The sequence below is a fragment of the Lynx rufus genome, unplaced genomic scaffold (genome assembly GCF_022079265.1).
Source record: "Lynx rufus isolate CCGP_SWC_20201006 ecotype Redwood Valley unplaced genomic scaffold, mLynRuf1.p SCAF_2, whole genome shotgun sequence".
NCBI lineage: Eukaryota > Metazoa > Chordata > Mammalia > Carnivora > Felidae > Lynx > Lynx rufus.
This window is the reverse complement of record NW_025814834.1, coordinates 197,437,368-197,567,887: the sequence shown is the minus strand read 5'-3', so window position 1 is coordinate 197,567,887 and position 130,520 is coordinate 197,437,368. Positions and strand designations below refer to the sequence as shown.

The window sequence follows — 130,520 nt, the reverse complement described above, 5'->3', positions numbered from 1 at the left end:
CTAGAGGGCCTGTTGTTAAATATTTACCAGCCCAGCACTAGAAAAGAGCAATGATGGTCGTCCTTAAAGCTTCTGCCCAGAAATGACACAGGTCATGGAAGCACCACAGGTCACACATACTCCCATTTTACTTGCCAAAGCGAGTCTCGTGGCCAAGCTGCCATCGATGGAACCAGGAATATACTTTTCCCACCGGGACCGGCCTAGGAGGAGGGGCAGTGAATTATTTGTGAACAATGAATCATGTAGTCTGCCTCTCTGAAGGAGTCCAAGATGAAGACTGAAAAAAAGCCTCTTGGAATTGGCCTTGAGGAGTTTGTCCGTGACCTTTAACAAGGGAGTAGGTTCAGTTGGAGGCCGGGGTGGGGGTTGGATGGAGGGGGTGAGATCCCTCATTCGTGAGGCTGTCCAGGGAAATAGGAGGGACGGGTGAGTTGGTAACCAGAGGGAGTGGCCATTTGGAAGGCACGGTGCCTTCCAGAAACAGGCAGCCTATTTATCAGTGGGCCTGACAGTCATTTTTAGAATTAACCGATCTCTTTCTGCAACTATGTTTCTTCCACCTTCATGCTATGGATGACACTAGGGGAGGCAAAGGAGGAAAGAGAAAGAGTCTCATTTTGAGGGTTCTAAAAAGCTGAGGTCCTGGACTAAATGGGAGGAAATATGTACATATACATATATATATATATATATATATATACACACACACACATATATATATATATATATATATACACATACATATATATAAAAGAAACAGAGTCTGTGCCACACTGCTGAAAACTAGACATCTCTGCCCGGAGGGGAGAAGAGAGTCCGAGAGAAAGCCAGCTGAACTGTGCCATTGCTGGGCAGAAGCTTTAAGGGCTAACCACCGTGATTGTTCTTTTCCAACGCTGTGCTGATAAGTGCTTAACAACAGTCTCTCTAGGAAGAAAAGGTATTTGTTGAACTATCATGGGTCACTGAGAAGAGGGTCACTGTGGCTTGCCCCTCCTTGCCCTGAGTGGCTTGCGGACTGGCAACGATAGGATTCCCAGACAGGAGTGGGCAAATCCTGGAGCAAAAGAGCATCTGTCACTTTTCTGGTGGTAGGAAGGGCCCAAGAAAGAAAGCACAGGACCTCAGAGCCCCACCCCCACCCCACCATGCAGGGCAAGGCCAAGGACTTGAGACACCCCGTGAGGGTTCCCACATGATCCCGTGTGCTGCAGGGGCAGCAGAATGTGTTGCTGCCCATTGTGGGTTGGCGGGTGGTGGGCACTGGTGACAGATGGACTAGAAGAGGCCTTGATGGGGGTATAGGGAGCTTGCAGCAGGGACCTCAGTGGAACGATGACTGGAAAACAAACTGGAACAAGAACGCGCTATGTGCCCTCTTGGGAGGAGCCTGGTGCGGTGGTTAGCTGCTGCCCCTGCTGCTACTACTAAAACGAGCCCATAGTCCCCTAAAACCAGAGCTGATTCAGAATTTGGAATCCTTGTGGACGTTAGACAAAGGTGATTCGGGCGCACGCAGCGTGCTATGTAACACTGTTTAGTGTGGTCCGCGGGCAGCCCCATGTAATGAAATGCCAGAGCATTTCTGCAGCAAAATGTATGGGGTACATAAAGATTCCAGAATCTCCTATTGTTTAAATCAGAATGTGTTTCAGTTCGAATTCTGCTGTCAAGTTACTTTTGATGCCAAATTTAAAAAATCTTTCCTGGTTCCATCCTGGGAGTCAGCCTGACTCCTTCCTTTTCCTCCTTGCGCTCCTCCAGATCCAAGGGGTCAGCAAATACCACCCATCCTTTCTCCTTAACACCTCTCGCGTCCGTCTCCTTCCTTCCATCTCTCCTCCTGCATCCTGGCGCAGGTCACCTTCCCCTCTCACCAGGGTTATTGCAGCCACCTCCTGGCTGGCCGCCTGCAGCCTCCAGTTCTGCTCCATACTGCCCACAGAGGAGTTGCTCTGGAATGCAAACTTGGCCTGGCCGCGGTCTCCCGTCAGGGTAGGGATGTGATTAACTGAGAAATACCAGCAGATCTGAAGAATGTCAACGTTCTTTAATGGCTCTGGGTGTGGAAACTTCTCTTTTGGAGTCCATTAAGCAAGAAACAATTGCACGCTCCCAGATGGAGGTACAGGTGGCTTGCAAAGTTCCACACTGAGATGTAAGCTGCTGCTGCTTTTCTGCAGGGGGAGGGTTCTGCTGGGTACAAGAAGCTCCCAGCCCCCCACCCCCGACTCTCAGGAGTCTGGTTCCATCCTGGCCCCTCCTGACTGCTCAGGCAGGAGCCGAGTATGTGCCTGCCTGCTTACCAGATACAAGTGATTTGTGTAAAACATATCCCAGAGTCAGTTGGGGCTTCAGTTTGCCTGAGGGTTCTCCCTGCAACTCCCAAATCCAATGCTGACCCCCAGAGAGTGTGATTGCTCACATTCACGGCCCTGTGTCATGGGCTACATTGGCCCTGGCTGTCAAGAATCAAAGCAGGCTGGGGCGCCTGAGTGGCTCAGTCAGTTAAGCATCCGACTTTGGCTCAGGCCATGATCTTACGGTTCGTGGGTTCAAGCCCCATGTCGGGCTCTGTGCTGACAGCTCAGAGCCTCAAGCCTGCTTCAGATTTAGTGTCTCCCTCTGTCTATGCCCCTCCCCCACTCGTACCTCTGTCTCTCCTCCAAAATAAATAAAACATGAAAAAATAAAAATAAAAAAGAACCAAAGCAGAAGAAGCCAGCTCTCTTTGTGCCCACAAAAACCAAACAGGGTCCCTGGCCTGAGAAGCAGCTCCTGATCCCAGCGGTCTCGTGTACAAGAGAAAAAAACAGAGAAATGGCAACTCCAGGCTTCTTATTGTTCTAGCTGCCATAAGGCTTTAATTTTACTCTTGCCTGTGGTGATCAAGATTCTCCATAATTTAATTTTATCGAGCGAGCATTTATACCAGGCCCTATGTTCAGTTCTCTGTACGCACTCTCACTGGGTCATTACGATGCTCTTGCCACATGAGAACTATTATTATCTCTGTTTCGTGGTTGGGAAAACTGAGTCCCAACCTGGTTAGTCGGCTTTTGCTTGAAATCATCCAGTTAGTGAGAGCTCTTACCACCTAGATGGATTTTTACTGTTTTCCACAGATATCTGATGTCCCTCCCTATTGATATCCTTGCTGTCTTGTCCTTAGGCCAGACCATACGACTCGCTTTGGCCAACGAGATATGAGCAGAAGTAACATGTGTGCCATGTCAGAGTGGAAGATTTTGAGAACCAGTGTGGGCTTCATACACTCTCTTTCCCTGCCTCGGCAGTTATGGAAGCCTATGTTGAGAGGGAGCCTCCATTTTCCTAGGTCTCTGACCACCTGCCTTGAGCAGAGACCCTTAGTTGATTCAAATGAGCCTATGTTATAGGCAAGGGACTTACTTTGTTGTTTTAAGCTACTGAGATGTTCCTGGTTGTTTCTTCCTGTATCAAAACCTAGCCAATATTTTTTTAAAAATTATTTTCAATGTTTATTTATTTATTTTGAGAGAGAGAGAGAGAGAGAGAGAGAGAATGAGTGGGGTAGGGGCAGAGAGAGAGAGGAGCACGTAGAATCCGAAGCAGGCTCCAGGCTCTGAGTTGGCAGCACAGAGCCTGATGTGGGGCTCGAACCCACAAACTGTGAGATCATGACCTGAGCCGAAGTCAGACGCTTATCCGACTGAGCCACCCAGGCACCCCAAAACCCAGCCCATCTTAACCAATCTCACCCTTATTTGGGGTCAGAATAAAGAGGCGGGACAGGAGACTCTTGCTCTATGGGCCAAGACCCACTTACTATAAGCTTGGCGTTCCAGTCACCTACACAGACCAATCCCTTCCCACCTGCCAGAGTGCACCCCTTCCTCTGTGCCCTTATCAGGCTTCACTGTCCCACCGGAACTGGCACCTGCTTCCCGATGTTCGTAACACGCTTCCTGCTCTTTTGCCACTCAAACCACAACACCGAGATGTGGTTTTCTAAAGAACTGGCAAAGTCCAAGCCACCTGAATGAGAAGAGCCTTTCAGCTACTGTTTTGAGGTCATTGTGGCCAAACGCTGATTTCCATGAAAGCTACCAGTATTCCAAGAAGATGTTAACCGTGACAACTGCACACGTTGTTGGGAAATGCTGCACCCTGGACACTCCCCGTGAGGAAACCCTTGTGGAATGAACCAGAAGTTTCATTGGAAAATGATGGTGCAAAACAGAGGGCACCGGGTTGGAAGTGCTCCTAGAACAACATGTATTGCATACGCACTTACTCTGCCTGACAGTCAGGACTCTGTGGTCCCTGTGTCAGGGATTCAGATGAAACAGACAAGTGTGGGCAGAGGGTGATGATACAGCGTGATAAGTGAGGCTGGCTGCCTAATTTAGTCATTTATTCATCGAATGCATATATATTGAACTCTCCTGATATGCTAGGGAACTGGGTATTAAGTGTAAACGAGACAGGGACTGTCTTTGCCCTCCTGACGTTTGTAGTCTAACAGCCCTGAGAGAAATAGACACAGAGTGCTATTAACCTAATCGGCCTCTTTAGCAGAGGCAAATCACCTAATCTGGGGTGCGGGTGTGGTTCTAGGATAACTTTCTGAAGGACGTGACTCCAGAAGAGATTCCTGAAGGATGAGCAGGAAGGAGGCAGCAAAGAAGGGGGAAGGGCATTCCAGGCAGAGGGAACAGTTGAAGCAAAGGCCTAGAAGCATGAATCAGCTCCGCACATCTCCTAAGTGCAAGCAGCTGGGTATGACTAAAGCCCAGAGTTTAGACTAAAAAGGAACAACAGATCCAGTGAGCGACTAGGCTGATGGGGGCCACATCTGGCTGCTGGGTCTAGGTGCTCGAGCTTAACCTGAAGACGGTGGGAGCCGATGGAAGAGTTTGAGCTGGAGTATTTATTATATTAGTTAGGAAATAGACTCAGCTGCTATAACAAAGACGCTAAACTAACAATGGCTTAAACAAGATAGAAGTTTACTTCCTGCTTATGTGGAAACCCAGATAGGCAAGCCAGAGTGGGTGTGACCGAGGGGCCACAGAGTTCTGACTCCCCGGGCATAATGGGTGCTTAGTAAATGTTGTTCTAGGAGCACTTCTATCCCAGTGCCCTCTGTTTTGCATCATCATTTCCCACTGAAACTTCTGGTTCATTCCACAATGATGAAGGACCGTGGTTCCTTGTGGTTTGTTCCTTTGACATCTTCAACATAAGGCTTCCGTCTCGTGGTCCAAGAAGGCAGCTCTGGCTCCTACCCTCACTTCTGCATTTCAGCCAGCAGGGAGAAGTAAAAGGGATGGGGGAATATATACTCCTTCCCTTTACAGGCATAACCCAGAACTTGCACATGTCACTTTCATTTATATTGCACTCCCCAGAATCCAGTCGTATGGCCACTGCTGGGAGCCAGGGTGCTGGGAAATGTAGTTTCTCTTCTGGGCAGACATGTGCTTAGCTAAAAGGCAGAAGGAAGCTCTATTATCAACGAAGGATGGAGGCTGGGAAACGACGATCTGTCTCCAACAGGGAGTGACAATCCTATTTGCCTTTTGGAAAGATCTCTCTTAGAGTGGGTGGAGGAAGGACTGGATGGTAAGAGATCAGAGACAAGGAAATAATCCAAATGAGGGTTACTGAGGCCTGAACCCAGGCAGAGACATCTGGGGTGGAGGAAGTGGACAGAGGCTTAGAGAGAGTTGGAAGTTGAACAGACCAGGACATGGTGACCAACTGACCAGACTTCTTCTTCTTCTTTTTTTTTTTTTTTAATGTTTATTCATTTTTGAAAGACAGAGAGAGAGCACAAGCAGGGGTGGGGCGGAGATAGAGGGGGACACAGAATCTGAAGCAGGCTCCAGGCTCTGCACTGCCAGCACAGAGCCAAATGCAGGGCTTGATCTCATGAACCGTGAGATTGTGAACTGAGCCAAAACCAAGAGTCAGACATTTAATCAACTGAGCCACCCAGTCGCCCCTGTCTTTCTATTTTTGAATGATAATCTTGTATTGGACTCCAAAGCCCAGCAGGCAGGGCTTGTGGTGGGAAAGGAGGTGGACATGGTCTGCCCTCTCCTCCCTGCCCTCTGGAGGGAAGGGACAAAAAGGAAAACAGGACCTGCTTCCTTAGGTGTCCCCTACTGGCCCTTGGCTGGTCTCTTCTTCACTGCTTATAAGGTGGCTGAGTTCCAGTCGTCATAGCTGCTCAGCTCATTGTCTATAGTCCCCTAGCATGGAGCTGGGGACCACACAGACCATCCTGTAGAAGGACTCCATGCCAAAGAGCTCTCCTCTGCTGGTGGCCTCAGGCTCACCTCTTTGCCTCCAGCAAGACTGCTGCCCCCATCACATCTACCTTTTGCAGGCCCAACCCTGGGACCTATAGACATGGGCAGAATCTGTCTTTCTTCTTCTCGCCCACTGGCCACTCAGTCACACCCTTGGCCTTCTCTCTCCAGTGCCCTTTCCCCTATTTCAGTTAGCACCAGAGTAGGTCAGAAGTACCATGGCTTGGCTGACATCCATGGGAATGAGAAGTCAGTCCCTTTGGTGGCACCCCAAACCCAACGAATAATTCTCTTGGCTCTGCTCCAGTTGTCTAGTGCTGTGTAATAGACCACCCCAAATTTCATGGCATAAACAACCATCATTTTATCATCCTCATGGATTCTGTGGGTCAGGAATTTGACAGGGCACGGGGGGATGGTTGGACTCCAGTTGTGGTAGACAGCCTCCAAGATGCTTCCCAATGACCCCTGCCTCCCAGTATTTGTGCCCTTGTGTGTCAGTCTACTCCCATTTTGTATCAAGGTGGGTCTGGGGGGCCAATAGAATATGGCAGAAGTGATAGTATGTCACTTTTGAGTTTAGGTTATTAAAGATATCGTGGTTTCTGCCTCCCTGTCTTTTGGATCACTCTGGAGGAAGCCAGCGGCCATGTTGTTAGGCACTCATACATGGAGAGGCCCATTTGGAGAAGAACTGAGGCCTCCTGCCAACGGCCACGTGAGTGAGCTTGGAAGTGGATCCTCTGGCCCCAGAGAAAGTCTAAGATGAGTGTAACCCTTGGCCGACAGCTAGATGGTAACTTTGTGAGATACTGAGGCAGAGCCACCCAGATATGCTGCTCTCGGATTCCTGTCAGAAACTGTCAGCTGATACCTGTTTGTTGCTTGAAGCTGGGATGACTTGAAGGCTCTGTTGGCCTTGTCACCTGGAAAGCCTTCATGTGGCCTGTCCATGTGGCTTGGCTTCTCACAGCATAGTAGCTGGGCCCTGAGGAGCATCTGTAGAGTAAGCTTTCCAAGAGAACTTTTGGCCTTGCCTCAGAAGTCAAGCAGGGTAATTTCCACCGCATTCTGTTGTTACAAGTGAGTCACCACAGCTAGTCCAGATTCCAGGGGAAGAGATTTGACTGGTTCTCTTGATGGAGGAATGATAAGGTCACATTGCAGAAGAGCAAGTGGGATGGGAGATGGAGTGGCCGTCTTTGCAAAATACAGCTGGAGCCCTGCTTCAGGGGGAGAAACCAATCCATTGGTCTGGCCCTCAAGAAGAAAGGGATACATGACTTTTTACCGGCAACACACCTCCAGCCCTGGGGTTAATGTTGATTCTGCTGAAATGGCAATTCCTATCAAACCCTGAGAGGAGCCAGCCATCGTCTGAGCTTGGAAGGTAGAGTACTTCCTGTGTTTTCTTCTCAGCTCTGGATTCTGGTGCTCATTTCTGGATAAACAAGGTAGGTCCCCCTGGCACCTTGTCCCACAGAGGCCCACTTCCTTTTCCCTCCCAGTCACAGTGCTTACGACTTTACCTCAGTCAATCCTGTGCTCACCAACTAGCTAGGAATTATGACCCCATTTTGCAGAGCAGGAAGTAATCTGACCAAGGTCACATAGGCGGAAGCGGTATGCAGGGACTCAGCACCATGACCTCTAAGTCCATGCTCTAGGGCCCTGGGATTCCAGAAAGCCTACTGGGTGTTGGAGCCTTAGCCCTGGTCTCATCAGGGCCCTGCTGCAAGTGAGGCCAGTGTGAGCAGTGTGGGAAGGAGGGGCTCTCTGCCTGATGGTGGGGGCTAATTTTCAGGCGGGCTGTTTGGGTGAAAGGGCAGGAGAAACGAGAAAGGAAGAATCCATTTCAACTTTTCTTTTCAGGCCTCTCCCCAGTCAGTGAGTTTTTCAGTGGCCAAAGGGTGACCTCCAGAATGACAGGCCTGGACTCACTGCCCCTCTTCACTTGTTGGACTGAAACCCCCTCTCTGTCCTGGAACCTCTGGTTGGACAGCCCTCTGAGCTCCTGGGACCTGTGGATGCTGGGTCTTGGGGTGATTTCCTGACCAAGCGAACAGGTCTCTGTCCAGTGTCCATCCTGCCCTGCCCCGCCCCTCCTCTCCCTGCGACCCCTACTTCCCATCATGCCACACCCCTAGGTCCCAGGAAGGGACAATTCCCAGCACCTATGGCCTGCCAGGCACAGAGCTCATGTTAGGGACCCAGAAATAAGTGAGACACTGGTCACAATCTAGTGGGAGGAGAAACATAAGGCATTATCTGCCCGATGTCAAGTTAAGGGCATGTTGAATAGGGTAAGAATCACACAAAGCAGAGAGTGGCTAACTCAGCACTAAAAAGGAATGAGCCATTGGAATACGCGACAACATGGATGAATCTTAGAATCATCATGCAGAACAAGAGTACAGACTGTATGATTCCATTTTTATGAAGTTCCAGGCCAGGTGAAACTATGGATGATACACAGATAGAAATAAGATCAGTAGCTGCCTGGGATGAGGGGGGTTGGCTGGGAAGAGGCAGGAGGTGATGGATGTTCTGCGGAGTGTGCTGAGGAGGAGGAATATTCTAGGCGGTGAAAATGTTCTAAACCTTGATAGGAGTGTGGGTCACGTGGAAATAGTTACTTGTTAAAGCTCATCTGTACACATAAGCTCTGTGAATTTCATGTAAATTACACCTGTGATGGGCAGTACTCAAAATAGCCCCCGGTTACCCACCCCACCCCCACTCCTGGTGTGCACGCCCTTGTGCAAACCTTGCCCCCTGACTTGTATCAGGTCGTTCTCTGTGGCCTGTAGAATATGGCAGAAATGATGGTGAGTCAGTGCTGAGACTCGGTTATAAAAGACGCTGCTGTTCATCTTAGTCCTCCCTCTTTCATGGCTTGTTCTGGAAGAGACCATGTGCCGAGCATCCCCGTGGAGAAGTGCCTGTGGCCAAGATCTGAAGCCTCCTGCCAACAGCTGGGTGAGTGAGCTGACAGTAAGTGGATTCTTCAGTCCCCGTTAAAGCTTTCAGGTATCAGCCTCCTTGGCTCACTGCTTGACCACAAACTCACAAGAGGCCCTGAACCAGACCACCCAGCTAAGTTGCCTCCTGATTTTTGACTCTCAGAAGTTGTATGGGTTAATAAATGTTTATTGCTTTAAGCCATTAAGTTTGGGGAGTCACTATAAATGATGAATACAATATTTCAACAAACCAAACGTGTGGGGGAAAAGAGCTTCTAAGTGCTCTTGGCCCAGCTGGCTTTTCCAGGGACTTTCAAGTGCTTTCTGTGACTCAGACTTCTGGGCTCAGTCTCTGGAACCCAGAGGTGAGGGTCCTGGAGCTCTGTCTAGACATTGGGAACTGGTGTCTCCAACGTGGCCACGGCTCCTACCCAAGGCACCAGCCCAGAAACAGCTGCACACAGTGGCCAGCCCACACCTGCTGTGGAGAGAGGACTCTAGAAATGCTCCTCCTTCCTCTCTGCCTCATGCCCATGTGAACCTGCAGGAATCCATGCAGGGCTCCGGAGCTAATAACAGCTACTATTTTTGGAACACTTTCTACGTGTCAGGTGATTTGCAAAGTCTTTTAATTTACTCTTGCCAATACTCCTGGAAATTACGAACCCTATTTTACAGTGGAGAAAACAGAGACTCGGCACATTGAAGCCACATTGAAGCCAACTGCCAAGGTCACAGAGCTATTAGGGTGTGGCAGCTTTATTTATTTATTTATTTATTTTTAATGTTTATTTATTTTTGAGAGAGAGAGTGAGAGAGTGAGAGAGAGGGGGGGGGAGGGGCAGAGAGAGAGGGAGACACAGAATCTGAAGCAGGCTCCAGGTTCCGCACTGTCAGCACAGAGCCTGACGCAGGGCTCAAACCCACGAACCGTGAGATCACGACCTGAGCCAAAGTCGGATGCTTAACCGACTGAGGCACCCAGGCACCCCTGCTTTAGACTTAAATCCAAATTTGTCTAGTTCCCAAACTGAGAGGCAAGGAAGCAGCAACCCCAGACCCGAAAATACTTTTCTTATCTATTCCCTGTGAGAAAAAAACCCACACATTCTTCCATCAGAGACAAGGCCACACTCTCAACCCAGATTCCACAGAGCGATGGTATAAAGAGACTGGCCAATGATACCTCAGCACCAAAAGTCTCAGAGACCATGGGAGTCACAGAGTCACAGAGGCAGGAACTGAGATCAGAGAGGGAAGTGACTTTTCCAGGGACTCCTGCCCAGGGATCTTTGGACCATACTGCCCTGTCTCTGTCACATAAGAGGGGAATGATTGCCATGTGGGAGAAGCATAATAGGGTAAAGAATGGCTTTGGGGTAGGGGAATGAGAGAGAGGGAATTCACAGGTAACAATGGTGAAATTGAGATCTCATAATTCTGTCTTGGGTCAACCCCACAATGGCTAGGGGCTATATAAACCAGCATCACAGATGGTCCCATCAAGAGCCTAGGCAGCCCCAGAGGACATCACAGAACAGCTCCAGAACGGTGCCTGGCTTGCGGCAGGATCTGCTAACAAGCACTGGGCTACTCATTTGCTGTCACCTTGGGTTGCCCTATTCACTCACTCACTCACTCATTCATTCATTCATTCAATAAGTATTTATTGACCATCTGCTATCTGCTAAGTACTGTTTTAGGAGCATGGGATATTTCAGTGAACACAAAATCCTCGCCCTTATGAAGCTTAAAATACGTAGATGTAATATATAAATTCCAAAGTATCCTAGAAAGTGAAAGGAGTAAAAGAAGAAAAAGTAGGGGCACCTGGGTGGCTCAGTTGGTTAAGCGTCTGACTCTTGGTTTCAGCTCAGGTCATGATCTCACAGGTTGGTGAGTTCAAGCCCCACCTCAGGCTTTGAGCTAACAGCACAGAGCCTGCTTGGGATTCTCTCTCTCCCTTTCTTTCTGCCCCTCCCCTGCTCGATCTCTATCTCTTTCTCAAAGTAAATAAATCAACTTAAAAAAAAGAGAAGAAAAAGTAAAGGTGGGGGGGAAGACCCAAGAGTGAAGACAGTGCATACAGAGGGGGTGGATTGACATCTTTACAAGGGTGACTGGGTCAGCCTCCTTGAGAAGATTTCTTTTGATCAAAGACTTGAAGGAGGTAAATAAAGTATGCCATATCCAAGTGAGCCACGTGGACATCTGGAGGAAATACGTACCCGGAAAAATACACACTGATATATTAAGGGTAAAGGGAAATTATGTCTGCAACTTACTCTCAAACAGTTCAGAAAAAAAATTATATGGGCACAGAGATACAGATGGACATACAATATGTATGTGTATACACACGTATATAAATATACACGTACACAGAGAAAAAGAATGATACAAATAGTGTTAAAGTGTTAATATTTGGGGAACTTGGGTGAAGGGTATGTACTATTTTTAGAAATTTTCTGTAGGGACCCCTGGGTGGCTCAGTCTGTTGAGAGTCCGACTCTTGGTTTCGGCTCAGGTCATGATCTCACGGTTTCATGGGTTCAAGCCCCGAGTTAGACTCTGCACCGGCAGCGTGAAGCCTGCTTGGGATTCTCTCTCTCCCTCTCTCTGCCCCCTCCCATTCACGCTGTCTCTCTCTCTCTCTCTCTCAAAATAAATAAACAATAAAAAATGTTAATTATAGAAATTTTCTGTATGAATTTTCAAAATAAAAATATTTAAAAAAGAATTTATATTATTTAAGTTTCTTTATTTTGAGAGAGAGAGAGAGAGAGAGAGAGAATGCCCGCAAGTGGAGGATGGGCAGGGAGAGAGGAAGAGAGAATCCCAGGCAGGCTCCACGCTGTCAGCACAGAGCCCGATACATGGCTTGAACTCATGAACCGTGAGATCATGACCTGAGCTGAAATCAAGAGTTGGACGCTCAACCAACTGAGCCCCCAGGGTGCCCCAAAAGAATTTATGTTATTAAAAATAGAAGAGGAAAGGCACTGTAGCAGAAGGAGCAGCCTGTGTGAACTGTAATTCAAAAGAGTGCCTGAGGGGCACCTGGCTGGCTCAGTCGGTAGGGCGTGCTCTTGATCTCAGGGTTGTAGGTTCTAGTCCCATGTTGGGTATAGAGATTACTTAAAAATAAAATCTTCAAAATAAAGAAAGACAGTGAGAGAGAGAGCCAGAGTGTGCGAAGGGAATACTCGGTGCTAGCAAAGAGAGAAAGGGAATATACTGGTGTTTTAGGAAACAACAGCCTATTTTTCCTTTGGGGAACCACCCCTTCCCCACTCTCCTTCCATATTGATCCCATCTCTCATCTGGGGGAGCGGGTAGCTCTTGACCCAGCCTTGGCCAATCAAAGACGTGCACCTCAAAGAACAGGGCCAACAGGACAGTCCCGGGGTCCAGAGCTTTAGTGGGGTGAGAGCCTGCCTGAGGAGGAAACCGATCCAGAGGAAGGCAGAGCTCAGACCCGAAGCCAAGTCTGTGTCTGAACTTGAACCCTTCAGTGGCTTCGTTACATGTGGCAAAAATAAATCCTCTTTTTGCTTGAGCCAGTGTGAGTGTTGGGAGTTTCTTACTCACAACAACAAAAAACGTGTTGACTGATCCAAAACGTCTGGAACAGCATCTCTGAGGAAAGGATGCTTAAGCAGAGACCTGGAAGATGCGCAGTGGGGCAGGTGAGGAGGTGGGGAAAATGCTGCAGGCAAAGGGCTCCAGGGAAGGAAAGGCCGTGGAGGGTTGGAGGAGCTAGAGGATGGGGGCCTGGTAGTGGACGGGAGGGTGAGGAGCTGGGCAGAGAGGAGGCTGGAGCTGGGTCCCTGACGGAGGGCCTCACAGGCAGGATCTGGGACATTATCCCGAGTGCAAAGGAAAGTCTTGCAGCCTTTGAAAGAGGGATTGACTTAATTTGCATTTTGACATTATTTGCATTCTAATAACACTCTGGGGGCTGTGTGGGGACTAGATTCACTGGAGGTAAGAGTAATGCAAGGGGATTACTTAGGAAATTATTGCAGACCTCCAGGCTAGAGATGACGAGGACGACTCAGGCAGAGTTGGGGCAGTGGGAGCCACAGAGACTGGATGGCTTTTGTGGCAGCCCGTCTCCCAAGATGGCCCCCAGTGAGCCAACTGAATCTGGGACAGCTCCATAACCCACTTTAACCAGTGGAATGTAGAGGAAATGACACTGTGCCTTTCAAGGGCAGGAGGTCTGGTGTCCATGTTGTTGAGGACTCTGCCATGTGGCCTCTGGGAAGGGGCCTTCCCAAAGCACCCAGACTCTCTCCCTGGACGCTAGGTGTGGCCGGCAGCCTCAAAGAAGAAAGCACTCTTTGGCTCCCTCTGGAGTGGGTTCCACTGACCCTGCCTCCGTCCTATCACCTGAGCGCAGTCTCTGTGTCTCTGATTTGTGCGTTAACTGGAGGCCTAAGGATTCGGGGGCTGTTTAGTCAGCAGTGGGGGAGGGGAGCAGAGAGCCCCCGGGGGTACAGACAGGGCTGCCTGGCTCCACTCTTCCTGGGGGTGAGTGAGCAGTTTTCCAGACGAGAACACGACTACTACAGTGACTTAGAATTTAAGCTTGGGTGAGGCTTGCATGACTCAGTGCTCAGCACTCGGGCCTCAGTCCCAGTTTCTCTGGGAGTGGAATGGAATGGGACAGAATTCTACCACCCACCCCCTTACTCTGGGCTGACTCTCCCTGAGCCCCTGTCCCCCTGCTGGGTGTTCCTCAGCTCGGGTCCCCAAACAAACCACCCTGGGGGGGGGGCTGCTTCTCCCACCCTGCCCCAGCAATATCCTTCGGACACATTTTTGGATTTTCTCCTCTGGTCTCCTGCATCCTTAGCTCAGGGTAATCACACTAATGACTACTACTTAGAATGCATTTGTTAATGTACGTGCCGGGCACTTGGCCAAGCTTATATATACTCGTGAATTCCTGACCCCAATTCTAGGAAGTAGGCATTCTCATGCCCATTTGACAGATGAATAAAGCGGGGTTCACACAGGATAAGTAAGTTTGCCGAGGTCACACAGCCAGGAGATGGGCTGAGGCTTACATACCCCTGAAATGTGTTCTCTTGCTACCTGGAGACAGTACAGCCATTCCGCCCAGGTCGGTTTTTGTCCCAACCTGCCTCTTGGGGACTCTCTCAAGAGTATACAGCTTTGACCTCTTGGCCTGCGGTGTTTCAAGTTCATTTAGGCAAGGGTTCTCAAAGTGTGATTCCTGGGCCAGCAGCCTCAGTATCACCTGGGAACTTGTCAGAAAGGCATATTCTGGAGCCTGCCCTAGACTTACGGAATCCCAACCTCTGGGGTGAGGCCTAGAAGGAAGTCAGTGTTAACAAGGCCTCCAGGTGATTTTAAGGCATGCCCGTCTGAGAACCACTGGAGAATTCAGGAGAGACGACAGCCTTTTCCGTTCTGCTGCCTGGGGCTGGCAACTGGAGAAAGGGAGAATTTTCGGCTGCGTATTTTTTATTTGGTTGCCATTGTTTTCTTGTCACATTTTGTCAGAAACAACTCAGGTCTGGCGCGAGAGAGTGTGTGAATTCCTTAATTGTTGCCACTATTACGATTTTTTTCACATTTGTGTTCAGCCTAGAAGAGAGTGAAAATAAAGAGATCCAAACTGCGAAATTCAGCATCTTAGCATCTTTGTCTGTCTAGGGAAGGGGTGTGACTATAATCCCATGTGCAGTCAACGCACTTGAATATTGCCTCCTCAGTGCCTCATCCTGGACCTCTGTGCTGCCTGCCTCTGTGTCAGGGGACACAGACACCTCACTAATACCTAGAATTCCGGGTTCCAGGGTTTGGGTCCACGGTCTGCTCCACCATTTCAAGTTCCTGACCATGTACAGCCTTGAGGGTGAGTCCAGGCTCTGCCATGTGCCAGCTGTGTCCTCTTGGGAAAATCACTTGGCCTCTCTGGGCCTCAGGTTCCTCCATCGTGAAATGAGAGTAATAATTCTCACCTCGCAGGCTTGTTGCGAGGACAGAGGAAATGTAGGTAGCATAGTGGTGCCACACATTTGCTGGGTGACCTTGAGCAGGTTAACCTCTTCTGCTTGTTTTCTCCCCTGTAATCCCCACAGCATATACCTCATAGGCCATGAGGTTAAAGGTTATATCCATCTTACAAGGTCGTGTATTCTGCAATGTTAGCCATTATTATTATTCAACGTTTATTTATTTTTTTTGGGACAGAGAGAGACAGAGCATGAACGGGGGAGGGGCAGAGAGAGAGGGAGACACAGAATCGGGAACAGGCTCCAGGCTCTGAGCCATCAGCCCAGAGCCTGACGCGGGGCTCGAACTCATGGACCGCGAGATCGTGACCCGGCTGAAGTCGGACGCTCAACCGACTGCGCCACCCAGGCGCCCCAGCCATTATTATTATTAAAACAATTTTTTGATGTTTATTTATTTTTGAGAGAGAAAGAGAGACACAGAGCACAAGCAGGGGAGGGGCAGAGAGAGAGGGAGACACAGAATCTGAAGCAGGCTCCAGGCTCCGACTGTCAGCACAGAGCCTGACACGGAGCTCGAACTCGTGAACCGTGAGATCGTGACCTGAGCTGAAGTGGGACGCTCAACCGACTGAGCCACCCAGGCACCCAAGCTATCATTATTGTTAAGCACATAATACAGTGCCTGGAATCTAGAAGATGCTCAGTAAATGGTGGCTAGTGTTATTGTTAGTTTCCATTTTTAAAAAAAAATTTTTTTTTGTTTTACATTTATTTATTTTTGAGAGACAGTGAGACAGAGCATGAGTGGAGGAGGGGCAGAGAGAGAGGGAGACACAGAATCCAAAGCAGGCTCCAGTACAGAGCCAGATACGGGGCTCAAACCCACAAACCATGAGATCGTGACCTGAGCCGAAGTTGGACACTCAACCTACTGAGCCACCCAGGCGCCCCTAGTTTCCATCCTTAACCTGCAGACAGCGCTGACCTTACGATGCCTGAGGCTGCTTCCCCTTCTGACTTCTGGTGGCTTCGGGGTCTCCATCTCACTGATGCCTTCCTGGAGTTTGCAATTTCTGCCAGTTCATCTTGCGTCTGACTCTGCGTTTCAGCCTCTCTCGGGGTCTCCTGTCATTTGTTCTTGGCCTGGTCTTAGAATTCTTCGTTCTGGCTTCACGCCTCATTCCCAGCACCCCAGTCATAGGCCTAAAATTTGCCAGACCAGAGTTAAGTCGCAGCTCTGTTACTCACTAGCCATGTAACCTCAGACAAACACTTTAGCCTCAATTTTCTCATCTGTAAAATGGGACTATTAATGTGTATCTTGCAGGGCTGTCCAAGGATTAAATGCAATCATTGTAAATACTCAGCATGGTTGGTGCCTGTCACTCAACAGGTGCTCCACAATGTTTATTTACTTCTCTGTCTGCTTCTCCCTGTGGTTCAAATTCCGGAACCACTCTGAATGGGTATACCGGTCTGTAAAAGGGGGAAGTAATGTTTCCAGCCTCCACGTGATACCTAGTTTTTCTTTCTTCTTTTTTTTAAAAAAAATTTAGGGGTGCCTGGGTGGCTCAGTCGGTGAAGCGTCCGACTCTTGGTTTTGGCTCAGGTCACGATCTCACAGTTCATGAGTTTGAGCCCCGCACCGGGCTCTGCACTGACAGCACGACATTGTCTCTCTTCTCCCTCTGCCCCTCCTCTGTTCTCTCTGTCTCTCAAAAATAAATAAACTTAAAAAATATTTTTAAAATTTTTGAAAAAATTTTTAAAGTTTATTTATTTTTGAGAGACAGAGAGAGAGAGAGAGAGAGAATGAGTGGGGGAGGGCAGACACAGGAGGACAGAGGATCTGAAGTGGGCTTTGCGTTGACAGCAGAGAGCCTGATGTGGGACTTGAACTCATGAACTGTGAGATCGTGACCTGAGCTGAAGTTGACCGCTCAACTGACTGAGCCACCCAGGTGCCCCTTTAGTATTTTTTTTAAGTTTATTTATTTATTTTGAGGGGGAGAGAGAGAGAGAGAGAGAGAGAGCAAGTGAATGGAAGGGGCAGAAAGAGAGGGAGAGAGAATCCCAAGCAGACTCCAGGCTGTCAGTGCAGAGCCCAATCTCATGAACGGTGAGACCATGACCTGAGCCAAACTCAAGAGTCAGATGCTTAACCGACTGAGCCACCCAGGTGCCCTCTTCTTTAGTACAGTAAAACCTTGATTTGAGAGCAACATTCGTTCCAGAAACATGCTTGTAATCCAAAGCACTTGTACCTCAAAGTGAATTTCCCCGTAAGAAATAACGGAAACGCAGACAATTCATTCCACAACCCAAAAATATTCATGCAAAAGTGATTACGATACTGTAATATAATACAAAATAATAAAGAAAATACAAAATATAAAGAAAACTAAATTCACCTGCACTTGCTTCTGAAAACCTTTGTGACTGGGATGAGGGAGAAAAGAGAGAGCAGGGTTATGGTGGAGGACGACTTTCACTATCACTGACGGGAATCACTGCTATCTGTTGGCTCAATGGAATCTTTTTCTTTTCACGCAACGTTAACAAGGAACCTATCTAGTGACACTTGCTTTTGCCTCCTTTTGAGGATTTCACAGAAATGTGATGTTGCTTTGTTGTTAAACAGATTCCTCCCTCGCACTGTGACAGCCTTATTTGGGTGGTGTTTTCTACAAAATTTTGCACAGTTTCCCACATTTCACACGTCTCCCTAATCTCATTTGAAGTGAGGGATTCCTCCACCTTTCCCCCTTCCTCCTCTGCAGAGGAGATGTCCCCCATAACCTCTTGCTGTTGCCGGCGATGCAGATCCATCAGTTCGTGGGTGCTCGTCTCCTGGCCATGTTCCTCCACCAGCGCTTGAATGTCGTCCTCATTCACCTCCAGTCCCATGGTCCTCCCCAAGGACGCAATTTCATCGACAGCTGGCAGCTCCTGTTCATGAGCAAGCCCCTCCGAGTCAACGAGGCCACAGTTTCCTCCAAGCAGAATTGAGGGTTCTCTTGCTGGCCCCATCCCAGGCTTTATCGATGATCTTGAGTCAGTTCACAATGTGGAAATGATTTTTCCAAAACTCACAGAAGGTAAGTTTTGTTCCTTCGGTCACCTCGAAGCATCGCTGAAATAGTGCTTTGGTGTGAGGCTTTCTAAAGTTCGAAATGACCTGCTGATCCAAGGGCTAGAGGATTGGAGTGCTGTTGGGAGGAAGGAACTTGACCTTAATGAACTCGAATTCCTCCAGTAAGTCGTTCTCAAAGCCTGGAGGATGAGCAGGAGCGTTATCCATAACCAGCAAGGCTTTGAGTGGCAGATTATTTTAGGAAAAAAAAATGTTTTACACTTATTTATTTTTGAGAGACAGAGAGAGAGAGACAGAGCGCAAGCTGGAGAGGGGCAGAGAGAGAGGGAGACACAGAATCGGAAGCAGGTTCCAGGCTCCGAGCTGTCAGCACAGAGCCCGACTCGGGGCTCGAACTCACAAACCGTGAGATCATGACCTGAGCTGAAGTTGGACGCTTAACCGACTGAGCCACCCAGGTGCCCCCATGGCAGATTCTTTTAGGACCAAAGACCTCGTTGGTCCTCTCAATGAACAAGATATGAGTGGCCCAAGCCTTGCTGTTGGACTTCTACATAACGTTTAACTGGCCCTTCTGCACCTTGCGTTTCTTGAAGGCTCGTGGATTCTCAGGATGATACATGAGCAGGGACTTGACTCTGAAATCCCTGCTTGCATTAGCACAAAACAAGAGGGTGAGATGGTCTTTCATGGGCTTGTGGCCAGGCATTGCATTCTCTTCTTCTGTAATGTAGGTCCTCTCTGGCATCTTTTTCCAAAAAATCCCATCTCATTACAGTTAAAGACTTGCTCTGGCAGGTAACACTTGGAAACCGTGAGCTTCTGGAATTCCGTAGCGAGCACCTCAGCTGCCTCAGCGTCAGAACTCGTAGCCTCTCCCTGCCTCACGACACTGTGGATGCCACTTTTCCTCTTAAAGTTATCAGACCACCCCCTGCTTGCCTTGAAGCCTTCTTCCTTTTCTGTTGATGTACGTGGTGGTTTGCTTACAAAGTTGGCGTACAAGGCTTTTGCCTTCTCGCAGATAAAGTTCTTAGTCACACTATCGCCTGCTAGTTGCTCCTTGTGTATTCAAACCAGAACACGTGCTCGTTGCTTTGATGTTCTCGTGACTTCTTTTGCTGCGTCCAGCCCCCTCATTTCTTCTTTCTTCTTTAATATTGTGCCGATGGCCAACGTAGCCGTCTAATGAAATCTTGCAATTTCGGCCCCTCGCATACCTCACTCCTACTTCTCGGTGATTTCCCTCTTCACTTCCACCGTAATCATCTTCTTCTCACCGCCTTTCTTTTCACCCTTCTTCTGCATGGGGGCCATTGTATACGCTCACACGGATGCTGACTACAGTACAGTATTAATAAACTCTTGTCATCTACTGTATTTAATGTAACTGACAATAAGGCAGCAGAAGAGAGGGTCTATATCGGCAGGCAGCCTGACCTAGAATGAAGCAAAGCATTCCTAAGCTTACTCTTGTATGGAAAAGCAAAGGACTGTCCATCGGTGCTTTGAAGTGACAAAAAATACATTAGTGCCAGTCGCGGGCACCTTCCAATGTTCTGAAAAGTCACTGATTTCTGCCAAACACCATGGCCTGAGACCGAACATCCGAACACGGGAGACAATAACCCACAGCCCCTGAGAGAGACAGAGAGAGAGAGAGAGAGAGAGAGAGAGAAGAATCATTGGCTCAGTTGTGATCATGGGACGTTCAGCATCACGTACAACTCATATTGCAAGACATCGCTTGTTTATCAAGTTAAAGTTTATTAGAAATGTTTGCTCGTCTTGAGGAACACTTGTAGAACAAGTTACTCGCAATCCAAAGTTTTACAGTATTTTGACTTTATTGGTGTGGGAAGAAGCAACAATGTGTCCCAACTAATGACTACGCCTCCCCCATCCCTTGCAGCTAAGTGGCCCTGAGTATCTATGTTTTAGCCAATGATGTGAAAGGAAGTGTTGGGGTGGTGGGATGGGTCAGATTGTGTCTCCACCCTTACCCCCCCCCCGCCAATTGTGTTAAAGTTCTAAGCCCCAGCACCACAGAATGCGATCTTATTTGAAGATAGAGTCTTTACATAGTTCATCAGGTTAAAAGGTCATTTGGGTGGGCCCAATACGACCGGAGTCCTTACTCAAAGGGGAAGTTTGGACACGGAATCAGACACATACACAGGGGAGATGGTGTGAAGGCACACAGTGAGAAGACAGCCTTGTGAGCAGGAGAAGACTCTCCCCTAGAGCCATCAGAGGAGCATGGCACAGCTCACACCCTGATGTGGGGCTCGTTACCCCCAGACCTGTGAGACAATAAATATCTGTTGTTTGAAGCCACCTAGGTTTTGGTACTTTGGTACAGGAGCCCTAGGAAATTAACAAATGTGCGATTTGGTGACGGTTGCCTGAAGTGAGCCTTCCTGATGCCTACGATATACAGCGCTGGTGTTTAATGTAGTTAACAATCAGTATGGAGATGGGCACTAATCAGAGAGGACACCGGGCACGAACAACTTGTCTGGTCATATTGGTTAAATGTTAGTCCTGGGAATGCTCCAGCAGCCATTTTGGGCCATGAGGCTAGAAGCCAGGAAGGAGCTGAGGATGTCAGAGTTGAAAGAGGGGAGGAGCCTTGGTTCCTGATGACTTTGTGGGGATGCCACACCAGACTTGGGCTGCCCACCTCCAGTGTTATATTGTGGACAAGGTAGAATAAACCTGTGTTTGTTTATGGCTTTGTGGGTTGTGGCTTTTTATTTTCTTCAGCCAAACCTAAATTTACCTGATGTCCAATCCCACGAAGGATTGGGAAGCCAGAATGAAATGATGAACCAGAAAGTGTTTTGTAAACTCTCCAGTTCTATGCACACGTTAAGGCATTTTTATTATTGTGGTGTTTGTGACTAGAATTATGATTGGTTTAGGAAGAATGGATTGAAACAGACTGACATGATCCTGGCCAGAGATCAGAGGCTCTTTGTTCTGCTTCAACGACATGTCTTTGAGGGCTGTGCGCAGGTAAGAGTGGTAGGAGATCCTGGCAGGAGAGGAGCCACCAGCCTTTGGGTTGGATGCCAGCAGGATGACTGGGTGACTTTTGTTGAGCTGGGGCCAAAATGCTCAGGCACTGGTTGGCAGGTAAGCATAAAGGTTGAATCAGGATGGATAGGTTTAATACAGGCTCCACCTTCACTTGCTCTGTAACCCTGGGCAGGTTACCGAATTTCTCTGAGTTTCAGATTCCTCATCTGTAAAATGGGAACAATTATAGCCCCTATGACGTAAGGTTGTCAGGGAGATTCAGTGACATCCCATATCCAGTAGGGAAAAAGATAAATCCACAGTGTGTCTGTATCCTGTCCAGGTTATAGATTTTTCTGCTGTGACTACTAACCCTTGACAGATTACAAATGAACAGAGTGGATTCTAGCTTGTTTCTTCTTACCTTTATTGATTCATTCAGCAAGAATATTGAATGTGCCCATTATGTGCTTACTATGTACCAGGTGATGAAAAGAGCTAGTGAGGTGGACTTAGACCATAGTATCCAGGTACAGCCAGCTGTTCTCAAAGAACAACTAAAAAAAAAAAAAAAGTACAGCCAAATTTGTTTGAGTGCCCCTCCTCTTCTCTTTTTTTTTTTTTTTAATTTTTTTTTTTTCCTTCAACGTTTATTTATTTTTGGGACAGAGAGAGACAGAGCGTGAACGGGGGAGGGGCAGAGAGAGGGAGACACAGAAGAGAGGGAGACACAGAATCGGAAACAGGCTCCAGGCTCTGAGCCATCAGCCCAGAGCCCGACGCGGGGCTCGAACTCACGGACGACGCGGGGCTGGAACTCACGGACCGCGAGATCGTGACCTGGCTGAAGTCGGACGCTTAACTGACTGCGCCACCCAGGCACCCCAGCCCCTCCTCTTCTCTTACTGGCATCTTTTCTTGAGGTCTCCCTTTGAGGTTTCTGCCATGGCTATGCTGGTCTACTTCCTCCCCATCAGTAGATGTTCAATTCAAAATAGATGTCACTGATTCATACTATGGTGCAAATGACTACAAATCTCTCAAAGCATGGACCTGCAAATGACCCATCCTGTAAAGCTGGCTGCCCCTGAAAGACTGTTCCTATGTATAGAAAGCAAGGAGGTTCCAGGCAGAAGGACCTAGAGAATTCATTCAGTCTGAACCCTCTCAGTTCACAGTGGGGTAATCAAATCAGCCACAAGTAACTTGGTCTAAGCAGGATGACCCAACCAAGGAGTCATGCAGCCAGGCTGAGCAGGGAGCAGAAAATGGCTTTTCCATACTCCATGGTCTACACCATATGTGCGCTAAGCACTTTCTGATTAGGTTGTGCAGAATGCCCTAGGGAGATACTGAGGCAGGACAAACACATACATTAGAACAAAAGCCCTTTGGCTGCACTGATTTGAAATGCTGCCCTCATTATGTATCAAATTATCCAATACGCAGAAGACTGTTCTACAGCTGTCTCTTCCTGCAGAGCACCATGATGTTTTAAAGTCCACAGCTTTATAACATATTTTGATACCTGGTAGAGGAAGTCCTCTTTTTTTTTTTCCTCCATGTCTTGGCTGTTCTTATACAATCACTGCTTCAGATAAACTTTTAACTTCTTCTTCTCCTTTTTTTTTTTTTTTTTAAGTAGGCTCCATGCCCAACATAAGGCTTGAACTCATGACCCGGAGATTAAGAGTCACGTGCTCTACCGACTGAGCCAGCCAGGTGCTCCTCATATGAACTTTTTTTTTAATATTTTTTTTTCAACGTTTATTTTTATTTTTGGGACAGAGAGAGACAGAGCATGAACGGGCGAGGGGCAGAGAGAGAGGGAGACACAGAATCGGAAACAGGCTCCAGGCTCTGAGCCATCAGCCCAGAGCCTGACGCGGGGCTCGAACTCCCGGACCGCGAGATCGTGACCTGGCTGAAGTCGGACGCTTAACCGACTGCGCCACCCAGGCGCCCCTCATATGAACTTTTGAATTCGCTTTTGAGTAACACTGATACTGAATCTTCTTCAGCACCCTTGTTTATACCGGTCACTGGGCACTCTGAGAAGTCAGGCACTCAATTCCTGCCCTTGGGAGCTCACAAAACAGCTGAGAAGTGTAACCAAACAAGAAGTGTAAAACAACAGGAATCTCATGCTCTGGGTAACAAGAGCCAAATGAGTGAGGGGGACACACAGATATAACTGCTGTGAGTTCCATTGTCCCTGCAGGCTAGGAAGGTCATGGGAGGCTCAACAGGGAAGGTGACATTATAGTGAGTGTACTTTGATAGGTGAACAGGAGTTTGTCAGGTATAGAAGAGAAGAAATGTTTTGAGTTGGAGAATTCAGAGAATGCTTCCTGGAGGAGACATTTCATTTGAGAGGTGAGTAGGCATTTGCCCCATTCGAGGGTGGGATGAAGGGAGGGATTGCCCTGAGCTGGGAAGGTCACAAGGAGGCTCTCTGAAGACATGTTAGCTGGGTTTTGAGTTGGAGGAATCAGAGAAGATGCTGGAAGAGGTTAATTAAATAAAAAGGATTTTATTAGAAAAGGAGATGACATTTGACCTGGGCGTTGAGGGTTGAGTGAGCAGATCACCAGAGGAGAGGAGAGGTCGTCACAGAAAAGATTTACCGGAGCAAATAGGAAACCTCCTGGCTTCCTGCCCCTCGCTAACATCCAAGATCCAGGATCTAAGCGTCCCACCGCGTAGGCGCTGGGGATTCTGAGGCGGCGGCCCTGCAGTTCCCATTTCCCAGTGTGGGGAGCCGCGAAGCCAGCTCCGCTGGGAGGGCTGAAGCTTACACAGGTTTGCGCAGGGTGGCAGAGCTCAATGCTTTTTGTCGGAATCGACCAATGGGATGGCGGCACCCGGTTGCCAGGGCTACAGAGGGCTCCGAGAGGGGCGGGGCCTGGGCCCAGGGGCGGAGCCCGGGCGGGGCTTATATAAGCGGACGGCAGGCTGAAGGAGGGGCGTGGGGTCGGTGGCTGGTGGGCGGGCGGGGCGCAGGCCGCGCGGCCCGAGCTGGGCGGGGGGGAGAGGGCGAGCGGAGGCGCCGAGGAACCGATTCACTCGCTGGGGAGACCTATGGGCCGAAGCCGTGTAAATGCGTTTTAAGGCGAGTGCGGGGAGTGGCTCGGGGAGCCTCCGGGAGCGGGCGCCCTCGGCTCCAGTGCTGACCTGTCCCCGGCCCCCTTGCCTCCTCTCAGCAGGGGCCTCGGCTCCGCAACTGCCACTCCTCCTCGGGGTGTTGCACAAGTTTCGAGGTCACCGGCGACCCCCCCTAGCAGCGCGCCTGGCTCTGGCCCCCGCGAAGGAGGACCGGGCTTGGTAAGGCGGTGTGGGGGGCGGGTCCTCGGCCCTGCACTCGGGAGGGCTCACCAGGACAGAACCTCAGCCTTCGGCTCCCTCCCGGGAGCCTGCGACCCCCACCCACCATGTGGCCCCATGCACCCTTAGAACCCTAGCACGTCAGGACCAGTCTGGCCCTCCATTTACAAACGGTGAAACTGAGGCTAGGGAGTACCCAATGTCACGCAGCAGAGGGCAGACTCGAACCTAAGCTCTTGCTCTCGGGCTGAGACTCCTTGGTGGGGCCACTCTCTTAGTTGGGCGTGGTCAAGACTGAGGGTCCCCTGAAAACTTCCCCACTGGAGCTTCTTGGCTTTCCCGTACCCTCTCGTTCTTTCCCTTTTTGCTAAAACCCGAGTTTCATAACTGGAAAGGACCTCCAGAATAATACATTCATTTTACAGATTGGGAAACTGAGGCTCGGAGAGGCAGTGAATGACATCTAGGCATGTAATGCCTTGTCGCAGTACAGGGTTCCTGATCGTCCCCACACTTCCCAGTGAACTCAAGCTCCCCAGGCTTGTGCTGGCGGCGGCGGGGTGTGACAGGACTGAGAGCCCTGGCTTGGGGGAGGTCAGAGAGGGCAGCGGAGGGCAACCCCCTCCAGCAGCTCCCTCACTCTACACCTCCCCTCCCTGCAGTGTGTTGCATACTTTCTGAGGCGGCGGGGCGGAGGCTCCATCCAGCCCATCGGCTCCTCCTTCTCGGCATGGCTGGCTACTTGAGCGAAACGGACTTTGTGATGGTGGAGGAGGGCTTCAGCACGCGAGACCTGTTGGAGGAGCTCACTCTGGGGGCCTCACAGGCCACCACGGTGAGCCGCTGGGAGCGGGGGTGGGTCCCCTGTTCTCTGTGCAGGCCCAGCTGCCTTCTCCGAAAGGACTTCTCAGGCCTTCATCTTCCCTCACTTATTTGGTGTTCAGTCCTTGCTGTTGGCCGGAGACGGGCTCATTGTATCCCCATTTCCTTGTCCTTGTCCCCAGACTTTGCCCTTCCTGCCTGCCCTGCCCTGATGAACCACCACCACCACCTACCCAGCCTTCTGGGTCAGAAACCTGGGACTCCTGCTTCCCCCACCCACACCCCTCTCATTGGCGCCTCACCAAGCTCTGGCCACCACCTGTGGTCTTCCCAGGCCCTGGCTTTGTAGATCAGGCCTCATCTCTCTAGAGGCCCTCTAACCTCTCTGCCTCATGCTGCCTGCTCCCACTTTATCACGGCCACGCTCAAACTCAGAACTGTTTGGCGGTTCCCCGCGACCAGCAGGGCCAAGCCAGAACTCTCTGTCTTCACAGTCCCTCTCCCAGCTTTCCCCACCATCTATCATGCTCCATCAGAGCCCAACCACTGCTGGTATTTTCCCCAGCGATGCCATGTGCTCTGTTATCACCCCATTTTCCTGGGCTCTTCCCTCTGCCTGGAATGCCCTTCTGCCGGCCTCTCTCGCTCTGTTTCTGTCCTTCCTCATTACTCATCAGTGTTACTTTTTCCTACTCTCCCAGGTGGATTTTTTATGTCCCTTTCTCCGTGGCTTCCACTGCCTTCTGTAGGAACTCCAGTCGAGTTTATTGAACGGGCTTGTAATTTCTTAAAGGGTTTTTTGTTCTCTTCAAGACCCAAGCCCTGTCTGGTCATCTCTGTCCCTTAGCATAATGTCAGACACCAAATGGGCTTCAGTAAAAAAGTCTCGCATAAACAGGAAACTGAGTCCCAATGAGGGTTTAAGTGATGCTGTCTCACCCACAGTCTCATTCATGTTCAGCCCTCAGCAAATCTGCTGCCCAGCTCACAGGCACGGGTTGCAGTGCCGTGGAATTAGCTCAAGGCTTCAGCGGCCACCTATATGTGGAAGACAGTGGGCTGCAGGCCATCGCTTTGGCCCGCAGGGATTTATCAGATGAATGTGTACACGGTTCCGATACTTTGGAAGCGTGTGTAAAATGCAGTGAGAGCATTAAAGGCAGAATTGCTTTATTGGTTTGGGGGAGGTGGCATTTGAGCTGAAACTTGAAGGTGGATTGCCTTTTCGGAGAAAGGGTCTTCTGCGTGAAGGGCACGGTGGCAACCAGAGCTTGGAGGTGGGAAAACACTCCAGCTTGCAGCTGGAGCTTGAGCTGTAGCGAGGGGAGGCGCTGGAGCCAGATCACAGAACCCCTGAACGCAGGCTGAGGAGTCTGCCTTCTGTGCAGAGACTTTTAGAACAGTGTGGCTGTGGCGGAGCCGGGCTCAGGCTCGGGACAGGTACCTGGGAGGACCATAGATGGCCCGCAGCAGGAAGGGGCTGAGCGGGGCCTCGCATTTACCCTTCTCGTGCAGGGTGATGTTGCTGCCTTCTTCGTGGCCGACCTGGGTGCCGTCGTGAGGAGGCACTTCTGCTTTCTGAAGTGCCTGCCGCGGGTCCGGCCCTTTTACACTGTCAAGTGCAACAGCAGCCCAGGTGTGCTGAAGGTCCTGGCCGAGCTGGGGCTGGGCTTCAGCTGTGCCAACAAGGTGAGCCCGTGCCCCCCACTGGCGCACTGCCCCTCGCTGCCTACTCAACACACACATGGCTGGGCTGCTGCGGGTGGCCCCCCCTCACCCCCCGCCGGGGAAGCAGGGGTGGCCTGCAGTTGGCCCCTGCCCTCTGGGAAGGGCCACCCACTTGGGAGGCGGTTAAGGGATGAGGGAGGGCAAAACAGGCATGGAAGTTCTACATTGGAACCTTGTGTGTCTCTGGGTAGGTGGGTCACCTTTTCGATGGAGATTTTCAAGCTTCTTGGCCTAGAGCTATACACGGTATAAAATGTTCGATTAAAATGAAACAAAACGAAAACACCTTTTATCATTATTTGTTTGTTTGTTTGTTTGTTTGTTTTATAGTCTTATTAATGTGTGACAGTACATTTTCTCAACTAATCCTTCGAGAATTCTGTTGTGTTGCCCATTTTGCTGCCCTTCGAATTCGATTAATGCTGTTGTCTTAATCGCCTCTCGCTGTCTCTAGATTTATTTTGCTTATTTACTATCATTCTCTAGTCGTTGAATTACGATGTGCTGGTCAATGTGTAAGTACGGATGGCAACACAGTGTTGAGCAAGCCAGGCTCCCTTGTCCCAGAGTTGAGAACGCTTAGCTTATCATTTTCATCCTGTTCTTAGTTGATAAAAGCCTTTAAGCTATAAAATTTTCTTCAGAGCATAGCTATGGATATATTTATTCATTCAGCAAACCTTTTTTGAGCAACTCTCATGGGGCCAAGTCCTATTTCAGGTGGGGATTTAGAGAGTGAATGAAATAAACAAAACAAAAAAGGCCCTTCTTTCATGGAACTTGCTTTCTAAAAAACAAGTTCAACAATGAAAATCTATATTATTTTATAAGATGGTCGATGCTACAGGGAAAATTGAGGTGGGGAAGGGAAGTAGGAAATGTTGGGAGGGAGGATTATACTTTTATATAGTGTGGTCAGGGAAGGCTTCACTGACATTTGAATACAGACCTGAGGGAAGCAAAGGGTCAAGCCAGGTGGAGAACTAGGGGAAGAACATTCCAGGCAGAGGGGACAGCAAGTGCAAAGGCCCTGAGGTGAGAGCAAACCCGGTACGTTGTTGCTTTGTGATGTTGTCATTACTGTTATTTTAAAAAAAATTTTAAATGTTCATTTATTTATTTTGAGGGAGGGGGAGAAGGACAGAAGGGGGGGGTGGAGAATCCCAAGCAGGCTCTGCATGGAGCCTGAGGCAGGGCTCGAACTCATGAACTGCAGGATCATGACCTGAGCTGAAATCAAGAGTCAGACGCTTAACCAACTGAGCCACCCAGGTGCCCCATTACTGCTATTTTTTTAATGGTTAGTAATGATTATTTTTAGGGGAACTCCTTTTAAACCCTTGTCAGCAATATGGCTGGGAATTCATGGATCAGTTCTAGCAGTTTTTTGGTGGAATCTTTTGGGTTTTCCATATAGAGTGTTATGTCATCTGAGAAGAGTGAAAGTTTGACCTCCTCCCGGCCGATTTGGATGCCTTTTATTTCTTTGTGTTGTCTGATTGCTGAGGCTAAGACTTCCAATACTATGTTGAATAACAGTGGCGAGAGTGGACATCCCTGTCTTGTTCCTGACTTTAGGGGGAAAGCTCTCAGTTTTTCCCCAGTGAGGATGATATTAGCGATGGGTCTTTCGTTATACGGCTTTTATGATCTCGAGGTATGATCCTTCTTATCCGTACTTTCTTGAGGGTTTTTTTTATCAAGAAAGGATGCCTTAGTTTGTCAAATGCTTTCTCTGCATCTATTGAGAGGATCATTTGGTTCTTAGCCTTTCTTTTATTGATGTGATGTATCACATTGATTGATTTGTGGATATTGAACCAGCCCTGTATCCCAGGTACAAATCCCACCTGGTCGTGGTGAATAATTTTTTTAATGTATTGTTAGATCTGGTTGGCTAATGTCTTGTTGAGGATTTTTGCATCCATGTTCATCAGGGAAATTGGTCTGTAGTTCTCCTTTTTAGTGGGGTCTCTGTCTGGTTTTGGAATCAAGGTAATGCTGGCTTCATAGAATGAGTTTAGAAGTTTTCCTTCCATTTCTATGAACAGCTTCAAGAGAATAGGTGCTAATGCTTCTTTAAATGTTTGTTAGAATTCCCCTGGAAAGCCATCCAGCCCTGGACTCTTGTTTCTTGGCAGATTTTTTTTTTTAATTTATGAAAAAAAATTTTTTTTAACATTTGTTCATTTTTGAGAGACAGAGTGTGAGTGGGGGAGGGGCAGAGAGAGGGGGAGACACAGAATCCGAAGCAGGCTCCAGGCTCCGAGCTGCCAGCACAGAGCCCAGCGCAGGGCTTGAACCCATGAACCACGAGATCATGACCTGAGCCGAAGTCGGGTGCTCAACTGACTGAGCCACCCAGGCGCCCCTGGGAGATTTTTGGTTACTAATTCTATTTCTTTACTGGTTATGTGTCTGTTCAAATTTTCTATTTCTTCCTGTTTCAGTTTTGGTAGTTTATATGTTTCTAGAAATTTGTCCATTTCTTCCAGATTGCCCAATCTATTGGCATATAATTGCTCATAATATTCTCTTATTATTGTTTGTTATTTCTGCAGTATTGGTTGTGATCTCTCCTCTTTCATTCTTGATTTTATTTATTTGGGTCCTTTCCTTGTTCATTGTGATCAAACTAGCTAGTGGTTTATCAATTTTGTTAATTCTTTCAAAGAACCAGCTCCTGGTTTCATTGATCTGTTCTACCATGTTTTTGATTTCTATAGCATTGATTTCTGCTCTAATCTTTATTAATTCCTGTCTTCTGCTGGTTTGGGGTTTTATTTGCTGTTCTTTTTCCAGCTGTTTAAGGTGTAAGGTTAGGTTGTGTATCTGAGACCTTTCTTCCTTCTTTAGGAAGGCCTGGATTGCTATATACTTCCCTCTTCTGACCGCCTTTGCTGCGTCCCAGAGGTTTTGGGCTGTGGTGTTATCATTTTCATTGGCTTCCATGTGCTTTTCATTTTCCTCTTTAACCTCTTGGTTAGTGAGGAGGATTCTAGAAGGGGGCCCTGGAGGATAAAGAAGGAGAGCTAGCCTGGGCAGGATGACAGGGGTAGGAAGATTCTGGGTGGGAAAGAGGTGTGCACCATGGTGGAACAGTGAGAATGAGAAGGTTAACCTTTATCAAAGACGAATGTTCATGCTCTTAGTGAGTGATAGCTGAGTCCACGCCTATTGTCACTGCAAAGCCCCTTTGCGTTAGCACTTGGCTTTGCACACCTAGTTTCGTGCGTGTGTCACATGAAGGGAGGTGCATGGGGAGAGAGATAGCCATTTTACAGTTGAGGAAACCATCGGCCAGCCACGCACAGCTTGCCGGTAGCAGGACCAGGACCTCCCCCTGCAGCACGCTGGGGGCTCTGCTCCCAGAGAGGAGGAAGGGGATCCTTTTCCAGCCTTCTCAGTCTAGGGTCAAGGACCTCCTGTGCATCTGGAAACCCAGAGGTGGTACACTGTGCTTGGCCCTCTGGCTCAGGGCCGGCCTCCACAAAGAGCAGGGTTGTGGGGTGTTAGGGCTCAGAAGGATCCTGAAGTCCACAGGGACATTAAAAGCATGTACCGTTGCTGAGTGCTTCTGTCGGGCCAGGCACTTTGCTGAGCGTTTTCTGTAGGTGATCTCATTTTATTATCGCAACAACCCTGTGAGGTAATTATTATTACCCTGATTCTGACAACAGCCCTGTGAGGAAGCATTTCACGTACGGGAAAGGAGGCACAGAGGGTGAGGGACTCACTGGCAAGTGGCCGCTTGAGTAGGACCAGTGGCAGGGGGGTGGTCTCCGGCTCTCTCACTGCATCTTTCCATGTCCTTGGGGAGAGGATGGCAGAGCTGGGCCCCAGCTGGTGACCATTGCTTTAACTAACGCGTGGGCTGGGAGAGGCCAAGGCCCCTCCCCGCAGGCGGGAAGATCACTAGCCTTTGGGTACATTCACTGAGAGGTGGCTCTGGGATGCACAGCTTTTCTTGAAAGGCCAAGGCTGCCCTCTTCTGGTGGCACATCACTAGTGGCTACGCCTGACAGCTCCACGCCTTGGCCAACGTTGACGGAGGATTGACGGAGGGCCGGGTGTGAGCGAGGGCCGGGTGTACAGTTATGCAACAGACAGGTCAAGGGCACAGGCCACGCCTCGCATGGGGCTACGGTCCACCCACCCACCTTCTCAAGGACCTTCTGTCACTTCCCCTGCCCCCATCCTGCCTTCTCTTGCAGTCTCTATCAGCATCCTCCCATCTTAAAAAGCCTTCCCGGGACTCCATACCATCCCCCTGCCCGGTCCCATGCTCCCACTTGACGGCCAAACAGAGTTGTCTACACTCGCCTGTCTGCGTGCACCTGGCTCTTTGCTTCAGCACCTGCATCTGAGCCACTGCTTCCCCACTGCCACTGTCACTACTCTGAGGAATCTCCTCTTACCAACGTCCCCAGAGATCTCCAGGATCCAGTAAGCACTTTATTTTCAACATTCACTTTGAATTATTCAAATAACCCGTTGATTCACTTACACACACACGTAGGCCATCAGCTTTATGTCTCCAGAGATAATCACCATTATGAGTTTGAGTTTGGTGGGTATGTGGTACTTAAAAAATACTTACAAATATGATCCATAGAAAATATACAATGCCCACTAAATAGTCCTCATTTGTGACATATTCTTTTTAAAAACACTCAACACTTTTTAAAAACTATGTTTAAAAAACTATGTTTAAAAAACACTTTTTAAAAACTATGCTCCCAGTTGTAAAGCCTTCAGCAGCAAATCAATTGATGGGGGACACAGCTCCGTACCTGCCCCACCTCACACGGGGCGCCTCTGACACCCGACACCCTTCTCCTGTATAGACATGAATTGCGAGGCAAGGTTTGCTGTGATGGGAGTGATGTTATAATCTGTGTATCGTTCCCCGTCTTCTGGACACATTCTTTCTCCTTCCCTCTCCATAGGTCCCAGGTGCCGACTTCCTGCTCTCGAAATGGGAGATTCCTCTGGATTCTGTCTCAGGCTCCCTTTCTCTTGTAAACTCTCCTTCCTCTTATGGAATTTCATCTCCTTCCACGGCCCTAAATACCATCAATGTGCCACCACCTCCCGCATTTTGATCTCCAGCCCAGACCTTCTATCCAGCAGCTGACTTGATACCCCAGGGTGCCCGGAACCCGGGAGTTCAAATGCGCTCACGATCTCCCCCTTCGAGAAGGGCCCCTCGGCCTGCAGGACGTGGAGTCAGACATGCCCACATTGCAATCCACCGCCACGCTTGCCAGCCCTGCCTCCAGAGCACAACTCCCCCATCTGTTACCTCACCCAGGGCAATGGTGACCGGTCCCTCCAGAATCCTCTCGGCCCTTCCTGAGCCCTGAGTTCACATGGATGCATTTAAACCTTGCATTTAAAATGCAAATCTGACCGTGTCGTTTCCCCTCGTGAAACCCTTCAAACGGATTCCCGTGACCCGCAGGGTAAAATATAAATCCACATCAGCCCACCCCCCTGCAGCCTTATCTTCCCCCACTGCGCTCCCCCTGCCCAGGCCCCCCCAGCGCTCTCTCTTCCTTGACTAGGCCGAGCACATTCTGCCTCAGGACATCTGCACCAGAAACATTCTTTCCTTCCTTTTCCCCCTGGATATGACCTCCTGTGGAGCTCAGCTTAATTTTCTGACCCTCAGAAAAGCTGTCCTTCACTCCTCACACCTGGGTCTCACCATGCCACTTTCCCCAATCTGAAAGCTTCACAGGGTCAGAGACTTTATTTTACTCACCACTTGTTTTCTTTAGCACCAGTCACAGAGGCTGGCATGTTAATAGATAGTCAGTAAACACTTGTCAACTCAGCATTGAGGTTGAATTTTCCATTACAGTACTGTGGCTAGGAGCTGGTGTAGGCTGAAGTCTGGCAGTCCTGTCAGCTTTGCCACTCGAAAGCTGTGAGACTTTGGACAAGTCACTTAACCTCTCTGAGCCTCTGTCCTCTGTTTCCTGTCTCATAAGATTACTATGAGGATTAAATGAAAGTGTATATGAAATGTATTTTTTAATGTTTTTATTTATTTTTGAGAGAGAGAGAGAGACAGGACATGAGGAGGGGAGGGACAGAGAGAGAGGGAGACAATGAATCCGAAAGCAGCCTCCAGGGTCTGAGCTGTCAGCATAGAGCCCAATGCGGGGCTAGAACTCGTGAACCACAAGATGATGACCTGAGCCGAAGTCAGATGCTCAACCGATTGAGCCACCCAGATGCCCCATGTATATAAAATATTTAATGCAATGACTGGCATATGGTGATCCTTCAATGAGTAACAGTAGTTACTGTTTAAGTATAAATATGTATATATCTAAGTATATACTGTTTAAGTATAATCGAAGCTAAATCACAAGTCCCAAATTGCTACCATTGCTTCTTCTCTTACCTCATGTGGTGAAGCTGGGAGCAAAAACACATTTTCATGTCCACTCAGACTCAGAGTCTTTGAAAGCAAGCTGTGACGGCTGCAACGCCAGCCCTGTCCCACTTTGCTCCTTACTACCTGTGTTTCTGTAGGCAGGTGGAGTCCTCTGAACTCGATTTTGTCCTCTGTAAAATGTGGCCAATAAGTACTTCATAGGACAGTTACTGGCATCACGTGGGATAACTCACAGTAGTACCTCGTGCTGAAAAGTTGCTAAATTGACATTAGAGTCTTATTATAATTTTTTTTTTTTTAGCTTTTATGTTTGAGGGACAGAGAGAGACAGAGAATGAGCAGGGGAGGGGCAGAGAGAGAGAGGGAGACACAGAATCTGTAGCAGGCTCCAGGCTCTGAGCTGCCAGCACGGAGCCCAATGCGGGGCTTGAACCCATGAACTGTGAGATCATGACCTGAGCTGAAGTCAGACGCTTAGCCGACTGAGCCACCCAGGTGCCCTTTGAGTCTTATCAAAAACTCAGAGTGGCTAAAAATGGCCCTGTGCCTGCTATAGCATTTCAGAACTGGCTTCTTCTTGACTTCCTTCCCTTAATCATGGAGAGTCAGACTTGAGTTTGAAAGCTGGCCCTGCCTCCTTGTTGCTGCATAGCCTCTCTGAGTACTAGTTTCTTTCTCTATAGAGTGGATCCAGTGCCCCTCTGATGATGGGGTTATTCTAAGGGGTAAATAAGATAGTTACTCCAAAGCAAGGGTTGGCAAACCATGGATGGTTACCACATCCAGGCCACTTGCCTGATCTTGTGATGCTTGACTGGATCACATCCACGCTCGTTCACTTACGCACTCTCTCTGGCGTCTTTGCTGTTGAGGAGTTGTCACACAACCTACATGGCCCACGCGGCCTAAACCATTTGCTCACTGGTCCTTTACAGAAAAGGTTTACTAACATCGCATTCGGTGCCTGCTTGTGGTGGGCGCTCAGTGACGATGGCTGCTCTCATCATCATCACTGTCTGTACCATGAATGCAGCAATCTCGTGGAACGGTGTTCTGTAAAGGTGAGGAAGACGAGGCCCCTCGGGGACAGGGGCTTGCCAGGGTCCCCCGGCACAGTGGTACGCGCACAGCAGGACTTTGGATGTGGGATGACTTGGTTCGGTGAACTTTCCACCACATCAAGGGATATTCTTTAAACGTTGAATCTGTCAGGAAAATGTGTCAGATGCCTACTGTCAGGGCCGTTATGACTCCATGTCATGTCTCTGTGTGAATTAGGAAATATATCCCTTAAGGCAGTTGTGATGAATATACTGATTTTGTCAGGATGAGAGGCCTTACTGCCGGGAAGTTGTAACAAATATATAAATCCACCATGTATCCTCTGCGGATGGGATGTCCCCCCCCCCCCCTCAACTGCACAGTGTGCTACCTGCATAGCTGGCTGTGGCAGCCTTGCCTGTCCGAGAATGGTGAACCAGCGTGAGTCCCGATTTTCATGTCTCTGTTGTGTGAAAATGAGGCCCCCTTCTTATGGACGTCCCCATGCGTAGCTATGACTTTGCCCCTCGTTTGTGCTTCTCGGCTTCTGTGGGCCCGGTCGGCCCTGAGCCTCCTCACCTTCACCTTTGGGACCCCACAGGCAGAGATGGAGTTGGTGCAGCGTATTGGCATCCCCGCCGGTAAGATCATCTACGCCAACCCCTGTAAGCAAATTGCACAGATCAAGTATGCTGCCAAGCATGGGGTCCGGCTGCTGAGCTTTGACAACGAGCTGGAGCTGGCAAAGGTGGTAAAGAGCCACCCCAGTGCCAAGTAAGCCGAGGACCGCTCACGTGGGGGGCTGGGCCGAGTGTGAGGACAGCGGGGCATGGGTGGGGTAGAGGTGGAGCAGAGGACCCTGCCCTGGACCCGGCCACACTCACGGGAGGCTGGGGCGGGCACTCCTGGACTGGACCCAGCATGCCAGGGCCTGACGAGGACAAAGGCAAGAATAACCATTACAGCCCGAGCAGAGCAAAGCCCACGGTATTATGGAGGTCAAAGTCGCGGGCCGAGAGCAACAGGGGGTGGTCAGGAAAGCTGCGCCAAGGAGGTGGCATTTGAGGTGCGCCTGAGGGGTGAAAAGAACTAGGAGGGCGCACAGACAGTGCATCAGAGTGAACTGCCGAAGCAAAGAATGCATGGAGGTCGGAAACAGCAGGGGGCGTTTGAGACATGAGCAGGAATTTGGTGTGGCTGGAACATACCATGTGTGCGGGGCGAGGGCAACAGGGAATGTTGGTCAACACGGTCACAGGGCAGGGGCCTGGCGCAAACGGGCTCTGGCAGGGGTCAGGGCTGGACATTCTGCTCGGGCTGTGGCTTGCACGTGGTCACTTGACACCCTGGGGATTCCAGGGAGGGCCTCCTCGGGATGATGGGGAGGCCAGGTGGCTGGACCACTCTGGTTCACCCAAAGCAGCTTTCATTTTGTCTGTTTTACATGATATTGGGGTTCTCAGTAAGACTGTGTTTAAAAAGTGGTGCCTCTCATGCAAGAAAAGTTGGAAAAGTCCGGCTGGTGTGGAGGCTGGTTGAAGAGGTGGAGCTTCTGGAGAGGACTGAGGAGGTCGGGACCAGGGCAGGGGCCTAGGGATGGGCCCAGGGACGTTCAGAGAATGGACTTGACAGGCCCTGGAGGCTGACCGGCAGTGCAGGGACATGAAGGGGTCAGGGACCTGCGGGGCAGGCAGCTCTGAGTTTACACCCCTTTTCTTGGAGAGGACGTGGCTGGGGTAGGGGGAGATGGGGTCCACCCGGCAGAGGTGCCTGTCTCCTCAGGATGGTTCTGCACATCGCTGCTGAGGACTCCCCGAGCCACCTGAGCTTCAAGTTTGGGGCGTCGCTGAAATCCTGCAGACACCTGCTTGAAAATGCCAAGAGGAGCCATATGGAGGTGGTGGGTGTGAGGTGAGTACCTGGAGGCCCCACCACCCCTGCCGGGCCCGCTGCCCCTTTCCCAGGAATTAATCAACTCTGTACAAGAGCCCCCTCAGGGCCTCCAAAGGAGGCCATCGAGTCCTGCCATCAGAGGCACAGAGTCCTCAGGCCACAGGCCTAGAGTCCTGCCATCGGAGACTTTCCTCTCTTTGGAAAGAAGGTTTGGAGTGTCCCGCTGACTCAACCCCATGGTCCCCGCAAGGTCTTGTCCTTGGAGGTTCCCGGAGAGACCTGTCTTTGCAGGAGTTAGACCAGCCTGTAGGCCAAAGGTTATGCAGCCACATCTTTGCTGTGCCTCTTTTCTTGCAGGGATATGGAAGAAGTCATAATAAAGGCCTAACAGTATAGTTTTCATTGATCCTGTGCTTAGGATATGCCAGGCACTGTGCTAAATGCTTCAGGTACATTATCCCACAGCCCTGTGGGATCTTATCCCCACTTTATAGATGGGGAAACTAAAGCACAGGCAGGCTACACCGCTGACAGGTACATACAGACCTGGCTGACGGTAGGGCCCTGGTCCTCATCCCAGAAGGCTCAGCCCCAGTGGCAGCACAAAGGGATGGGAGGGACACCAAATACCAGTGGACCTTAGATCTGGTCTCTTGTCCACTCCTTACTTGCCACAAGACCCTTGGCAATGCATTTAACCTTTGAGACCCTCAGTCACTACATCTGTAGAATGGGCACAGTGTCCAATGTGCCTGTCCAAGGTTGCTCCCGGCTGGGGCTGAGCTGGTGGCACCTGGGGCTCTGCACGTAAGCCAAGTCTCTTCCTCCCTCCTCAGTTTTCACGTTGGCACTGGCTGTCCTGACCTTCAGGCCTACACTCAGTCCATCGCAGACGCCCGGCTTGTGTTTGAAATGGGCACTGAGCTGGGCCACAGGATGCACATCCTGGACCTTGGTGGTGGCTTCCCTGGATTGGAGGGGGCCAAAGTGAGATTCGAAGAGGTAATCCTGGGGTCAGAAGTGTGGTACTGGGCTCTGTGGGGGGTGGGGGGTGTGTACTGGGCACTGTGAGTGGGTCCTATGTGCTGCATACTGTGCTTGGTGCTTTACCTGGATTATCTTTTTTTTAATGTTTATTTATTGAGAGAGAGAGAGAGAGAAAGAGCAAGCACGTGAGTGGGGAAGGGTCAGAGAGAGAGGGAGACAGAGAATCCTAAGCAGGTTCTTCGCTGTCAGTGCAAAGTCTGATGCTTAACCTACTGAGCCACCTAGGAGCCCCTGAACTATCTTATTATTAGCCCTGTGTTACAGCTGAGCAAACTGAGGTTCTTGGAGGTTATGTCACTTTCTGAGTCCCAGCTCTGCCTGTCTCTAGCCCATGCACAAATTTGAAGCTTAACCAGTGTTATTTGCTAAGTCCTAAAACTCTTTGAGGGCCTGGTACGCTCTGTTCTCCCTTGGGTGAGCTGATGAGAAATCAAAGGGGAGGGCAGGAAAAGGAAAAGCCCACCTTCTGTGTACTCCTCTCAAGATGAAATCAAGAAAAATGTGTCACCGCAATCCCCACTCTAACCACTAGGGGTCGTTCTCCTTAGTAAGAGCCTGGTCCTGGAATATCCACATCCAGGGACTGACCCTAAGAAAATAACCCCTGATGGACACAAAGAGCTTCAAAGATGAGCATTGTTGCGGTGTTCGTAACAAAAGTCCAGTGGACTTTCCTGGTCCATCTAACACTCGGGAATTGGTTAAATTATGAAACATTTGTATGACTTACCCACTGAGGTCATTCACAGAATCTGTTGAGTAAAAGGTTATTAAAAAAAAAAAAATATATATATATATATATATATATATATATATAGCCCTATTATGTTTATAATAAAAATGGCATTTGTATGAAAGAGAAAAAAAAGAAAGGGACTACTCCAAAAAGTTAACAATGATTAACAATCTGCATGATAGAATTAAGGGTGGTTTTGATCTTTTTTCTTCTCTTTATTTTCTGTGAAAAAAAACCAAAAACGTGTCTTTTAACAGATTGGTCATTTATAAAAGAAAGTTCCACATCAGGGCTTCTGGAATCTGAGAATACCTCCTCCCATAATGTAGGCGTTGAGGAAGTTGACTTACATGAGTATAAGAGTCTTGACCCAGCTCTCTCTGCCTCCTACCTTCTTGGCCAATTGTCTGCAGTCCCCAGCTCGGAACTTAGCAGCTGCCAAGTCCTTCTTTCTGAAATCAAAGAAGCTTTCAAGAAATAGACTTGGAAGGGTGCCTGGATGGTTCAGTCAGTTAAGTGTCTGACTCTTGATTTTGTCTCAGGTCATGATCTTAGGGTTTGTGGGATTGAGCCCTGTGTTGGTCTCTGCACTGACAGCATGGAGCCTGCTTGGGATTTTCACTCTGTCTCTCTCTGCCCCTCCTCTGCTCATTCTCTATCTCTCAAAATAAATAAACTTTAAAAAAAGAGAAAAAGCTGTTAAAAAAAAAAAAGAAATACACTTGGAGCTATAGCAAGTCCTTAGTATGTAAACCCCACATTTCAAATATGTAATTGTCTCCCATCCCCCTACCACCAGATTTGTTCTGTGATCAACTCAGCCTTGGACCTGTACTTCCCAGAGGGATGTGGTGTGGACATCCTTGCGGAGCTGGGGCGCTACTATGTGACTTCGGCCTTCACCTTGGCAGTCAGCATCATCGCCAAGAAGGAGGTTCTTTTGGACCAGCCTGGCAGGGAGGGTAGGTGCCAGGTGGGCAGCACAGCCCCATTTTTTCCTCAAGCTAGGGACAGTGGCTGGCCGAGCAAGGTTTGGTTTTAGGGAATGGGGAATTTGAAAGATGGATCCTTGCTTTAGGGAAACTTACAACCAAATCCTTTCTTACCTCCAAGATACTTATTATTGGTTCTTCCTATGCATGTTTATATCTTGTGAAGATTGAGATCAAAACAACCTCAGGGAGAATAGATACTTTACTAACCCATTGTACAGATGAGAAAATTGAGAGCCAAAGAGAATACAAGTGAATTGCTTAATAGGAAAAAGTAAAGTCTGCATTCGACCTCATGTCTGTCTCCTCTCCAAAGTACAGACTCTTACTCATCCTACTGATTCTCATAACATAATGAAAATAATTAATAACAACTTATATTTGTCTAAGTCTAGTCATAGATGACAGAACATAGGCATAGAGAAGTTGAGTCACTAGCCCAAAGTCACACAGCTGGTAAGGGGCAGTGCCTGGATTCAAGTGCAGGCTGGACTGACTCATGGTTCTCTGTCCACACTGCAACATCAGCACTCATCTTTGCCTTTTCAGATAGATCAATTCTTCCGTCAGCCTCTTGAGTGAGTGGGGTCAGGGACTCTGATCTTGGGGCTTTGTCTTCTGCTCTAGGACCCCAGGCAAGAGAGCTGAGGTCTGTGTGTCTTCCCCTGAGAATCCATTTGGCAGGGTGGTGGGCTCCAGGTAGAAGGTTTTCTGTGTGTGCGTGTACCTGTATGTGTATGTGTGTAGAGATGACATTCTTCTGGCTTCCTTTATAAATCTGGGTGATTGCCGTATCTAATCCAGCCAGGAGACCTGGTTTCTCATTTCAGCTCATGCACTTGCCCCATCGTGTGTCTCTGAGCAAGTGGCTTAACATCTTGGGGTATTGAGTTTGGCTGGGCTGCTCTTTTGCCTTTGCTGGGCATCCAGGGGCTCAGACAAGGCAGGAAGTATGTCCTGGGCAGGGTTGCTCAGTTGCAAGGGTGAGTGTGCACAACATGAACCTCATGTCATAGGAGGAGGCAGGACCCACCCCATAGTTGAGGAAGGGGCAACCTTTTTGCTTCAGTTACCTATCATCCTTGCTGAGCCTACCTTTGTGCCGGTTCCCCAGCCCCAGCCCCCCTCACACTGCTGCTTGTACTTCCCCTGACCCCTCCCCTCCCCACAGAGGAAAGCGGTTCCACCCCCAAGACCATCGTGTACCACCTCGGTGAGGGCGTGTATGGAATCTTCAACTCAGTCTTGTTTGACAACACCTGCCCTACCCCCATCCTACAGAAGGTGAGCCTACCCCACATGGGCCTGTTTTCAGTTGTGTGTGTGTGTGTGTGTGTGTGTTTAAATAACATTTTGGGGGTGTTTTTATTTAATTTTTAAAAAGTAAAACATTCATTATAGAAGACAGTGGGATGAAGAAGATTATCATCCATAATCCTACCACGTAGAGATAGACACTTTGAACATTAGATTTTTCAGTCTTTAAAAAATGTATTATATTTAAAAAAATAAAGTTGGATTGTATTGTTTTGTAACTGCTCTTTTTCCCACTCAATATGGGGTATAGCTCTTTCCATACCATTAGCTAATCATTGACAACATGCTTTTTGAAGACTACGTATTATTTTAACTAATCTAACCCTAGTGGTTTGGTTTCCTGTTTTTGAGCACTGCAAGTATATCTTGACATCCATCTCTGATCAAGCCCTGGAGTGAATTTCTAGAAGTAAAAAGAAACAGTTCGTCTTTAATGGGTTTTTCTAGGTTAACAAGGGAATAGGAATGGACAAAGAGGGGGAAGACAATCAGGCACACCTTTGTATTTTTGTCTATGTAGTCCCTTTCCTGGAAGGGAACTCAAGTGCCTAACCAGCACCTAGACCATCATGAGTGCTCAGTGTGTTTTTGTTTTGCTCTCTCTTTCCATCCTGTCTAGTTTTTCAAGACCCACTCAGATGTCAGCTCCTCTTTGTAGCTCTTCCTGCCCCTCGTCTATCACAGGCAGAAGGAGCCCTCCTACCTCCAGGTGCCCAGGCCACAACTTGATTGCATCCTCATTCTGTAGCTGGGTTGTTAAATGTGGTTTCCTCCGGCTAGTCTGAGTAAGCCTCCCTGATGTGCTCAGGAATTCACTTTTCCACTGTGATGCACTAGCCCTGCCTGCATTCTTGTGGTTTCCCACATCCTTCTGCACTGAGAAAGAACCAGGCTGGCTTCGGGCAGCCATGCCCCGCATCATACAGGAGGGTGGCAGCTGCTTCTCAGTTCCTGTCTCCCTTAGACCCCCTCTGCCTTCCAGTGCACCTCTTTCTGGTCCATGCAGTCCCTGATCCACTCCCCATTCCCTTCAGCTCCTCAGATGAACGAGAGGGCCCAGCCCACTACCACACCCCCCATCCAGAGTCTCTGTTTTGATTAATCTCCAGTTGGTGTTGCTGTCTCAGGCCCCACGATGTTACTGACCCTCTTTGTGGTCTGTCCTGTTTTTCCTCTGGATGATGTTGAAGTTTCTTCCTTTGGGCTGTCAACCACTTACCAGGTCCAGCCATGTGACCAGATGTGGCGTCGGGCCCCAGTCTGGTGGTGGAGACAGGTGACAGCACACATAATAAGTTAGCTACAATTGTGTTGGAGTGTGTCAGAGGGACCCAGGCTGGCTGGGGGTTTCTGTACCTTCTTCCCCAAGGAAGATCCCCTTCACTAGTCAGGATGGCAGCTTTGCATCCCTGCTCTTTGTTCCCCAGGACTTTGTGTTTGGACCTCATGTACAGAAAGTTATATTAAACATAAATCTTGGTTCAAAGTATACTTATCATCATTGGAGGCTACTTGGCCCTTTTTTGTTTGCTTGCTTTCTTTCTTTTTAAAAATTAAATAAGGGGCGCCTGGGTGGCTTAGTCTGTTAAGCATCTTACTCTTGATTTCAGCTCAGGTCATGATCATGGTCATGATCAGCATTAGGTCATGGTTCGTAGGTTCGAACCCCACAACAGATTCTGTGCTGATGGTGTGGAGCCTGCTTGGGATTCTCTCTCCTCCCTGCCCCCTCTGCTCCTCCCCAACTTGCAGGTGCGTGCGCACACACACACACACGCACACAAACACACTTTCTCTTTCTCTCAAAATAAAAGACATGAAAAAAATTAAGAATTTAATAAATATTTGAGTACTCTCAGTATGCAAAGCACTATGCTGAGGCCTGCACAGAATAGTAGGTGAGAAAAAAAGGTCTATGCTTTGGAAATACAATTCTGCTGGGTAGGGGTGTGTGTGTGTGATTAGTACCTAGGCTACAACAGTGTCATTAGAAAAGTACAGAAAACTACAGAACAAGTATTATTGGAATTTTTTAAAAAATATTTTAGTATATATCTTTAAAAGGAAAAGACTTTTGGGGCACCCTGGGTGGCTCGTCAGTTAAGTGTCCAACTTCGGCTCAGGTCATTATCTCTCAGTTTGTGGGTTCAAGCCCTGTGTCGGGCTCTGTGCTGGTAGCTGGGAGCCTGGAGCCTGCTTCGGATTCTGTGCCTCCCTCTCTCTCTGCCCCTCTCCTGCTTGCACTCTGTCTCTGTCTCTTCCTTTCAAAAATAAATAAACATTAAAAAATTTTTTTTAATTTTTAAAGGAAAAGACTTTAGAAAAATCATAATATCATTATCAAATTAGAAATGAACAATTCCAGTGTCCCCTATCATCTTGCCTCATAGATGGGTTTTCTAGTTGATTTGCTGAAATCAGCAGCCAAAATAGGTTCACATACTATATTTGGTTGAATTGTCTCTCTACTATCCTATTAGTCTCGCCAACATTTTTTTAAAATTCTTTATTTGTTGATGAAACTGACTAAAACTGGTCCTAAAATTTCCTGCATTCTGGATTTTCCTGATTAGTGAATTCTCTGGATCCCTTCACTGCTATTGAATACGTTATACCGTGCCTTGTGTTTCTTTGATACTAGGTCATTAGATTGAATGGTTTCATTAGATTCCCAATCAGTTTTGGGGTAAAAATGTTTCATGGGAGAACCTGTCTCTGTAGTATAATACAAAGTGTATTACTTTCTTTTTAGTGTAATAAGCATTCTTACCATTTTGCCACCTCATTCCTTTGTCTCTTCTCATGCAAAGTACCCATGTGTTGACTCATGTGTTACCATTTTTTCATATGGGTTTTTCTTTTTTTTAATATAGTTTTTTTCTATTGTAGTAAGAATGCTTAACATAAACATCTTGTAACAGACGTTTAAGTGTATAATACAGTCCTATTATCTATAGGCACAGCAGGTCTCTAGAATTTGTCCATTTTACAGACCTGAAATTTTATGTCCATTGATTACCAACTTCCCATTTCCCCTCCCATCACCCCTGGCAACCATGTTTCTATTCTTTGTTTCCATGAGTTTGACTATCAGATACCTCGTATAAATGCAGTCGTGCAGTATCTGTCCTTCTGTGACTATTTCAGTTGACATAACATCCTTAACGTTCATTCACGTTGTTGTATATTGCAGGATTTCCTTCTTTTATGAGGCCGATAATATTCCATTGGATATATGTATGTACAGCATTTTTTAATTCATTCGTCTGTCAATGGACATTTAGGTCTTGGCAGTTGTTAATAGTGCTGCAGTAAACATGAGAGCTAATACCTCTTAAAGACCCTGATTTAAATTCTTTTGGATAAATACCCAGAAGTAGGATTGCTGGATCTCACCATAGTTCTATTTTTATTTTTTTTAAGTTTATTTATTTTGAGAGAGGGAGAGAGAGAGAGAGAGAGAGAGAGAGAACGGGGTAGGGGTAGAGAGAGAGGGAGAGAGAGAATCCCAGGCAGGCTCCAGCTGTCAGCACAGAGCCCAGTTTGGGGCTTGGTCTCACAAACTGTGCAATCATGACCTGAGCCAAAATCAAGGGTCGGACCTTAAATGACTGAGCCACCCAGGTGCCCCAGGTGGACTTTTAATGTATAAACATTTTAAGCATTCATTGAGTGGTCTAAAATGACATATATTTAGGGTTAAAGATACGACTTAATAAATGTGAATTGGCACTTTATAAATGCAAGCTATAGTTGGGTGTGGAGAGGGGCCCAGATGAGGTAAGTACCACAGAAGTTTTATAAGAATCTTGGGAACCAAAATTCAGAGTACAAGCTTCAGTCACCCCACTCTACCTGAAGACCCTCTCTCTGTTGACAAGATTGGGCTTTCTTACTTGCCATTGTATTTTATTCTAGTGTTTTATGGTTAAAAAAAGCAGGACTCTGTCTTGAGTGTATTGCAATAGCATTTGTCAAGTGTGGATCTGGTTAGTTTTTATCTTAAAAATCCTTAAGTAATGATTCCTAATGCTTTTTTTAAATTACTCTTTGCCATACTATACACTAGTTTTATTTTTTTTTTCAACTATGTCTTGTCTTTATCCTGACCTTTTGATAATTTTTTTCCTTGTTCAGCCTATTCTGTAGTGTTTTGACAATAGCTTTGTACTGTGTTTAGAAAACCAGTAGGGTGCCTTCTATTTCCAGCAACGTGGTAGTCTAGATACTCTCAACAGCCGCCCCACTGACAACAAAGAAAACGGTATCCTGACTTACAAGAAAGCAGGGGATCCTTCAGAGGTCAAAATTAAATGAAAGCAGGCATCTCCACTTAGAGTGAAAGCCAGTCTAGTCTCCACCCACTAACCAGAGAGATCCTTTAAAAACGTAAGTCAAATCATGTCTAGTTTTATTAAAACTGCCTAAAACCCTACTCTGGTTCCCATCCCGCTTCAGATTAAAGCCAAAGTCCTCCAGGGGCTTCTAAGGCCCTCTGTGACCCGCCCTGTCTCTTCTCTTCCCCTCCCTCACCACTCTCTGGTTTTGCTCATCCCATTGCAGTGACCACAGCCTCCTTGCAGTTCCTCAAACTCCCCCAGGCACATTCCTGCCTTAGCACCTTTGCACCTGCTCTTCTGCCCGGATCGCCTTTCTTCTAAGTACCACATGGGCTCACTCTTTTACCTCCTTTCCATCTTTGCCCAAAGGTCATCTTCTCAGTGAGATCTTACGCTTTATATAAAACTGCAACCTGTCCCTCCCCCACTCTGTTCTTTCTTTTATTTCATATCATTTATTATCTCCCAATATACTATATAATTTACTTCTTTATTTTGTTGTTTGCCTCCCTCCTGCTAGACTGTAAACCCCATAGGACAAGGACTTTGTCTATTTTGTTTGCCAGTGTGTCCCAAGCACATAAAATAGTGACTGTTCAAATATGAGTCAAATGAATTAATTAACCTAGAGAGAAAACCTAATTCTGAAACTGGTTTCTCTCTGGGAGTGTATGCTGAATCCTTGTAGCATTGATCTTCAGTTTTGATAGCTGCATGGGTTCCTAGGGACTCAGTCAGGATGCGGAATCTGATAGGATCCCTCACATAAAGCTGTGGACCCCCCAAAAGTACATCATCATCAGTGTAAGGGTAAACCAGAAAACACGTGTCCCACAGAGGAGGCCAGCAAAACAACAACAACAACAACAACAAAACATGTCTTTTTGACCTTGGTAGTGGTTGGAAGAGGGCACAAAATTAAGAATTTACAGCCATAAGCCAGCCTTTTCCTGGCTTTGTTGCCCAAATTCATATTGTCTGATGTGTCGTCTGATAAACCTCAAGGCTAGAATTTATTTTATCTTGCAGAAGCAAACACAACTTCTCTCTGCAGTAGAAATATTCAGCCTAGGCTTCTAAGAATTCTCACAAGTGCCAAAGTACATGAGCTCACATTAAAAAAATCACAAAACACAAAGAAATAGGTCACCCTGAAGGAAAGCCAGCAGAAGTCACAGACAGCAGAATCAGTCCTGCAATTATTTCATGTATTAGAATTATCATATGTTAAAGATAAAACAAAATATTTATAATGTTTAAAGAAATAAGAAACTGAAAATTACACCAAAGAATAAGCAAATATAAAAATATTATCTAACAGATTTTAAAAGGATTAAATAGAACTTCTAAAAATGAAAAGTATGAAAATTGCAATAGTGCACAGAGTAAGCAAAGCTATTAGAGACAGTTGAAGAGAGGATTGGAGAATGCGAAGACAGAGCTAAAGAAATTATGCCAATGTAGCACAGACATGGAGACAGAAAATAAGAAAGGCACAGGAAGTGGCAGATAGAGTGAGAAGGCATAATGTCTGAACTATAATCATAGTTTCAGGAAGAGATTGCATGAGGACACAGAAACCACACCAGTAATTTGAACAGGGAAATTTTAATATAAAGAATTGTCAACATTTAAATATGGTTAATTACTAAAAGGGTCAAAAGCAGTTACTTCCACTGGTAAGAGAGAGTGAAGAAGGAAGCAACTCAGAGGAGGGCTCCCCCTTCCAAGGCTGAGGTTGAAACCTTTGAAGAAAGGCTGTGACTGTCACAGAGACATGCAGCCTGCCAGTGACAAAGAAACTTGTCAGAGGGTGCCCACCACAACTGACTCATAGGGGCAGCCTGCTGCTGAGTGGAGAGGAAACTTGCTGGAGGGTGTGGGCCAAGGTTGAACTGTGAAGGCCACTGAGGTAAGAACTACCAGACCCTCATATGCTGAGCCATAGGGGGCCACAAAGAAAAACAGCATACTAAAAGAGGAAAAGCCTTTTCTTCCCGATCTTGCCAGCAACCTCTGTTGACAAAGCCTAACTTAGAGCTACCTGGCAAATAAGGAAAGTCTATAGCATTCAGCTCCAGTACCACAAAGCAAGGCAAAGAAGGGTGGATTGGGGGCTGAGAGATAAAAAGTTAATAACTGGTAGAGAGTCAATAGACTGGGAGAGAGTAAGACCTATCTTCAGATTTACGAAATCCAAACAAATCCCAAATATTAGTGAAACTGAATACTATGGACAAAGAGAAGATCTTAAAACTAGTGAGAGAACTGAGACAGATAGAAGACTACCTGTAGAATAATGACAGACTTACAGCTTATTTTTCTCCCATAACAATGGAAGGAGGAGATCCTGGAGTAGCAGCCTTAATGTATCAACCTAGAATTTTGTATCCAGCAAAATTGCTTTTCAAGAATGAGTATGGGATGTAGGCATTTTCAGACAAAGCAAATACTGAGAGACATACCTTCACAAACAGAAGTTCTAAAGGATATTCTTCAGGCATAAGGAAAATGATTCCAGATGGATGGTCTGAGTTGCAAGAAGGAATGGTGACCAAAGATAGCTAAATATTTGGGTATATCCAAAGGATCACTGACTGTCACCACCACCCCAACAATAACAGTTAATTTGTGGGGTTAAAAATAGGTTTCAGGTGTGATTAGGTTCAGCTGTGAGTAGATCCCAACTTACATGACTTGAATGAAATACTGAGGCTTATTTTGCTCATGTAGATGTCTAGACGCAGACAATCCTGAACTGGTATAGTGGTTTTAGAGTCATATGGAACCATATTGCTTCTACTTGTACCTATTTCTAGGTGTTGTCCTCATCTTGGTAGATACAAAATGAAGTGCCAGCCCTTACAGGAAAGAAGAAGAAGTAAAGCCCATGTGCCAGTTGTCTTTTAAAGAAACTTCCTAAAAGTAGCCACATAACACTTGTGTTTTTATTCCACAGCTATAGGGCTAAGATGTTAGTCCCATGGCCCTAACTACCTGCAAGGAAAGTTAGCAAATATGGTCTTTATTCTAGGTGGTCATGTTCCTAGCAAAAACTGAGGGTTGGAATTGCTGGGGTAGGCAATTAGCAGCCTCTGCCACAAATAAGATCAAATAGAACACTGGACAACATGAGAATGTAAGTAGGGAGGTAAAGTGACCAAGTTGGTGTTCTAGGGTTTTTAACTGAGAGGAAGATATTGATTAATTTTAGACTTTAGACTTTAAGTTAGGCATGCATGTTAAAAAAGTAAATGTTTAGAGTAACCATAAAATAATAAAAATAGGTAATATAATGGATAATGTATATAATAGAAATATATAATATCTAGATAACTATATCATGTAATTACCAACACTGATGATAATTAAAATGATTTAGTTTGGACACCAGCATAAAAAAATTAGGCAAAAAACCATAGTTGAGAGCACAGGAAAGACCCATATATATCTAGAAACTTGATTTTTGATAGGGCTTGCAAAGAAGATAACTGGGGATTGTTTAATATATGATGCTGGGACACCTGATTGTCCACATGCAAAAAATGAAATTGAATCCCTATCTCACAGCACATGTGAATATAAATCCCAGATATCAATATAGGAGAATATCTGACCTTGAAACAAGGAAAAACAGTGAAAAATCTCTTAAAAACCAAAAAGGAAGAAACTGATGTTTGTCTACACTAAAATGAAGAGCTTCTGTTCATCTGTTAGCAAAAGGAAAGAGGCAATCACACTCTGTAAGAAAATATGGAAACACATATATAAACTGATAAGGGATTAGTAGACAGAATATATGGAGGATTCTTATGTAAGAATCTTAAGAAAATAAGGAAAGCAATACAAAATAGAAAGCAACAGAAATAAGGCAAAAAGACTTTAACAGGCATTTCCCAGAAGAGGAAATCCAAATAGAAAATGAAAAAGTGCTCTACCTCCTTGGTAATCAAGGAAATACAAATGAGGAGACACCATTTTCTACTGACTAGATTAGAAAAAAACAAAGCATGACAATATCAAAAGTTGGTGAGGGTATAGAGTAGTTGGATCTCTTAGACACTGACAGGTAGGAGTTCGTATTTCTACTTTGGGAAACAAGTTGGCATTACTCAGGTAAAGTTAGACGTGTGTATAACGTATCTTCCAGCAAGTTCCCATATGTATTTGGGGAAAAATACAAGAATGTTCACAGGAGCAATTTTTATAATATAAAACATTGGAAACAACATTAATGTTTGTTGGCAGGGTAATAGATAAACAAATTACCGTGTATTCCATATAATGGATTCTATGCAGCATATTGTGAATTATGGCTATATATATATATTAGTTGGATGAATCTTGGGAGTGTAAGTTTCAACAACAAAAAAAGCAAGTTGCAGAGATTATATACTCTATAATTTCATTTACATAAATTTCAGAAGCGTACAAAACTAAATACTATGCTTGTGGAAAACAAAGCAAGAGAATAATGAAAACAAAATTCAGGATAATGGTTACTTCCGGAGGGGTTAGGGAAGTGGCATGTCACTGGGTGGGCCACGCGGGAGTTTCAAAGATATTAGAAATTTTATATTTCTTTAGCTGGTGGTGGATACACAGATATTCATTTTATTATTTTTCTTTACATCTTACACATGGTATAAATATTCTTTTGGTAGGAATTAAATATTTAACAAAATTGAGTCTATCATTATTGCTTATTAGTATTCTTTGATAGGCTCACATTTATTCTTTTATCATGCCATGTCTAACATTCAGAAAAATATCTTGGGGGTTTTAATTAGTAGTAGTCTACTTAATCTATTAAATTGGGAAGAATTCTCTTTTTTGCTTTACTAAGTTTTTCCAGTTAAGAGAGTGTAGAGCTCTTGTATTTTATTTCTCTCATTAAGGTTTTATTATTTTCTTTGAATAAGTTATTGTGGCCCAAGTACATCCAAGAATTTAATAATGTAATGCTTTCATTACTATTGTGAATGGAAACATTTCCCTGTGTTTTTGAGCTGAGATAATGGCTTGCATGCCGAGACTCCTTCATTTCCTCTAATAAATTACCTCCTTCCCTTTGGATCTTCCAGGTAAGCAAACATGTTATCTGCAATGTGATATTTTATTTTTTTCATTTTCTATATACTATACCTTTTAAAATATTTTTTTCCTAATGGCTATTAGATGATATATAAGATAGGAATGGTGACAGAAAGCTTCAGACTTGGAGTCAGAAGACATGGGTCCTGACTTTACCATATACTGGCTAAGTAACTGACAATCTCAGCCTGTTTCTCTGGTTTCTTCATCTGAAAAATGAAGGGCTGAACTTAATTACTAAGGTTGCTTCTGGTTCTGAAATGAGGCCATTCTAATGTATTTCCATTAAGTTAGAGTTGCCTCTTTATTTTAAATAGTTTCTCTGCATTGTGGGGTTTGATTTTGTTTTGTCTGTAGTTTTAATCAAGAATAGACGGTATAGGCCATTGAATGCCATACTGACATGTACTAGGAAAATTAGATTTCAATTGTAGATCTATATTTTCCATATTATGATGAAGTCAGTGTTCGCCTTGCTCATATTGTCCCTGCCTTTCATACAGAGGCAAATTGTCTATATTGTTCCATATTGAAGGAAATCACTGAAGGTGATTCTTTGACTAGGAGGGCAGATTTGGTTAGTTACGGTTTCATTTCAGATTTTCCTGTATGTTCATAAGTTAAATTGTGACCATATGTTTTTGTTCTGTTTTTTCCCCTTTTTGTGTGCTGCTCTTGTTCATTCCATTTTTTTCCTTTTAAAATATTTTTGTGTACTTTATTGTAGAATAGGGATTATTGATTCATTCTTTAAAAGTTGGGGAATTATGTGAGGACTCCATCAGGGCCACTAAACATTTTAAGTGTTTGATCTTATTTCTTCTGTGGATCCACTTACTTATTGGGCCTCTTTGAGGAAGGCAGCCCATTGGTGCAGCTAGGAGGCCCCTTGTCCAGGACCACTCGGAGTTCTGCTAACATCCTCCAGAATCTGCAGCAGGTCACTTCCACTCTCTGACTTTTCCTATCTGTAAAATGGGAATTGCAGCTGCCTCTCAGATGAGCTGTCAAGTAGTGGTGGGCATGCTCTGCCCTCTCACAGAAGGGGGCCTCGTAGCATATTGGGCAGCTGATATTTTTCCAGGTGCTTGTCCATTTCCACTCAGTTTCCAGACTCATAAAAAGAGCGAGGACTTAACAAGTGTGTTGCCACATGCTTTTGGAATATTTATTTTGCACATTTTTTTTGTTTCTTTTTTTTTTTTAATGGCTTAAAAATTTTTTTAAGTTATTTTGAGAGCAAGAGAGAGAGAGAAAGAGCACAAGTCGGGTGGGGTCAGAGAGGGAGAGAGAATTCCAAACAGGCTCTTGGACGACACTGATAGTGCAGAGCCTGACGTGGAGCTTGAACTCAAAAACCATGAGATCATGACCTGGGCTGAAGCCAAGAGTTGGACGCTCACCTGACTGAGCCACCCAGGTGCCCCTAAAAAAATGGCTTTAAATGGCAAAAGGATAGCTTTGCATTATTCCCTGTGAAGTTAATTTTTTTTTCCCACTGATTTTTTATTTATGCCACTAATAAGAAGAGAACTCATTATAATGCAAGTGTGTCTTTTCTTTTTACTTTATTGTGAAAGAACCTTTGGAACCTCTTTTTTCAGGATCCTCATAGATCCATATATAGAATTTCCCCCCAAAAGCTTTAGAAATTAGCTTAATGTTTTTTAAGAAGTGGAGCTAAGGGAAATACTTCAGAGCAATTGAGATCAATTTTACTTATTAACAAAAAGCTCATAAACAAGAACATTAAGTTATATGAACAAGGATATATTTGTCTCCCTTTTTTAGAATATGAACTTCCCAGCCCCTAGATCAGAGCCTGGCACATAGTAGGTGCTCAATAAGTATTTGTTGAATGGATCAATTAATGAATATAGGATAGTTTGAATTTCTGACTTTTAATATGTGCATGTTTTTCTTTATTAATGAGACTAATGGCTTACTAACTTCTCATATACATGAATATTTTTTCTGCCTATGGAATCTATGGCTTTTCTTTCTCAATTTTATGCATTCCTGCTGCTGGCTAAGGAATTGAAGCACCTTTTCTTTTTCCTCATTGGTCTTCTCTACTACCTCCTTCTAGACTCTGGATGGCTTCTATTCCTCCCTTCCTTCCTTTCTTTCTCTCCCTTTCTCTCTCCTTCCTTCCTTCCCTTTCTCACCACTCATATTTGCTATTCATTCATTCATTCATTTTATTTATTTTAATTTTTTTCTTTCTTAATGTTTATTTATTTTTGAGACAGAGAGAGACAGAGCATGAACGGGGAGGGTCAGAGAGAGGGAGACACAGAATCCAAAACAGGCACCAGGCTCTGAGCTGTCAGCACAGAGCCCGACACGGGGCTCGAACTCATGGACCGCGAGATCATGACCTGAGCTGAAGTCGGACGCCCAACCGACTGAGCCACCGAGGCACCCCTTCATTCATTCATTTAAAAGATATTATTCATAAAAGCACCTACTATATGCCAGATTGCTAGGCATGGAGGAGACGGTGGGGTGAACAAGGAGGTCATTCATGATCTCTGGGGTCACGGAACTTATAGTCTGACAGGGAAGACAGGCCTGAGCAGATACATTTCACAAATACCTAATTATAAATTTTGACAAAGGCCATGAAGGCAAAGTTTGTGGGTGGAGCATGGAGCTTTAGCAAAGACTTTCACGAAGCCATTGTAGCTGAGATCTGAAGGAAAATTAGGAGTTGGTGGCATTCCTCAGGGAACATCATGGGGTGTGCTGGGGCTGGGGGAAGGGAAACGGTTTCCCTGGGAGCCCAGGGCAACTGGAGTGACTGGAACATGGCAGAGCAGGGATGGACAAGGGGACTAAAAGGCAGTCAGGGTTTGCTCACATCCATCTTTCGGTCATGACTTCTCCTCCTAGGACCTGCCTGGCAGGATCCCACACTGTGACAAATTGCACTGGTTGTCAGCAAATGGTCTGTGTTACAGAGTTCTTTCCTGGATTTTTCAGTCATTTAAGAAAAAACATTTTATGTAATTGGTGGTTGTGTTTTTGGGCAAGCCACTCAATCTCTCAGAGCCTCAGTTTTCCTGAATGGGAGGAATTTCTGTCTACCCCATGGGGTCCTCTGTGACCTCTGCCAGGCCACCCTGTGATTATCTGTTGGAGGCCCATCTTCCTCCCCTGTCTGAGAGCCCAAGGGAGGGTGGGTTCTACTCACCTATGTACTTCTGGCTTCTCCGATGGGGCCTGGCATGGAAATGAGAGCAACTGGGAGGCCTTCATAGAAGAGGGAGCCCCAGGGCTGGGCCCAGAGGTCAAGGTGGATTTGAGGAAGGGGGAAGAGCTACAGAGGTTCGGAAAGCGGCAGATATGCCAGTGAAGATTAAAGCGAGGAGGTGGTAACAATAACAATAATGATAGTGCTACCTTACTGGGCCCTTGTCATGTGCCAGATACTGTTATGAATGCTCTACATATGCTCACTTATCCTTTCAGTAACCCTAGGAGATAGGTACTACAATTATTCCCATTTTACAAATGAGCAAACTGAGGCACAGAGGGATTAAGTACCTTGCCCAAGGTCACACAGCTAGTAAGTCTTGGAGGCTGGCTTTAAGACCAGGCATTGTGGCTTCAGAATGTATAAGGCAATGAGCGCAGAGAAGCTGGAGGGCCTTACGTGCCCATCCAGTCTTTATTGAACTGGTTATGGGAGCCATGGAAAGCTTTTGAGGGAGGAATGCTAAGGCTGCGCTCAATGTGACTATCCCTGTCTCCTGCAGAAATCATCCATGGAGCAGCCCCTGTACAGCAGCAGCCTGTGGGGCCCTGTGGTCGATGGCTGTGACTGCATAGCTGAGGGCCTGTGGCTGCCGCAACTACACGTAGGGGACTGGCTGGTCTTTGAGAACATGGGCGCCTACACTGTGGGCATGGGTTCCCTCCTTGAGGGGGCCCAGACATGCCGAGTCACGTATGCCATGTCCCGGGTGGCCTGGTAAGGGGGCCCTGAGAAGGGGGTTGGGGAGGAGAAGGGAACAGGTAGGGAAAGGGGGTAAATCTGAGAATTGAGACTGGCTTGCATGTAATCCAGCTTGACAAGTAGCTCTTGGCTGCTGATTCTAAGTGAGGCCTGCACTTGGCAGCTTGCCATGGCCATGAATGAGATGGAGACTCCCCTGAGGAGCTCAGCACCCTGTGAGAGACACAGACAGGTAGACAGGCACTCCTCATAATACCGGGGGGCGAGGCTGGGCTGTGGAACCTGAGAGCCCTCCCTGATGCCCAGACCGACTTCCCCAAAGGAGAGAAGATGGTAGATGAATGGGAGCTAGCCAGCAGGAGGCAGTAGGGGGCTCCAGGCAGAAGGAACAGGGAGTGAGCATGCTGCCTTCAAGAAACTGAGGCTGGCTGTGGCTGGAGAGGGAGCAGGGCTGGATCTGGGAAGGGCCTTGAAAGCCGAGTGAAGGGCTTTGAGCAGTGCAAAGCATGGACTGATTTGAAGCAGGGGAGTGACGTGGTCAGGTTTGGATTTTAGAAAGACCACGGTGGCTACTCGGGGGTGGGGGGGGGGAATAAGGGAGGACAAGGGCAGATGTGGACTGAGCAGACCAGTTGGGTGACTGCTCTGTGGCCCAGGAAATACTTGCCTGCTGGCCGAGCCTCACAGGAAATGCACACACTAGCCCTGCTTGCCTCACCGGGCCAGTGCTGGGATTCAGGGTGGCAAGGGGGCACAAGGCAGACAGAAGCCACGTTTGTTGAGCCTGTCAGGCCTTAGGTCAGGAATCATATGATTATTTCCTCTCACCTGCACACAACTCTGCGGGATCCGTGCTATCACAGAGAGTTTTGGTCAGTGGTGAAGAGCCCCCTTTCGGGGCTGGGAGATGCCTGGGGAGGCAGGAGCAGTTGGGGGGACTTCCATGTTGGGCCTCAGGAGTGAGTGCTGCCTGTGTCCTGGGGGACACACTAGATGCTTGAGGGACCCCCTCCCCCCAACAATGTAGCAACCCCTGCTTGATGGGGCGCAGCATCAAAGTCACATTTCATTCATCCAGTCAACAGTCCTTGGTTGTACCTCCTCCCCGCAAGGGCACAGGATGGACTGATGCAGCCATTGTGACCTCAGGGATATTGTGACAAGGCCTGAAACAAACTTAAAAAATCTACCACACAGGCCTCCTTATCCCATCCCAGCTCCACCTTAAGCAAACAGAGGAGGTTGTGGGGAGTCAGTTTCTTCATTACTAGAAACAAAAAATTTTGATGTATTAAAATGACCATGCCGAAAAATTCCCCATATCAAAGAAGTCCCGGCAAAACATCCTGCTTTCAAGCCTGGCTCTGTGCCGGGCCCTGGGGGGAAAAGAGCACCTCAGACAGCATGGTGACCTGCACACGTGGACACTGGCACAGAGGGCAGAAAGGTACTGGGGAGTGAGAGACGGCAGACTGGGGAGGGGTGGTCAGGGCTGATGGGTACGGAGGAGGCAGCCAGGCTCGGGAAAGCTGAAAGGGAGCAGTCTGGGCCGAGAGATGTGGGGGCTTGAGTCCAGTCCATTCACAGAGCTGCAAGTAGTTGTGCCTGACTGGAGTGGCCTGTGCGGAAGACTGGATGGAGGAGGGCCTTGCAGGTCCAGGTTGGACTTGATCTTGAAGGCAGTAGAGAGCCACTGATACTTTTTAAGAAACTGGACCAATCCGTTTCGAGCGACGAGGAGACAGAGGGTGCTTGGCCTGGGGAGCCTTCCGCCAGAAGGGAATAGCCTGATCACCAACTGCACACGTCAGCAAAGAGGGAGGCCCTCCTGCAGGTGGGAGACTGGGCTGAGCAGCGTCTGAGAGCAAACAGAAGCTGCTGATGACTCAAGGACAGGAATTTGCCTCCTGGAAAGACGAACCTGGGCCTGAATTGTGTGGTGGCAGGAGCAGAGCAGGGAGGCCGTGTAGCCCCGGCTAGAGATGGTGGCAGCACTGGGAATGGGGAGAGATGGGTGCCTGTGAGGGAATTCTGGAGCTGGGTTTGGCAGGGATGGACTGGGCGTGAGAACATGATTCCCAACTTGTGGCTGAGCAGCTGGTCAGATGGTAGAGCCATTTATCAACCTGGGTAGGTAGGTTCGTAGGGATTTTGAGAGGGGGCAGGAGATGATTTTATTCTTTAAAGTCCTAAGCCTGGGCTATAAAGATTGTGGGACTTAGATGGAAACAGTTGGGTTGAATCCTAGTTTTACCACCTTCTAAGGATGTGACCTTGTGCAGGTCACTTCTCTCTGGGTCTCAACTTCCTTACCGGTAAAATGGGGATAATAATGCTGCGCTTATATGATTTGGGGGAGGATACAATTAGACACTGTAAGTAAAGTGCCTGGCACAACGTCTGGCATATAGCGTGAGTGCTCAATAAATGTGGGTTCCTCTCCCCTTACTGTGGAGGTGGACCATAGGGGAGAATAGAGCGGTGTGGGGACAGTTCAGCAGACCTGCCCACTCCTGCCCTAGGCTGGGCTCTGGGGCCCATGTGGGAACCCTATACCGAGGGGGCTGGGTCTTCTGGTGCAGGGGCCTTCAGGAGCCCCTGGCCTGTGGGCCCCATGCTGGCTGCCTCCAGTGCCCCTCTCTTGCCTGCAGGGAAGCCCTTCGAGGGCAGCTGCTGCCTGCAGAACAGGACGAGGACACCGAGGGCATGTGCAAGCCTCTGTCCTGTGGCTGGGAGATCACAGACACCTTGTGCGTGGGCCCTGTCTTCACGCCGGCGAGCATCATGTGAGCGGACCCCGTTCCCCCCCCTGGACCCCTGGAGAACTCTAGCGGGGCCGCAGAGATGCCTCTGGGAGACTTGGGGAAGGCAGCGAGCAGGGGCACCCTTTGGCCAGGACTCTGGTGCTTACTCTGCTGCCTCCCATGCCCCACCTGTAGTGTTTCTGCCCTGTAAATAGGACCAGTCTTACACTCGCTGTAGTTCAAGTATGCAACATAAATCCTGTCCCTTCCAGTTGTGTCTGACTCCTCTGCAGCGCAAGGGGCCTGGTCAGCCAGGTGTGGGCGTGTTCTTGGGGGTCTCCCTTGGTCTCCTTCCTACTTTGTAAATATGAAGCAAATAAATATTTAGGTTTTGTTTTGTTTTTAATACTTCAGTGGAATCTAGCAGTTCAATTCACAAAGCAGCCTGGGCTAGGCCAGGGCCTAGCCCACCCTACACTGATGACCCCATGCCCTCTGCTTCAGTCCTGACCTGGCTGCAGTCTCTCCCACTGGCACCCAGCTTCTCTGACTCATCTCCTTCCTCTGCATAGGCCGCAATGCCTGGTGTCATGAGGAAGAGTGAGCTGTTAGGGTTGAGGTAGGGGTCAGAGCTGCCTGCCACCCTTCAGCCCTAGAGCTGCGTCTCCTGCCTGGTGAGGGGCCTCGAGGTGAACCCAATACCCAGCCTAAGGCCTGGCCCAACACATGGGCAACCGAATATCTGACACGGCTCTGGAAATACATACCAAAGATAAAGAGCAAAGAGATGGGTGTCTGAGAGGTCTTGAGGAGACCTGCACCCTTACTCTCCTTGCAGGTCTGCAAGGCAGTAGGAGAAATACAAATACATGGAGGTTGGTGTCACTTACTCAGGCAGTAACTGCCGTAACAGGGTGGCCCCGGGGCACTGCCACATCCAGTGCCAGGGGCCCTGAGAGTGATGTCTTCTCGACTGGAAGTCTATCATCAGGATAAAGCCTCCTTCACACTGCTAGGGTCCCAGGCTATGCACCTAGGGTATGTGAGTTGCTTAGCAAAGGAGTTCAGATTTAGAGTTCCCCTCGCTGCTACAGGGGATTCAAAAGATTTTTCTTCTGCAATTAAAAACCATTAAAATGTAATTCACGTGCCTTAAAATCCACCCTTTCAAAGCACGGAATTCAGTGGTTTTTAGTATAATTCACGGAGTTTGTACAACCATCACTACTGTCCGATCCCAGAACATGTATATTACCTCAAAAAGGAACCCTGTGCTCATCAGCATTCACTCCTCTTTTTCCCCTTCCCCAGCCCCTGGCAGTCACTCATCTACTTTCCATCCCCATGGATTTGTCTGTTCCAGACATATTAATAATGTTTTTATACCTTCACTTGAGCTTCTCTCTGGGTAAGCCTGGTATGTGGGTTGTTGTTGTTTTTTTCCTCCCCCACACCACCAAGCAATTCTGACACCAGCTGGGTATCCCACAGTTCAATTCAATTCTGACACTATCTGCTTAGAGATCACTTCAGATCCCATAGGTTAAGGGCTCAGTCCTAGAAGACTTCCTCACTGCCCCCCCCCACCCCACTTCAGATACCAATCACCAAGTCCAGGCTGTGCCTTGTGTTTGGACCAACAGGCTGTAGATTGGAGGTCCCAATGACTCTCTTCCTTGGGTTCAATTAATTTTCTAGGATGGGTCACAGGACTCAGGGAAACACTTTACTTCCTATATTCCTGGTTTATTGTGAAAGGATGTAACTCAGGAATGGCCAGAGGAAGAGCTGCACAGGGCAAGGTGTGGAGAAAGTGTGCACCTCCCTCCCAGTACCTCCATGTCGCACCATGTCTCCAAACCCTGTCCTTTGGGTTTTTATGGAGGCTTCATTACCTACACGGGACTGATGAAATCATTGGCCACCGGTGACTGAACTCAATCTCCAGCCTCCTCCCCTCCCCAGAGTTTGAGGGTAGGATAACAAAAGACACCTTTGTCACTCTCATCACTTAGGAAATTCCAAAGATTTTTAGGATCTCTGTGCCAGGAATGGGGGTGAAAACAAAATATACATTTATTATTGTAAGTCATAATATCGTATCTCGTCATCCTGTCTCAGCATCTCAGCCAGTCCTGGGTCCTGCATGTGGCTCTGAGGTCATCTAATGAGGCAGTGTGTTCTGAGTGAACTGGGTGCTTGTCAAAAGCAGAGATATCTTTTCCAGGCTTGGCCTACTTTTTTATACTTTGACACTAAATAGGCTGACAGGACACCAAGAGATTCAGAGACCAATCAGAAAGGGTCACTCTACTGCCCCTTAGTTATTCACCCACGACCAGGTTTTACATATTACCGTGCTGGGCTCAGCCTTCGTCTATGAGGCCATTTCCGAGACTTCTGTTTTGATGCCCAAGCAGACCTGGACCCACTCCTGCTTTTTTGGAGGAAAGGGAAGGAGAGGGCAAACATAGGTTCTTTTGCTGGAAGCGGGTGTCTGCTTCCAAAGGCAGCAGATGCCCTGCTAAGACCGCTGGCTGCAGTGAGATCTAGGCCTAACTCATTACCTTGTCTGAGGCAGGTTCACTGGGGAGATGCGTCTGTGGCTTTTAAAGTGACAGCAGCTGGCAGGGAGTTTGAACAGATTTCTCACTGGAGCCTTTCAAAAGGTTTCATGTTCCATTTGCTGCAAGAAATGTGTGAAACTTACTTTTCTGAGAAAGCTATACAGAGAAGTTGATGTGACTTACTTGGTAATAAACAGTCATTTCTTTTCAGTTGTTTTTGTCATTTCCATCTTTTTTTGTGTGTGAAAAGTATTAAACACGTGGAGAATGTTGAGGGCCTTTCAGGCCTGTACAGGGGAATTTGACCGGGGTCTCCTGGAGCCTGGGCTGCACAGGCATTTGCCTCCTTTGAGTGCCTCCCTAAGCAAGCCACTGGCAGTGAAACTGCGTGCCATGCTGGCTGCCCCAGAGGTCACTTTCCTGGTGGCCTCTCCCAACCCCATCCTGCCCTGGGACCTCACCTAAGGGACACCCTCCTCTCAACACCTCCCCATGATCCATCTGTGCCTCCTCCCGTGGGCTTACTAGCTCACTTACTTACTCCGGGAGCTTAACAGACCTGCTACTGCCACTCCTGGAACAAGCTGTCACCTCTCACCCAGGGACTGGCCCCCTCCTTCCCCTCCACTGTCCACTCTACTCAGCACTGGATCCAGTCACCCCTGATTCCCATTTCATCAAGAATAACATTTAAAGTCCTTGTCCAACTTCTTCTCTGGTTCCCTTTCCTCCCTTATTCACTACTCCCCAGACATACTGGCCCCTCTATTCCTCAAACACTCCACGCACGGCACCCATGCTGGGCCTGCATTTACTGCCCCCTCTCTCTGAAATGACCTTTCCGGGTTATCTGTGGGGCTCACTCCATTCAGGTTCTACTCAAATGTTTTCCCCAGGCCAGGGCTTCTCTGATAACTCTTTAGAAAAGGCACTTTCCAGGCTCTCTCTTCTCCCTTAACTGGTTTTATTCTTCACAGTACCTATCAGCACTCGACACACTCCCTTACATGTTGGTCTGTGCGTCATCTGTCAGCTCCTCCGGAATGTGAGCTTGGCAAGAACTTTTATTTTTTTCACTGCTAGGTCCTCATTACTTAGAACAAACTAGGTGCTCAAAAAGTGTATGTCAAATGGACAAGTGAATAAACATAGCAACTTGACCTGTCTGAATATGTTTCCTCATTTGTAAAATGCGGCTGCCAAATTGCCCTCAAAGGGTTACTGCCCTCAAGGATTAAGTAAGAAAATGGTATAAAGCACCCAGCTCAGGGCCTGGCACATCATTAGGTGCTCAGTAAATGATGTTGAAAGGAAATTCCTTGAGTATTTACTGTGGCCATGACCTGCAGTAGACGCTGGGGATGCAGAGGAGTCCTCACGGAACTCACAGGGCAGTGTGGTCATAGAGAAGCCTGAATGAGAGTAAGGAGTCTGATCTTAATTCTGTAGGCCGTAGGGAGCCCCACATGATTCTGGAACAGAAGCATGACAGGACCTCGGAAAAGATAATTGAAAGTATATTCAAAAAGATCAGAGGAAAGAGACCTGGTGGGCTGGTGGTAGCATGCACTTCCTTCCCCCGACAGCCTGGTTAAGGGCCCAGCCAGGGAGCCTTACAGAGGTCCAAGGGACACAGTTGTCACCTCTGTCTACCCTTGTCCTAGAGGGAAACTGTGGCTCTCTGGGTGTCATCCCTCCCCTTGGAAACAGACCTGCCCAGGCCAGCTCATTCCAGCTATAAAGGGACCACAGGGAAGGCAACAGGATGGGAGTTCCCACTCAACACTCTGCTCCATTTTAAATTCTCTTCCTGGCACCTCTGGAACGAGCAGCTAAACCTGTATAAATTCAACCAGCAAAATGATTCGATGCAGCTTCCTAGCAGTCAGAGGTATCTTTCTGAAATCTGAATCTGGTCTTGTCAGTCCTCTGTTGAAATCCCTCAGTCAATCCCCACTGTGATGCCAATAAAAGCAAAATTGGCTAAGGGGCGCCTGGGTGGCGCAGTCGGTTGAGCGTCCGACTTCAGCCAGGTCACGATCTCGCGGTCCGGGAGTTCGAGCCCCGCGTCCGGCTCTGGGCTGATGGCTCAGAGCCTGGAGCCTGTTTCCGATTCTGTGTCTCCCTCTCTCTCTGCCCCTCCCCCGTTCATGCTCTGTCTCTCTCTGTCCCAAAAATTGAATAAACGTTGAAAAAAAAATTTAAAAAAAAAAAAAAAAAGCAAAATTGGCTGAGATCTCTGCCCACCTCACCAATCTCATCTGCCACTCTGCTTTCACCATGCTCCGGCCTACTGGCCTCTTTTTAGTTCCTCACAATTACAGGGTTCTTTCCTGCCTCCAGGCCTTTGCCCTTGCTGTTCCTTCTGCTTCTCCTGGGCTGACTCATTCTCATTTTGAAGGGTCACCTTAAATGTCACCACCTCGGAAAGGCCTTTTTGAATACCCTCTACAAAATGGCCCCCTGTCCATGTTAGGTGAGGTCACGTTTTATAAGAATTAGATCCTAAAGGCATTATTTTAGGTAAACAAAATAAAACCAAAACAAAAAACAAAACAACACCACATCAGGATTGTCCCTGAATATCCTTAGGAAGCCATCCTATTGGAGATAATACACCATTTCCTTTATTTCTGTTCCTCTGACATGCCAGGCACCATTTTTTTACAGCCCCAAATAGCTCCATGATCTCTTTCTCCCCCTCCTTCAGGTCTTCGCTCAAATGTCACCTTCTCAGTGAAGCCTTGCTCACCACCACTCTTTAAAAACTAACATTCCCACCCCAGCATTTTGTTATCTCTTGGTACCCTTCCCCTTCCCCCACCCCGCCCCATAGCTCACCTTCTGACATACTATACCGTCTATTTGGAATTAGGCTCTTAAAGGCACAGATTTCTTTTGTTCACTGCCCTGTCCCCAGTGCCTAGAACTGTGCCCTATACATAGCTGTTCCATAAATAACTGCTGAAAGAAGGAATCTTTCAGATCTCAGCGTAGGCACCTCTCCCTTTTCTCCTCCTCTGTGCCTTGGTTAGGTATTGCTTCGTAAGCATTCATAGTATCCTCTATCTAATCATACTAAAGAGCGGTTGATCACAAGGTAATTTTTGTCTACTTTTTCTTCTTGCCAATCTGTTAACCCCACAAAGGTAAGGAGTTTCTCCTAATTGCCAGCGTCACTTGGAGCCTGGATTTGTGCCTGTAGGCTAGGTGTTTAGCGTCTTTTGAATAAACTAGTCATGGAGGGCGGAGCGGGTGGGCATCTGGCCCCTTCGGCTCAGCTCCAGAAGAGCAGCCAGGACCCTGCAGAGGGAGGGTCCTTGGGAAGGAAGGCACACACGGTGCCACAAGAGCTCTTTCTGCTCCTCCACTTAGCTAGGTGGCCTTGGCCTAGGACTGCCAGATAAATCTGAATTCAGACAAACGACGGACGCGTTTTTAGTAAACGATTATCCCGTGCAGTATTTGGGATACTCTTACAGAAAAACGTCACTCGTTTATCTGAAATTCAGCTCTAACTGGGCGTCTTGCATTGTATTTGCTAAAACTGGTAACCTTACCCTGTCTCTCTCTGGGTTTCGTTTTCCCCATCTGTGAAAGGGGGTATTTCTGGGAGACCAGCCTCGGGCGGCCCCCCAGGCGGAGGAATGCTCCCATAGGGGCTGTCCCTCCGCTGAGCCGTGTGGGAGCGCGCTGGTCTCAGGAGAATTTCTCGCTGAGTGAATACGTGCAAGGCCCTGCGTGCAGGAGCTCGGTTTTCTCACTTAGCACCAGTCGAGGGCGGAAACGATTCCGCCAAGGCTTCACGGAACACCGAACGCACGGCTCCCAACCGCGGCGGCCGCGGATTTCCGGTGGCGTGATGTCACTTCCGTGCCAGAGAGCCTCCTAGGCTTCGAGCCCCGTGCTATCGCGCCCTCTGCCGGCCCGGAGGAGAAGCCGACTTCACCAAAGGGAAGAGAGAGCGGAGTCCATTGGTTGAAAGACGGACGCTGCTACCAGCCTCCACCAATGAAAAACCAAACCTTTGCCGTGGGCGGGGCTCCCACAGGAAAAGGGTCAGGCCGGGACGAAAGCGGCGTGGGAAGGCGGCGACCTGGTCTCGGCCGGGCTAGAAAGGCTCAAAGTAACACCGGAAGTGGGCATGTTACCCACCAGCTACTTCCGCCTCGCTTTACAAAGTGGGAGGGTCCTCGAGTAAAAGGACCCGGGATGTGTAGGGTGCCGGGAGGCTTGTCTTCAAATTTCCTCTATGCCTGTCCGTTTCGTACCCGAGAGAGACACGTGATGAGTTCACGCAGAAAAACAGGGGCTTTGAACGAAATCTTGAGCTGGAGGCCAAAGTGATTTTACATTTTGGAAGAATAGAGTGCTTACTGTGTGCCATGCCCCGCCCTCGCCCCTCGCTCGCTTTATTTCATTTCATCCGCGCAAGCCTGTGAAGTTTCTTTGACAGGTTCTGACCCCTCGCTGCCTGTGTTGTAACCCTGGTTCTGTCTGTTATTGCCTGTTTCCTGGGGCAGGTTCACATTTTGTGCCACAGTTTCTGCGTCTGTGAAATGGCATAATTGTCCTTACCTCATACCGTTGTTCTAAGGATTAAATTAATGAGCATTTAAAGCGCTTAGAACTGCACCTGACTTGCTAACCATAGCAACCATTTAAGTTATTTCCATTTACAAGCTAGGAGACCAAGGCTTAGATAGGAAGTAGCTTGGCTAGCACAGATAGTAACTAGTGAAGTCAGGTTGGGGCCTCAGCAGCAGAGGTTCGCAGACGTTATTGTGACTCAGCTCTATTTCTGGGTCTTATATGCCACAGTTCAAATTCCTAGGAAGAGAGAATCTGAATAGATAGTTTAAATCAGGTATGTCTATTCCTGGGTCAATCCATTAAGGACTCTTTGTGAGCTGCTTGCTGTACATTTCCTCCCTCTACCCTCCAGCCTTTATATTCCTAAAGGGCAGTCTGAGTTCTGTAACCTCTAGGAGTCAGCAAACTTTTTCTGTTAAGGGCCAGATAGTAAGTATCTTATGCGTTACAAGCCATACTATCTCTGTTACAACTGTTCCACTCTGCTGTGTACAGCAAAAGCAATCAGAGACAATACATAAGTGAACGGATATATGACTATGTTTCAATAAAACTTTATTTGTAAAACCAGGTAGTGGGTCATATTTTGCCAACTCCTACACTGTACTTTCCGTTTTTGCCTCCTATACTATCCTCTTCCACCTTTCTTCCAGCAAGCTGCTAGTCATTCTTCAGTTCTTGGTTCAGATGCCACTTCTTGGAAATTTCCTTAACTCTCCTTCCCTGTCTGGTTAATGGCCTCTTCTCTATGCTTCCACAAACTCCTGTACCCCATCCAAGCCTTCTCATTGTCATTGTTCTGTTCCAAGCACTAGATTACTAGTCTGGATCTCATTTATCATTAAGAACCCAGCACCCAGAACACGTATCATTGGATGGGTGGAAGGAGCTGTGAATCTGTGGCTGGCGACAGAGCAAATGTTTGAGATCTTAGGTCAATGGTGAGAATGCTGGGCTTTTGTATTAGGTGTGTGAGACCCACTCCCTCTTTTTGTTGCTCCTCTGAATCCCAGAGCTCAGGCAGTGGGTAAGATAGAGGAGAGGCTCCAGGTTGGACAGGGGTTCAGGGCGCTGGCAATTTCCATGCCATCCAGGCTTTGCCTGTCAGGGGCTTAGGCCATGTTCCCCAGAAGAACCATGTAATAAGCAGAAACCCCATGACCTCAGGAAAGCAAAGGTGATGTGGGTGTTTTAAGATATGACAAGTGGAAAATTCCAAGTACACTAAGCCTTGGATAATCTGATAAGCCAGTGCCCAGTTGGGATGAAACCAGGTATGCTCTCATCCAGTCCCTGGAGAAGGACTTCCTGCCCTTGGTGAGGTTCCCTGTGGAGACCCCACCAGGCCAGGGAAGGGGGGTTCCCAGAGAGATAGTGGGCAGCATGTGGCCAAGGGCAGCCTTGGTCTCATAGTCACCCAGAGCCACAGTTACAGGGGCTGCAGAATGGGCTTCCTGACCTGAGGGTTTGTGAGTAATGTCCAACAGAACCTGGACAAGGGCACAGGAGACTATGAGGCCATACAACATGGTTTCTTCTCATGAGAGGATTTCTTCTCTTAAGGGTCACATATATCACACCTTTGGGCAATGCAGATTTGATAGGGCTTTTCCCGAGTGTTATGCACAAGGAGACTGAGAATAAAACCGAAATGGAAACTCCTCAGTCTTTTGGCCCTTCAGTGGCTTACCTGGGCCCCTGACGGGGACGGTGGGCTGGGGTGGGCGGCCCAAGACCACCGGGAGCATGTCTTTCATAACATGCAGCTGAAGATCAGCGGAGTGGATGAGGAGAACAGGGCTGGGACAATGATCACTGCAGCCTGCAAGCCACCCACGTGTGGCCAAAGGGAATGAGAAGTCAGGGCAGGGGTATCAGACTGCTCCCAGGGGCAGGCAGTGCCCCTGCCCTCGGTAGCTGTGCCCACAGAATATTGGGGTCCCAGGTCTGGAGGAGGCAATAACAGACTTGGAGGCAAAGATTGAGTGGCCTTGGGCAAGGAGCCAATAGTTCCTTTCCCCCAGTGGTTTACACTTAGAAGTATATGGTACTTGGTATACGGTTGTGGACTATTAGGGGAGAGAAGCGATGTTAATAACACCACGTGCTTTATATGCCTTGTCTTATCCAATCTGACAAGCTGCCTGTGATATTCCTCCCCCCCACCCCCACCAGGTGGAGAAGCTGAGATGCAGAGGTTGGCTTGTCTGAGTTAGTAAGGGGCAGAGGCAGGATTTGAACCCAGGTCTGCATGCTGCCAGGTCTTCATGCTGTTGACGTGTTTCCCAACAAGAATGGGCCAGCCCAGGGGCGCCTGGGTGGCGCAGTCGGTTAAGCGTCCGACTTCAGCCAGGTCACGATCTCGCGGTCCGTGAGTTCGAGCCCCGCGTCAGGCTCTGGGCTGATGGCTCAGAGCCTGGAGCCTGTTTCCGACTCTGTGTCTCCCTCTCTCTCTGCCCCTCCCCCGTTCATGTTCTGTCTCTCTCTGTCCCAAAAATAAATAAACGTTGAAAAAAAATTAAAAAAAAAAAAAAGAATGGGCCAGCCCAGTAAGACAACACCTGGCGCGCGACAGTCCCTCAACAAATTCTAGCTCTCACTATGTATTAATATTAGATTGACCCATTTGGCCCTCAGAGTAAGGATAGATAGTATCATTCCCATTTCTCAGACAGGAAAACTGAGGCTAGGGAGGTGAAATGTCTTGCCTCAGATCACGCAGCTGGAAAGTGGCAAGGCCAGGATTCAAACCCGGGCTGACTCCTCTTTTCTCGCGTCCGCTAAGGTGCTTAGGCAGCAGAGGAATCCAGTCCTACTGCCTTAGTTTATTCAGCTGAAGAATGGGAAGGTGTCCTTGGATCTTTAAGAGGCCATCCTATGAAAAGGAGGCCATTCTTGTCTGGGGGACACAGAAGACGGAGCTAGGACCAGTGGGGACACAAGAGGACCCACATAAGGGAAGTCCTCCTGATTATTATTGTCCAGGAGTGGGATGGGCTGTGGCAGAACTAATGAGCTCCCTGCCAACAAACATACCCAGGGATGCCACGGTTTGCGAGACTGCAAGAATCACACTCTAAGGGTTCTGCCGGTGCCGGGAACAGCATGGGGGCTCTGGGTCCTGTTCCGTGGAACTGCCAGCTTGCTGTACCTGTCCTCACTGGGGCTCTTGTAGTAAAGGAGTGGGGCTGAGCAATACAGCTCTGAAACAGCCCCCAGTGCTCCCAGGAGAATTCTCACTCCTGTCTTTCTCTCTATCCCGTGCTTCAACCTTACCAGCCTTTCAGCCTTCTTTTTGGACTCCCTGCCTCCAGCTTTGCCCTACCACATGCAAATATGACCTCACTTCTCCCCTGCTTCAAACCTTGCTGGGGCTCCTGGGTGGCTCAGTCAGTTAAGCGTGACTTCGGCTCAGGTCATGATCTCACGGTTCATGGGTTCGAACCCCATCAGGATCTGTGCTGACAGCTCGAGAGCCTGGATCCTGCTTTGGATTCTGTGTCTTCCCCTCTCTCTGCTCCTCCCCCACTCATGCTTGCGTGCGCGCTCTCTCTCTCTCTCTCGCTCGCTCTCTCTCTCAAAAATAAACATTAAAAAAATAAAGCAAAACCTTGTCCTGGCTCCACAGTGTCCTCAGATGTCTCACAGAGTGGCATGGCCCAGCCCTGCTTTCCTTTCCAGCGGCATCGCTCTGCCTCCCTGCGTCACATTCAACCCTCAGCTACATAGCCTCATTTCCGGCTACCTTGCACATGCTGTTTCCTCTTCCTGGTACACTTTGCCCATCCTGCAGTTCTTATCCTGCAGACCTCTGCTTCTCCAGCAGCCTCTTCTCTAGTCTTGCCTCTGCCCATGTGCTGTGACTCTTTGATAGAGACCTGGGATGCACCTGTCATTGCTTATCTCAGTGACAGCACCTAGTAGGCACCCTCTAGGGGTTTGTTGGGTGAATGACTGAAAGAGAGAGGGAGAGAGTGGAGAGCACAGTGGGGCTGTTTTGGAAGAAAGTAGAGAAGGAGGGGAGTCCTCTGGCCGGACCATCCCCACCCCACACGTAATGCCACCTTTTCTTTCTTCAGAACTTGCCCAAAGCAATACTTCTTTGGACTGAACTCAGGGAGGGTGGACCCAGTGTGGCCTGACCAAATATGACCTTCCTCACCTGGCCACTCCACCCCCATTCAGTTCTGGGCATTTTGACTCCAGCTCAAGGGCTTTTTCTGATTCATCAACTTCCCTTCTTGGAAATTAGCCAGTGCTGGGCAGTAGGTGGGGGTAAGCTGGACTTACCAAGCTCTGCCATGAACTTGCTGTGTCACCTTGAGGAATTCACCTTCCTTCTCTGACCTCAGTTTCCCCAACTGTAGCAAGGAAACAGATCCCTACACATATCGCAGGATGGTATGGGGATGGGAAGCTGACAAGGAGCATGGGTTTGGGAGTCACCCAGCCCTGGGTTCAAATCTGAACTCTACTGCTTAATTGGAAAATCATCTTAACTCTCTGGACTTAGTGTTCTTATCTGTAAAATGGGGATAAAAGTAGTACCTCCTCTCAGGCTTGTCATAAGGATTAACTGAGATGACAGCTAATAATAGTTACTATACTAATAATGCTTCAAACAAGGCTTGGTGCACAATTAGATTCAATAAATCCTAAGGTGTGCAGGGACTTGGGGAGAAAAGAGAGCATTTGGAAACATGGCTTCGAATTGGGTTATAGAATTCCAGAGTTGGGAAAATGCCTTAGGAACCACATGGTATGTTGGTGAGGTCACTGAGATCCACCCCCACCCTCACCACCCTCCCCCCGCCTGGAGCAGAGAAGGGTCTTGCCCAAGATCACGCTCAAGTCCATAGTATTTGGCTGGAAAATTCCTGGGGCAGAGGGTGAGCCTGGGCTGGGAAGCTAGGTATTTGCTTTAGGAACCAGAAGATGTTCAAGTGGCTGAGCTCCCTCCCCACCACCCCTAGCATGGGCTTGACCCTGTTCCTTGCCCCGTCCCTTGAGTATGGGGGAAAGCTGGCTAAAGAGCTGGCTGAAGTACAAGGGTAAGTAACATTTTTCTTGAATCCCACGTGCCACCACTTGAGTCTAGAGGCCTTCCTCTGCCTCAACGTCCACCCGAGCCCTCCCCACCCCATGATGGGAGGAGCCCAATGTTCAAGAAAGTGGTAGAGGAAAGGAGCGGGGTTCTACTTACCGCACAGGAGGGTATCCGTGGAGCAGTTGCAGGGGGGCTCTGTGCCCATCAGTGGGGTGTTGGGGCCTCAGCTCAGGAGGGGTGGAGGTAGGCAGGGGCTCAGGGCATTCCCCTTTCTAAAAAGGAGGGGCAGACCAAGGTTAGATCCTGGAGCAGCTGTGGCAACAGGCTCCCTGCTCAGAAAGGAGGACAGGAAAAGCAGGCCTCCAGGGGCTCTGAGATCAGACATCCCTCCTGGTGTTAAACTGATGCGTAGACTTTTGACAACCTGGAAAAATGAATACAATCTATTATAAAGTGGGGAAAACAGGCTATGGAGCAATAAGAAAGTGTGTTTTAATTCTTGTATATAAACATACTCACATGGGAAAAAAGACTGCAAATGTTATCACCCAAGCACCATCAGTGGTTATCTCTGAACAGTGGCTGATGGATGATTTTTCCTTTTTGTGTCTTGACTGTATTTTCTAAATTTTCTATAATGAGCACGTAATAAGAAAAAGATTTACTCAGGGTGCCTGGGTGGCTCAGTTGGTTGAGCGTCTGACTTCAGTTCAGATCATGATCTCGTGGTTTGTGGGTTCGAGGCCTGCATTGGGCTCTGTGCTGACAGCCCGGAGCCTGGAGCCTGCTTCGAATTCTCTGTCTCCCTCTCATTCTGCCCCTCCCCCCTCAAAAAATAAATAAACATTAAAAAAATAAAAATAAAATAAACAATTTACTCAGGAAAGCGACATACTTTAAATGGGCAAGCCTTTGACCAACAATTCCATTTGTAGGAATTTACTCCACAGAACACACAGAAACATGAAGAATGATCATATTTTCATAAAAGAAAGCTCCAGTTTTGTTTATGCATAAGCAAAAATGCCTGGAAGGACCTGAATCAAACTGTTAACAGCTGTTGATTTCTGGGAGCCAGATGAGGGAGTTTTCTGCTTTATAGTCTTTCATTTATTTGAATTGTTAAACAATGAGGGTAAGTTATTTTGTAATTTTTTAAAAAGGCAAACAATCAAACAACATTTCTGGTCTTTGCTGTCCCCAAGAGAGAAAGACTGCATATAATGGTGGAAGGAGAGCACTCAGAATATTAGGATCCCATCCAGTAACAGCTGCTCTCGTGCTGCCCGAATAGAGTCATTTTCAAAAAGCCCCCTCTTTCTTTCTACCGCCCCTGTAAACTTTTGCCTACCTGCTTGGTGTGGTCCCTGAAATCCCACCTCTGGCTACTCTTTCAGAAGTGGCTCTATTATGAATGCACAGAGGATGGGAAGGGGGCAGCATCTTGAACCATAAGCCAGTTATCCTGAGGAGCACAGGAGGGTGTGTTTTGATGGAGGAAGGAGTGTGACAGAGGAAGAGGGAGGGTGAAGGGGCGGGCAATGTGGGGCAATCTCCCTGAGACAGCCTCAAGCTAGAACCTTAGAACTCGAGTTTGCCCCATCACCCAGGGCTACCCATCCCTTTTGTGGAACCAATGAAGAATGAACACTCTTAAGGTGGAGATGAAGGGGACTGTCCAGGGTCACTGGAGAGTCAGGGATGGAGCCAGAGTCCACTCCTGGTTTAGCAAGGCTCTCCCAGGTCTCGACCCTGCATTCCACACCTGTGAGATGCACACATGTCCAGCCAGCTCTGCTTTTTCTGGGACCTCCTGGAGCCCTTATCTGCATCTCCCTTCTCCCAGTGGCAAGAACATTGCTGCTGGGCCCCAGGACCTCATTCCTGGTTTGTAGATCTGGCAGTTTGGTGAGGGAGGGGCTTCTGCCTGGGGTTTGTGGTAGACAGAGGAAGCAGGCCCAGCGGCTCAGCCTACAGGGTGTGAGGGGGCAAAAGTCCCTTCCCTAGGAAAAAAATTCCAAAACCTCTAAATCACCGAAGTCCCAGGGCTAACTCTCATGCCATGGAGTCAGGGGACCCCCTTGGGCTATCGCCCCTGATGTCCTCACTTACTTGGAACTCCCTGTGGGTCCAGCAGCTACCCAGGTGACTTTGTTCCTACTGTGGCTGATTCTGGCTCCAGACTGTGTTGCCAGCAAAGGAGGTCCCAGGTGTAGGCAGGCACCAACTGGCTTTGCTCTGGAGAAGGGGATTAGGGTCCAGGCTAACTGTCCCTTGTTCTTGGGGAAAAGGACAGAGAAAGGCACTCCGCTTCTGGTGCCCAGGGCTGTGGGGGCCATGGCCACTCCCTTTTTCCTTCTGCTCAGGCTCCGGGTTCCCCAGGGGTGGGAGGAGGCACCAGAATCCACTGAGGGGAGATTGAAGGTTGTGTGGAAAGAGCACATGGCGGGGAGGCAGGAGGCCTGGGCCAGGCCTGGCTATGGCCCACAGGCTGGTGTCTTCTCATTTGGGTCATAGTTTTCTTCTCTGTAAAGTTGATGTCAGTGGTCTCTCAGCAGCCATCCTGTGATGCTTACTGACATGTTCAGTTGGGTTGTCTCCATCGCAGAGAGGACTTCCCAACCCTGTGACCCCTTTGTTCTCTCCTCCTCTCTGAGGGGTGCAGGTGCTGACTGAGGGTACCTCTCCACCCCTGCTGACCTTAGACATGAGATCCTTCTCTGAGCGCCTCCCTCTTCAGCCCTGCTCCAGCCCCCTTCCAGCTGGTCCTCTGTGCTCCTTTTCCTTTTCTCAGCTGGCTGTTCTTCCTCTCCTGTGTACTGATTGGGAACCAGGACATCAGGCCTTGGCTCTGCCATGTGCTACATGCCTTTGAGCTAGGAATCAACCCTCTCTGGGCCTCAGGATCCCCCAGGCCCCACTGGCATTCAGGCTTGATCACACTCAGGACCACAGTTTTGGGGAACTCAACAGGAATTGGGCTTTGTGCCCCTGGACCCAGCCTCTGGAAAGGTCCCCCTTGTCATGACATCAAAGTAGGAAGCCCCTAGGCCTCTGGCCCAAAGTGGCATTCCTTCCCATACTTCATCTAATTCCCGGGGTGAGTGGGGGGGCATTCTGAAATAGTCAGAAATATAATAGAACTGTCAAATTTGTGAAAGAAGATAAAAGACTTTTATTCTGTACCCAGCGTAAAACAAAAACAAACATACTGTCATTTCATCCAGATAAAAGGAAAAACAAAGGAAATGAACACATTTCAAAATAAAAGTATCCTTTCCTGCTTTTTTTTTTTTTGGAGGCTATGCCTCCTTACTGCATCTCTCTTTCTTTCTATCTCTGTTTCTACTCTGTTTCCCATCACCCTTTCTTCAAGGGTGGTTCAGGATTCCCAGGGAGACAGAGTAGAATCGTGGGTGTCCCAGAGGAAGGAGAAATAACCACTCCCGGGTGGGCAATAATGATGATTCAGCACCTTGGCCAGCACCCACTACTCCCCCTCCCTCCCACCCCCCAACCAACCCCACTCCTCTCCAAGCCCCCTTCATTTAAGCCTGTGACATGGCCCTTCGTGGCTGACCTCCTAGTGAAGTGTTTGGGGATGGTGAACAGAGTCAGGACCCAGGCAGGATGAGAGGAAGCCGGGAATGCTGCCCAGGTGTGAGCTGTCAGCCTCTGGGGACGACCTCTCTGGCTGAGCTCTGTGCTGCCAAGAGATGTCATCTCTGTTGTTTTCTGTTCCTGCTGCCACCCCAGAGAGAAAGACCCAGAGTGAATGGCCTTGTTAGGTTCTGACTAGGACAAACCCTGCATTAGGCTTACAGAACCCTGGCCAATCAGAGCCAGAACCTTGGCAATCAATTAACTAGATTCCTAGTCCCTCCCCAATAGAGATGGGGAAACTGAGGCCCAAGGAGAGAGAGAAGGACCTGCTTAGGGTCACCTAGTGCCTTCTTGAGTCTACCCCTGGCCCTGAGAGACACATGAGGCTTGGTTTGAAGTTGAGGCTTGACTCACAATTACACAAATGCACAATGGAATGGAGCCAGGGTTAAAGTCCCACTTTGAACCCCAAGGGAGGTCACAGTTTTGGTGTCCCCTGCCTGTCACTGAAGTGGTCCTCAAAGTTGAGAAGCATTTCCCAGGAGGTCCAGAGAAGAGTTTGGCTTTAGCTTTGGATGGGCCTGGGTCTGTTTGCAGCGCTGTTGAGTACTGGCTGTGGATCCCCTGGGAGGTAATGTTTCTCCACCAAACACTCAGATAATGATACCAACCTCATGGGCTTGTCTTGATATTAGATAAGTAACAGCACTTTGCCTGGGATCCAGATAGGGATACTGTCCTCCTATCAGTTCTCTCCTGCTCTGGGTAAGACCTTTGTTGATCCCTCCTTCCTCCCCAATGCTGAGATGCCTTTGCCTCCCCTCTTCGCTTGCCTGTGTTAAATGGGGGATTCCTGGTATCATTCAGCCTGACAACTCCAGATTCCTTCATTCATGAATTCTTTGGACCCTGAGAGACACATGAGCCTTGCCTTGCAGTTGAGGCTCGACTCACAATTGCACAAATGCACAATGGTATGGAGCCAGGGAGATGCACTGATTTCCCAGAGTCCCAAGTTAGGTGTGCAAATTAGCTCCCTACAGTTACTCCCAGACGCTAGGAAGTGGAGAGTAAATACTGGGAAGTGGCCACCACTTCTTGGACCTTGTGCCAAGGCTGAGTAGGGGAAGGGTAAGAAGGACTGTGGAGGGGGTACTGCCTCCCCAGAAGACAGATGCACTGAGCAAAGATGGAGGGACATGGTTTTGGGGCATCCAGTGGGGCAGGCGGGTTGGGGATACTTTAGTCTCAAAATCACCTCCCCCCAAACTGGGTGCTCTCCATCAGCCGATCAGACACCTTTCCTTCTGCTCCTGCCAATCCCCCCAATCCTTGTTCATGGCCCTTTTTCTAGAACTCCAAGCAATTCAACAACTGGGGTGGTTCCTTCTCCTCTCTCTCCAGCTCCAGGTATAGGCGAAGATCCATCTGGAGCCTCAGGGAGCATCCAGTGTAACCCCCTTCATCTGCAGGGGAGGAGACTGAGGAAAGGGCCCTCAGGGTACAAAATGAGTCAGCACAGAACTAAGACTAGGCTCAGGACTCCTGTTCCTCAGCTGTGGGGGCCCCAGGGCTTTGCCACTTAGAGTGTACACAGCTCATCTGTCCATATGCAGGGCCCTGCCTGACTCCTGGTCAGACTCCTTCCCCATGAGTCAGAGGTAGGATGGACCTCCTTGTACACAGCAGACCTGGGGACATTTCTGGCTTAGGTAGTCCCACACTCCACACAAGGCATAAGGAGGAAGATAGACTCCTTAAGGTCAGGTGTCTTAGGGCACTGACTCCCGGAGACAGGTAGAGTGGGAGGCAGGACCTCCCTAAGTGCACTGCATTTAGCAGCTTATCAATAAATCATATGAGATGGGTGTTATTACCCTCATTTTCTCTGTGGAAAAACTGAGGCCTAGAGAGGCTAAGCCATTTCTCTAAAGTCACACAGGAATGGAGCTCGGATTCAAGGCCAGGCACTCTTATAGAATTCAAGAGACCATGGCACTGTCTCATGAGCTCCCCTCTGCTCTCAAGGCTGCCATGACCCCCTCTTTCAGGCAGACTGCCAGTCTTCCCTGACAAGTAAGTTGTGATGTGAGTGCTGGCTTTAGAACTCTGTTATTTTTTTTTTATTTTTTTAACGTTTTTATTTATTTTTGAGACAGAGAGAGACAGAGCATGAACGGGGGAGGGTCAGAGAGAGAGGGAGACACAGACTGTAAAGCAGGCTCCAGGCTCCGAGCTGTCAGCACAGAGCCCGACGCGGGGCTCGAACTCACGGACAGTGAGATCGTGACCTGAGCCGAAGTTGGATGCTTAACCGACTGAGCCACCCAGGCGCCCCTAGAACTCCGTTCTAATCCAAGTTCCACTGCTTCCCAGCACGGACTTGGGACTGTGGGCAAGTCATGTCTTCTCTCTGAACCTCATTTTCCACCTCTGTAAAGTGGGCATAATATTACATACCCAGTAGGTTTGCTTTGTGGATTAGCCATGTTAATACATGAATACAACCTGGGACAGAAAAGGCAGGCCTTTGTCAAAATGAATAGAACTGACCACTGACATTCTGTAACTTTAATTTAATACAAATTCATCATAACTCACAAAATGGGAAACATTTAAAATAAAAATACTGCTGGGGGGTGGCCCAGCTTCTGGTAGATGAAGGGGTGAGGTGAGAATGAGGATTCCTCCTGCCCATGGGGGACCCCAATGGGCAGCAGTTGTGAGGTGGGAGCCCCCCAAGTTCAGCTAGTCTGGCTCCTTTGGGATGAGGGTGGTCAGGGACCCCACAAGCTCAGAATCTAGGCTCCAGGACTAGAGAGCGAAGTGAAGGCTTGAGACATTCGGCCAGTGCTGTGGATAGATCCACCTCTTGGGCTCTTGCCCTCGGGCAGGGACAGGGCCAAGGAGCAGGACACGTGGAGGCTCTGCTGCTTCAAAGCCAAGGCCTGGAGGTGAACTCCAGTGACAAAAACCGTGGATGGGCTTGTTCAACACCTAAACATCCTTCCGGGCCTTTTTGCATGGCTGCAGTGAGAAGAAAGAAAACTACGTTTCCCAGGCACCCTTGCCGCCAAAGTTCTGGGTCTGATTTATGTTTCCCCAACAGTATCCCTCACAGAGATTTGGATTTGAGAACTAAACTGAGTGGGACAGAGGCAGGCCTCAGGACACCTATTTGCCGGCCCGGCCAGTAGTGGAGGGAACACAGTTCTGCGGTCAGCAGCTTCCTGATGCAGTGGCTTCCTGCAGGTGGGAGCCGCAAGTTGTTCCTGGAAATTCAGCAAGGAGTCTGCTCCTCCAGCCCTTCCAATGATTTTGCAAATCAGGGATGTGATAATAAATGCTGTCAAATTAAACTAGCTAAAGCAGCTCTTGTTTTCTGCAACAGGATCCTAACTGAGACAGACGCCAAGCCTGATGGGAAGTCCCAGCCAACAGCCTGTCCCAGTGCTTGCCTGAGACAACTGTTCCCCTCAGCCTCCCCGCACCCTAAGCCTGGTCACAGAGGCCGGTTTGGACCCTTATTTAAGCCTCTGGGGACCTCCATCACCCAGTGATGCGTGTCCTGCAGCTGCTTTTAGGCTACCGGGCTCTGCATCAGCCTCGCGTGCCATCATCCTGATTTTAGACCCGCGGGCTGGAAGTTGGTGGCACAGTGACCGTAACACGTGGGTTCAGTGACCGGGTGCCTCCCACAGGCCACAGCATCATCTCTACCTGCAGGTCAGTGGGAGAAACAGGAACCATAAAGCTCTTGGTCCAGAGGTAGAAGGAGAGGTGGTTCTCGGGAACCCTAGGACCAGCTACAGCCTGTGTCCACTGTGGGCTGGGATCAAGGGTCAAATGGCCCACGGTGGGGTGCCGGGCAAGTCTTAGACCTGGAAGCATAAGTGGGTTTCATGTATCTTTCAGGCTGCCAACTGCCGGCAAGACTCTTGACACATCCTGAGGTCAGGGCATGTGGGCAGGAGGGAGACAGGGAGAAGCTCCCCATCCCTGCCGCCCAGAGGATGGGGATGAGGGCTGGGCAGGGGCCGCCCTGAGGAGAAGCCATGTCACATCCTGGGACCAAAGCTGCCTCCCCATCAAGGTCAGAACTACAGGACGTCAATGCTGATGGCGTTTAAGAATCATGGAGCATGACCACCAATATAGAAGGGAAATGGAGGCTGAAGGGTAAACACCCAGCCCGAGGCCTCACGGGGTGTGGGGGCTACACTGGACCAGAGTCCTGGCCTCTGTCCCCTGGGCAGAGCTCTTGCTGGTGGCCGTGGCCCAGGTGGCCCCTGTGGGCTCCCTGCGCCGTCCTAGATGCGGACCGTGTTGATCCTCAACGGCTGCACGTTCTTGCCGTTGGCGTGGCTCTGCCCCGGGCTGAAGTAGGAGCAGAGCTTGCCCGGGAACTTCTCGCGGAACGTGTAGAGCCAGGACATGTCGTCGGCGTTGTAGAAGATGAGCAGGCCTTGGTCGTAGTCCAGGAACACGCCCACCTTGTCGAGCTTGTCGCGGACGTTGAGCCGCGTCCAGGGCTCGGTGCAGGCGCTGTACTGGTTGCCATCATGCATGACGATGCAGTAGAAGCCGCGGCTGGGCTGGATCTGGATGCTGCCCTTGCGGCTGGCCGCCTCGTGGGCCAGCCCGATCACCCACTGGGTCTTCTCCGCCACCACCACCTCCCAGTAGTGGACGCCGCTGCTGAAGGCCTCGGAGCCCAGCACCGACACCTCCACGTCGAAGCGCTTTGGCGAGTCCTGCAGCGGCTGTGGGTGCAGGTTGCCATAGGCCACGATGGTGCAGTCGTCGGACAGGATCAGGCGCTGGTGGGCAGTGCCCGGGTCCAGGGTCAGGGCGGCGGGCACTGCAGGGGGCGGAGGAGGGAGGAAAGATAAGTGGAGAGAAGGTTGGGGATCCACTCTGTGGTGTCTCCCCGAGGGCCAGGTTCTGGTTGGTGCCCAGGAGGCTGTGTGATGCTGAACACATGTGATGCCTGCCCTCTCTGGTCCTCAGCTTCCTCCTCTGTAAAATGGGAGGGCGATAGCTGAAGTCCTTCCAGATTTAAGCCTGGCTGCAGGGGAGCAGAAGCTGTGGCTGCTTGTTCGTTGCCAATGCCTGGGGCAAGGACATAGTGGGCACCCCACAAAAGTTTGTTGAGTAAACCATAATGAAATCCAGAATTAGGGAACTTCAGAACTGAGAGAGCTTAAAGATTATCCCAGGTGCTGGTAATCACCCTGGGACTGGGGGATAAGGAAATCTGTGGGGTGGGGTGTGGGTTTTCTCAGTAGGTGGGATCCATGCATCTAAATGCCCTGAATGAGGGGCGCCTGTTAAGCATCCGACTCCAGCTCAGGTCAGGATCTCACAGCTAGTGAGTTTGAGCCCCGGGTCGGGCTCTGTGCTGACAGCATAGAGCCTGGAGCCTGCTTTGGATTCTGTCTCCCTCTCTCTCTGTCCCTCTCCAGCTTGCATTCTGTCTCTCTCTCAAAAATAAACATTAAAAAAAATTAAAAAAAATTTTTTTTAAATGCCCTGAATGAAATGCACAGGGAAGTCCCACGACCCCTTTGCCACCCATAAATTTTCAAATGCTCAAGCAGACAATCATGTGGATGAAAAATCATTTTTATAATGACCTAAAATTACAACTTAACTCCCTTTTACGTATAAACAGGAAATCTTTTTTTAAAGTTTTTATGTTTATTTTTGATAGAGAAAGAGAGAGAGAAAGAGAGAGAGAACGTGAGCAGGGGAGGGGCAGAGAGAGAGAGAGAGACCCAGAATCCGAAGCAGGCTACAGGCTCTGAGCTGTCAGCACAGAGCCCTACCGGGGGACTTGAACCCACAAGCCAGGAGATCATGACCCGAACTGAAGTTGGATGCTTAACCGACTGAGCCACCCAAGTGCCCCGGGAAGGAAATCATTTTGTACAGTTTTAACAGACTGAGTATTACTACCATGTAAACTGAGGGGAGACTGAACTTGGTTTGTTTGGAACTTTGCTGAGAATTGTTCACTTTTCGGGAAAGTATATGTCTGAGAAAAATGCCACTGACTCATATAACCTACCTGTTGTGGACCATATGTGAGGCACAGTTGTGTTCATCTACGGTGTGAGCACCTGACTGCTTCATTATGTTTTCTACTGTGGCTGTGAGTGAGCATGTACAGATTGGCATACACAATATTTTATTATAAATCATTTCCTTCTATTTTTCCTTTACATTGTCATCACAGTATGTATATACATACCTGTATATATACAGTTTTTCAAGTTTATATACATAGTGCAGTTGTGGAAAGGTTATTATTACCTTTGAGACATTGCAAACTATTTGTTATGAAATGTAGGTGACAGGTCTGAAAAAGCGGAAAACCATGGATTCTAGGCCGACTCTTCCACTTGACAGATGGGGAAAATGAGACCCAGGGAGGAGAGGTGACTAATCTCAGGTCACCCAGCACTCAAAGGCAGGGAGAGGACTAAGCAAGGTCATGTGCAATCCAGCCCCAGCTCTACCTGTCACACGTCACTTCCACCACACGCAGCCCCAACACCTTCACCCGGACTGCCCCTCCACTGCCTCCTCCCTGCTTGTTGTAATCACCTCTGCATGAGGCTCAACTCCGGGGCCCATCTTGTGAGAAGCCTTCCTGGTTGCCCACAGGAAGGTGGTTGCTCCCTGGTTGCTCTTTCTTCTGAAATTCCTTAATTTTGTGTTCTGGTTATATAAGGGGTATTGTCTTCTGTGCCCACATCTTTTTGCACCATTTGCACCAGGAGGGTAAGAGCTGTGTACCACGCAGATAGGCTGTCCCTTGGGCGCCCGGTGCCCAGCACAGAGACAGGCATGGTGAGCGTTTCCAGAAAGGCTCACCAAATTAAACTGGCCCTTGCTTGTGTTCTCTTGGACAGGTGGCACAGGCTGGGTCATCCTGTTCTGGGCTGGCCACACTGGCTTAGCAGGTCTGGCTCTCAGAGGCTCATGAACTCTCATGTCAAGGGTTCTATTTACTCTCTCCTCCGTGACGGAGCTGATGCCCAACCAGACGATGGAGAACCTGGAAGTGGCCTTCCTGAGCCTGGATGACCATTTCCAGGCCAGAGCAAGACAGAGGCGAGGAAGGGTGAGGAAAAGGAATCCTGCCGCCAGTACCCAGGAGCGAACAATTTCTTCATCCTGCTCTCTGGCGGTTTCGTTATCTGGTGAAGCAGGAGCATGACTACACTTGGCTGGAGCCTTACCCCCTCCTCCTATCACCTCTGTTGGCTGCACGCATGCACAGAAATAAAACGCCTCAGTGGTGGCAACTGTCACCAACAGGGAGCAACAGCCAGTTTCTGAACTGGTGCTCCCGTTCACAAGGCCACTAACAAAGCTGACCGTTGACTCACATCAAGCTCTTTCCACGAGCTCTGTTAGGAGTAAATTTAGTTTTGCATTTTACATTCTCCTTTCCTGTTCTTTGAACTCAGAGGGATGCATGGAAACAATTAGCCCTGTGAATAGAGGGGTCAGTCAATGGAATCACAATTCTCTATCCAGGGACATGGAAGAGGGGGAGTCAGGGGAAGGAAGACACTGGATCAGTGGACATATGTTTTACCTTGTGGTCCGAGCGGTCACAGGGCAGCCTGTCAGAACCAGAGGCTCCTGCCACATGGAATGTAGGAATTCCCACAGTGGGGTCAGGAGGTGAGAGGCGGAGGGAGGTGTAGGAAGTTATGTGTGAAGGGAGGCAAGGGAAAGAAAAACCTAATTAGACACAGATGGGCCACTCCTCCCGGCTGTGGAATGCGGGTCACACTCAGGCGTGTACAGAGGAAGGGTTAGAGCACGCACAAAGCCAAGGTGTGGGCAGCGGCAGTTCTGAGTGCCACGCGGGAGCCTGTGGTGCTCAGGATGATCTAGGAGGTCAGCAACAGGCAGGAACTGCAGCTCAGGGCAGAAGGACCGTGCGACGGGGCGGGGGAGGGGCGGAGACACTAGCACACCAGATGGAGGGCTCAGCCCCAGACTCTAAAGCCTAATGTGGGGCAACGTGGGCCACTTCCAGTGCCACCGATGAGTGGGGAGGGCGCTCCAGGAGGCAGCCAAGTGGGCTCTCAGTGGTTCTGAGATCGGGCCCACAAAGATGAGCCCGCAGTGCAGAGGAAATCCTGACTGCGTAGAGTGCCAGCTCCTTGGGCGTGGAGCCTCAGCTTGGAAGCCCAGGGGACTGGGTGAGGGCAGGGCCCGCCACTCATTGGGTGGGCCTAGGGGCGGGGCCTGCTGTTCATTGGGCAGTGCTGGCAGTAGAGGCGGGACTAGGTGGGGGTGGGGCCTGATAACTGGGTGCTGGGTTCCACATCTCAGGGGCAGGGCTAGGGGCGGGGCCTGGTATTCTTATTGGCATAGGGCGTGGCCTGATTCTCAGAAGCTTTTTACACTCCAAAGGACAGGCTGGGGTCCACCTCCAGGGTCTCCCATCTCCTCATAAACAGAGGTTCTGTCTTCCAGGCCTCCTTCCCACCCTCCCTGAGGCGACGGCTGGCAGGAGTAACAGCCTTCAGACCACAGACAGACCTAGAAGGGGGCCTAGCAACACCTTTTCCCGTCTCTGAGACGTCAGTCCGGGGTGGAGACTGGCAATCCCTCCACCCATCCTTTATCCTTGGGAGAAGTGCCAGACCTCAGCAAAACAAACCAGTCCCCTGGGGTTCACTATAGTACAGATCAGAGCTCTTTTCTAGGTCCTGACACACTGTTTTATAAAAACAAAAAGCAGGTATTGAAGCAGCCCATTTAAGCCTGAGACCTCGAGGTCAAAGGCATTTAGGGCGGGCATGGACTGTGGAGGCCCCAGGAAAATGTCTTCTGGCCATCTTCAACCACACATCACAGGCCCAAGCAGCAGAGAAACCCCCTAGTCAAGTACTATCACTTGGCAGCAGATGGCTGGTTCCTCTTTGTTCTCAAGGACAGTGGCTTGACCCTTCAGAAGCCTGATAGGACAGGAGACGCTGCCAGCTCTTTCCTCTGGCCAGGCCCTTACATAATCTGCTGCCCCAGTTCTCCCACCTCTTCGGCCCCCTCTGCGCCATACTGGCATTCGAGAAACACGTTCACACCCACTGGTTCATGGGAATACCACAGCAGCCCCAGGAGTGCAAATTACCATCCCATTTTCCAGAAGAGGAAACTGAGGCTCCAAGGAGACTTCTCTGAGTTAAGTGGCCTGCTCAGGTTGCCACTTGGGGTGGAAGTAGAGTTGGAACTTGAGTTAAAGCCTTGTCACACCGTGTTCTTTCCTCTGTGTGGCTCCAGAAAGCCTGCTCAGCAAGACTGAGGAACCAACTGATTTGTCATTATAATGATGATAAACAAGTATCAAGTTCTTACTAAGTTCCAGGATTATTATCACAAATAGATAATTTTATTTAATTCTTATCCCTAGGCTGGGAGATAAATCACATCTTCTCCATCCCTGTTTTACAGAGGAGAAAACTGGCCCGGAGAGGGCAGTGATTTGCCCTGGGCTACACAGCTAGGTGGTGAGCACGCTGGAACCCACAAATGACTGGATTCAGGTGAGCAGGGGGAGGGGCGAGCCGCCCAGGAGAGGCAGATGGTAAAAGCAAAGAAGGCGGGCAGTGTCTGGTGTCCTGGGAGCAGAGGCCACCTGGTCTGGCTGGGGAGAAAGTTTGTGCTTGGGGGCAGCAACAATCAGGCCAGGCAGTTGGAGGAGGGTTTCCAATGTCGGCTGAAGGGTGGGACAGGGGGTGGGGGGTGGGTAGAGAGTGGAGGTTCCAAAGCAAGGGGAGTGACAGGTGGTAAATGGAGTTCTCAGATGACCCAATAGGAAGCCCAAACTGGAAGCAGGGCAGGCAGGAAGCTGCTAGAATCCATGGGCTAGTTCCCTGGGGGCGCCTGCCCCTCCCATCTGGACATAAAGGGCCTTGGTGCTGGCAGAGGAGCCATAGTGACTTCACAGGCCCTACAGACAAAGGAAGGGGCCTGGCTAACCAGGTCACTGGTCTCTGAACTCCCCAGGGACCGCTATCCTTGGCAGGATGTTCAGGGCACAGGCTACTGCTCCTTCAGCCCCTCTTCCACGCAGTTTTCTCTGGGTCAGTGGTTCTCAACTGGGGCGATTTGCCTCGCAGGGGTCATTGGACAATGTCTGGAGACATTTTTGGTTGTCAAAACTGGGGAGGGGAGCGTCTAGTTGGGTAGATACCAGGAATGCTGCTGAACATCCTATCATGCACAGGACAGCCCCCTAAATAAGGAATTATCCAGCTCCAAATGTCAATAGTGCTGATGTTGAGAAACCCTGCTCTGGGGCAACCAGCAAGTTCCCACATCCATTTACTCACTTGTGAGGGAGTTGGGAAGGGGCTAACATCCCTATTTTACAGAGGAGGAAACTGAGGCTCAGAGGAGAAGTGACTTGTTCAGGATGTGTGGCAAGTTCCATTCAAAAATACTTACTGAGTACCTACTTTATTCTAGTAGCAGAACTGAGACTCGGATTCATTCATTTCTTTATTTACTTTTCCACAAACATTTACCGTGCTGGCTGCTCTAGGGATCTACAGTGATGAATTAGACCCAGGCCTGACCCTGAGCTAAAAGTCTAGCGACACAGACAGCTACACACACATTGACCAAAGAGTGAGATCAGAAAAGTGCCGGGCTACCTGAAGAAATCCAGGAAGGCTTCCCAGAGGAGGTGTTTATAAACTAAGACATGAAGGGGAGTAGGAGTTAGTCACCAAAGCCTGAGGTTTGTGTAGAGGGCACAAGGGAGCAGCATGTGTGAAAGTGGAGGAGGGAGAATATGGCTCATTTAAGACCTGAAGATGGTTCGGTGTGGCTGAGTATGATGTGGAGGGGAGAATGAGAGAATGGCAGGGCCCAGGTCTTATAGGGCCTGGATTGTCAGGCTGAGGTCCCTGGATTGCCTCTCTACGCTGTCACAAGGATGCAGCAGGTGGCAGCTGAGACAAATAGAGCTCCTGAGACCAGCCGCCCGAGGGGCTGCCCTGGGTCAATGGTGGGGGAAGCGCTTCTTGCCTCCTTGAGTTATGCTGTTTCACCCATGTGTGGCCCTCATCCTGCTGGGTCTCAGTGTGGAGGTCCCTCCACGTCTAGGAGCACATAGAGGCCAGAAGGACCCCAAGAGGATAACCCAGAGTCCCCCCAGTCTGCTGGAAAATGCGCCCTTCCCCAGACTAGGCACAGATCCAGATTTAAGAGTACCAGGAATGGGGTGCCTGGGTGGCTCAGTTGGTGAAGTGTCTGACTTCGGCTCAGGTCATGATCTCACAGTTTGTGAGTTTGAGCCCCACGTCGGGCTGTGTGCTGACAGCTTGGGGCCTGGAGCCTGCTTCAGATTCTGTGTCTCCCTTTCTCTCTGCCCCTCCCCTCCTCACACACTCTCTCTCTCAAAAATAAATAATTTTTTTTTGTGGGGGGGGGTGCGCCTGGGTGGCTCAGTCAGTTAAGCATCCAACTTTGGCTCAGGTCATGATTTCACGGTTTGTGAGTTTGAGCCCCACGTTGGGCTCTGTGCTGACGACTCAGAGCCTGGCGCCTGCTTCTGATTCTGTCTCTGTCTCTGTCTCTCTGTCTCTCTCTTTGCACCTCCCCTGCTTGCAGTCTGCCCCTCTCTCTCAAAAAACAAATAAACATTAAAAAAATTTTTTTAAAATAAATATTTTTTTAAAAAGTTAATAAAAAAAAAAGTACCAGGAGCTGTCCCTTCACTCCTGGGAAATCAGTATTGATACATCAAGTGTGGTCCTCAGCCACCTACAGGGGACCCCCATCTCTGTCCAGCATTCACACGCTCAGTGGTGCCTTCAGCCTCTCTCCATCCCTACCTGGAAGGCCCGATCATGAGCATCCTGGGTTCATTCATGCTCCTCCCCCACTGCCTTTGCCCATGCAGCTCCCCACACTGGGGACAGTCTGGAGGCACCACCAGGCCCCAGCCTTCCCCGAGTGGCAAAGCCATCAGCCTTCAGCACCCGGTTCAGACATGTGTTCCTAACAGCTCTGCGCCTGCTTTCTCATCTGAAAAAATGAGGATAATAATAGTGCCGACCTCTGAGGGAGGATTCTCCTTTATATCCTTGTCTTACCTCTAAAGGACGTGGTGCCTTTGTAAGTTGTATGATTTCGGGTCCCAGGGTCTACTCACTCTACTAGAAACCTGTTCAGACCTTCTCTCCCAGCAAACCTCCCATTACCTCCTCTCGCCCATCATCATCTCAGCGGATGACCTTGCTTCCTACCTCGCTGGGAAAGGGGAGGCTATGGGCAGAGCGTTCCCTCAAGCTCCCACCGCTGCCCATTTATTCTCCCTCCTCTGGGCTCCTGAAGATGAGCCGTCAGAAGAGGCAGCAGCAGACCCCACTCCTGGCTGTCCCTGCAGCACCTCTCTCTGCCCTGCATCCTCGGTTTTGCCACTGGGTCTTTCTCATCACCCACAGATAGGCTGTTACTTCTCCCACCTTCAACAGCCTCTGCCGCCTTCTCGCTCCTTCCCTTAAATAAAACTCCTTGAAAGCACTGTCTCCACTCGCTCCCCTCCCATTCTCTCTTTTTTTAATTTTTAGAGAGGAGTGCGTGTGCAAGCAAGCATGAGCGAAGGCGGGGTGGGGTGTGGAGAGAGAGAGAGAGGGAGAATTCCAAGCAGGCTCCACGCTCAGCCTGGAGCCCAATGCAGGGCTCGATCCCACGACCCTGGGATCATGACCTGAGCTGAAATCAAGTTGGATGCTCAGCCAAATCAAATCAACTGACTGAGCCACCCAGATGCCTCATGTCCCTTTCTCTCTCTCGGACAGCTTCCTATCCGGCTTATGCCCCTGTGGCTCCACCAAAGCTCTTGTCACTGAAGACCTCCATGTTGCCAGAGAACAGTCAGTTCCGGGTTCTCTCACTTGGCTTAGCGGCCTTTGTTGCCATTAGCCACTCTCTACTTGGCTTCCAGGACTCTCCCAGGTTCCCCTCCCACTTCTCTGGCTGCTCCTTCCTGGTCCTCTTGGCTGGGTCTCCCTCCTGTCCCTAACCTCTAGGAGTGCCCCAGGGCTCCAAAGTTTAGAGTGACTTCATCTCTCTTCTCTCCACTCTCACTTTCTAGGTGATCTCACCTAGGCTCATCAAATACTGTCCACGCGATGCCGACACTGCCCTGACCCTTGTCCTGTACTGCACATGTCATCCCAACTGCCTTCTCTACACCTGCACTTGGACATCTCATCGGTACTGCAGACCTCACACGCTTACAGCTCTGTCCTTCCAGGCACCTCAGCCCAAATCGCTATAGTTTCCTTGTCTTCTTTCTCTCCCACCCCAGTTCTCTCCCATTCATTAGCAAATCCTGTTGGCTCTCCCTTCAGAATATATCTTAAATCTGATCACTCCTTTCTACCTCCACTGCCATCACCCTGCTCCAAGCCACCATCACCTCGCAGTATTGTGGTAGCCTCCTACCCAGTTTCCCAGCCTCCACCCTCCATCCCCTTCAGTCCGGTCTCAACCCAGCAGCAAGAGGGAGCTGCTAGGAAGTTAAGCTCACGTCACTGCCTGTCCCCAAACCCTCCAACGGCTCCCATCTCACTCAGCATGAAATCTGAAGTTCTCACGCTGGCCTGTAGGCCCTCACGGGCTGGCCACTGCTGCCTCCCTGACCTCCTCACCTCTATTCTCTTCTACTCTAGCCACATGAGTCTCCTCACTGTTCCTTGTACATGTCAGGCTTGCTCTGCCTCAGGGCCTTTGTACTTGCTATCCCCACTGCCAGGAACAGTCTTCCCTCAGAAACCTGCATGGATCACTCTCCTTTCTCCTTCAGGCCTTTACTTCTTCTTTTTTTTTTCAGTATTTATTTATTTTTGAGAGAAAGTCGGGGAAGTGAGAGAGAGAAAGAATGGGCAGAGAGAGGGAGGGAGAGAGAGAGAATCCCAAGCAGGCTCCGCACTGTCAGTGCAGAGCTCAATGTGGGACTCAACTCCACAAACTGTGAGATCACGACCTGAGTTGAAATCAAGAGTCAGACGCCCAACTGAGTGAGCCTCCCAGCTGCCCCCAGGCCTTTACTTCTATGCTTCCTTCTCGGTGAGGGCTTCTAACTGGGTCCTCCACCTAAAATCTCTATCCTACCTCAACATCCCCTCGCTCCCTTCCTTATCTTTTATCCTTATCTAATGAACTATGGATTTTACTTATTTACTTTTATTTTCTCTCTCCTTATGATGTAAGATCCACAAAGGCAGGGACCTTTTGCCTGTGTTGCTTACGGCTACATCTCCAACACTCAGACTAGCACCTGGTGTGAAGTAGGGGGTTTGATATGTGCTGAATGTATAGGATGGATGAATGAACTGTCCAACGCCTCAGTCTCTTCATCTGGACAATGGATACACTAATGGAACCGACCTCATGGTTGTAGGAGGACTCACTGAGCTGAGTGATTACGCAGGTGCCCAGCACGAGCCCTGGAACACAGTAGGTGCTCAGCAAGAAACTCTTCTCATCCCTCTGCCCTGCCCCCAGGCTGTGATTAGAGCAGGCAGCTGGGCTGGGATGTAACCCCCCCTTAGCTCCTGCCCAGAATAACCCTTGCCTCTTCGTTGGCCCTGTTGGTAACTGGCAGGAAGGGCCTTACCTGGGTGGATGTCCTGGAACAGGGACTTCCAGATGGTGTACTGCAGGGGGCCTGTGTACTTGGAGGTCGGGAAGTCTTCGTAAGTCAGATTGGTCTCATGGATTTTCCCTTTAAGCCTGGAAGGAAAGCGGGAGAGCAGGCTGCATTGGGGGCCGGATTTCTGTCCCAACACACGGGGGGCCCCACAGCCACATTCAGGGCAGCTGACAGGGAGCAAGGCCGTGTATTTAAAGTCTGCCAGCCCCAGGTTCAAGTGCCTGCTTGTGCCACTTCCTACCTCTCCTAGCCTCAGTTTCCTTATCTTTCAAATGGGTGCTATGATAGCACCTGCCTCCTAGGCTTGTGGTGAGGATTACATGGCGTCATGTATGTACAATGCTTATCACCGTGCTTGGCTCACGGTCAACACCAAATACGTGATGTTGCCTGTCAGTATTGATCATCAACAGACCGATAATTAAGTGTTATTATTTCTAACGGTGGCGATGGGACAAGAGAGACCTGGAGTTGAATCCTGGCTCTGTCATATACTAGATGAGGGGCCTCGGCCAATTGACGTAGCTTCTCTGTGCCTGTTTCTACACGTGTGAAATGGAGATGACAGCAAGGGAGCTAATAGGATTATAATAATATAAATATTATTTATTATCAATAATATCAATGTTATAAAGACTATAATATATACTTGTACTATAACATAAATAACATTGTACTGTAAGTAATATTCTATGATTCTACTTATCACGTATAGAACAATAGAAACACATAAAGCCTTAGACCAGGCTCTGGCACACAGCCAATGCCCCGTAACTGTCTGATGAAGATGTGAGTGAATGAATTCTCTGCTAACCACCCCATCTGCCTCCAGGGCCATCTCCCCACACAGGCTGGGGACGGGATGCCCGTCTGGGGAAGGCAGCCCGTGGCGGGCACGTACCGCTCGGACAGGGAGGCCACCCCAGCCAGGAAGGTGTGTCGGTCGGTTTCGGCCAGCCGCTCCTGCAGGATCTGGGCCCCCTCCTGCACCTTGCGCAGCTGCTGGCTGTAACGCTGGACTTTCTGCTCAATGTCGGTTAGCGTGCGGGCCGTGTCGGCCTCCAGCTCCTCCAGCATGGCCTTCTGCCGCTCGCGCAGTAGCCGGTGCAGCCGCTCGAAGGCCTCACCGATGGTGGTCCGCAAGCTTTTGGTGGAAGACTGTGGGGACAGTCATCAGGGGTTATGCCAGGGGGAGCAGATGGGGTGACCCCCGGGAGAGAGGAGGAAACCGAGAGCCTTGGCACGGCGAGAGGAAAGGGCGGGGAAGGGCACACTCCGTGGTGGGAACGGCACCTGTTAAAGTGCAATGGCATGTCAGGCTGGCATGGCCGGGGATGGCACACACTTCCACGTGCCCATCAGGACACTCATGAAGTGCTCTGGGTGAGACACTGAGGCTTGCACTAGAGGGGCTGCGGGCTTGAAAGACATTTGGGGGCAGTCTCTTTAGCCCTGGTGACTGACAGGCTGGCTGTAGGGGTACAGGAAAGAAAGGTGTGAGGATGATGTCCAGATTTCTGGCTTGGGGGTGGGAGGGACAGAGAAGCTGGGGGAGAACAGGGGGGCAGGAAAAGACGCTGAGTTCAGTCCAGGATACAGTGAGGTCTTTCTTTAAAAAAAAAAAAAAATCCCTCAGGGGTGCCTGGTTGGCTTAGTCAGTACAGCATAAGACTCTTGATCTCAGGGTCGTGAGTTCAAGCCCCATGTTGGGCATGGAGTCTTAAAAACAAACAAACAAACAATAAAATTAAAATTTAAAAAACCACGCATGGGGTTCAAGCAAAGACAACAAGGAGATCACGGATGGCAGAGAGCTTTATAACCTGCAATGTGCCGGGCAAACCTTGGCGGTCGCTCATCCTTGAGACCCCCTGGCTGAAAAACAAAGAGCTGGAGGCGAAAGCCATGATCACAGGAGGCAAGACTGGACTTGCACATTTCTCTGTTCCCTCGGGCATTGGCAGGCCCAGGAGGGGCCTGAGCGGTGCAGGGCGCGGGCTTTGGTAGCCGCCAGCCTGGGTGAGAATCCCAGCTCTGGGTCTCTAGCTGTGGAAACCTCGGTAGCCTAATGTCTCTGAGCCTGTTTTCTTCTCTGTGAAAGGGGTAACGCAACCACGTCGCAGGGTTCTGGTGAAGACTAAGCGAGGGCATGTTCACAAAATTCACTCCATTGTCTGAAGTGCAGAAGAAGAGCCTGGTTATTAAAGGGGATCCATTCTAACAGGCACACCCTAAAAGTCTTCACTGAGAGATGGCTTCTGAGCTGGGGCCCGAAGGAGGGGCAGGATGTCAACCGGGGGTGCGGGGAGCAGCCGGAGTCAGGACAACACGGGGTACAGAAGTGTGGCCGGGCAGCAGCAGCGTGTGGGACCTGCCTCTGCAATTTTACTTTGTGGGATTCTGGCTGGGAGTTCACAGAGTCAGAGACCCCGCTGTGTTCAGTGCCCAGGGCTCTGTGGGAGGTTCAACAAAGGCTCAATTAGGGCCAGTTCCCTCCTGTCGCGGCAGCAGGAAGAAGTGCTGGCAGTGGGCCAGCCTCCCCGCGCATGCCCACCCAGAGCGCCAGGCAGACAAAGGGGGCGGGGGAGAAGCTGGGGATGAACAGCCAGGCTGCTTGTGGCCTCCCTGAGCCCCTTCCTGCACCCTGAGGCTTCTGTGCGGGTCACGGCGGGGGTGACGGGGCCTGCCCTTCCTGCGTCATCTGCTGCTGCCCTCCAAGGACCCCCAAATCCCACGGCCACCCCTTCCGGCTCCTTCTCAACCCCTCTATGACAGTGTTTGCTGCACTGGCCACCCTCCACCGGCGGCCGGTTCTGGTTTGCCTCCCACCTCTATGGCTGCTCTCTCTGGGCCAGCTCCTTCCATTCTCACCTACATGGCCTCCTTCCTGTTTGACCCCATGGCTTTGAGGATGGCTCCCGTGTCCTTAGCCATGGTCTTGAGTGTCTCCTGACCACCACATTCATCCTTCCACCTGCCTCAACTACACATACTCCTGGGATCCCACAGCCCATCCAACTCTCTCGGTCCGCAAGTCAACTCTGGGTCTTTGGCAACAAATTCACTGCCAGAGTGATCCTTCTGATGTGCAAAGTGGGTCAAAGCCAATGTTGTGTTTAGGAACATTTCTTGGCTCCTTGATAACTAGTAAAACACTCGATTCCTTAGCCTGGCATTCAGAGTCCTCAATCTGACCCCAGCTCACCTCTCTAGTGCCACTGCATTGTAATTACACCTGCCTAGAATGGGCCCCACCCCCAACAAACTCTTTATTCAACAGGCAAACTCCTACTCATCCTGCAAGACCCAGCTTGAAAGCTACCTCCTCGGTGACATCCTCCCTAACTTTTTCAGGCAGTTAAATAGTTAAATGTCTCCAGAGCATTTTGTAAATATTCCTAATACACAGTCTCACATTTTATGTGGCTCCAGCTAGTGGATGAACCCCCCGGGGGTAGGAATGACGTCTTTTTCAGCCTTGCGCTTCCTGTGCCCATCCCAGGGCCTGGCACAGGCTGGCAGTCAGAACCTGCTTGAGAGGTGAAGGGGGAAGAGTCTTGCCAAAAGTTGCTCTGCAGAGGTGAGTGCAGACTCTGTCTTCTTTTTAGGGTACGGGCTAGTGTCTCCAGGACGAAAGAAGATGGGTAGGAAAAGGGAGACAGGCAGGGAGAGGTCAGCTCAAAAGAACAACATCGGAGTGACAGCCAGCCACCACACGTGATTCAAGGCTGTCCCTGAAAGGTCCTCCCCCCTCCCAGCCTACCTGTCCTATTGACCACAAAGCCATAGATCTTGCTGAGGACACCCCAGCACACGCCTGGAATATCCCAGAACTAGGTTCTGACAAAACTGGACAGTAAGCTGCCAACTAGCCACTTACTAGCTGTGATGCCTTAGGCTTGTTCCTCAACCTCTCTGTGCCTCAGTTTCCTTGCCAATAAAATGGAGATAACATTCCTCCATCAAAAGTTGCCTCCCCCCCCAACCCCCCGCACACACTCACTTGTTCTACAACTACTTATTGTGTGGGGGAGGCACTGTGCTAGGTTCTGGGGAGTCCCGCTGTCATAGAGATGACATTCCGTGGGGTTCAGTGAAACAATGAATGGGAAACACAATTACCCGCACAGAGAAAGGTTCCACTCAACCGGTGTGCCCCGTTTATTCTAGTTTCTTTCTAGGGCAGAGCCACCCCCACCCCACCCCCAGTCCCTTTGGTGCTGTGGCTGGGAAAGTAGCCCCTACCCCAGCCCACCACATCCCTGGGAATCCACTGGGGCTTGGAGGAATTGGGGCTGCTTCAGAAAAATACCCTGCCAAGAATGCGTCACTTGGTCAGGACCGACCAAAGAAAACACTGGGCCTGGGGAGGGAGATCAGACAGGCCCTCAGGCTGGGCCACTGGAGGGGCAAGCTCTGCAGGAAAGCCGAGTCAGGCACCAGGTGAAATATGACCTCCAAAGCATCCATAGGCATTTCTTGTATAAACACCCCAGTCCAGACAGGAAGCAGGGCTGGGGGAACTGGAGGGGGAGCTGGCCCCACAGGACCCCCCAGAGGTAGACAGATGGACAGGAAAGCAGGGGAGGAAAAGGTCAGTGGAGAAAAACAATGGGGAGTGGAGAGAAGAGATTGCTGGGGGGAAAACCAGACCATAATATTCCGCTCTCATTCACACAGAGGCTTCCATTAGCTTCTTTTCACCTGAGAGGTGCTGAACCACCGGACAGATGGGGAAACTGAGGCTGTGGGAGGCAAATAGGCTAGAGTCCTCTAACTGTTCTCATCTGTTGCCTGCTGAGGGTCCTGCCTGCAGGCAGTCCAGAATGTTCTCTGAAGAAATGTTTGTCATGACCTTCCCAAGACCCCACACGGGTTGGTGGCCAAGCCGAGGCACAGATCTGGATCTCCAATGGCCTCTCCGGGCCCCAGGCTGACCCCTCAGAGGCCCAGAAAATTCCTAAGGCTCTGCTCCAGCTGCTGCCGGCAGCTGCACCCCTGCTAGTGAGTGGGGCCAGGCTGAAATCACTGTAGAGGTTAGCAGCTGGGCCTGGGCCCCCAGTTTTTGGTCCCAGAAAGGGCAGAAATCAAAGCAAGCCTTGTCCCGTTGGTGAGACACCTGTGGGGGGAACTCAGAGGGAGCCCACGGGATCTAGAACTTCAGGGCTGCGAAGACCTTGGCAGAGTCTCCATTGTACAGATGGGAAGACCGGGGGCCCAGAGAGTATACAGTTTAGCCAAAGTCACACAGTGAGTTAGTGGCTGGATCAGAATCCAGGGCCTCCTTCTCAGGTCAAGAAGAAGCCTTTCTTTTCAAACCACCGCAGCCAGAGACTAGAGGGTTTGGCCCACTGTCCGAGTTTAAGAGGGGGGATGATACAAAGGCTGGGTCACAAATCATCAGGAGGGCTTCGAGGGCACATACTCAGGGTTGGCTCCTCTGGCAATGGGCCAGCGTGGTTTTGTTTTTTTAATGTTTATTTATTTACTTGAGAGAGAGAGAGAGAGAGAGACAGAGACTGATCACAAGCGGGGGAGGGGTAGAGAGAGACAGAGACACAGAATCCGAAGCCCCATTTGGGGCTCAAGCCCACTCACCATGAGATCACGACCTCAACCCAAGTGGGAGGCTTAACCAACTGAGCCACCCAGGTGCCCCTGGGTGGGCGTGTTTAATAGGGCGAGAGGAAAAAGAGACCAGGTACATTCTCCCAGCCCTGCAGGACTGGGAGTTCTCCTGAGGGTCCCTGGTCCCACCTCACCTTCCACCCAGGGCAGGAAGGGAGAAAGAGCCCCACCCTTAAAGCCAGGCACCAGCCCAAATCATTGCCCTCAGTCCTGGGAATGGGTCCTGTCCCGTTTACATTCAGGTGAGCCCCAGCCTCCGTTCCACACCCCCCACCCCAGCCCCTCTCAGAATACGTTTGGCACCTTTACGCCCCGCCCCTCTTCCTAGACGGCCCCGCCCCACGCCCCGCCCACCCCGCAGGACCCGCCCCTGCGCCCAGGCCTGGCTCACCTTGGTTTCTGCCAACTGTCGCTTGAGCAGCTGCAGCGCCTCCGTGTGCTCCCGCTCGCTGTCCTGAAGGGCCTGAAGCTGCTCCTTCAGCTCCCTCTGGAACAACACGAGGCGGGGATGGGTGACCCAGAGCCGGGGCCGACCGCCGTCGCGCTCCCCAGACCTGGCCCAACATCCTCCTCCCCGCACAGCTCAGTAACCCCCAAGTCTCCCAACATCCAGGCTGCTTTCATCTTCCCATCTCTCATCTGGAGTTTTGCAACAGCCGCCTCCCTAGCCATCCTAGGAGCTTGTGGTCTTCCTGTCTCCAACCCGCCTCCACATACATTCTGCCCCAGCCTGATTTGCCGGCAGACACTCCCCGCTTAGAATCCTCCCGTGGGTACCAAGGCCCGTTGTTACGGCTAACGCGTCCAGTGTGGGCTAGGCGCTGTCCTCAGTCCTTTGCTTGCATTGGGTCATTTAATCCTCGGAATGACACAGAGGTAGGCACTATTAGCCCCATTTTTTTTGACGTTAAAATTGGTACAGAGAGGTCAAGAAACTGGCCTGAAAGCATGCAGCTAAGCAGGTAAGGGTAAAGCCATAATTGGAACTCAAGCAGTCTGGTTCTGGAGACCATCATCTCGAGATGAGGTGACACGTCTTCCATAGTGATGACGCCCATGACAAACAGCGACAAAAAATCCATGAAACACAACATCTCAAAACTTCAGATAAGGACAGGATCAGCAGTACTGACTTTTCCTTTGCCTCAGGTTCCAGGATAGCTCAGCACGACACTGCTAGTGATCTGGTTTTTTGTTTAAAATGTTGATATTTTGTTCATCATGGGGCTTTTTGCTTTCATGTTGATTTTTTTAAAAATTGCATTAAGTCTTCTCCATCTCGATCACTGAGTTTGGGGGTGACTGCTTCAATGTCGCGCCTCACGCTCGTCCCATGGCTGTCTCCACTGCCCTTCTCCCCTCACTCCCATCCGGCCAAAGCGGCCTTCTTCCTGCTCTCCATCATAGGCTGGTCTCAGCCTCCTGACTCCGCCCTTGCTACCTCCTCTGGCCAGTGCACTCTACTCAGATTTTCTGGTGCCCGTCCCTTTGTGTCATTAACAGAACAGCTCAGAGGCCACCTCCTCAGAGAGGTCTTGCCTGGCCACCCCACGTACAGCATCATCCCCTACACCCACATCCTGTTATGTGGTCTTCCTAGCACTTTCTGCTGCCCAAGATGCTTTTGCTCACTTATTCGACAATGTGTTACTGCTCGTCTCCTCCACAGAATGTGACTGTCATGGGGGCAGGAGTCTTGTCCAGCTTGTTGTATCCCCGGTGTTTGGAAGAGTTTTCAGCACACAGGAGGGCCTCAATACATATTTGTCAAATGAATGAATGTGGTTTGAGGTGCGCATCCCCAGTACAGGTCCAGCTGTCTGCATTTATTGGGCATTTAGCCCATTGTATCGTAACTAGTCCTCCTGTCTGTCCCTAGTGCATCCCCATATTAGCCCAAGTCCAACGGGGGCGGGGGGGCCCTTACCATTCCCCGCTCTATTACCCCCTGCGTACATCAACAGCCCGACACTAAGACGGGGCTCAAGGAAGTTTGCTTTGTGGATGAAAGCCTCTGAGCAGGGCCCAGTTTTCCCAGTCACCTTGCACTGCGAGCGATGCCAGGGAGCTGACTTACCTGTTCACCCTCACCTCCCTCCCACTCACTCAGCTCATTGCCCTCAGAAAACATCTAGTCCGACTAATTTTATAGACTAGGTAGCAACATGGGAAGATGATCATGATGCCTCTCTAAAGGAAGAATGCAGAAAACAAAATTACCTTTGCTTCCTATCCCTTATTCACGTGACAAATATTTGAGCAACTACTATATCCAGGCACTGTTGAGGCACGGGGGATACAGCAGAAAACAAGACAGACAGTCCATGCCCACGGGGCTCCTCCAGTGTAGCGGGGGAGAGAGATAATTAGCAAGGGAAATAACAAAACAACCAGGTAATTAAGGATTATGGTCTGTGCTCTAGAGAAAATAAAGCAGTGTGGGACGGCGGGGCGGTGGGGGGCAGGGGGGAGTTGGGGTAGGGTGGTCAGGGAAGGCTTTTCTCCTTTGAGCTGCCACCTGAGATGACACACAGCCACAGGGTGAGGAAGAGCCAGCCTCGGAAACAGGAGTTGGACAGGAAGCCAGGAGCGGCCTGGGCTGTGATGGCAGAAAGCTCACACAGAACATAATGGCTGGCACTTGGGTAAAGACGGAAGTCGCAAGCTGAAACCAGAGGGGTAGGAGGAGGAAGGAGCCTGGGTCCCTGATGACTGTGGGGTGCACTGCTCAGGGATGAGCTAGGAAGCTGCCCCCCCCCCAAAAAAGCCCCTGATTTATAGTGTTGGCCAATTTCTGTGGTGTAAATACTCCCACCAAAGCCCATTTCAAGGGATCAATGTGAGGTCACCAGGCACAGTCAGCTCACAGGCACTAGAGCAAGCTGGCTCCAGCACACCGCTGCCCCAGGGGCCTTTCCTCCAGGCAGGTTTTATGGGAGAGAGAAGCACAAGACAGAAGCAGCGTACCATCTAATTGCAGCTGCTTAGTCAGGTGTCTGTTATGAATGGCCAAGAGTCATTCCTAACAGGTCCATGCGCATCTGAGTCATTGGAGCAGACAAATCTCATTCACCTAAGTGTGAAGAATGATCGCTCCTTGGGCCCTCCCTGACAGCCCCGGGTCTGGCCGGCTTGGGATGTGGCTAACACGCAGATATTCGGAGGGATGAGCCGGGTACGCCGATCCCCTGCCTTGGTGTCCTCATGGGTTCACGTAAGACTCGGGTCCACATGAGACTCAGCTCCCCAAGCGGCTTCTCAGAGTCTCAGAAAACTGCTCTGGAGGCAGAGTTGCTCACATTGCAGAGGGTACCCCAGGAACTTGGGACAAATCACTCCCTGCTTCCAGGGCTGAGGAACAAGGGGAACAGGCCTGCCCCTTCCTCCTGGACCCCAGGAGAACGGAACGCTCCCTTGCCCATTCCAAACCCGTGCGGAGGCCTCCTTGGGCCCACATGGTGCTGTGGCAGCAACAGGCAGAGGGATGAGGGACAAGTCCCAACCCATGATGCCTCAGGAGGGTGCACATGAGTTGGGGGAAGACAGGGACACACACGTTACCATGGCAGAGAATGCTGGAATAGGGTTAGGAGAGACCAAACCTGCTGCTCTTCCCATGGGCCCATCTCAGTGAAGGCCGCCCCCACCCCCACTGCCATCCAAGCGAGAAATGAAGGTGTCATCCTTGCCACTGTCCACCAACCGATGCGATCAGTCATCAGGTTTGGCTTGCAATCTGTTCTCTCCTCTCTACACCCACTGCGTCTGGTTTGGTTTTCACCCCTGCTTTTCTGGACTGTGACCCTAGGCTCTTCTCTGCCCCTGCATTCTCCAAGTGCCCCTGGAGTGACTGCTATACGGGACAGATCTGTCCATGCTTCTCCCCCATACCCCACTGCAGGATTTCCATGTTGTCTGGGAAGACGGGCACAGAGCCCGAGCATGGCACTCAAGGCCTTCACCACTGGCTCCAACTTCTTCTCCAGCCTTATCTCTCAGTCTTGTCCCGCACTGTCCAATACGGCAGCCACTTGCCACGTGTAGCTATTAAAATGAAAATGATTTGAAATTACATAAACCTGAAACTCAGTTCCTCAGTTGCACGGAGGTATTGGGTTGCCCATTTTCAAGTGCTCAATAGCCACATGTCAGCAGTGGCTACTGTCTCAGCACAGATGCGGAGCACCAGGAACCATCTGGCCAAACCCTCTGGATTTCTTTAACAGGAAACTGAGGTCCGAGGAAAAGGACTGACTGACCCACGGCCACACAGCTGACAGAGGAGAACCAACCAGAAAACTGACTGCCAGCAGAAGTGACACAGAAAACAGGAAGCTGTTGATAAACTCTTGAGTGGTAGGACTATGGCTCTGGAGAAGGGCAGAGGCGAGGTTTGGGCTCACGGGGCACAGGTCACCTAATTCTCACAACAACCTCATGAGGTTCGTGCCTTTATCATCTCTGTCTCACGGAGGGGGAAATAGAGGCTCACAGAGGTCAGACAGCCTGCCTAAGGTCACATGGCCCCATTTCCAAATCTGTAAAGTGCAGCTTAATACCAGTGCCGGCTCCGTGGTCGGGAGGATTAGGTCACTTAATTCATAACCTGACAGGACGCACAGGATGTACTCAGTCACTCTTCATTGTTGTCACTCTCATCATAATCATCCCAATTACATGTGAAATAGGGAGTCAGAACTGGCAGAGCGGCCAGGAGAGGGTTTATTTCTGATGGAAAGCCCAGGGAAGATGGACGGACGGGCAGGGTTCCTTCAGATCTCCTGGGTGGGGCCTGAGCATCCCAGGTGGAGAGACTAGTCGGGTAGGGGCACCCCTGGTGTTGTGCAGGAAGTCGGGGGGGGCAGTTGGGGATGATGGGAGCTAGGTATGGACAGGTGGGTGGGGTCACGAGCTGGAAAGGCCAGCGGGGCTCGCTGGGGCCCGAGTAGGAGGTGGAGGAGCCCTTGAAGGTCAGCTTGGCGGAGGAGGACTCTGACGGCCCCATCAGAGCAGGGGGGAGTCAGGAGGGACAAACGTCAGAGGGCAGAGCCACATCTCTGTACCCCTTCCACTGGACAGGGAGCAGAGTCAGGGCTGGTGGACAATTATGCAAATGTCAGCTGAGAGGCTCTGGGCTCCCATAGGTTTGGAGAGGCCAGGACTGGGGCAGCAACTGTGGGGATAGAGAGCCAGGGCTCATATGCTCCCAAGGCCAGACCTCCCCTCCCGTGGGGTCACCCCAGCCTAGAAAACAAAGCTGCTGCCGGAAGCCGTCTCCTGTCGGCTTCAGGGACCTTTCTCACCCCTGTCACCCAGCCGAGCTGCCCAGTGGAGACAGCATGAGCTCTGGCATCAGAAAAAGCTGAAGTTTGAATCCCGGCTGTGTGACCGTAGGCATATCACCTCTTCCGCTCTCAGGGCCCACTTCTCAGAGCCTAATATGTCAAATGGGGATCAGAGCCACTGGGCCAGGGTGGTGTCAGCACAAGCAGGTGCCCAGGCCCCTCCCCTCCTCTGAGCTCCGGTATTGCTGCCTCTCCTGCTGTGGCCCAAGGACGCCAGAAGTCTTAACATGGCAAACTGAACTTGCCTCTCCTTTTTCCTCTCCCCCATCCCTCCCCTATGCCTAGAACCCCTGGTGCTCTTGTTCTCCTGACAGCTCTGAACTCTTGTATGTCCTCTCTCTTTGAGCCCCGGGCCCTCCCCGTCCAACCAACCAACCCAACCGACCGCAGTCTCTCTCAAGGCCTCCTGGCCTGCTCCTCCTGCCCCCAGGCTCTCCTAGTCCTCCAACTGCACACTGCCCATAATGCAGACCTGACCAGGCCCCAGCGGCCAGCTCAAACCTGTTCCTGGCTCCCTAGCATCTCGAGAACAAATCCAAGCTCCTTGGAGTGGGGGATGGTGGCCCGCTCCTTTCTGAGCCGGGCAAACCTCACTTTCCCATTCTGGTCTCGCCCCATACACCCTTCCCTCCAACCACAGCTAACCACCTGCTCGCCTCCGTGCCTGTCCCTGGTCTGAGACCCTGAGTCCGAGTTCCAGTTGCAGCCACACTTATTGGTTATGTGGCAGTAGACCCAGTTTCTGAGCCTTGGTTTCCTCACTTGTATAACAGGGCACTCACAGGGTTGCTCTGATTAAGTGACCGTGCCAGCCAAAGCACTGAACCTGCCCCTGGCACTCTGCACCCAGGCGATGGTGGCCGTGGGTGTGTTTATTCCTTCTGTCTGTAATGTCTTCTCTGATCTCAGGACTCCGTTCAACTGTCAGCTTCACAGAGGCCTGGACAACTCTCCGTGACAGCCAGAGGAGCCTGGGACGTGACCTCGAAGCTTATAGGCCTGTCTCCCAGAACCACAGAGGGGACAGCTCTCTCCTGGGCCCGGCATGGGGCCTGGCCCTCAGTTGCCCCCAGCAGGAGGGATGACGGGAGGAATTATTGAATGCATCCCTGAATGCAAGATGGAACCCCTCTCCAAACCCTCCACACCCATCTCAAGCGTCCAAGCGGAGCTCAAAGTCCAGAGGGTAAATGATGCCGTGTAAATACTGGACTGAGTCTGGGGAGCAGTCAGCGTCCCCTTCTGTAAGGCAGGGAGAGGATGGAGCTGGGTGGTTTCTGACGCCCTTCCCCACTCGGGTGCTCCCTGAGGCAGTTAGGATGTTGGTGAGGAGGGTGAGCTCTGAGCCAGACAGACCGGAGCCTGAGTCCCGGCTCGTGGCTCCCACTTGCGTCCGTCTCGCGTCCTCCCACACCCACTCCATCTTGGGCAAGTCACTGCCCCTCTCAGCTTCCATGTCTTCATCTGTGAAACGGTGCTTGGCCCCAGTCCCACGCAAGGAGTAGGGAAAGGAAAAAGGAGTTGCTGTCCATAATAGCACCTGGCACACAACAAGTGCCTGACGAACTTTGGCTAGTGGTTTTTTGAGTTGTTCTTATTTCCATTGTTGTCACTCCCTACCAGATCCTTTGCTTTCTGTAAAATAAATGTCCTGCCCTTCCCCCTCCTCCCCCCCCCCCCCAATTCAAGTTTCTACACTGTGGCCTGTGCCTGGCCAAGGTGTCCTGGATGAACACGGCATTCCTGGAGGCCCACAGACACCTGTGAGGAGGGAAGCAGAGATGCCAACAGCAAGCCTTGGGTTTGACTCGCTGCCAGCCTCGCCCCCGTGGAGGCTGCTGTCTGTACATAAATCCTGTCCTCTCCTGGGAAAAGTAATGGCAGAGGCTGCTTCCCCAGGACACAAACACCCTGTCCGCGGCACAAAATAAAGTGACTTCGCATCTGTTACCTGCTTGGGTAGACAGCAACTCTCTCTCCCTCTTTGCACGTCAAGTGGACGGTCTGGGTCTTACTCTCCCACATTGGGAAAGGATGAGAGAAGGCAGTACCTTCCGTTCAGCTGGAAGAAGCTGGAGCCAGGATTTGAACCCAGTCCCCTGACCCTGCTCTTTGTCCCCCTGTGGCTGCATCTCTGGGTCACCACGCCCAGCTTATCAGGGCTCCCATCCAAGGCTGATCCAGCACCGTCTCCTTTGGCATGACAGAGGCCTTGGGAAAGGCTCCAGTGGTCACATGAGGCCGGGAGGGGGTGGCTGGGACTGAATGCGATCCCTTCTCTGGAGGCATGGGAGCTGAGGTCTCAGGCCAGAGAGCCGGATGCACGTCTGACCAAGATGACATCCAGCCACCTGCCCTCGGTGCATCAGCTGGCACAGTGTCCTTAGCCTGACCCTGTGTTGACTACTTGAAATACAAAGACAGGCAGTGTCGGCGGGAGGGGGGGGTGCGGGGGGGGACAACTACCTGGCCCTCAGAGGCAGCTTGGAGGCCATGAGTGGCCCAGTCAGACTGGCTTCTAATCCTGCCTCTGCCATTTCCCAGCTGGGTGACTGAACGAGGCCCTGAATTCCTCAGAACATGTTTCTTTATCTGTAAAAGCAGCAAATTACAGCACCCACTTGACGGGGTGTTTTGAAGATTAAATGAGGTAATATAACAAAAGCGCTTAGTATAGTCCCAGGCAATGGGCTAGGGCCCAATGAGTATTGGCTGAGAAGCCCCAGACCCTTCTGAGATGGGGATCCCTCCCTCCCTTTTGCTCTGCGGTCCAGTGCTTAGCAGTGAAAAGAAAAAAAGGGGGGAACGCATGTACACATGTATACACACACTCACGTGCTATTCACACAATAAAAATTCTGAAGAATTACAAAGCAGTCCTAATCATGCTTTTCCATAGGGTGAGACTATGGGGGGACTTTAACTTTTACATTATATAACTCTGTTTATTGTGTTAATTTTACAATCAGATACAATAAAGATATCTAAAAATGGTTGTGTACTACTCTGTGCCAGGCACAGTATCAGGCACTTTTGATTCCTCACCCTTAGAATACCCTTCCCAGGAAGGCCATATTATCCCCATGTTATAGATGAGCAGGTGGAGGCTTAGAGAAGTGAAGTGACCTGACCAAGGACACAGAGCTCATCAACGATGATGCCAGGATCTGACCCCAGTATTGGAATCAAGTTCAAAGCAATTCTGCTTGGCAGGTCAGGGAAAGCTTCACAGAGGACGTGATCTCTGAGCTGAGCCTCGAAAGCCGATTAGGGCTTCTCTAGGTCAGGGTTCTCAACCAGGGATGATTTTGACCCCAGGGGACATTTGATAAAGTCTGGAGACATTTTTGGTTGTCACAGCATGGTAGGGGGTGGGAGGATGGGGAGGGGGGGTAGTGCTACTGGCATCCAGTGGTTAGAGGCCAGGGATACTCCTACACATCCTGCAGTGCACAAGACTGCCTTGCACACAAAGACTTATCTGGCCCCAAATGTCAATAGTGCAGAGTATGACCTAACATGCTAGAGCTGTCATTTATTGAGTGCTTACTATGTGCTGAATGCAGTACTAAGTTCTTGCAAATGTCATCTTATTTAATCCATCCCCACTGCTGTCAATGAGGGATGGTAAATAACTTTTCTGAGTTTCCACTGCCAGAAAATGGTAGCACCAGGATTGAAGCTGCCCAAGTACAAAGCCAGAGTTCTTAACCTTTCTGCTCTGCTACCTCCAGGATTTATAATAAATGTAAAAGCTCCAGGCCAACCGCTAGGTGGGATGTGAGGAGAGTCCAGCTGAGCCCAGGCACAGCCTCCTCTGGCCTCTGGCCTTGGGCAAAGTCCCCTCCCTCCTCCTCGGCCAGCCGTTTCTCCATCTGTCAAGTGAGGGCTGCACCAAAAGATCTCCAAGGCCCTGGCAGCTCTGAGTCAGTTAGTTTCCAGGAGAGGGGCCCAAGCCCTGGTTCTAGGAACCGTGGGACAGAACCACCAGCAGCTGGGAGAGGAGAGGGTGTGCTGGGTAGGCTCAGCTTCATTCCCAGCGCACAAATAGCTAATGAGCCCCACTTCCCCACAAGGAGAGAGAGGCAGGTGGGGTGGGGAGTGGCCCGAACCTCCCCCAGGAGCTTACCTCTCCAGTGGGCAGGGATGTTTCTCTGCCACCTTCTTGCCAAGCCCAAAGGAGGCACCAAAGCAAGGCCTCCTTCTCTCGCAAGGAAGGCAGGTCTGGACATTTGCCCAGCTGGGTACGTGAGTTCTCTCAGGTAGAAGGAGAAGGGATGGGAATGCATGCTGACCCAGCCCCTGCCCTGTGCCAAGCATTGCAAACAGCAGGCCCACCTCAGGTCAGCCTCCTAAAATCCTGGGAGGAAAGAATCACTGTGACCCCATTGTACCGGCCAGGGCATCAAGGCTTACATGAAGGGACTTGTCGAGTCACACACTGGCAGCGCTGAAGGAAGGTTTGGAACCCAAGACTATCCGACCACAGGACAGTACATACTAGAAGGTAGGTGAGTGGCCCTCCTGTTCTTTTCACCCAGGAGTAAGAGTGTTTCACTAACATTTGGAGAAAAGATATATTTAATTTCTCCTGCATTCCCCAGGACATGGAATGGACTGCAAAAAATCAAAACACAATAGTTCTGAATTCTTGGTTTGCAAACAGAGGAACCCAGGCTCAGAAGGCAGAGGGCTCTCCAGTGAGAAAGTCAGACAGAGGAGAGGCTGAGTGATGGAGGAGGAATCTGCCCTGGGGCAGGCTGAGCTTTCTAGTCTGGCTCTCATTGTCTGATAGTGTGGCTTTGGGGAAGTTACATTAACCTCTCCGGACCTCAGTCTCCATATCTATTATAAGGATGAGGTTGGACAGATAGTTTCAAACAGACTCCCTTCAAACCCCACAACCTGCACCAAGCTATGTCAAAGGTTCTCTCCTCCGTTTATGGGACCTCGCAGATGGGAGAGGTGGGGCTACAAGGGCCTGGCACAAAAGACTCTGGAGGTGGAGGGCCCATGCCAGCCTGGGCAAGCTCCCAGAGCCCCCAACTCTTGCTCTCCATCCTCACAGAGCCAGACTGGGAGGGAGTCAGTAATGGTTTGGGGATGAAAGGAACAGGGCGGGGAGGGTGGTAAACATGGGACCATTTCTCCCAGGCCAAGGGTCATCCGTGGGTATCTACTAAGTGCAGGTTGACTTACAGAGACTTATGTACAAGCATAGGGGGAGGGGGCTTCCTACAACATAGGGGAAAGTAGTTATTTAATTCCTGCTTAAGCATCTCAAGGGTCAGGGAGCTCAGTCTCCGCCAAGTTAGCCCACTGCATATTCAAAAAATGTTTGAGTGAAAAATCTTCTGCTTCTAAAGGCTCCACAGTCTGGGCCAGCTCAGGCCAGAATTAGTCATTTATTATTCAAACTTTACTGATATGTACTGATGTGCCAGGCTTTGGGGCCATAGATATGATGAATAAGAGACTTCCCCTGCTCTTTGGGAACTGTGTGCTAGACTGGTCAAGGCCAAAGAAACGGGACTGCAGGATTGAAACAGTTTAGGTTGAGAAGATTCTAGGCTTCCAGGCTGAAATAAGCTTGGGTGCCATTTTATTAAACACAGTAAAATGGGTATGTTTGCTACAAGATTTCTCCAAAACCTTTAATATGCAAAATGTACATGAAGAATCCTCCAAGGGAGGTAGAGATAATATACTATATTTTCCCAATATACCTGATCTTGGAACACTACTTTTTAAAACATCATACTTATTAACAGAAGATATTTACAGAAATGTAGCTCTAATGCAATTGTTTTTCCCTCTTTTGGCTGGGGGAGCTTGGGAAGGCTTACACAGAGAGGACATTTGAGCAGGGCTTTGAGAGTTGAATAGGAGTTGGTCTGTTTCGATGGGAAGGTTTGAGGGAGATCAGTTATAGTCTTAGGCTGACTGAACTCAGGTTACCCCTGCATATACTGTTTCATTTAGTCTTCAAAGGTCTTGATGAGGCCAAGGAGGTCATCAAAAGCTCTTGGAGACTCTTAGAGGTCCATCCCCCTCCCTTTTCTTGAATCACCTCACCTTAGGGTCTTATTTTCCAAATCTTGAGTCTTAAGTCCTGTTCCCACTGTCAACCTGGCCCCTGGTTTAAACCCAAAATAGTTCTTACAGTATCTGGACTTGATCCCATCTTTAACCCCTCAGACACCTTGGCCTAGCCAAACTCATCCTCTTGGTACCCAAACTCATCCTCTCAGAAGTTTGGGGATGACCATAACTTAGGCTCTCTCTCAGATTTAACTCTGACTTGCCCAGCACAATTTAGTCCTGGTACTATCCCCTAAGGTCTTGGTGCACACCTGATTGAGTCTTGCCCCATTGTGCCCCAAGTCGGTCCCTCAGCTACTCCAAATAGTCCTGACCCATTCCCGGATGGCAGTCCCACCCCCTGTCTAGCCCATTCCCATCTGTTTGTCCCGAAGCATTCATTTGTGGTCCCTGCTTCCAGGTCCAGGCCGCATGGGCCCTGACAGTGGCCCTGCTCTTGCCCAGCTCTGATCCTTCCCCGTCCCCAACCTTGCCCTGAGCCCGTACCTGGGCCAGCTCTGATCTCATTTGTCCCAGCCGTAACACCCTGTGGGTGACCTCTCCCCAACCACGGACCCACCCCCACTTAGAGTCTGTCTCAGACCCCTCCGGATGCAGAGGGCCCTAGGCCCCGCCTCCAACAGTCCGCCCTCTCGCCGCGGCCCCGCCCCGTTCCCGTCCCGTCCTAATTCTGATAGGGCCTTGACCCTGCCGGCGGCCCCGCCCCATGACAATTCCGACTTGGCCCAGCCCTAACCCCGCCCCCGGCCCGGCCCTGGCCCCGCCCCCGCCCCCGCCCCCGGCCGGCCGGGCTGCTCACCTGCAACTCCTCGAAGGCATCATCGATGCCGGTGACCTGGTGCTGCTCGTGCAGCGCGGGCTCGTCGCAGAAGAAGCAGAGCAGCGCGCGGTCCGTGAGGCAGAAGAGCTTGACCTTGTCGTGCGCCTGGCAGGGTCGCGCGGCGCGGCGCGCGTTGAGGATGGCGTCCAGCGGGAAGGCGCTGTAGCGCTCCACGATGTTGGCCAGCTTGAGGCTGGGCGCGAGCGCGGGCTCGGCGAACGTGCGCCGGCACTCGGGGCAGTCGCGGGCGCCCTGCGCCTCCTGCCTCACCCAGTGCTCGGTGATGCAGCGGCGGCAGAAGTAGTGCTCGCAGCCCAGGCTCACCGGGTCCTGGTAGATGCTCAGACAGATGGAGCAGAGCAGCTCGTCCTTGAGGCTGCACGCCATGGCGCTGGGGGCGGCGGAGAGGGGCCCTGAGATGCAGGGGGGCTGCTGAGAGAGCGCGGCGCTGTCGGGGGCAGCACCGAGAGATGGGTGCGGGGAGCAGGTGGCGAGAGGCAGGAGTAACAGCCACAAGAGAAGGAAGGGGGCCTGTCCGGGAGGGAGGGGGGCACGCGAAGAAGAGGTGCAGGGTAGACACTAGCCGGCGTGCGAGTCCAGAAAGGTGGTCTCGAGGTAGTGGGTGACTCGGAGCGATGGGTGCTGGAGGGTGGGGGTCGTAGGTGTATGAGGGAAGGGGCTCTGGCAAGGAGGTTCTAGAGGAAAGGACAGTCTGAAAGGGTGGGCACTGGGAGAAGAGGATCCAGGAGGGGGCGGAGGCCTTAGGGGGGCTGAAATCCCGGGATGGGTGCAGTGGGGGGAGGGGGAGAAGCTGGGATGGGGAATTCTGGGGAAGGGGGAAGCCAGCTGCGCCGCGGCTGTGCGTGGCAGAGGAGAGGAGGGGTGCGAGCACGCTCAGCTGCCCGATCCCGGCCCCAAGACCCTGCCCCGCGTTGCCCCTTACCCTGCCGGCTCAGCGGCCACTGCTCCGGTCCGAGCGCAGCCTCTCAACCCGGAACCAGCCGTGCGGGAGCAGCCGGCGGCAGTGACTCCCTCCCCGCCCCCGCGGGCCGGGCCCGGGCGACTCCGCCCCTGCGGCGGGCGGGGGAGAGGAGAGGCGGGGCCAGGCCTCCAGCCTGCGGACCCCCTCCCCGCCCCCACTGTTCCCCTACTCCGCCGGGGACCGAAACCCAGCTGTTCCTTCAGGATCCGCTCACGGAACAAGAGGCACGTCTCGCTTACGGTCCCTGCGGCGGGTGAGGACAGCTAATTTAAGAGGATAACGAGTAAACAAGGAGCATCTTTCTGGATCATCGACTTGAAGATTTGGGAAAAATAATATGTTTTATTAAAACAAACAAGGATATGTTTATCATGTAATCTCTATAGAACACAACTTTTGCATAAAACGTAAAGATACACTCGAGAGAAATGCCCTGCTTGCTTAGAGCAAGTTCAACATTTCCTCTTCACTTTCTTAAGGAGTGCTTGGAGGAGCTGGCTACTGTCTGACCCAATGAGTTGCCTCCATTCAGCAAACATTTCCGGAGTGCTATATTTGTGTGTGTGTGTGTGTGTGTGTGTGCGCGCGCGCGCGCGCGCGCGCGCGCGCCGAGGGTGGGGGAGAGGGTGGAGCTGGAGAGAAGGAGAGAGTAATAGGAGACCTTATCTTGTATGCCAGATGGAGAGGGGATAAGGGATTTCTAGATAGAGGAGACAGCCTATGCAAAAGCACAGAGGCGTGAAAAGAGAGGCACTTTGAGGCAAGTGCAAGTAGTTCTGCAGTGTTGGGGTTGGGGAGGGGAAGGCAACGAGTGGAAGGTGTTGAGGGTCATGGTAAAGGGTTTCCTGAAGGCATTGAGCTTTCAAGTAGGGGCATGACTTGGTCTGATGTAGGTGTCAAGGAGTCAAGGAGATGCCCACAGCAAGGTGAAGAAGGCAGGGACTCTTTCTGATCTGTCTGCACATGCGCAGTGCTTGGTACACGGTAAAGGTGTGTAGATGAATGAGAGCAGTAAGATTGTCGACTGCAGGAAGAGAGACTGGCCCCAGTTAGGTCACTGTTGTCATAGTGCCTGCAGGAGACCTGAACTGGGGCCATGACATTGGGGAAGGAGAGAAGACTATAGGGTATTGAGAGTATAGACACTATGGAATTTAGTAATGGAGCATGGCTCCCCACTTTCTGCCTTCTCCAGAAAAGTCTTCACTGGAGTTAAACTTCGTTGAGGTACAATTTAAGAAACAGTTTGAATTTACTTCTCTGCTGTTTACATTACGTTCCCTCCCTCACACGACCACCTACCCGGTCCGGTGTCTCCATCATTGCCAGAAACAAGTTGGTACCTTAATGCGAAGACTTTTTCTTGCAGTCGGAGTCTGATTTTGCTCAGGTGGGTCTCTTCCCCAAGTGACCAAGGGAAGGATGACCCCAGCCCAGTCTGGCAGTTAAGTCCCTTTTGGTCCAACTCCATTGTGGTGGTTGCATTCCTCTTGCCAGTGATACTTTGGGCTCGGACATGTAGATCTGGCCTGAAAAACCAGAGGGCAAGCCTATGGTGGGGAGGTGACTTCTGCTGAGGGTCTCTTCCCTTTCAAAAGCACTCTGCCCCCTTTGCTGATTGTGGATGTGTTTGGTGGTGATGCTCGGAGTTGCCACAGTTTACTTGCTCCCACTCTGAGGATGCAGCCAACGCATGACTGAGGTGGGGGGAGTCCAAGGGAAGAAGGGCTGGTGCTCTGAAGTAGAGCCTAGACCTTTGGATATATGAGGTGGCCCACCTTATTGCTTAAGCAAGTTTAATAATTGTGTGCTGTCACTTGGCAAACAAAAGAATCCCAAATAATATACTGATATGCACCCCCAATATTTTTTTGTAAGGAGGGCGAGGTATAGATTATTGAAGCATTTGAAGCGAAATGAAAAAAAGCCTTGATGACAGGTGGATGGGCTTCAGTTATTCCACATGTAATCTATCCCCCTCTTCTATAGCAATATAGTAGCTGGCCACATAGCTGGTCTGCTGGAGACCGCACTTCCTAGTTGCTATTGCTGCCGAGCGTGGCTTTGTGACTAAGTCCTTTCTAATAGAACGTAAATAGAAACAGTGCTTAAGGCACTGGGGCTTTTGCTCTGCCATGCTCCATTTCCTCTTCCCTCGAGGTGGAACACAGATGTGCCAGGGACCCAGCTTCCATAATGCTTCAAAGGGGTTGACAAAGCAAAAATAAGGAAGGAGGCTGGGTTCTGAATGACGACACGGAGTGGAACCACTCACCAACGTGGACTAGAGAAAGACAAATAAACGTCCACTTTGGATAAGCCGTTGTATTTCGGGTCTATTTCTTGCAGCAGCTTGGCCTAGCCCATGCTATCCCGTAGCTGTTTTCAGAAGCTCTGATACTATGTTAGCTACTGCCTGAATCTTTTCAAGTAGCTAAGTTCCTCTTGCTCTGTAGCTGCAACCCCTTCCCAAGTGTGGGGAATATGGTCTTCTCTGGAAATAATTTCAGGAAAAAAAGTTGTTTTGAAAACTATCCAAGAGATCTTGTTGAGTGGAAAACACACACACACACACACACATACACACACACACACACACTGAGACACAGACACACAGTCACACGCATGCACACAGGCATTATCTGCCTAGGAGAAATCTGTAAAACTCTGCAGGAGTTCCAGCGGTGTTTATCTATGGGCCAGGATAATGGAGGGGACTTGAACTTTTACATAGTATGCGTAGCCCTATTTACTATTTAATTTTGTAATCAGAAAAAATAAGTACACAGTCAGATGTCAATGTCATTCTTCATGATTTCCTTATTTGCAAATGTACCTGCTTGTAAATTGATCTGTAACCCCAAATCAATACTTGAGGAACTTCTGCAGTCATTTAAGGATCTACGCACGCGCAGAGTACTGACCCTTTCGACTTGTCTGACACTCGTGTTCTCAGCTAAGGTCCAACAAGGTGACCAGGGGATATTCTGCCTTCTTGTTTCAGCCCTCCTGCCGTAAACAAGTGTCTTTGTCATGGTGTATTCAGTGCCATGTTTTCATCATTTTTTGTGCGCTTTGTTGGTGATGTTGCTGTTTAAACTGGCCCCTGAGGGTCGCACTGAAATGCTGGCCAGTTCCTAAACCCAGGAGGGCCGTGTTGAGCCTTAGGGAGAAAACACGTGCATGTGGTAGATGAGCTTCCTTCCGGCCTCAGTTACGGTGCTGTTGGCCACGAGTTCAATATTAATGAATCAACAGTGCATATTAGATATGGTGTCTTTAAACAGAAACATACATAAAACGAGGTTATGCATTGATTGGCTGATGAAAATGTGGCCGGAGGCTCGCAGGAACCTAACGCTGTATTTCCTCAAGGGGCAATGATTCTTCCTATTTCAATCTTTATGGCAACTTTAGAGAACCCAGCTACCATGAATAACGAGTGGACTGTATTTAAAATTGTTGTGTTTAGGGGCGCCTGGGTGGCTCAGTCGGTTAAGCGTCTGACTTCCGCTCAGGTCATGATCTTACGGTTCGTGAGTTCGAGCCCTGCGTCGGGCTCTGTGCTGACAGCTCAGAGCCTGGAGCCTGCTTCAGATTCTATGTCTCCCTCTCTCTCTCTCTCTCTGCCCCTCCTCCGCTTGTACTCTGTCTCTCTCAAAAATACATAAACATTAAAAAACATTTTTTTAATTGTTGTGTTTAACGGCATCCACCAGGACAAGGACCAACAGCCATGTCCCTTTCCATGCAGATACCTACCTCCGGTTCAGGTTTACTCAGAGCAGGAGGGGCAAGATAATGAGCATTAACTGAGCCTCTCCTGTGTGCCAGGCGCTGTGCCTGGTGTTTCATGGCGTGGTTTCATTTAATCCTCACCACTGCCATCCAGACTGGCTGTTTTTCTCCCCCTTTGCAGATAAGGACACTGTGGCTCAGAGGGGTGAGTTACTCGCTCAGAGCCAGGCCAAGTAGGAGGCACAGGCTTCTCCACCCAGAGCCGCTGGAGAAGATTTCATGGTGTGCAGCCTGGAACTGGGCCAGATCTGGGCCCTCAGCTCCATCCAGTGGAGCCCCTCCCCATTCCAAACCCTTGCCTGTCTCCTCAAGCCCTGCAGATTCGCCCCTGCTCCCTTCTCTGTGGGGGACCTTGCCTTCCACTCCAAGAAGAAAATAGAGCCCCTCTCTGGGGACTTCTCAACTTCCAGTCTCCTTCAGCCTGTCAACTCAGCTATAGAAATACCTCAAGTCCTCTGTGAAATGAGGCAGAGTGTAATATAAACAAATGGATGAAGTCAATGCATTTATAACTTTATTCATCCTCACTTCCTTCCCCCTCGCCTGAGGGTGAAGTGTGCCTTCTGTTCAAAATGAATTCCTCCACCTGGGTCCAGGTCCAATCCCCTCAGACCTCCTCTGGGACCCAACTCCTTCAATTATCCCCCTCTCCACTGTCTTTGTGTCTCCGCTGTCAGCATTGGCCTCTTTCCCTCAGCCAGTGAGCACACTCAGGTTACTCTTCTAACAGCACCGTTCACGGTCCCCACACCTATATAGCTCCCACCTCATTTCCCAGCCTTAAAAATTTTTTTAAACATTTTTTAAATGTTTATTTATTTTTGAGAGAGAGAGAGAGAGAGAGAGCAAGTGGGGGAGGGGCAGAGAGAGAGAGGGAGACACAGAATCCGAAGCAGGCTCCAGGCTCCAAGCTGTCAGCACGGAGCCCAACGCAGGGCTCGGACCCAAGAACCTCAAGATCATGACCTGAGCCCAAGTCCGCTTAACCAGCTGAGCCACCCAGGTGCCCATCCCCTGCCCCCCACACCCTCCCCTGCCATTCATCAGCCATGACAGCTTGGCTCTGCTCCCTGCCACTCACTGAGGTCGGTAATAATCTCCTAATTGCCAATTAAAGAGAGCTGCTAATACACAGTTGCTACTGCAGAAGAACAAAACACAGAGAAAAATTAAAAGGAAAGTTGAAATATTCATGATTACACCACCTAGAAAGAGCTATTATCAATACTTGTTTATATCCTTATAGACCTTTTCACCTGTTTTACATGTGTGTGCGTGCACACACAAGGGAGGAGGAGGTGGCAGGAGAGAGAGAGAGAGAGAGAGAGGGAAAGGGAGAGAGATTTTTTTAAAAAAATTCAAATGAGTTCACTCTCTAAATCATTGCTTTTCAAAGCCTGGTCCTTGAACCAAATGCATCTTAGCATTGGTTATTCCAAGAGCTGACCTTGAGATAAGGAGTGGAGTGAAAATAGTTTATTTGGGAAGTGTAAGCAACACTGAGAAAGTGATCCAGGGAAGGGGAGGGCGCGCTGTAATGCAGCACTGTTAAGTCAGCTAGCACAGCGGGTAACTGCAGATTTTAATTTTAGAAAAACCATTATTGTATCCTCTGGTAGAAGCATTCTCCCCCTGGCCTTTGAGAACTAAGATCTCTAGGCTTAAGGGTTTGGGGTAGAAAGCATAAATTTATCAAGCAGGACAGTGAGAACAAAGGTGAAAGAGGCCACTTCCTTTGTTTCCAGACCTGTATATTCTACTGATCAGGGAAATAGCATTTATATAATGGCTATTGGCTCAAAGTATAGAAATATGTCTTCAGGCAACACGTCAACCCTGTCTGTAAGTTGATGCCTTGGTTATACCTTCAAGTGATTATTCCAACATCTTCTTAGTATGGTTGGTTCTGGTTGATATGGTGTATAGCAGGACCAGTGGATAATACGGTCATGTGACCACGTCCTCCGTGGTCACGGGCGGGGGGGGGGGGGGGATGTCGTGATGATAAATTAGATACTCTGGGAGCCTCAGAGAGTAATGCTAGCCAAGACGCTGTGGACTGAGAAGACAAACCTGTACAAATCTCATGAAGTCATGGAAGAATCATAGCCCCTCCGTGACGGTTGGGCTCATTGTAATTCACCTGACACCACGTGGCTGGGTGCTCTCCTCAAGGGGTGATAGCATATCAAGAGCATGGCGTCAATCTTTGCTCTAACAGGCTGGACATTTAGTAGCAGTAACACCTAGATCGCTTTTGGTGAGAGGGAGCCCGTGCCGTTGGGCCACGTATGGCTTCCATCAAGTTGAGACACTCTTTGAAGTTCTGCCTCCTAGGAGAATGTCTCCTTTCCACTCTCCTGCAGGACACCCCTGAGTGGGGCTGCAGATCAGCAAAAGTTGTGTTTTGTTCTGTGTCTTTTACTAGCCTATGGGGCTAACCTGTCCGTAAACTGGGCCCAAGCGTTCTCCTCCTCTGCAGCTGGTCATAAGGAATCCCCCATGAGTTATAGCTGTGAGCTGAGGGAGAGGCTTCAGTGAAAATAGGGTCGGGGCGCCTGGGTGGCGCAGTCGGTTAAGCGTCCGACTTCAGCCAGGTCACGATCTCGCGGTCCGTGAGTTCGAGCCCCGCGTCGGGCTCTGGGCTGATGGCTCAGAGCCTGGAGCCTGTTTCCGATTCTGTGTCTCCCTCTCTCTCTGCCCCTCCCCCGTTCATGCTCTGTCTCTCTCTGTCCCAAAAATAAATAAACGTTGAAAAAAAAAAATTAAAAAAAAAAAAAAGAAAATAGGGTCACCACGTGGGGTCTGGCCTGCTCGTGTAATTCCTCTGTGACCTCTGGGCCTGCTCAAGCCTGGTCTTGAACGTCTCATTTCCATCCCATGATGCCTTGCTGTTGCAACTGTCCGCCTTTATGACTTGGTGAATCTGACAGTACTTAACTTACCCTGGGAAACTCTGGCCACATGGTCAGTTGGTCTCCCATGGTCAATTGCTCAGTCTCTATCAGAATCTCGCAGCACACCAGGAGTTGGTTTTCAAATACTGAATGGTTTCCTGCTCCAGAAAGCATATTCTTGCTTCAGATACCTAGGGGTCTGCACTGAAGCCTCCCACTGGGCTGGTCAAAGGCTCCATATGTGTCTTTACCTACTTCGATCACCATGGCATCTGATAAATAGTTCGGAGTAGCATTCCCACATGAGATATATGTTGTCTCCAAAATCCAGAGGTCCACTGAGTGCCTCTGCCTTGGTGATAAGAGACACAAAGTACAATTACTTGTCTATTACTTTGAAGGGGATGTCTCTGCATGTCCTAGATCACTGAACCCCTAGAACGTTTACTGTTGTTTCAGATCCCTGAATCTTTTTGTCTCCTACCCACTTGCGCATATGTCTTAGAGGGCATCCAGAGGACTTGCTACTTCCTCTTCCCCAAGTCTGATTCATATGATCTCACCGACATAGTATTTCTCAGAAGCAGTATGAGGTTCTGAGGAACGGGAGGTACCATACTGTGACAGACTGGGAAAGTTAGCATTGCCCTCAGGCACAAGCATGAATGTATACTGCCGTCATCCCAAGTGAGTGCTAATTATTTCTGGTCTTCCTTCCTGAAAATGAGCCGGGGGAGGAGGGAGGAAAATGCGTTTGCCAGGACAGTTGCTACAAACCAAGGGCCAGAGGTTATCTTGGTCTGTTTTGCTTAAGAGAGCACATCTCGCACAAAAATGGCAATTGAGGCTACTGTTCAGTTAAGTCTATGCAGTGCACCATCACCCACCATAATCTGTTTGTGTGGTTTTCATTTTTATTTTTGCAGTGGCCCATCTGAATTAAACAGGAATACCATGGGGACTACTGCTTCTACAGTATTCAAATCTTTGAGAGAAGCGCTAATCTCTGCCATTCACCACAGAGCGCAGAATTATTTCTCATTAACCATCTTGTCTGGGGGTATGGGTGCAATTTCAGATGCTTCCACTCCACCTTCCTACTATTATGGATCTTTCTGTACAGATCAAGAAACCAGTGTGAGGTTCCTTTCAGCTAAGTTTATTCATCCCAGTTTTGGGGGATGGGCAAACGATCACAGGAGAGTCTGCAGACCCAACGACCCACTGTGGGATGGGCTTTGGCCACGACTCCATTTGTCATCTTGCTTCCAAATGTCCCCATTTTAACAGGACAGCCATGTCCTGGATACCCTGGTATTAGTGTCAGCCCAGATCCTGTATTCAAAAACCATAGACTCTGGGACACAGCAAAGGCGGTCGTAAGAGGAAAGTATATAGCAATCCAGGCCTTCCTAAAGAAGGAAGAAAGGTCACAGATACACAACCTAACCTTACACCTTAAAGATCTGGAAAAAGATCAGCAAATAAAACCCCAAACCAGCAGAAGACAGGAAATAATAAAGATTAGAGCAGAAATTAATGCTATCGAAACCCAAAAAACAGTAGAACAGATGAATGAAACCAGAAGCTGGTTCTTTGAAAGAATTAACAAAATTGATAAACCACTAGCCAGTTGGATCAAAAAGAAAAAGGAAAACACCCAAATAAACAAAATCAAGAATAAAAGAGGAGAGATCACAACCAACAGAGCAGAAATAAAAACAATAATAAGAGAATATTACGAGCAACTATACGCCAATAAAATGGGCAATCTGGAAGAAATGGACAAATTCCTAGAAGCATATATACTACCAAAAACCATAGAAACATCTGGGTATTCTTCACTCCCCAGTGTACAGTTAGTGTGGATAAATGGCCATAGGTCCTTTTGGGGAAAGAGTAGAGAAATCAGTTCTGCATATACTTACTTGGCATTGCATGGTCCTTTCCCAAAGGAACCCAGTCTTTCCCTCAAACAATAGGCCCTTGGTCTAAGGACTAACTGAAGCATGGAAAATGGGTGAGAGAGAGCAATTTTCCACTACAATGGCTCACATCAGCCTTCAAAGCACATGCTCTTAATAGGTTTTAATTATATGGGTCAATAATACCATTGTTGGTTGCCCATTGATCTCACCCTTTGGAACTCTAGGGTCTATTAGCTATCCCTCAGATCCCTGTGGGTAAGGGCCCCTTGGTATACTTTCCATTCACCTTCCCTCTGATGGTCGAGTGCTGCCACCTGGCCTCTGCTGTTCTGGAATCCCATTGTCACCATGAACACACACTAAGGAGACCAGTCCCATAGCAGCTTCCCCAACTGTTCACTTAGCTTAGAAAGAACAACCACCACTGAGCTGCTCCATGATGCCAACACCCCCTTCACATCCCAGCTCATTTCTTACCACTCCAGTGAAAGGGGCATACTGGGAACATACTCAGCTGGAGGGTCCTCTGGTTTTCAATAATATGTTTCTTCTAGCGGGCCCCACCTCTTGGAACCTTTCCAAGTTGTAGCAGTTCATGGATTTCTACATCCTGTGTTGTAGCTGTTCTCTCTGTCGCTTGTTAAGCTGTCGCCTCTTAGCACCAAACCCACCCTTGTATGATGTGTTGTGTAGTGTTGGAGCAGACTCCGAAAATTGAAAATCTCCGCATTCAGCATTCACCTGTTGCTCCCCGCTGTGCCCTGCCCCTAGGAGTGCAAGAGGGAGTTGACCGGGCTGAAGCAGGGAGGAGGGATTTGCTCTTCCTATTGGCTTCCTGTTTCTTTTTTCTTTTTAAAAAATTTTTTAAAATGTTTATTTTTGAGAGACAGAGACAGAGTATGAGCAGGGGAGGGGCAGAGAGAGAGGGAGACACAGAATCTGAAGTGGGCTCCAGGCTCTGAGCTGTCAGCACAGAGCCCAACATGGGGCTTGAACTCATGAGCTGTGAGATCACGACCTGAGCCGAAGTCGAACACTTAACTGACTGAGCCACCCGGGGGCCCCTGGCTTCCTGTTTCTACGAGCATCCCCCCAGCAAAGGTTCTTGCCCTGTGTCAGCAGTCCCTTCCCTGAGCAGCAGCTCAAGGCAGCCTGCGGGTTCCCACACTTCAGTGCCCCTCCCCAGAAGCCTGAGTTTCAGTTTCTTGGAATCTCTCCTTGAAACTTTTCAATTTTGGTAACTTCACCCTCTTACCTTATTTCACCAGCCTTGGGCAGGGCATCTTCTGCTGTAATTGGTACTTTTGTGATAACTTAGTTCTTGTTCTCTCTTCTTACCTTTTCACTAACCTAGTTAATAGCATCATACCTACTTAACAATACTATCCGTTCAATTTGCTCTGTTTAAATTAGTGCTGTGGTTTCTGTCTCCTGATTGAACCCTGGATCCTGTTGTTTTTTTTTTTATCCCCCCTCAAGTTCCAGGGAGCGGTCCCAGCACCAGGTGCCCCTGCCAGGATGATAGACCCAGAAGTCAGGAGAGTGACTTCATGTTAACAAACCCTTCCCCAATCCAGTCCTCTGTTCCCTTTCCCCTCCCAAATTAATACCGTCCATATCCATTCCCAGGCCTGTTCTCCAGATTTCTCTTGGCACCTGTTAGCCAGATCCTGCGGTTCTTTCTGTAAAAATCCCATTTCTCCGGGAAGAGCTAGTACTTCCTCAGTGGTGCCATGCTGAGACCTGGTCCTGGTATTGATTGGCCTAGAAGTCACAAGAGAACATGGGAATGGGTCTTGAAAAGGGCAAGTATCCTCTCGCAAGGTGTCTTCCTTAGGCGATGCTCTGTCATAGAGGTTTTCTGGCTTTCATGCCATACCCTAGACTGGTAGCTGGCTAGTCAGAGCTCATCATTTTCTTCTTCCCTCCGGTCAATGGGACTTCTCAACCAACAAACTCCACCAGTTCTCTTAATTCCCATTGCCCCACACCTCTCAAATGCTGCAGAGAATGTATAAACCATTATATCTCCTGACATGTCTAGCCTAGCTCAAGTTTACCACAAGCGAGAGTTCTTATTTTATATATTTTTTTTTAATGTTTGTTTATTTATTTATTTATTTATTTATTTATTTATTTTGAGAGAGGGACGGAGAGCGTGAGCAGGGGAGAGGCAGAGGGACAGGGGGAGAGAGAGAATCCCAAGCGGGTTCCTCTCTGTCAGCCTAGAACCCATTGTGGGGCTCAGTCCCACAAACTGAGAGATCATGACCTGAGCTGAAATCAAGAGTCAGACACTCGACTGACTGAGCCACCCAGGCACCTTGAGAGTTCTTATAATGGGGCTTCTCTACATGTCAAGGTCTACCAACAATGGGGTGTTGTTCCCACCGACCGGCCAGCGATCCAGTTTTAGAATCTTGTCCTAAGGACCTGCTTCCGAGCACCATTGCTGGCACAAGCTGTCCTAGCTCAGGAGACCTTGTGACAAGGACTCGAGTTGAATTAGCTTATTTGGGGAAGCATCCACCACCCTGGGAGAGAAGTAGGAAGTGGAGAGAGAAAGGAAAGCATCCAAGAAGAACACGCTATTAAGCCAGCTATCACAGCTGGTTCTCAAAGTTTGCTTATGCCAGCAGGGGAATTCTAGGCAGTGGTACAACACAGGCCTCAGAAATCACCCATGTGAGGGGTAGGGAGCTGGGGTGCGAGTCACTGCTTAGGGGCAGATGCCAGCAGTTGGCTGTTGGCAGGAGAGGCGTGGGGATAGGGTGGGGAGCCGACAGCACCTGCAACAGCCTGCATCCACTTCTGACTACGTGCTGAAAACACAGGCTCCTGGTTGGGGGAAGTGGGAAGGGTACGGGCGCCTTCTCTGCAGCTTCCCAAGGACCTATAATTATTTCTAAATAAAAAGTTTAAAAAATAGATAGGATGGGCGCCTCGGTGGCTCAGCCGGTGAAGCGTCTGACTTCAGCTCAGGTCATGATCTCGCGGTCCGGGAGTTCGAGCCCTGCGTTGGGCTCTCTGCTGTCAGCAGAGCCTGGAGCCGGATTCGGATTCTGTGTCTCCCTCTCTCTCTGCCCCTCCCCCTCTCATGCTCTGCCTCTCTGTCTGTCTGTCTCTTTTTCAAAAATAAACATTAAAATAAATAAGTAAAAAATAGGATGACCAAGAAAACCAATCATATGGAAACGCAGCTAACAGAATATACGTACTTAGTGTGGATTCTTGGGCCTCTTTCCATAAGCACAGCCTACTACAGTGAGGACACAGCCCCTTTCACCTCCTACTCTAAATGGAAATGGTGGATAAACTGTAAGAAGTATACACTTAAATATCTACCTGTGCGCAAGATCTGTAGGTGGCAAGGATCAAGCGGGGGTACCTGCAATCAGCCCGCCCTAGTGTGGGTGTGAGGACGAAGTTTGCATTAACGATACAGTGGTGGTGGCGGTAGCTGGGGGAAACCTTGCCAAGAAATGGAAATAACATTTGTTGTGGAACTCCTTAAACTAAATGGAGCTCCTTGTGAAGCTACCCATGGCACTTCTCTGCAATCTGGGGCACAGGGGACTTCCATAGAAAACACCTCCCACGAGCAAAACGTTACAAAGTATGAGAGGAGAGAGACTTCCGGGAGACAAAGCCAGCAGATGAAACAACTCGGGTAAATCGCATGCAGTGTTAGCGATCCAGGGACGGCCGAGCGGGGATGGAGCTGGGAGTGTTGAGGGATGATGCCTCCCAAGGACAAAGGGGGTGGGCAGAGAGATCCTCAGCTGAGAGGCAGATCTGGCAAAGTCTTGGCTGACCCGAGGGCCAATTACAGAGTAAAATGTGCCCCTTAGCAGAGTCCCAGGGTGAGTAAAAGTGGCATGACTCTAGCATCCTGTTCATAATCCGTCGTTGCTTGGGGACTGCCTAAGGAAGAGCGTGGCCTCAGCTCAAAAGCTGAGGCAGACCCTGGAGGCACAAAGCCCGAGGTTGTCAGCTAACTGCACTCCTGGTCGCTGAGGACAAGTCTGTAGTGAAGGGAGACGTTGAGTGGTGCACGTGCCAAAAATTCTCGCCATAGAACAATTGGGAAGGATGTTTCAAAAAGATACAATGAAGGCTAGAAGGTATCGGGTAAGAAGAGAGCTTGTGACAAAAGAACCAAACAGAAAAGGGTAGAAATGAACTATCAAAAACCCAAAGTATGGGGGCTCCCGGGTCGCTCAGTCGGTTGAGTGTCCAACTTCTGCACAGGTCATGATCTCGGGGTCCATGAGTTTAAGCCCCACATTGGTCTCTGTGCTGACAGCTCAGAGCCTGGAGACTGTTTTGTATTCTGTGTCTCCCTCTCTCTCTGCCCTCCCCTGCTCATGCTCTCTCTCTCCCAAAAATAAATAAACATTTAAAAAAAATTTGAAAACGCAACCTATTTTTTTTTTAATGTTTACTTATTCTTTTTTTTTTTTAATTTTTTTTTCAACGTTTATTTATTTTTGGGACAGAGAGAGACAGAGCATGAACGGGGGAGGAGCAGAGAGAGAGGGAGACACAGAATCGGAAACAGGCTCCAGGCTCTGAGCAGTCAGCACAGAGCCCGAAGCGGGGCTCGAACTCACGGACTGCGAGATCGTGACCTGGCTGAAGTCAGACGCTTAACCGACTGCGCCACCCAGGCGCCCCTAATGTTTACTTATTCTTGAGAGAGGGGAACAGAGTGTGAGCGGGGGGAGGGACAGAGAGAGAGAGACACAGAATCTGAAGCAGTCTCCAGGCTCTGTCTGAGCTATCAACACAGAGCCGGATGTGGGGCTCGAACCCCACATCCCGGCTAGAGTCTGAGACCATGACTAGCCGAAGTCAGAAGCTCAACTGACTGAGCCACACAGGTGCCCCTCCCAACCTAAGTTTTGAAAAGCAGACTAGACACAGTCTGGAGAGGGAATCAGCAAACTCAAATTGATCTGAAGGAACGGCCCAGAATGCAGCACGGAAGTGACACAAAAGGATGAAATTAAATGATGATGGATCATAGAGAACATGCGTGGAGAGCACAGGCTCTGAGGTCACCTGCCTGGGATTAAATTTTAGCTCTGCCACTTACTAGTTGTAAGGTCTCAGTCATGTTTTTAAAGCTCTTTGTGTTTCAGTTTTCCCATCTATAAAATGGAGGCGTTCTAGTCCCTACCTTATGCTGCTCCTATTAGGATTAAATTAGTACAATTCTTATCAATGAGTTATGGTTTTGTTTCGGTTTTGGTTTTCTGGGTTTTTCTTTGTTTTATTTTATTTTTTTAAATACTTATTTATTTTTGAGAGACAGAGTGAGACAAAGTGAGAGTGGGGGAGGGGCAGAGAGAGAGGGAGACACAGAATCGGAAGCAGGCTCCAGGCTCTGAGCGGTCAGCACAGAGCTGAACGCGGGGCTCGAACCCACAGACTGTGAGATCATGACCTGAGCCAAAGTCGGACGCTCAACCAACTGAGCCACCCAGGCACCCCTTTCTGGGTTTTTCTTGAGAGAGGAAGTGTGCACATGTGCGGGGTAAAGGCAGAGGGAGAGAGAGGATCTTAAGCAGGCTCCACACTCAGTTCAGAGCCCAATGCAGGGCTTGATCCCACGATCCTGGGGTCATGACCTGAGCTAAAATCAAGAATCCGATGCTTAACTGACTGAGCCACCCAGGCACCCCTCAATGAGTTATAGTACTTGGAGCGCACAGTAAGTGTTCAGTAAATATCAGCTAATTTTTAAAAAAATGTTTAATGTTTATTTTTGAAAGAGAGAGAGAGAGAGCAAGCAGGGGAGGGGCAGAGAGAGAAGGAGACTCAAAAATCCCAAGCAGGCTCCGGGCTCTGAGCTGTCAGCACAGAGACCCATGCGGGGCTCCCAGCTCCCAAGCCGTGAGATCATGACCTGAGCTGAAGACGTTTAACCGAGTGAGCCACCCAGGTGCCCCCAAATCAGCTAATATTATAGGGGAATGAAAAATGGGAGAGATAAATTTAAAGTCATGGTGGAGAAAATGAGAGGCTCCAACATTTATCCACTAGTGGTTCCAGAAGGAGAAAATAGGGAAGAAGCAAACAGCATTTGAAGAAATAATGGTGAAAAATTTTCTATACATGGAGAAAAATTAGCCCCTAAACCGAAAAAGACTGAATTCTGAATAGGATTTAAAATTTTCATTCCTAGACATGTTGCAGAGAAATTAAAACACAATAAAGAAAAAAATCTGAAAAGCTACCAGAGAGGAAACAGATTATCTGCAAATGAATGACATTCTGCCTGAAGCCAATTTCTCATCAGCCGCAATAGATGCCAGTCGAATAATAGCTCCACAGTGATCGGAAAAACAATTAGAATCCTACATTAGCTAACCCGCATTGAAGGGTGAATGTGAAATAAAGAAAGTTCCCCATACCCACAGAATGAGAGAAAAGGCAATCTGGCCTCAGACTTTTGTTCAAAGAATTTATAAAGGATGAACTTTAGCAGGAAGAAATTCATACTCTGAAGGAGAAAGCCTTCTCTCCCAGCCAAGCTGTAATAACAAGAGCCAGATTTACTCTCCTACCTGGAACAATCCAAATGCGGAACAAAACATTTGAAACAGTGGTTCCCCAGGCATCAGACGGTCAGGGACGAAGGGCAGGGATCTCTCCAGATGGGCAACAAACAAGGGGAGCCCTACGGTTTTCCCAGCTCACCACCTAGACGAAGTTTCCAGGCCACAGTGCAAGGAGGCAGGACTGAGGCACACCCTGGGTCCCTAGACGGAGCTGGGAGCTCAAGCCGGCCAAAGAAGCAGAAGTTTGCAGGACAGAATACCAGAGGAGAGAGCCTCACGGTACTGAATACTGATCAAATCTGCACGTGAGGATATGATCCAGGGCTGGGGAAAGAACCTCCCAGAAGGATTAGAGGGAACTATTCTCAGAGTTTGCACGTAGCCCAGGAATAATGCCATTCCCACCAGCTAGCGTGGAAAATATAATTCTTGGGGCACTGAACAGAATATTTCTATACACTGACAACATCTCAGCAGAAACTAAAAACATCATTGGCAATAGCATAAAATATGTGAAATACGTAGTGATAAATCAGAGGGAAGATGTGCAAGACCTGTGCCCTGAACACTACAAAGCCTTGCTAAGAGGAGTTAAAGAAGGTATACCAAATAAATGGGCAGATATACCATGTTCTTAGATTAGAGGTTCCATATCGTTACAATGTCAATTCTCCCCGAATTCATCCATAGACGCAACAGAAGCCTGATGAAACCCCCAGCAGGCGTGGGTGTGGATGTGTAGAAGCTGACAAGCTAATTCTAAAATGTATATAAAAATACAGAGGCCCTAAAATGGGAAAAACAGCTTTGAGAAAAGAAAAGGACAAAATTTGAAGGACTTCTCCTACTTGGCTTCAAGACTTACGGTAAAAGTCCAGTAAGAAGGACAGTATGGCATTGGTTGCAAGAGAGACCGATCAATGGGACAGAATAGAGATTCCAGAAATAGATCCACACTTAGCTGATTGATTTTTGAAAAGATGTGAAGGCAATTCAGTTGAGAAAGGATGATCTGTTCAAGGGATAACACTGCAGCAATTAGATATCCACAGGCAAAACAAAACCAAAAACAAGACGTGGAATGGATCATAGACTTCAACGTACTACATAAAACTATAAAATGTTTAGCAGAAGGGCGCCTGGGGGGCTCAGTCGGGTAAGCATCTGACTTTGGCTCAGGTCATGATCTCATGGTTCGTGAGTTCGAGCCATGCGCCGGGGCTCTGTGCTGACAGCTCAGAGCCTGGAGCCTGTTTCAGATTCTGTGTCTCCCTCGCTTTCTGCCCCTCCCCTGCTCGTGCTCCGTCTCTCAAAAATAAAAACATTAAAAACAAAACGATTAGCAGAAAACAGAGAAGAAATTCTTTGAGGGCTTTGTGCTAGGCAAAGATTTCTTGGATACCACACAGGAAAAAATAAAAATTGGATACAACACACAAGAGAAAAGGGATAAATTGGATTTCATCAAATTTGAGAAAAACCTATTCTTTGAAAGACACGGTTACAAAAATGGAAAGACAAGCCACAGACCGGGAAAAAATATTTGCAAATCACATATATCCAGAATAGGAAGAACTCTGAAAGCTCAGCACTAAGAAAACACAGAGCTCCCCACCAAAATGGGCAAAGGCACTTCACCAAAGAATATATGTGGCTAGCAAATAAGCGTATAAAAAGATGTCTGACTGGGGTGCCTGGATGTCTCAGTCAGTTAAGCGACTGATTAAGACTGACTTTGGCTCAGGTCGTGATCTTGTGGTCCGTGAGTTCGAGCCCCCATAGGAGCCTGCGGCCTGCTTCACATTGTGTCTCCCTCTCTCTCTGCCCGTCTCCTGCTTGTACTTTCCCTCTTACTCACTCACTCACTCACTCACTCAAATAAATAAATACACATTAAAAAAATAAAAAGATGTTCAACATCATTAGTCCTTATTAAAACACAAAGGAAAACCACAAGAAGATACTGCTACGCACGTATGGTTATGGCTAAGATCTCGCCAAGTGTTGGTGAAGACATGAAGCCACCAAAGACCTTTCTTACGTTGCTGGTGCAAATGTCAAGTGCACAACCATTTTGGAAAAACAGTTTAGCAGTTTCTCATAAAGTTAAACCTAAAGTTAAACCCACTCCTTCCACTCCCAGATGCTTAAGAGAAACGAAAGCATTTGTTGTATACAAATTTGCACACAAATGTTCATTCCTGCTTTATTTATAATCGCCCAAGGTGGACATAACTCAAATGTCCCGAATCGACAGGTAAATGGATAAATAAAATGCCCCAAATCGACAGGTAAATGTATCCCTACAACGAAATGGATATATATCCTCAGCAATAAAACGAATAAACTAGATATGCAACCACATGGTTGAATCTCAAAATAATTATGCTGAGTGAAAGAAGACAGACAAAAAATAGTACATACTGTGTGAGTCTATTCATATAAGACTCTAGAAAATGAAACCAATCTAGAGTGACAGAGAGCAGATCAGAGGTTGCTTCGGCACAGGGTGGGGCAGGGAGCCGAGGGAAGGAGAAATTATGAGTCACCAGGAAACTTTTGAGGGTGATGCTCATTATCTTGATAGTGGTGATGATTTCATGGGTGTGTACATATGCCAAAACTTATCAAAGCTGCTCACGTTAAATGCGTGCAGTTTATTATCTGCCAATTACACCTCAATGGAGACGTTAGGGAAAAAATCCCAGATGGAAAGTGTGGGAAGGAAGAGGTGATAGTGAACAAAGAAATTGGCAAATGTGTGCGTGAGTCTAAATAAGTAGTGATTACTTAATAAACATTAAAAAAGATTAAAATTATAAGATAGGTTGAAAACGTTGGATTTTGTATTGGTTGGAAGAAAGAAGGTGAGGCATTTTTATTCAGCTCTTGATTTCAAGTGTGTGCTGTGCAGTTAACTTCCACACTAGCTGAGGGAACAAAGAAAAGGGATTTAAAAAAATCAACTCAAAGATGTGAAATAAGAAAAGTGAGGCAAAGGAAAAACGTGTGGTAATGAAAGTGATGGGAAAGCAGGCAAGAGTAGCTTAATGCAGCTTCTTAAAAATGCCTGTGGGGGGTGGGTGTTGGCTCAGTCTGTTAAGTGTCAGGCTCTTGATTTCAGCCCAGGTCATGATCTCACAGTTTCCTGGGTTCGAGCCCTGCATCAGGCTCTGCGCTGACAATGCGGGCCCTGCTTGGGATCCTCTCTCTCTCCCTCTCTCTCTGCCCCTCCCCTGCTCACACCGTCTCTGTCTCTCTCGAAAATAAATAAATAAACTTAAAACAATTAAAAAATAAAAATGTTTATGGGAATCAAAGAAGGCTTCCTGGAGGAGGGGACACTTATTTAAGATGGTTTTAGAGAATGAGCAGAAGGTACTCACCTAGAGAAGGCAGGGATATGATAATAAATACAGGGGGTTGTTGGGGTGCCTGGGTGGCTCAGTCAGTTAAGCTTCCGACTTTGGCTTGGGTCATGATCTCAAGGTCTGTGAGTTCAAGCCCCACGTCGGGCTCTGCGCTGACAGCTTGGAGACTGGAGCCTGCTTTGGATTCTGGGTCTCCTTCTTTCTCTGACCCTCTCCTGTTCACTCTCTCTCTCTCTCTCTCTCTCAAAAATAAATAAACCTTAAAACAATTTTTTTTAAATAAACAGGGTTGCATAAACAAATGTACAGGGAGATAAAAAGACATGTTAAGTCAGCACATGGGATGTGACCCTAGTGGAGGGCTGGAGGGGAGGGATGGGAGGCTGCCGATGGAAGTTGGAACCACATCACTGAGGGCCTTGAATGAGAGCAGTGGAGACCCGCAGAAAGCTTTTCCAACCAGAGGGACGGACGGGGAGTGGTGTTTTGGAAGCATCCCTTGAGGGCCATGTAGAGAATGGGTCAGTGAATCACTACTGGAGACAGGGGGAGACCCATGGGGAGGGTTGAGGGGAGGCCATGGGGCCCCAGAGAAGAGGCCTCTCCCCATTCCCCTGCAACTCAGCTTCCTGGTCAGCATCGGTGAAGGCCCTGTGACAAAGCTGCGACTTCTTGGCTCAGCGATGAGGAAACTGAGTCAGAGAGATCTGTTGTCACAGCAAATCGGTGGCGGCACCGCGTCTGTGGAAACATGCTGTTTAAAAGTGACCTCACTTCTGACCTTCGGATCCACCTTATGAAGCGAAAGCAGCAAGGAACGAGCCCTGGCCTCGGGTCTGAAGGCCTGGGTTCTGGTGCCTGATGTAGCATTGGCTTGCTGTGTAACCTTGGCCAAGTCCCTAGCCCTCTCTGAGCTGCCATCTACTACTCCCTACCTCCTGCCACAAAGTGAGGGTGTTAGCCGATCAGGTCCTTCCACCTCTGACGGGCCAGGACTAGCTCCAGACAACTGCACCGTGGGTCAGCAGATCCGGCCGACCTCTTGTGTCCCTCTCAATGTCCCAGCCCCCTAGCATGCCCTCCTAGTGGTGTCATCCCTGCCTCCCCAGCACTGGGCTCCACCACCTGGGGAAGCAAGACCCTCTGATTGCTTCCTTCCCTCAAAATGAAAACCGCTTTAGGGGCGCCTGGGTGGCTCAGGTCATGATCTCATGGTTCATGTGTTTGAGCCCCGTGTTGGGTTCTGTGCTGACAGTTCAGAGCCTGGGGCCTGCTTCAGATTCTGTGTCTCCCTCCCTCTGCCCCTCCCCTGCTTGTCTCTCTGTCTCTCTGTCTCTCTCTGTCTCTCAAAAATAAATAAACATAAAAAAAAATAAAAACAGGGGCGCCTGTGTGGCTCAGTCGGTTGGGCGTCCGACTTTGGCCCAGGTCATGATCTCACGGTTCCAGCCCCGCGTCGGGCTCTGGGCTGACAGCTGAGAACCTGGAGACTGCTTCAGAGTCTGTGTCTCCCTCTCTCTCTGCCCCTCCCCCACTCGCACTCTGTCTCTCTCTCAAAAATAAATAAACATAAATTAAACATTTTTAAAAAATAAATAGGGGCGCCTGGGTGGCTCAGTCGGTTAAGCGTCCGACTTCGGCTCAGGTCACGATCTCGCGGTCCGTGAGTTCGAGCCCCACGTCGGGCTCTGGGCTGATGGCTCAGAGCCTGGAGCCTGCTTCCGATTCTGTGTCTCCCTCTCTCTCTGCCCCTCCCCCATTCATGCTCTGTCTCTCTCTGTCTCAAAAATAAATAAACGTTAAAAAAAAATTAAAAAAGTAAATAAATAAATAAAAACAGCTTTATTGATCTTGTTATAGAAATAACATGGGCTTATTGTTAACATTTAAACTGTAACAGTAAGTTAGGAGAAAGCAAAATTCCAGTTTAATGCTATTATGCAAAAGTAGCTACCATTAAGATTTTAGCAGTAGTCTTCAAGATAAATCCCTATGTTCTCGAGCACGTGCACACACACACACACACACACACACACACACTTCAGACACCCTCACACTTTGTGTAGGTGGGATCATAGTATTTTAACTGTGCTGCAATCTGTTTTTCACTCAGTGATATGTCATGAATATCTATGTAAAAAATATTTACTTTGTTATTTAAAAAATCTTGATTTGGGGAGGCACCTGGGTGGCTCAGTTGGTCAAGTGCCCAACTCTTGATTTTGGTTCAGGTCATGATCTCACGGTTCGTGAGTTCCGTCCCCAAGTTGGGCTCTGGGCTCGTAGCCCAGAGCCCGCTTGGCATCCTCCCTCTCTTCCTCTCTCTCCGCCTCTCTTTCTCTCTCAAAATAAATAAATAAATAAACCTTTTAAATAGAATCTTGATATTAATTACATACTCACATGCAAATATACCGTTTACACAAGTGTGTGAATGTGGTCAGCATGCACATGACCAAACCTACCTCTTTGTTTTTAGTGGCTTCCTGTTTTCCTCTATAAGAGAATGAACCATAAACACTGCTGAAACGAGCATCTTTAAACCTAGATCCTTTTGCATTTTTAGGATAAATTTCCAGATGTGAAATTGTTGGGTCAAAAATGTGAACAGGAAAATGTTTTTTTTAATAATTTTTTTAATGTTTATTTATTTTTGAGAGAGAGAAAGAGCATGAGTGGGGGAGGGGCAGAGAGAGAGGGAGACACAGAATCCTAAGAGGCCGACATGGGGCTCGAACTCACGAACTGTGAGATCATGACCTGAGCTGAAGTCGGACACTTAACCAACTGAGCCACCCAGCCGCCCCAAAAATGTTTTTTATACATAGTCCAACTATCCTCCAAAAAGTTTATACCACTTCTCACTTCTACCAAATATGAGTGCCCATGTCTCCAAACTCTTGCTAACAGAGGTCATTCACAATTTCTAACCTAAAAGAGGGACATGCCACCTCATTCGTTCTCATTTCCATTTCTTTGGTTTTTAATGAGGTTAACCATCTGATTATTGGCTATTTGAATGCTTTCTTTTGTGAAATGGCCTGTTTGCATCCTGTGTCTACTTATCTTTTGGGTACGTTTGTTTCTTACTGCATTTATTTATTTATTTATTTATTTATTTAATTGTGTTTTATTTTTGAGAAAGAGACAGAGAGAGCAAGCAGGGGAGGGGCAGAGAGAGAGAGAGAGAGAGGGAGAGAGAGAGAATCCCAAGCAGGCTCTGCATTGTCAACACGGATCCCAATGGGGGCCTTGAACTCATGAATTGTGAGATCATGACCTGAGCCAAAACCAAGAGTAGGATGCTTAACCGATTGAGCCACCCAGGCACCCCTTCTTATTGGTTTTTAAGAGCTCTTTGTATATTAGGGATTTAACCTCAGACCACCTGGTTTCTCAGGGTCCGGGGTATTGGGCAATGTAGTCCCCTGTGAAATCAGATTCCCAAGAGACTGGAGCAGTTCTGCCTCTGGTCAGTGGAGGGCAGCAGTGGGCAAGATTCACTTTATGGCAGGACACAGGCCTGTCAGGAGCTGGACCAACATTCGCACACATCCTGCAAAGACCCTTCAAGACAGCTTCTTGGGAAACCGTTTGGTTCACTGACTCTAAGGGCTCCCCAACACAGAATGATTTCCCCCCTGGTCTCTAGAGACAGTTGAACAGTGAAGAGAATCAGGCCCTGAAGTCCGTGTGGAGTTTAATATCCAACTCTGTCACCTCCTGGCTGTAGGCTGGGTTCGGCCCTCCTCAGTTTCCTCAGCTTCCTCATCTGTAAAATGGACCCACCAATACCCACCATCACAAGACATGGTGAAGGAAAAGCGAACAGAAGAATTATGTAGCCTGGCGTAGGGAGGTGTCCCTAACTCCTACCTCCATTTGCTCATTGGCTGACCAGAGGGAAGCATTGGCTCCCGTTGTTACTTTCAAGTTTGTTCCTTCCCAGGCTTGTCCCCATGCTTGACCCCTTCAGTGTCTAAGGAAGATCCCCTTTGGGCTGGCTATGTCGAGGTAGACTGCAGGAGAGGAGATCCATTTTGGGGAGGTTGCTGATGAGGACACACACCAGGGCGTAAGGAAGGACCTGTATTCAGGGGCGACCAGCGAGAAACATTCTGAAAGGGCCAGCACCTGGCGAAGGATGAGAAGCATTGGCTGAGTTTTCTACCTGAGGGACTTCGTGGACGGCCAGGGCAGGGACAGGAGGAAAGTTCTGCTAACACTGGGCTCAGTTTGAGGTGCTAGGGGGACTTCCAGGACCCTCCCAGCAGTGGGAAATCACGGCTGTAGGCTGACCTCTCCCCTCCTCCCTGCCCCCCTCACCCCCACTCAGCACAACCTGGGTCCAGAGCTGCTCTAGACCTAAATCAGGCAAAGAAAGGAGATTGTCTCCTTCCTTGTTTCCTCTCTGATCTCCCCTCTTGCCACTCAGTTCCCCCTAGATTCCGGATCTGGAGAGGGGGAAAGGGGAAGATTGATTTTCCACTCAGGGCTCCTACCCCTCCCTTAAGCTAGGAGCAAGGCACCGCCTAAGAGGCCCCTGGCTCAGGAGGGGAAACCAGAAAAATGGGTTTCTGATGGGCATGACTATGGCCTGGAGGCAGGATGAATCATCCAAGTCAGCAGGCAGACTGGGCATTGAGCAGAAGGTGAGGGCTGGGCCCAGGCCCCCAGGTTGTAAGCTTAGTGGGGAGGTGCGGTGGGCAGGTTAAGAGGGAGTGAGGTCCCGGGTCTCCCCTGGGGGAAGCGAGTCAGGGGGAGGAAGGGTGTCTGAATTTCCTTCCGTAACCAACCTGGCCCCACAGCTAAGGCAGGATTACAGACTTTTATTCCTTTGTCTATTACTGACAATGGCAATAACAGCTCCCTTTATAGAGTGCTTACTCTACCACCAGCCTCCCGTTAAACTCTTTACAAGCATCACTCTATTTAATCCTCACTTACCTTATTGTCAATCTCCATTTTACAGATGAGGTCATAGAAGCTCAAAGAAGTTAAACCACTTGCCCCAGGTCACACTGAGGAGTCAGGGAGTCAGGGCAGAGCCCCCAGAGGCGAAGAGCTCCCCGCCCTGTTCTCTCTCACCCCCCAGTCGTGGTTGGACCAGGTCCTGCACCCAGCAAGACCCTTGGTTTCCTTCCTGGCATCCCAGACATACCTAGAATCCTCGGAGCCATAATCAAGGTGAAGATGTCCAGTGGGTGACAGGTACATTCATCCACCGATGGGTCACTATAGGCACGGTCTCCCTAACGCCAAAGGATTCTGGGCATGTTGAAAAAAATTTTTTTTTAAGTTTATTTATTTATTTGGAAAGAGACAGAGACTGTGAATGGGGGAGGGGCAGAGAGAGAGAGAGAGGAGAGACAGAATCCCAAGCAGGCCCAGGGCTACCGGAGCCTCACGTGGGTCTCGAACTCACAAAACCAGGAGCCTCACGTGGGTCTCGAACTCACAAAACCATGAGATCACGACCTGAGCCGAAACCAAGAGTCAGACACTTAACTGACCGAGCCACTCAGGCACCCCTGAGCATGTTTGTAAAATCTGTGAGTTTTGTGGGGAGGAAAGGAATGAAGCTACCTGATGATGTTTGGTGGGGAATGTGGTGGGGGCCCCACCAGATTGGCAGAGTCAGGGTCAGCTGAAGGAGGGTGCTGGGGGCTCTTTGGGGTTCCTTAAAGCTGTGCTGTTATGTGGTTCTGTGCAAAAGGGACAGGGGCGCGTATATTCGGGGGGGATGGGTCTGCT

At 49.3% G+C, this 130,520-nt stretch overlaps 2 protein-coding genes across 17 annotated transcripts; one reads left to right on the top strand and one right to left on the bottom strand.

The window, feature by feature from the left end:
* The first annotated feature begins 24,497 nt into the window (after positions 1-24,497).
* Positions 24,498-80,032, top strand: AZIN2 (antizyme inhibitor 2). 15 transcript variants are annotated; one of them, XR_006962650.1, is made up of 10 exons: positions 24,498-24,697; positions 25,360-25,532; positions 27,035-27,208; positions 35,299-35,471; positions 36,480-36,608; positions 37,427-37,592; positions 39,173-39,346; positions 40,537-40,649; positions 76,023-76,357; positions 76,547-76,934. XR_006962650.1 is itself a non-coding variant. In XM_047082900.1 (10 exons), exons 2-10 carry the CDS (start codon positions 25,428-25,430, stop codon positions 56,865-56,867), a joined length of 1,377 nt encoding a protein of 458 aa, XP_046938856.1. In that variant the 5' UTR covers positions 24,498-24,697; positions 25,360-25,427; the 3' UTR covers positions 56,868-57,234. The 15 variants fall into 15 exon arrangements, 14 of the variants coding, with proteins under 14 accessions (XP_046938856.1, XP_046938858.1, XP_046938866.1 ...); XM_047082900.1 differs by lacking the exons at positions 76,023-76,357; positions 76,547-76,934 and adding exons at positions 53,878-54,092; positions 56,729-57,234 and having other exon boundaries at positions 39,173-39,335; XM_047082902.1 differs by lacking the exons at positions 76,023-76,357; positions 76,547-76,934 and adding an exon at positions 79,549-80,032.
* On the bottom strand, positions 75,193-106,209 carry TRIM62 (tripartite motif containing 62). Of its 2 annotated transcripts, XM_047082898.1 has the most exons (6): positions 106,168-106,209; positions 105,204-105,637; positions 93,349-93,444; positions 88,231-88,487; positions 87,294-87,409; positions 75,193-77,492 (listed from the first exon to the last, which is right to left on the bottom strand). In XM_047082898.1, exons 2-6 carry the CDS (start codon positions 105,609-105,611, stop codon positions 76,942-76,944), a joined length of 1,428 nt encoding a protein of 475 aa, XP_046938854.1. In that variant the 5' UTR covers positions 105,612-105,637; positions 106,168-106,209; the 3' UTR covers positions 75,193-76,941. The 2 variants fall into 2 exon arrangements, with proteins under 2 accessions (XP_046938854.1, XP_046938855.1); XM_047082899.1 differs by lacking the exons at positions 105,204-105,637; positions 106,168-106,209 and adding an exon at positions 100,451-100,504.
* Positions 106,210-130,520: the final 24,311 nt, after the last annotated feature.

What these genes read in the sequence shown, in the direction of transcription:
- AZIN2 (XM_047082900.1), top strand. Translation starts at nt 25,428, where the DNA reads ATGGCTGGCTACTTGAGCGAAACGGACTTTGTGATGGTGGAGGAGGGC. An exon ending in CTACCCCCATCCTACAGAAG is followed by an intron (nt 40,650 to 53,877) that starts GTGAGCCTACCC and finishes TGTCTCCTGCAG; the next exon opens with AAATCATCCATGGAGCAGCC. An exon ending in GCCATGTCCCGGGTGGCCTG is followed by an intron (nt 54,093 to 56,728) that starts GTAAGGGGGCCC and finishes TCTTGCCTGCAG; the next exon opens with GGAAGCCCTTCGAGGGCAGC.
- TRIM62 (XM_047082898.1), bottom strand. Translation starts at nt 105,611, where the DNA reads ATGGCGTGCAGCCTCAAGGACGAGCTGCTCTGCTCCATCTGTCTGAGC. An exon ending in GACAGTTGGCAGAAACCAAG is followed by an intron (nt 88,488 to 93,348) that starts GTGAGCCAGGCC and finishes CTGTCCCCACAG; the next exon opens with TCTTCCACCAAAAGCTTGCG. An exon ending in GTGGCCTCCCTGTCCGAGCG is followed by an intron (nt 87,410 to 88,230) that starts GTACGTGCCCGC and finishes CTTTCCTTCCAG; the next exon opens with GCTTAAAGGGAAAATCCATG.